The following is a 137,728-nucleotide window of genomic DNA, read 5'->3' on the forward strand; positions in this document are numbered from 1 at the left end:
AGAGGGTCGGGGCCCCCACAGAGAAGGCTCTTCCCCAGGGTCCCGCCAGACGACATTGTTTAGTCGACGGGACCCGGAGAAGGCCAACTCTGTGGGACCTAACCGGTCGCTGGGATTCGTGCGGCAGGAGGCAGTCCCGAAGATATTCTGGTCCGGTGCCATGAAGGGCTTTATAGGTCATAACCAACACTTTGAATTGTGACCGGAAACTGATTGGCAGACAATGCAGACTGCGGAGTGTTGGAGTGATATGGGCATACTTGGAGAAGCCCATAATTGCTCTCGCAGCTGCATTCTGCACGATCTGAAGTTTCCGAACACTTTTCAAAGGTAGCCCCATGTAGAGAGCGTTACAATAGTCGAGCCTCGAGGTGATGAGGGCATGAGTGACTGTGAGCAATGACTCCTGGTCCAAATAGGGCCGCAACTGGCGCACCAGGCGAACCTGGGCAAACGCCCCCCTCGCCACAGCTGAAAGGTGTTTTTCTAATGTGAGCTGTGGATCGAGGAGGATGCCCAAGTTGCGGACCCTCTCTGAGGGGGTCAATAATTTCCCCCCCAGGGTAATGGACGGACAGATAGAATTGTCCTTGGGAGGCAAAACCCACAGCCACTCCATCTTGTCTGGGTTGAGTTTGAGTTTGTTGACACCCATCCAGGCCCCAACAGCCTCCAGGCACCGGCACATCACTTCCACTGCTTCGTTGACTGGACGGTCTCATGCCCTTCTCCTTGCCTGGTGTACATGCAATATGTTCTTACTGGGCAAAAGGGACAATGTCTATGACATGAAAGCCTATTGGTCTTTGTTGGTTTGTTTAATTTATATGTCACCTTTATTATACAGGTCTACAAAAAATATTTTTTGTAATCATCGCAGTTGACCTTGTACTTTTCTGAATCATTTTTTGTTCTGATTTCAAACATGTATATTATTATTATTATTATTATTATTATTATTATTATTATTATTATTATTTATTAGATTTGTATGCTGCCCCTCTCCGGAGACTCGGAGCGGCTCACAACAACAAAACAGTACAAATCCAATGGTTAAAACAATTTAAAACCCTTAATATAAAAAACAATCATACATCTCATACAAACCATACGTAAAGCGGAAACAGCCCAGGGGAATCAATTTCCCCATGCCTGGCGACAGAGGTGGGTTTTAAGGCGTTTACAAAAGGCAAAGAGGGTGGGGGCAATCCTAATCTCTGGGGGGAGTTGATTCCAGAGGGCCAGGGCCGCCACAGAGAAGGCTCTTCCCCTGGGTCCCGCCAGACGACATTGTTTTGTCGACGGGACCCGGAGAAGGCCAAATCTGTGGGACCTAACCGGTCGCTGGGATATATAGTTTTCTGCAGCAGGTGTAGTTTCTACAGAGCTGCATCATTATTATAAGGTATAAGAAATATACTGGCAACATTATTTTTATAAAGAACTTAAGGCAGAGAACATACTTAATACTATTTCTTCCTTCTACTTTCCCCAATGTAATGTACGGACATACGTAGGATTATTCGCATAAAGGTCACTGATTGGCTAATCACACAGCGGGAGTTTTAAAGTTCCGTGTTAGCTAAAGCTTGGAGAAAATGTAGTGCTGAACGGTTCCTGTGCCTCGCTTACTCATTACCGCGCAAATCTAATAACCACAACTACAATAATCCTGTGAAGCGAATGGGCTGAGAGAGTGTGTGATTATGGCAAGGTGGCCTAATCAGCTGGCTTTCATGCCTAAGGCAGAACTAGAATTCACATTCTCCTAGTTTCTAGTCTGCTGTCTTAACCATGAGACCAAACTGACTCTGTTTCCTGCTACATGCTGATGTATAACAAGGGGCAGATTCCTAAATTTTTTACTACCGCTCTGTGAGCGTGACTTGATTTTGTGGGTGTGGCTTATTTTGTGTGTGTGTGGCTTGACAGTCACGTGACTGGGTGGGAGTGGCTTGATGATCATGTGATGATGGGCTTGGCTTCATGGTCATGTGACTGGGTGGGCATGGCTTTATGGTTATGAGACTGAGGGGTGTAGCTTAGTGGTCACAATCGTAGTTCCCCCTACGAGAATCATGTGGTACAACACTTAATGATTGTCATAGGGATCAAATAAGCAATCAGGAAACAATCAATATTAATAAGAATCTTAGGATACAAGCAACAAGTTACAATCATACAGTCCCAAGTGGGAGGGAAAGGGTGATATGAATGATGAGAAAAAACTACAGTAGTAGAAATAGAAGTGCAGACTTAGTAAAAAGTTTGACAGTGTTGAGGGAATTATTTGTTTAGTAGAGTGATGGCATTCGGGAAAAAACTGTTCTTGTGTCTAGTTGTCTTGGTGTACAGTGCCCTGTAGCGAAGTTTTGAGGGTATGAGTTGAAACAATTTGTGTCCAGGATGTGAGAGGTCAGTAAATATTTTCACAGCCCTCTTTTTGACTCTTGCAGTATACAGGTCCTCAATGGAAGGCAGGTTGGCAGCAATTACTTTAACAACCATGGCGTTTATCTAACCCAGGGGTCTGCAGTCTTAAACACTCATAGAGCCATTTTTGTACTTTCTTTTAAACAGGTATCTCTCTGTGTGTCTTTCTCTTTCTTTCTGCCTATCTTTCTCTCCCTCTCTTTCTTTTCTCTCTCTCTCTCTTCTTTCTCCCCCCTCTGTTTCTCATCTCTCTCCCTCTCTCATCTCTTTCTCCCTTTCTCTCTCTCATGTTTCTGTCTTTCCTGTCTCTCATTCTCTCCCTCCATCATTTTCTCATTTCTTTTTCTTTTCTTCCTCTTTCTCTCATCTCTTTCATGCGTGAGTCCAATCCCCTAAACATCATTGTTGCTCTTCTCTGCACTCTTTCCAGAGTCTCAACATCCTTTTTACATACACGAACAGTGTTTTCAAGCTTCATACTTTTATGGCATTTGGTTCCTAAAATTCTCCAGCCAGCATGCTGGCTGCAAAATTCTAGAAGTTAAAGTCCATACATCTTAAAATTGCCAAGGCTGAAAAACATAGGATAACAATTAAATCTATTAAAAATAAAAGTGTTCCCCTTCCCCCACCCAATTCATTGGTCACATTGTCCAATCCAGGTGCTGGCTGGTCATTGGCTCCCCCTCTGGCCAGCCACCTGTGAGAACGTCTTTGATTCCCATGGGAAAACTTAATTGTTTTGGCTGCAAAATCCTATCTAACTATTTTTTACCCCTCCCACTGCTGTATGGCAAATCTGAGGCCTCCAATATGGCTTCGGCCAGGCTCAATTCAGAGTTATTTATTTGTTTGTTTGTTTGTTTGTTTGTTTATTTATTTACTTACTTACTTACTTACTTACTTACTTACTTACTTACTTACTTACGTACGTACGTACGTACTTACTTACTTACTTATTTACTTACTTATTTATTTATTAGATTTGTATGCCGCCCCTCTCTGCAGGGTTGACAGAAGGACTGGGGGTGACATGATAGCAGTGTTCCAATATTTGATGGTCTGCCACAAAGAACAGGCATTTTCCAAAGCATCAGAGGGCAAAATAATAATGATAATAATAATAATAATAATAATAATAATAATAATAATAACAACAACAACAACAACAACAACAACAACTACAACTATAACTATAATTATAATACAGTAATCAGTAATACAGTAATCATTGGATTTGTATTTTGTGTTTCTGTTGTGAGCCACTCTGAGTCTTTGGAGAGGGGCGGCATACAAATCTAATAAATAAATAAATAAAAACAATGTACAAATACAATACTTTTTAAAAAAAATCTAAAACCTATATCATTAAACAAACCATGCAACTCAGTCATACCATTCATAAACCATAATAGCCTGGGGAATCTCTCAATTACCCCATGCCTGGCGACATAGATGGGTCTTCAATAATGTACAAAAGGCAAGGAGGGGGGGAGCGGTTCTAATCTCCAGGGGGAGTTGATTCCAGAGGGCTGGGGCTGCCACAGAGAAGGCTCTTCCCCTGGGGCCCGCCACATGACATTGTTTAGTCAACACCTAGGTAAAAAAAACCGATAACATACATTCAAACTGGGTGAAACCACACTCCACACAAGTGACTATGAGAGAAATCTAGAAGTCTTGATAGACAACCAACTAAACATGAGCCAGCAATGTGCAGCGGCGGCTAAAAAAGCAAACACAATCTTGAGCTGCATCAACAGAGGGATACCATCTAGGACTAAGGAGGTAATAATACCACTCCACTATGCCCTAGCCAGACCACACCTGGAGTACTGTATTCAATTTTGGGTTCCACACTACAAAAAAGTACTAAGTACAAAAAATACTTGGTTCTTCCCATTTTCCTCAAAGACTTTATAAACAGTGGGGGACATTGCCCACGCCACAAAGCATTCAAGAACTTGGGCACTTGAATAGCATTGTATGTCTTTATTTATCTGAAGTGACAAGTGTTCTCTAGTGCATAATTGATGTCCTACCAGGTACCTGCAAGCAGGGGGGAAAAAAGTATGCTGCCACTGGAAGCACAAAACAAACTGTTTCCCACACAACACAACACTTTGCTATTTGCCATTCATTAAATAAATGAAAAGAGTCAAACAGGTTCAGCAACTGTAGCTAGGAAATATATGGCTTTGCTTTCTACTTACTTACATTTTGTAACCTCTTTTATGAAAATGTAAACTTTAAAATCCCAGCGACCGGTTAGGTCCCACAGAGTTGGCCTTCTCCGGGTCCCGCCGACTAAACAATGTCATTTGGCAGGACCCAGGAGAAGAGCCTTCTCTGTGGCGGCCCCGATCCTCTGGAACCAGCTCCCCCCAGATATTAGAGTTGCCCCCACCCTCCTTGCCTTTTGCAAGCTCCTTAAAACCCACCTCTGTCGTCAGGCATGGGGGAATTGAATTTTTTCCCCTTTCCCCTAGGCTTATAGAATTTATACATGGTATGCTTGTTTGTATGATTGGTCTCTTAAATTGGGGTTTTTTAGATTATTTTTTAATATTAGATTTGTTACATTGTTTTCTTTATTGTTGTTAGCCGCCCCGAGTCTTCGGAGAGGGGCGGCATACAAATCTAATAAATAAATAATAAATAAATAAATAAATAAAAACAGCATTTATTCAGACTCTTCCAAGGCTTTCACACCTGTTCTTGTAGTCAAATAAGCATGGCTTCATTGTTTAGAAGTATATTATTTCTAGAAATCTGATTACCTTCTTTCTTCTGCATTATTGATCTAATAGTTATTATGTTTTTGTTTTCTGCTCCACATAAAGCTGTATTTTGGAAAGTATAAAGCTACAAGAAACATGCAAGGCATCCATTGAATCAGGTTGCAGTAAAGTTAGATTTGTTATTATTATTATTTTTTGTATTTTCATTTCAAATGTTCTGCAAAGCAAGCTTGTTCTGGAGATCACATAGTTGGTTGCCAGGACAACTACTTGCATGGCAGGACAGATATTTTTGGCCAATCTTGTCCAAATGGTGCCCTGCCGATGTATTAAGCTGCAACTTCAAAATTACCAAATAATATGATTTGGTGAAATTGTAGAATAAAGAAAATGAATTAAGATGTGTGAAAGTAAAGTTTGATTCACAGTGATACTTCTATAAAATCTGCAGGATCGGGTTTCAAAAAGATTTTACCATACTGGAGTTTTAAAATAACAGAGTGTCTAATCAGTTTGAATGGGCATATTAATCTCTCAGAATTGAATTAAATGTAGGATCAACTTCCTTAAAATTTAAATATTTTCATTTTAAGAATAATATGATCAATAAGTATATATAAAAAGTATAAAGAATCAGAGCCTGTATACAGATATAGAAATATAGGAAACCTTTCAATTTAACAGACTAATTGGGTATAGGCTTTATGAAGCAGAAATCTCCATTAAATCTGAATGAGTTTTATACATTTTTCATATGCACAAAATAGCTAAATGGAAGCTGCACGGGAATATACATTATAAGGATAATTTTGACTATTGCATCCAAATACTGCTAAACTAAAGTATGTTTCTGTCAAGGATTTGTTGTACAATAGTATTCAAATTCAGGTAATAAAAGAAGATGACATAAAGGTAAAACTAATGGTCAGTAGTTAATTTTACAAATTGTACAGATATTTATATAAGTGCAAAATTAAATGATTTTTGGAGTATCTTGCAAACACATTCTTTCCAACTCTTTGAGGTACAGTCTATCTAGAACCCTCCATGAGCTGCAGTGGCTCCCAATCAGTCTCTGGACACAATTCAAGGTGTTGGTTATTACTTATAAAGCCCTACATGGCTTAAGGCTAGGCTATCTTCAGGACTACCTTCTGCCCAGCGATCAAAAAGGACCCACAGGGTTGGTTTTCTCCGGGTCCCATCGTCTGGACAGTGTCAGTTGGCAGGGACACAGGGAGGGCCTTCTCTGTGACGGCTCCGTCTCTCTGGAACTAGCTGCCCCCTGAGGTCCATACTGTCCCCCACTTTGCTGGCCTTCCAGAAAGCCGTGAAGACTTGGCTCTGCCGGCAAGCCTGGGGACCTTGATCAATTCAATACCATCTAGATCCGGACACAAAATTATATGAATGGGTTTTTTAATGGGTTTTGGACTGTCTTTTATATTGTCTCTACGTGTTGTATGCCACCCAGGGTCAGTAAGGAGCTGGGTGGCTTATAAATGTGATGGATGGATGAATGAATGAATGAATGAATGAATGAATGAAGGAAGGAAGGAAGGAAGGAAGGAAGGAAGGAAGGAAGGAATGAAGGAATGGAAAGAAAGAAAGAAAGAAAGAAAGAAAGAAAGAAAGAAAAAGAAAGAAAGAAAGAAAGAAAGACCCTCATTAGAGATTGGCACTATCAGCTTATTTAGTTTTTCACTTTAGTTTTTTTCTCCTTTCCTGGGCCACATTCTTTACTGGAAGCAATGAGGGAAAAACTCTTTGTGTCCCTCTCCCCCAGCTTCTTCATCCTCCTCCTACCCAACGCTGATAGTCCCTTGCTTGCATCTCCCAGGATATGCTGTATTATTTGGCTTCACTGATCCTTTAATTCCTCTTTTTCCCATCAAAGCTGGATAGCAATTCCTATCTGCTGCAAGTAACCAGTTCATTCCGGTAATATTCCTCAATCAATAGGAGCCCAAGTGTTGCTTAATACAGAGTAAGGGACTGCAAGTATGGATAGATTTGTTAGCATTCATTTCTCTGAACCAAGAGGAAACCTTTTGTGCTTTAAGAGCACAGCCCATCTACAGGCAAGGCACAAGTAAACAAGCCTTTGTAATACATAGACAAGGCCAGCCGTAAAGCAAAATGGAAGTAATTTATGGGGATCAAAAAAGAAAATAAAAGCCAGTATAAAGGCAAGTTTCAACAGCTAAGGTTTCTGCTGGGAATTTGAATAGGCACCACTACTCTCTTAATGGTAATAAACTAGTCTGGATTGTAAATTCTTGGCCAGATTTTCAACTGATATAAATTGGCACCATAACTTTCTTTTAAATGAAGGTGTCCTCTTAAGCAATTATATCTCTTGTTTTTTTTACATTTAGGAATATCACATGGTAGATCCTTCTGGAGAACTGAGAATTTTAGTATGAGAAAGAACTAAAGAACAAAATTCTTTAGCATTAAGAATTAAAAAATCAGAAAGTCAGGCATACTTCTACAGCTATTAATTGTCTAGCTCAGTGTTTCCCAACCTTGGCAAGTTGAAGATATCTGGACTTCAACTCCCAGAATTCCCCAGCCAGCGAATGCTGGCTGGGGAATTCTGGGAGTTGAAGTCCAGATATCTTCAACTTGCCAAGGTTGGGAAACACTGGTCTAGCTCTCCTCATGATGAGCAATAGATGAATATAGCCTGCCATTTCCAATTCTCTACTCAGTATTCCTCTTCCTTCCACTGAAAAGTGTCATTTGACTATTTACGGAACCGCCTCTTGTCACATACCTCCCACAGACCAATAAGAGCACACAGAATTGGCCTCCTCCAGGTCTCGTCGACAAAGCAATGCAGGTTGGCGGGACCACAGGGGAAGGCCTTCTCTGTGGCTGCCCCGGCTCTACGGAACCAACTATCCCCCAATGACCGTATTGTTCCCACCCTACTGGCCTTCTATAAGGCCACGAAGACTTGGCTTTGCGGGGGCTATGAACTAACAACTGACAGGGCCACACTGTAAGAATGATATGTATGCATGGGATTATGATTGTTTTATAATTAATGGGTTTCTTTTAATATGGGGTTTTATAGTTTTTGATTATATTCGACTTCTTTTTATTGTTCTGTGTCTATTTCTATTTCTATTATTATGGTTAGCTGCCCTGAGTCCTTCTTGATTGGGTGGCATAGAAATGGAATAAATAAATAAATAAATGAATGAATGAATGAATGAATGAACGAACGAACGAACGAACGAACGAACGAACAAACAAACAAACAAACAAATAAATAAATAAAAGGAATTCAAAATTGTTGTTGATAAACAGATTTCAGTAGCACCCAATAAGCTTACAGCTGTAGGAGAAGAGAGGCTATTGATATGGAAGGAAGCATTTTGCTGTTCCCACCTTCTAACTAACCTTTAATATTATTGAGGGGCTGCTGCTTGGGCAATACTTCTCAAAAATTTCTGGGGCTCTTGATATGAAGAGTATAACATCTCTTGAAGTTATTTTCTCAATTACTGTGCAGTTGTTTGCACAGAGAAGCATGCATGTAAGGAGATGAAATTCTAGTTCATTCTTTCTTGTACAGTTCCACTGAAATGATCACATTCTTTCTTCTAATTCTAAACTCATTGGGAAGTCTGGTTGCAAGTAAATAAATCCCTGGCCTGTAACATTTGAATAAGCTTGCATATTATGGTTGTGTTTGCAAACTCCACAACTTTGGAAAAACCACCAGTCTGAGCATCTGGGATCACATATGCCACCTGTTTCACCCCTACACCAGGTTTAAATGTTAGCTGTAAAGTATCATCTCTCATTTCGCTACTTCAGCTTAATACCTGTCAATTTCGTCTATGCTTGCTCAAAAGTAAATTTTTCTGCATTTAATGGAAGTAGCTCGATTTAATTACATGTGTGTTTTTGTGTGTGTGTGTGTGTGTGTGTGTGTGTGTGTGTAACATATTTTTGCTGATAATGAAAAGGAAGGGAAACTAGTACAGATATATTTCGCTCTTATCAACTATCCATACCTTTACTGGGATTTGAACCTGGGGAGTCTGCCTATAAGGCAGTAGCTTTAACCTCTAGACCACAGGTTCTCCTCCTCTCAGCTTGTACCAGGGAACAGTTTTATATATAGAAAGCATTATTGGTGTCAGGCCGAAGTCTTCATGTGGAGTTAGAGAGTTCAGCCTGACACAACACAAGGGGGGATGGGAGGGGTAGTGAGTAGTTAGAGGGGAAAGTTAACTAGACACAACTAAAGATTCCTTTCTCCAAGCCAAGGTCACCGTTTGTTCTGCCTCAACTGAAGAGAAGAGGAAGTTGACAATGGCGTTGCTAACATGGTTCTGTTAATAAATCAAGCTCTGATTGAGAGAATTGGACTGGGACTTGGTTTGTTTCTCAGATGCTATTTAGAACACTGACAATTGGATTGCTTGGCTGAAAATTATTTTTAATAAAAGTTAGAGGATACTGTACAATCATCTTTTCTAACTTGAAGTTCTCTGAAATAGCACCAAATAGCACCAATAGCACCTGCCCACCTTATTTATTTATTCATTTATTGGATTTGTATGCCGCCCCTCTCTGGAGACTCGGGGCGGCTAACAGCAATAATAAAACAGCATATAATAATAATCCAATACTAAAAACAGTTAAAAACCCATTATTATAAAAACCAAACATACATACAGACATACCATGCATAAAATTGTAAAGGCCTAGGGGGGAAAAGTATCTCAATTCCCCCATGCCTGGCGGCAGAGGTGGGTTTTAAGCAGCTTACGAAAGGCAAGGAGGGTGGGGGCAATTCTAATCTCTGGGGGGAGTTGGTTCCAGAGGGCCGGAGCCGCCACAGAGAAGGCTCTTCCCCTGGGTCCCGCCAAGCGACATTGTTTAGTTGACGGGACCCGGAGAAGACTCACTCTGTGGGACCTAACTGGTGGAATTCTAGCGTCATCTTGCTTACTTCTAGAAGGGAATGGAGGGGGAAAGAGGAAGGGGAAGGGAAACGGAAATGTAAAGGGAAGGAAGTAGGTAAATGTTGACCACAAAAACTTTACCTACTCCTGAACTACAGCCTTAATCCAAATGTTAGCAGCAAATGCAGGAATACTTCAAACCAATGTTTTCATATGCACATACTTACACATAGAAACAACCTACAAGTAGGTGCAACTCCCACATTTTTCTAAACATCTAAACATTCCAAGTACATTCCTGGTGGTTGGCAGCAGAACTGATAAGAAATCCTACCAAGGTTTCTTTAATGCCACACTGCCTGTAATGCTACCTTCATCTATCACCCAGTAGAGGTCACTACAGAATGAGCAATGGAAGTGATATGCCTTGAATGAAACATTTAGAATGCAATAGATCTGCTCTCACTTGTAGTTTTGTTGTAACCTCCTTCAGAAGCTCATTAATTAAACTTCAGCTCCAATGATGCTGGTAACACAGTGTCTATTACAGGCAATGAATCATTTGATCTTGTGTGATTAAAAATAAAATAGATTAAATTTATGTTAAACACTTTACACTTTTTCCCCAGAAGGTATATATTTTGTGGAATGCGTAACTGTTATCAAAGAAATTATTCAGTGTGTACTTTATATAGAGTATATATCTATATATTGTGTGAGGCTAGAAATCAAGACACTGAGAGATTTAGCCCTGCCTTGGGCATAAAGCCAACTAGGTAATTTTGGGCAGGCTCTCTCTTTCAGCTCTAAAAAAAAGAAGGCAATGGCAAACCACTTCTGAAAAATGTTGCCAAGGAGCTGCATCGACTTGTCCATGTAGTTGCCAGAAGTCAAGGATGACTTGAAGGCACAAAGTATGCTACCTATAATGTAATGTAATAATGTATGTATTATAATGTAAATAATAATATAAAACTATCTCCAGTGTCTCTTCTGTTTCAAATAATACATATGAGCCAAGTTCAACATGATCTGAGCCAAGATTAGTTTAGAGACAGGAAGTGCGTGCGTGTGTGTGTGTGTGTGTGTAAGGATAGAGTACCTGGCAAATGAAACAAAATTATATCTATTTTCAGCAGGAACTACACAGCAAAGTACCATCTGATGGGTCACCCAATGTCTTTTCTCCCCAGCATCAGCACTATGTATGTCCTTCCTTCATGAAGCTCCAACATAGTACTGTTCATGGGCATTGTAGAAGTGACCCAGGAAGGAGAGCATGGGAAACGCGAAGCAAATTGTCACCCCAGCGAGCGACACTGGTAAGGTTGTAAGTCGAGGACTTAACAATTCACTTGAACAATGGTGATCGTTCAAGCCACTCCCACCTGGTCACATGGCTGGCAAACCACTCTCACCTGGTCACATGGCTGGCAAACCACTCCCACCTGGTCACATGACCCTTAAGCCACACCCACAGTGTGGCAGTAAAAATTATGGCTGCCCATTACTAGGGTAGAGGGCTTGTGACCATATGCCCCAAGAACAACAAAAGCACTGAAGATATCCAAGAATTTCAGAAACAGTATCAGCCATGGCCTATAATTAGCTATACCTAATCTATTATTTATTTATTTATTTATTTATCTATCTATTTATTTATTTATTTATTTATTTATTTATTTATTTATTTATTTATTTTTTATTTATTTATTTATTTATTATTTTTTTATTTATTTATTTTTTATTTTTTTATTTATTTTTTATTTATTTATTTATTACATATCTATAATTCATACGACGCCCTTCTATGTAGACTCAGGGTGGCCCACAACAAAGATAAATACAGAAACAGAACGTATAAGAATCTAAATTTAAAAGTAGTTTAAAAGCAGCCATCCACATTCATTCCATCAAATCATACATTCATGTCCGGAGCTAGATATTAGCAGTCAACGGCCCCAGGCCTGCTGGCAGATATGAGTCTTCAACACCTTGCGAAAGGCCAAGAGGGTGGGGGCAGAATGAATTCCAGATGGAGTTAGTTCCAAAGGGCCAGAGCCACCACAGAGAAGTCTCTTCCCCTAGGCCCCAATAGATGGCATTGTCTGGCTCACGGGACCTGGAGAAGGCCAACTCTGTGGGACCTGACCAGTCGCTGGGGTACATAAGGCAAAAGACAATCCCGTAATTAAATGATACCAGGTTACCTCTATCTTTTCATTCTTCTCTTCACTTAAGGTGACTTCAACTGTGTCAATGCAGAATTCAACTTTTATTCTAATTCTTCAAATATAGGCTATGATCTCTTCTTAATGTTTTGATTACTGTTTAATTGAATCAAAGATTTAAGATTTAATTGGATTTGTTTGCCGCCCCTCTCCGAGGAATCGGGGCGGCTCACAGCATGTACAGAAAAAACAGAAACAGTAACAACAATCCAATTATTAATACTTTAAAAACAATATATAAAATTCTAATTTTTTTTTTTAAAAAAACTATCAATACCATTCATTCAACAATCAAACTAAAACATTCATTGGTCATTGATTCATTGAAACCCCAGGTCTGGCAGCAAAGATGAGTTTTTAAACTCTTTCGGAAGGCGAGGAGGGTATGGGCAGTACAAATCTTCCGGGGGAGCTGATTCCAGAGGGCCAGGGCCACCACAGAGAAGGCTCTTCCCCTAGGTCCTGCCAGCCGGGATCTAGGGACAAAATCTCAAGGCCACACTATGTTTTACATGCAAACACTGGTATTTAAGTACCAACAACTATTATTTCTTGGCAGAAGCCAACCATGTTCAGACACTATTGACTTTTTGAGGCAAGAAGAGTTCCTATGCTTTTGTAGTCCGTTGCATACTTGGGGAGAATTACCTTGATTATATTATTGCTCTTTGATTTAACAAAAAAAAAAAAAGGTGACAAGCTACAAAGCAAAGGATAGGTTTTAATTGTCACGCTGAATAGTGCCAGCCCGAGACATTTAGTAATTAAAGAGTTAACTTTGTGTGCCTTACTAAGATCCTCCTATTATGATGTAATATCCTGCCAAATGTAACATCACTTCCTTCTTCTTCATCCTAAAACTCCGTTCTCTTTTCTATCCACCATTATGTAAGAGGTATTTGTTATGTTGTCCATCGAGACATGTTTTCTTTTCTACTTACATAATAAAAGAAATCTTGTTTTGAACAAATGACTAAAGGGCTTCTATCTATCGCCTCCGTGGTAATTAAGGTTCTAATGGACTTTAATCACTTACATACCGCGACATTAATATCACTTTTGTTTGGAAGCATGCTTACCTGGCCAGAGAAACATCCTGCAGGGGAATTAGCGGAGAAAAAAATGGCAGCTGCTTTTGAATTGTCATGTTCCCCTGTTAAAGCCATGTTGTAAAGAATTATCCCCCCACCCCACCTCCCTGGCAACCATTTACAAGTGTGCCTTCATCATGTTTTCAAAATTGCCAGGTTACCTGTAAGGTCCAAAACATTAAGATTCATACTACAGAGGGTGAGAAAGAAGTGCTGATAGGTTGCAATAGAAACATCTGCTCATCATATCAATTTAAATTCTATTTTTGATATAGTAATGGTTAAAGCCCTACATGGCTTAGGGCCAGTTTATCTTCGGGACCGCCTTCTGCCTCATGTATCCCAGCGCCTAGTTAGGTCCCACAGAGTCAGCCTTCTCCAGGTCCTGTCGGCCAGACAATGTCAGCCGGCGGGGCCTAAGGGAAGAGCCTTCTCTGTGGTGGCCCCAGCCCTCTGGAACGAACTCCCTCCAGAGATACACCCCATCCTCCTGGTCTTTTGCAAAGCCCTGAAGACCCACCTCTGCTGGTGGGCATGGGGGCCATAAATGATGAGATTATCTCCAGCTGATACTATGTATGATTGAATTGGATGAATGCGTATGACTGTATATGGGGTTTTTAAATATATTATTTAGTAATTTGTTCAGTCTTTTTATAGTAATTTAGATTTCCTTACATATTGTTACAATTGTAATGTTGTATGCCATCCTGAATCGTCTTGAGAAGGGCGACATAGAAATCTAATTAATAAATAAATAAATAATATTAAAGTTCAGTGGTACCTCTACTTAAGAATGCCTCTACTTAAGAACTTTTCTAGATAAGAACCGGGTGTTCAAGATTTTTTTTTTTTGCTTCTTCTTAAGAACCATTTTCTACTTAAGAACACGTGCCCGGAAAAAATTTCCCAGGAAATTTGAGAGCGGCACAAAGGCCTGGCCAGTTTCCTGCCATTCCCCCTGGGTTATTCTCTCTGGCGCAGTGTATGGGAGGCGCGTGCTCCTCCTCGCCGCCTCAGAGTCCCTCTTTTTTTTTAAAGACTTTATGTTTTGGATTTTTTTGATTCCCCTCGCCTCACCTTCTTCCTTCAGCAGTGACTGTCCTCCTCCTCCTCTTCTTCCTCCTCCTCCACCCACCCAAATTCCAAGCTTTTATTTATTTCCTAATGGGTTTGCACCCATTATTTGCATTTACATTGATTCCTATGGGGATAATTGCTTCTACTTACAAACTTTTCTACTTAAGAACCTGGTCACAGAACAAATTAAGTTCTTAAGTAGAGGTACCACTGTATATGATATAGTACTGTGATGGCGAACCTATGCCACGCATGCCACAGGTGGCATGGGGAACCAAATCAGAGGGCACACGAGACTTTGTCCTGTGTCAGCTGCAGCGTGCATGCGCGTGCTGGCTGGTTGATTTTCGGCATTGGGAAAGGCCATTTTCCCTCCGGATGCTTTAGGGAAGCTTCCCTGAAGCCCCAGAGGCAAAAAATCACCAAACGGACAAACCAGAAGTTCATAAAAATACGCTTCCGGTTTGCTGTTATGTTGTTTTTTGCACTCTGGAGCTTCAGGAAGCTTCCCTGAATCCTCCAGAGTGCCAATTACAGCACAATGGCAAACCAGATGTGTGTTTTCCGAACTTCCGGTTTGCCCATTGTGCTGTTTTTCTCCCCTTATGTTTTAGGTTTCATCAGCATCTTTTCCTCTCTTCAAGAGGTAACTTAGAAGTGACCCTTTTCTAGCTATATTTTTAAATAAATCTAGTTATTTCAAATGCTGGCTCTGTTAAAAAGTGCTATTGCTAACATGTTGTAAGCCGCCCTAAGTCTAAGGAGAAGGGCGGCATAAAAATTGAATAAATAAATAAATAAATGCAATTAATGTCTGTTACCATTGACTAATAGATGAACTAAGACCATATTCTGTATTTGAGACTATTATTTTGCTTCTGAGAATTTTATTCTTAAATAAATTTATTCTTAAATAAAAGTCCTACCATTTAATTATTCACTATTCTTTTAGCACTTTGTTTAGATCAAGAGCATCCCTTCCAAGAACAACTACTATTAATTCAAATCTCCAATCTCCTATTGGAGAAGGGCGGCATACAAGTCTAATAAATAATGATGATGATGATGATGATGATAATAATAATAATAATAATAATAATAATAATAATAATCGGAACCATCGGAATTGACCATCGGAAACCATCGGAATTGACAAAATCTCCATCTGTCAATTGCAAAAGGCCGCTTTACTGGGATCGGCAAACTAATTCGCCGCTACATCACGCAGTCCTAGATGCTTGGAAAGCGCCCGACTGGTGATGAAATACGAAATCCAGCATAGTGATCTCGTTTGCTGTGTTGTATAATAATAATTGGGGCCTAGAGCTGACTTTGGCCCTGCTTACTGCTGCTGGTTTTCCCTGCCATTGTCAATAGAGATGTTTTAAGGCCACTTGACCTCCCTGACCAAGACTTCAACCTTGAGTACAGACTGAGCTATAACACTTGATAGTTCAAAATTATCCACTGCAGAGAAATCCTTACCAAATCTATGACAAAATATATGTGTATCTTAATCCAGTTTTCCATCTTCCATTTTGAAACAACAAATGATGATCAACCTTTCTCAATCTGCTTGACCGAAATTTCTACAAAGTTGTATTCTTGGTTTTGCTGCAACTAGGTTTCTAATCCTAAGTGCAGCGAAAATACAAGGCAGTCTCCTTTCTGCTCTCAAGCCACTCGGTTAAAATGAATATCGCCTTGGTGACAAAACAATGAACTAATTCTGAGTCTATGCAGACTGATTCCAAGCACTTGTCATTCCTTCCTTCCTTCCTCTTTTTTTTTTTTTTTTGAGGTATTTGATATTAAAATAGCTGATTGGTACGGAAATAAAATTTCTTGGGACATATGCTTTGAAAATATATAAATAAGAGCACCATAGGCTACTTCAGCTAACTGAAAGGCCGCGCATAAGCACACCATTGTGCCTTCTGTCCCTGTCCTACTGTCCTATTGTCCTGTTTTATCATTACTTTTTACTTAGGTTTAAACAAACTACTTTCCTGTACATGTTTGACAAATAAAAAAATAAATAAAATAACTGCTAGCTGTAGTTCAACAGTTCAAATCTCACCAGTGGCTCAGGGTTGACTCAGCCTTCCATCCTTCCGGGATGGGTAAAATGAGGACCCAGACTGTTGGGGGCAATATGCTGATTCTGTAAACGGCTTAGAGAGCACTATGAAGCGGTATATAAGTCTAAATGCTATTGCTAATGTTAAATAACATTAACAGATAGAGATAAATAAAAAAAGCATGCTATCACTATTATCCACATTGATAAACGACAAAAATAGAATGTCATTTTGTTGACAGTAGTCAGTGGGAGAAAAAAAGAGAAAAGTTCAGGTGTCTAAATAGGGCACAATGTTTTTTTAAAAAAAGTTATTGCCTGTGTACTGCAAATATGCCCCATTGTCTGCTTTGTGTACAGCAAAATTCCACGCACATTGTGGGGTAAAAAGTGATCAATGAATCATTTTACTAGATAAGTGGTAAAAGGAATGGAAACTGCAGTTTAATGTTTGCAAATCACAAAGAGTTGGCAGTGATTTGACAGCACATAATCTACTATTGAATCTTCCTAGTGAAGAGAAAAAATGATCAGCTCAAAGTTATCCAGCTAGCTTTTATTTTATTTTATTTTATTTTATTTTATTTTTTTATTTATTTGTCAAACAAGTATAGAATTATAGTACATATTAACATAACATAAGTAGAATGTAGGATAATAAGGATAATAAGACAGTAGGACAGGGACAGTAGGACAGGGACATTAGGCACATAAGTGCACTTATGCAGGCCCCTTACAGACCTCTTAGAAAAGGGGAGAGGTCAATTGTAGATAATGTAAGGTTGAAGATTTTGGGGTTGGGGGAAGCAACAACAGAATCAGGTAATGAGTTCCAGGCGGTGACCACTCTATTGCTGAAATCATATTTTCTGCAGTCAAGTTTGGAGCAATTTATATTCAGTTTGTATCTATTACGTGCTCTTGTGTTGTTGTTGTTAAAGGTGAAGTAGTCACTGACAGGGAGTACATTATGATGTATGATTTTATGAACAACAGTTAAATCAGTTCGGAGAACCCATGGTCCCTCTTCTTCTAGCTCACCACCTTTAATCACGTGAAATAGGCTTTCTGTTTCTATTTCTATCAATAACTAAATATCTGCAATTTTACCCTTTAAAAATTTTAAAAAAATCCATCCACAATTCTTTACTTGTAACTGAAATAGCAATCTTCTTAGTTCAACCCATCTTTTTGACTTAAATTGATTTGTTAAGGAGACATCTGCTAGATGCTATTTATGTTAAGTCTGACTGGAGATTTCTTATGAATCAACATTATGATCACTATATAATTGTAACACAACTGAATGGTTTATTTTATAGAACTTATAGGCCATTTCAATCAGAACTAACTCTGAGTGGAATACATTTTTTCCTGAATAACTCCAGATAGAAATAACACAAAAGACAATATAGCTACAACAGAATTAATAAAATTGTCTATATAAGACTCAGGGATGAAATACAATCTGCACATTCCAGTTCCTCAACAGACAAAATTTACACCTTGCAAATGCTCAAGGGGATACCAAATCATTCAGTCCCCAGGGCTTGTTTAAATAACCAGATCTTAATGGCCTTCCTAAAAGCCAGAAAGGGAAGGAGTTCATGAAATGTCTTGGGGAGCAGGGAGTTTCCATGAAGTAATACAATATTCTCAAAGGCCTGTTTCCTACGTGACAAGGACAGAGTTGCTATGACCTTAGTTGAGCTTCACATTCATGCACTTTAGAATTCAGTTCTCAAACCACAATGAAGCTGTTGGAATTTCCAGGCTGCCATTTGGCTACCACCAATAAACAGTTATGTAAGGCAATAGACAGGCATAGCTTCAAGATCAACAGGCTTTTCTAAAATGGCCAAATTTCTTCTCTCCATTTCTGCAATTTTTCTTATATTGAGAATTACTCCCTTAAGACTAGTCAGATTCAACACTGAGTTGGGAATGCAGCATAGTCAATATCTTCAGCGTTGTCAAGGGGGAAACAGTAGGTTCACATATTCCAGCAGGCAATTCTTTCTCTTTCTTTCTTTCTTTCTTTCTTTCTTTCTTTCTTTCTTTCTTTCTTGATTGGATTTCTATGCCGCCCCTCTCCGTAGACCAATGTTTTACTAAGCAATGACTCATAAGCTAGGAATATATTGAATCAGTTTTCCATATTCCCATAATCAGGTTTTCAGACCATTTATCCCTGTGATACTGGCGGAGGGAGTGAGAATGAATCACATGATCAGGGAGATCTCTGTGACTGCAGTCATGGAGCGGGATACTAAATACAGTAGTATGATGTGTAACTATATTTCCACCATGCCAATCACAATATTTGGCTTTTGTATGTGTGTTGTACATGTATATGGGCTTTCTTGGCTTACGCTGCAGATGACATCCAAGTTGCAAGTTGTTTTGCTGTGTCTTAAAGACATTCTGTAGACATTATTCAGGTAAATGGTACTTTTTCTACTTGAATTGCTATGATAACAAGCTCTGCTAAGAGGCAGGTTAATTATTGATTAAATTAACAACTGTGGAAACATGTAGTCCATGAGAACAAGTAACTGCCTTTTCCAAATGCATGTGTATGTCGCTAACCACTTAGAGCTTTTGATTCAACTTCTACCCCACACAAAGAGGTTGCTAACAACATCTTATTTCCAATAATAGTGTATTCCAACGGCATCAGAGGCTTGTCTGCTAACTACAGGCAAGTTATTTAGGAAGATAAGTCTGGTTCATTAACCTTTAAAAAAACATGGTTTTGTGGCTGGATTGAGAGGGAATTACACGTGGTAAAGATGTAGATGTAAATTTACTACACTGTGCAGTGGTAGAGATATTCTGAAAGTATGCAAGGCTGAAACGATTGTGTTTTCGTTCTTTCCTCCCTAAAATGTTTCAAATACTTCCAAACCTGTCAAGATCTCCTCAGATGCAAATTTTCCTTTGCAGAACCTGCTGAACTGCTTGTGTGGCCCTATGGTCATTCCAATAATTGTGGTCAAGGAGCATCTTTCTGTAAAGAGCTTACATGGTGGATTTTGCTTTGAAAATAATAAAAAAGGTATATTTTTAATGGGAATGGATGAACATTATTAACCAGACTTAATTCTTGCAAGTGTTTATCTTGCCATGGAATAGAATAGAATAGAATAGAATAGAACAGAACAGAATTCTTTATTGGGCAAGTGTGATTGGACACACAAGGAATTTGTCTTGGTGTATATGCTCTCAGTGTACATAAAATAAAAGATACATTTGTCAAGAATCATGAGATACATGATACAAAATTAGAATAAGAACATTGCAATGTGAACCAAGTTGTAAATAAACTGTTACAAAAAGTGCTTGCCAAGGTTGCATTTTTAAAAATCTTATTCATACAGATGCGAACCTGTTGTATTGTTGTGACTATATTTGTATTCTGATCAATTCTGAAAATTTTTGAAAAATGACCTTATTTAGGAGAAGAAAAACTGATGACAGCACTCCATGTAATAAAAGAGCTTCATAAAAATCAAGATTTCCTGTTACAAAAAACTACTATGGATGAAAAGAGGAAATGGTGTATCTCAGAAAACAAAGCCCGACATCCGGTTGCCTTTATTTCAAGATTTAATGTGAATTCTGAGATGATTCAGACTCCATGTAATAGACATTTACCCACCTGGTATTTTTAACACGTCTACGTCTGTTTCATTGATATTCTTTCAGTTAAAAATCCGATTAAAGTTTAGAACAGATACTTAGAGTTTTAGATGTGATTCTAACATTCCATTCAGGACTATCCTTAATATTTGGGTACAATGAGGTAGATACTTCAAATAGTGGAGAAATTGGAATTGTTCCGATGCCAGGAACAATTACTTAAGTGTGTCTATTCCACCTTGCTTTCCTAGATGAATCACTGCCTCTGTGTCCACTATATAAGATCTCTCAGAATTACTGCTCAGGTGAGCTCTAGTGCTGTTTCTACTAAGGCAGGTGAGTCAGTCCAGGAAGAACCATACAAGACGAGAGAGTAGGTAGCAAGGAAGGGCAGACAAGGGTTACCTCAGGGGCAAGTACTCCCAGACTGCCTATACTCAAACTAAGTTCGGCACTATTAAAAAATTGGGTGGGGGGAGAGAAAGGAGGCTGAAATGGAAGACATGGAGGAAGATCAGAGTGTACATAGTACACTATAAATGATAGAAAGAAAAAGCTGAACTGAACAAGATGAGGAGGCTATGCTTGAACAAAAAGTTCGTAAAGCTCTTCCTGGATCAGATTAAAGTTGAGGAAAATATTGTCCACTGCTTCAATAGATCCAAGGTAATTATTAAGGAAAGTAAAGTAAAATGGCCAACAAGAATCATTTGGGAAGCTGTGGGTGCTCCATCACTGGAGGTTTTAACAAAGAGATTGGACATCCCATTTGTCTCGAATGACAAAGAGCACCTTTGAGTTCTAGCTTCCAAGTGTTGTGGTTCAGTCTGGGACCCCTCCGGGAATGGCTGACCTTCTGTCGGTTTCCAGCTCAGAGGGAGAGGCTGAGGAACAGGAGGTGCAGACTGACGAGGAAGAGGAATCCCAGGCTGAAGAAGGACAGCCAGAGTCCCACCAGGGGGAGCTCTCCCCAGCAAGCAGCCTGGATTCCTTAGGGGAAAATGCTCAAGACATCATAGATATGCGACAAAGGAGAGCTAATCAGAGACGGACTCAATTGGCTAAGTATTTCCAGCATTAGAGGTCACAGCTGGGTTTGGGTGTGGTGCTCTTGGGAAAGGATAAAAGGCGGACCCACCCTTCCTGGCTTGTGGAGTTTTATCTTGGAGATTCGTGAGACCTGTCTGTGAACTTTGGTGGCTTACAATCCTGGTTTGTACCTTGGACTATTGAAACCTTGGGGGGGGGGGGGGTGCCAGCAAGAAGCTTGTGGTATTGACTGGACATCAGGACCCTGCTGTAACGTATTATAGCCTGTCTGTTGTGAAGACAGGTTTTCCTTTGTGCTTATTTTTTCCAGCTATAAAATACTTTTGGCTTTTACCAGAGTGTCTGGCTGTTTTTTCAGTTGGTGTTGAGGTCTGGGAAAACCCAGACAGAACACCAAGCAATGGTGATATTAAAACCTAATCTTTACTTTTGTAGCAACTCATCTTCTCACTTCTCTTCCAATAAGGAAACAGGCTTGTCCTTGCAGCGGGTGTAATTTTGGCCCTGTTCAGGAAGAAAGACAAACATTGCACATAATTTGCAGGTTCTAATGATGCTTCTTTTGTTGTCCATGTTACTGGATTCTTGCCTGACATCTCCTCTACCCAGGGGGGAAAATCCAGCAGGTTCTAACAAGTTCTGGAGAACATATAGCAGAAATTTTGAGTAGTTCGGAGAACTAGTAGCGGAAATTTTGAGTAGTTTGGAGAATGAGCAAATACTACGTCTTGGTGGGGTGGGGATGGAGATTTTGCAATATCCTTCCAGTGGAGTGGGGTGGGAATGGGGATTTTACATATCTTTCCCCTGCCACGCCCACCAAATCACACCACACTCACCAAACCACACCATACACACCAAGCCAAGTTCACAGAACCAGAAGTAAAAAAAATGGATTTCACCACTGCCTCTATTTAATTCATTCTCTTTGCTCCCTGAGTGATTGTTCTGCTTAAAACACACAGAAGATTGCTCTCAGGATGAGGACTAAAAAGAATAAAGGGGGGAATGAAAAAGAAGGGAAAAACACTCCTGTCTTACAGAACTCCCTTGTCAAATTGGTTGCTCTTCCATATTGACAATCAGCAGCAGTTATCAATAAGTCAACCAATCCAATCAGCAAACAAGGAACCCTGGTGGCATAGTGGTTAGAATACATTACTGTAGGCACACTCTACCACAACCTAGAGTTCAATCCTGATAGGGCTCAAGATTGGTAAAATGAGGATCCAGATTGTTGGAGGCAATATGCTGACATTGTAAACAGCCCAGAGAGTGCGGAAAAGCACTTTGCATTGGCATCCTTCAGTCTTGAAAGACCATGGTATCATGCTCTGGATTCCCCGCTATGCGCTATGCACTACAAGATGGTATATAAGTCTAAGTGTTATTGCTGTGTCCCTTCCTTTTTGGGTCTTACTCTCTCGTTGGTTCTCCTTTCTGTACTGTATTTCCCAACCCCCTTCCAAATTCGGTTTTGCTCTCTCTAATCATTCAATCATATTTTATTTATTTATTTATTTATTATTTGGATTTGTATGCCGCCCCTCTCCGAAGACTCGGGGCGGCTCACAGCAAGTGAAAAGCAATCCAATACATAATCCAATTAATTAAAATATTGAAAATTTTTTTTAAAAACCCATATACTAAAATACATACACACAAGCATACCATATATAAATTCAACGTGCCCAGGGGGAGATGTTTAGTTTCCCCATGCCTGATGGCAAAGGTGGGTTTTGAGGAGTTTGCAGAAGGCAGGAAGAGTAGGGGCAGTTCTGATCTCCGGGGGGAGTTGGTTCCAGAGAGTCAGTGCCGCCACAGAGAAGGCTCTCCCCCTGGGGCCCGCCAACCGACATTGTTTAGTTGACGGGACCCGGAGGAGGCCCACTCTGTGGGACCTAATCGGTCGCTGGGATTCGTGCGGCAGAAGGCGGTCTCGGAGATAGTACAGTGATGGCGAACCTTTTTTTCCTTGGGTGCCAAAAGAGCATGGGCACATGCTATCACGGATGCGCAAGTGCCCACACACATAATTCAATGCCTAGGGAGGGCGAAAACAACTTTCCCCGGCCCCCAGAGGCCCTTTGGAGGCTGGAAACAGCCTGTTTTCCAACTTTTGGTGGGTCCAGTAGGCTCATGTTTTGTCCTTTCCAGGCTCCAAAGACTTCCCTGGATCTGGGGGAGGGTAAAAACGCCCTCGCCCATTCCCCCAGGAGGTTATCTGAAAGCAAAAAATACCCCCCCAGAGCCTCTGTGCAAGCCAAAAAACCAGCTGGCCAGCACACACATGCATGTTGGAGCTGAGCTAGGGCATGGCTCAAGTGCCAGCAGATATGGCTCCGCGTGCCACCTGTGGTACCCGTGCCATAGGTTCGCCATCACTAATATAGTATCGTGATTTTGATAAGACTCTTATAGTCTCTTATCTCTTTGCCCTTAGGTTTCCCCTGAACATAGGGTTATAACTTTTCAGCAAAACTAGCAAAAAGTATTTAAGTTTCAACTGGTACAAACTGCAGCAGCGTGAACAGTTATAGATGCTTGTTGTTCAGCACATGTAACACCATTGCTGCACAAGCTGCACTGGTTACCAGTATACTTCTGGATTCAAAGGTGGCTACTTTCAATGTCCTTCGTGGATCTGGGGGAGGGTAAAAATGCCCTCCCCCCCGGAGGCTCTCTGAAAGCAAAAAATGCCCTCCCAGAGCCTCTGTGTGAGCCAAAAAATAGCTGGCCAGCACACACATGCATGTTGGAGCTGAGCTAGGTTACTTACAAGACCATCTTCAATGGTATCTATTCATCTGGTTGGATCCATTAGAAAAGGCATGTTCCAGATCTAGTTTGTCATGAAGTGTCATCTGGAAGGACCCAGAAAGAGTGTGTTTTTTGTCATGGCATTGGCATCCTGGAACATCATCCTCTCAAATACAACAAATAAATAAATTCCCATGTCAGGAAAATATAGCTACCTAAGCTGACAAGACAGTGGAGCGTAAGCAGGACACAGGATGAAATTGGAGGGGGCACTATCAAAGTGCCCGCAAGCACACTGAAGATCAATACTAAATTAACATTTAAATGTTCAAAAACATCTCAGTTGAAAGGTCAATGGGATGGAGAATCCACCAAACATTGTCCTGTTCCACATTAAAGCAGTAAGTATAGCCCCATCTACAATTTTGCAGTTTATGTTTTTATTTATTTTATTGATTGATTTTGTCCAATACACAATGAGGGTTTTTAGTGGGTATACACATAGTAAAATACATAATGAAGTTTATAGAGGGTATACTCATAGTAAAATATATCTAAGAAAGAATAGAAGAGAAGATATAGAAGAATAGAAGAGAAGATATAGGAATAAAACATATCAATGAAAGAATAGAAGAAGAGATATAGGAATAGAAGAAAGGTATAGGAGATATAGGAGAGCAATAGGACAGGGGACGGAAGGCATTTTCTGCTCACCAAAGAAGTACAGCAGTGTTTCTTAATCTTGGCAGCTTTAAAATGTGTGGACTTCAACTCCCAGATGATCCAGGTTTTCATGAGATTTCAACCAAGCATTAGTTTTATTGTATCTTTCTTTATCTCTTCCTATCTAAATTTCTGCAATCCAGATCTGGGGGGGGGGATACACTTTACTGTTCTTATTAAATTGTGATTTTAAATTACAAGAATAAAATTATCAGAAGATAACTCGGATTAAATTTACAGATATAAACATTGTATATCTCTACTTTATGATCGTTATAAGGTGAAGCTGATCAAAACTTCAGTAAAATATAGCCAAATTGAAGATTTTTAAAATAAACTTAGTTCAATAATTTCAATAAAAGCTTACAAACATCCACAAATGAACATTTTTAAGAGGAGAGCATTTTAATAATAATATTTCAATCTGATGGATTATGTTACTGCTTGTAGGGGAGGGATATTATGAGGTCTCCAGAACTGAACACAGTAGTCCAAATGTGGTCTCACCAGCATTCTATGATCCCGCTATATAGAATGCTGGTGAGACCACATTTGGAATACTGTGTTCAGTTCTGGAGACCTCACCTACAAAAAGATATTGACAAAATTGAACGGGTCCAAAGACGGGCTACAAGAATGGTGGAAGGTCTTAAGCATAAAACGTATCAGGAAAGACTTAATGAACTCAATCTGTATAGTCTGGAGGACAGAAGGGAAAGGGGGGACATGATCGAAACATTTAAATATATTAAAGGGTTAAATAAGGTCCAGGAGGGAAGTGTTTTTAATAGGAAAGTGAACACAAGAACAAGGGGACACAATCTGAAGTTAGTTGGGGGAAAGATCAAAAGCAACATGAGAAAATATTATTTTACTGAAAGAGTAGTAGATGCTTGGAACAAACTTCCAGCAGACGTGGTTGATAAATCCACAGTAACTGAATTTAAACATGCCTGGGATAAACATATATCCATCCTAAGATAAAATACAGAAAATAGTATAAGGGCAGACTAGATGGACCAGGAGGTCTTTTTCTGCCGTCAGACTTCTATGTTTCTATGTTTCTATGTTTCTTCTTTGAACTTTTATGAGCGGGGATAAACACACAGAATATTTCTTCAGGTCAGCTTTCTATACTGAGGCTGTTTGAGGGCAAACAATTCCTTCATGCTAACATCCATTGCGATTCACAAGGGGTTCTTGTGCCATCTGATAACGCACTTCAATAGCCATTTAGCTGCCACAGCTGGCCCTTATTTTTAAAAGTTCAAAACTCTCAAATACCAAGAGGGCAGAATTACCTCTGATTATTCTTTATCTTGTATCTTTCTCCGCTTCTCTTAAACAGCATTGTTCTTTGTGCAAACCAGTTTAGACTTGGTGGGGAACGGAAGGTCTACACAACAGGCTCCCTAGTGCCGGCTTCTTCTCCCACCACAGCCCTTGGTGAACCTACATTTCAAAAGGAAACCTTGATATAACCTCCACAAAAACTGTGGCCAATAAAGTTCCCACCCAATGAACTAACGCTGCGACGAGGAAAATATATTGTTTTAAAGAGGTCAATATATAAAACTCCATAGGGCTTTCTTTTATTTCGCCCTCCCTCATCTACAAGATGCATCTAGATTTTATTGAAACAATCGGCAAACAATTTAGTCAACAATATTCTTATCCTAAAAGGTAGTTATCAGCCGAAGCAGCTGTTACAATCTTTCATTGGAATACTTTAAAAAGCTCGCAGTCCAATTCAATAACGTATTGTTTGGGTAGCTGTGTTTGTTTAGAAGTAAATCACTCATAAATGTGTAATTTCCTGCTGATACCTAATAGCATTTGGTGACAGGAAGCCATTTAGAACAGGCTGAAATGCCAAGATACGCCATTCTCAAAATTCACTCCAAAGTCTGACTTCAGCCTGAGTAGGACAGCCACAATTTCTCCAACCTAAAACTTAGAAACATAGAAACATAGAAGACTGACGGCAGAAAAAGACCCCATGGTCCATCTAGTCACATATAACTCACATATAAAGGTAGCCCTTGTTATAATTATTGTTTCTAATTCCCAGCTCAGTGTGAAATCAGAAATGTTTTACATTCACTGGGTTTTTTTATTGCTTATAGTCTTCTTATTAATAACAAAGTGATTTTTATTCAAGGTGTAAGCAGTTGGCTCCTTCATATCCTGTCTGCCCATCTTCCTGGATATGCTTCGGATTAAAATGTTGATTAAAATTTAAGCCATGTTGCTGGTGTGGAGAAGATTGACAAGGATAGGAAGGCTACAGATTGTCTTTGTCAAACTTGTAAGCTAGAAAATAACCTAATAAATTCCATATGTCTTTAACAGGTAAGATTGGGGAAAGCGCTTTGCATGGAGTTATGAGCCATTGTGGCATCATAGCTTGCAGACCAGACTTTGGCATTTTATGTACATGCAATTTTTAAAGATTAGTTCGTAAGCTCTAAGAAGCCTCGAGGTTCGACTACTGTAATGCTCTAAACATGGGGCTACCTTTGAAAAGTGTTCGGAAACTTCAGATCGTACAGAATGCAGCTGCGAGAGCAGTCATGGGCTTTGCCAAATATGCCCATGTTACACCAACACTCTGCAGTCTGCATTGGTTGCCAATCAGTTTCCGGTCACAATTCAAAGTGCCCTTCATGGCACCGGACCAGATTATCTCAGGGACCGCCTTCTGCTGCACGAATCCCAGCGACCAGTTAGGTCCCACAGAGTGGGCCTTCTCCAGGTCCCATCAACTAAACAATGTCGTTTGGCGGGACCCAGGGGAAGAGCCTTCTCTGTGACGGCCCTGGCCCTTTGGAACCAACTCCCCCCAGAGATTAGAATTGCCCCCACCCTCCTTGCCTTTCGTAAGCTTCTTAAAACCCACCTCTACCGTCAGGCATGGGGGAATTGAGATATTCTTTCCCCCTAGGTCTTTACAATTTACGCATGGTATGTTTGTATATATGTTTGGTTTTATAATAAGGTTTTTTTTAGTTGTTTAGTATTGGATTATTACATGCTGTTTTGTATCACTGTTGTTAGCCGCCCCAAGTCTGTGGAGAGGGGCGGCATACAAATCTAATAAACAGATAGATAGATAGATAGATAGATAGATAGATAGATAGATAGATAGATAGATAGATAGATAGATAGATAGATAGATAGATAAGAAAGATAAGGGGAATTGAGAAGAAAGCAGTGAAAGCAGAATTTTGCACACTTAGATTAAAAACACAAGTCTCTTTATGAACTTTGTTCTGAAGTCCTGCACTGCTTTTTACAAAACATCTGCCCATAACTTCCAAAAATAAATACAGCCAAACACACAAATAACCTTCTGAACATTCAGCTAAGCATCCTGAGTATTCAATTGAATAGAAAAGCAGGACATGGACTGACTAATTTCATAAACTATTTCATCATAATCTATTTCATATTTATTTATGCATTATGCTGCCATCCTGCCTGTTTCCCCAGAAGCTCAAGGTGCAAACACAGTATTTCCTTCCCCCATCTTCATAATAACCATATGAGAGATGGGCGAAGAGGTAATACAAGAGCCAAAGCCTCACAGAAATTTTCCATCATTAAATACAGACCTAAACCCATGTCTTTCAGTCTTGATCTAACTATTATCCCACACTGGCTATAGCAGCTTCTATCAACTGAATTGCTTTCTGCTGGTAACTAGGAGGGCCACATGTAGTAGCTGGCAGAGAACAAGATGGATCGTTCATCTGGTTTCAAGAAAAGGAACACACTAGAAGGAGCAGGTTCAAAGTTCCCATTAAGAGAGCACACTTTACATGGAGAAGGAGGTGTCACATGGTCAGAATCAGATAAATCCTCTTAACAAGGATAAAAGGTCCTGCACTTCTTTGGAAATTAATGCAATATTTTTTTTTAATTTTATATATACAGTGTTCCATCGGTTTTCGCGGGTTCGAACTTCACGGAAAGTCTATACCACGGTTTTTCAAAAATATTAATTAAAAAATACTTTACGGGTTTTTTCCCTATACCACGGTTTTCCCCACCCGATGACATCATATGTCATCGCCAAACTTTCATCTGCCTTTAATAAATAATTTTTTTAATAAACTTTAATAAAAAACCATGGTGAGTAATAATCTGAATGGTTGCTAAGAAAATGGAAAATTGCAATTTAGGGGTTTAAAGTGTTAAGGGAAGGCTTGTGATACTGTTCATAGCCAAAAATTGTGTATTTACTTCCGCATCTCTACTTCGTGGAAATTCAACTTTCGCGGGCTGTCTCGGAATGCATCCCCCGTGAAAAGCGAGGGAACACTGTACATATATATCAACTGGCATATGCACATTTATGCAAATCTGTATCTGTTTTTAGGAGATGTTATGATGCCTCAATTCCCCACCTACGATAACCTGACCAATACGATAAAAACATATAATTACAGTATGTATGTTTTTAGTTGTCTTTATTCTCCTCGACAATCATGATATGAAATCCAAGGAAATGTGCAATGTGAATACCTGCTTTTTCCATGCCAGCTTTTAGAACTGTTTCCTTTTCATATTTCCTGAGTGATTTAAATAAAAGACAGCCTGGCTGTGGCTATTTTTCAGATTTTTTTTTCCCCAGGAAACTCCTGACAGTTAAAAGAAGAATAAAACATTCAAGGAATGTGCTTTGGAGCTACTTTAAGATTTAAAAACAAAGATGTAGCTATTTAAAATGTGCTATTTGACTAAACAATATCAAGATTTTTCATAAAATTGGAAAAGTATTCTTCCTTATTGCTTCTCTTACTTGCTGCCCCAAACCAACGGTTTCACAGTCTGCCTTTTGCACAACTTGGTGCCAAGTTGTGTTGCATTTCAACTTACAGAATCCCTAGCCAGTTAATATACAAAAGACTACTGGGGCTTTCTTACGGAAAACAAAGCACAGTGCATAATAAGATATTAGAGAAGTCTAAAGGTGAGCAGTTATTGAAGTCCAAACATAAGAAAAATAGGAAATGCCCTCTTGCTGATCTCAAATTTCGGAATTGAGGGGTTTGTGATAGCGGCCTGCAACTGACTTGCATTTTTTAAATAAACCCCTGACAGGGACAGCCTACTAGGATAGACTCCTCCTCCTATTTACTCTTAAGAACTATAAAATAACAAACTTCCAAATCTAATTGCAAGTAGATAATTATTTCCCTCTTTTGTCTTAGCAAACACCTAAGACCTGCTAGAGACTTAATTTTAATACATCTTTATTAATTGTAACCATCCTGGACCCCTTCACTAATGTTCATTTTTTAAACGTATGTGACTTGCAATTGTCCCAAAGTCTGTTCTCCAGATTCAAAGACACATACAGAAACATATTATACTAGGAAGATCAATCTCAACTTGGCAAAAATAACAGAGGATAAGGTGAACATAGGTCATTATCCTCCTGTTGAATCTCGCCCAGGATATCACAAGGAGCAGGAGTCCTGGGGAGATGTTAGAAGACAATGTGTGTCAAAGGATTTGCCCTACATCCTAACCACCAGTGTTGAAGAAACAGAAGAGAAAATCAGCTTGGTTCCTAAAAATATATGATCTTTTACCAAAAATAGCAAAATCTCTTGGGATAGCTTTGGGAAATGGCAAGATACCAAATTAACTAAAAGACAGCATATATTTAAAATAATATAGTAGAGAGAGTGGACTTTTACAGTGATGACATGTAACAGAAACTAATGGAAAGTTCTTCAGGGCACAAGTATAACATGGCAGATACTGTACCTGCCTTACTAATATTATTTCTGAAAAAAGATCTTGAAATAGCAACTGAATACAAAGTAAGAGTCAGCAGTGATGTGACTCCAAAACCAGGCAAATACATTGTAAGTCTGTTTTGACAGAAATACAGTTCCAATTCACAGGAACTATTTTTTTCTACATTTGTCTGCATTGGTGTGATTGCACCTTATGTATTGCATCCAACCCATGGTAGTGCACACCAGAAAGATTAAGAAAAACTGGAACAAATTCAAAGAGAGCCAACAAGGATGAACAATGGACTAGGAACTGTGTTCCGTGAAGAGACTTTGTAGGAACAGACTGTTTATATCTCAGAAAGGATGCGGAGAAGGGAATACAATCACACTTGTGTGACATGCTTCAAGGGATGTCACACAAGAGGTCAAGACCTCTCATTTCTTTTTCCAGAGGACATGGATGGAAGGATTTCAATTACATGAAGGCAGATTCCAGGTGGAAAGTCCTTCATAACACTGACCACATCATTCCCGAAATGTCTTCCCATTATTTCTCAGTCTTAAGTGTCTATGGAGCTTTTGAAAAGGCAACTGGACTTTCTTTATTTTTTTTCTTGAAGATGTTTCATTTCTCATTCAAGAAATGTCTTCAGTCCTGACTGAATGGTGGGATGTGGAAGAATTTATATTCCTTGCAAGGAAAAAAGCAAAGTCCAGTTGCCTCTTGAAAACCAGCTTTGGGGCATCTCAGCCTTTAAGGAATTTCTACCAGCTCAGCAGTGAGCATGCTTCACAGGGAGGCACAGGGGTCTCCAACCTTGACAACTTTAAGACTTGTGGAATTCAATTCCCAGAATTCCTCAGCCAGCTCTGAAGTCCCCAACTCTTAAAGCTGCCAATAGCAATAGTAATAGCACTAAGATTTATATACAGCTTCACAGTACTTTAAAGCCTTCTTTAAGCGGTTTACAGAGTCAGAATATATTGCCCCCAACAATCTGGGTCCTCATTTTACCCACCTCGGAAGGATGGAAGGCTGAGTCAACCTTGAGCCTGGTGAGATTTGAATTGGTGAAATACAGCCAGCAGTCAGCAGAAGCAGCTTGCAGTACTGCACTCTAACCACTGCACCACCAAGGCCAAGGTTGGAGGCCCCTGGTTAGGAGATTCAACAGAGAAACAAGTGCCTTTGAACTCCCATCTCCTTACCTCTTGTGCATGAAATACTACCAACAGACCTTTAGAGAATGTACATATTGTATGAGTTACTTCTGTGGACAGAAAGGCAGCCTTTAGACACATTCAGCATCATGTTCAGGGATAGAAATTAGTCAGCATACTGATGCCAACAAAGGCAGCAACGGTCAATTCATACATTCAATTGACAATCTTTAAATTATAGGAGATCAAAATTATGTATATTTATGTAAGATCTGGCCAGTTAAATGAATGGATTTGTCCTCTATGAATTCAGGCATCTTCTCTAAACAACACATCAGTCATAATAATCTAGGAGAATGAATTTTGATGCAAATAATAAGGGATGTGAACATGTTACTTCCTTTTTCTTGTCAATCAAACATTTATCTTTATGTTAAAATGGGTAAACAAGGGATGAAACTGTTGACAGAATGAAAAAGGCCAGGAGAGAGGAGTTTTTAAAAAGTCAGGATAGCTGTCACAACCTTGAAATCTTGACTGCCATCATCACTTTTTTGATCCCTTGTCGGATGCCCCTTGAAGACAAATGACACACACAGCATGCAAAACATTCTATACCACCCTGCACGCTGAGTCTGCTGGTCAAAATAAGTCGGCAGTTGGCAGCTGAAGAAGTGCTAAGCAAAAGTGCTAAAACGGAGATAGTCTCTAAAAAGACAGGAGGATGAGAGTTTGGAAGTAGACATCTGTTGCTAGCAGTAAGCTACTGTAAAATGGAGGTCACAGATTGCTAGATCAAAACTAATAACTGGCTCTTCCTACCCAACAGGGCCATTAAAGCAGCCTATCCATTTTGTGCTCATTCGTCTCCGAATCTGCCCAAACCTATCATCTCTAGAAAATTAAATGCTGTGTAATTTTGCCCTGAAGCATTTGTTTGATCAAGACAGTGGCATCCACAAGATGGGAGTCTAAACAGACAAGTAGGTTGTAGCATCACAATCCAAGCTTCACTTCTGCATATGACATTGATGGACATATAATAAGGACAGGGCTTGGATTATGATTTCCAAACCACATCACACCAATTTTGACTTCCACTAGCCTACCCAATTATGCTGAATCCAGTTTATATTATTGACTGCAATCTGAAGAATCAAATGTTCAGGCAAGGGTGTTTCTACTAAATGTTCAGTTTGGAATTGCACTGCCTGTTTCTAGTCCAATGTGCCAGTTCGATGAGCAATCAGTATTTTTATTTATCTATCTATCTATCTATCTATCTATCTATCTATCTATCTATCTATCTATCTATCTATCTATCTATCTATTAGATTTGTATGCCGCCCCTCTCCGAAGACTCGGGGCGGCTAACAACAATAAAGAAAACAATGTAACAAATCTAATATTAAAAAATAATCTAAAAAACCCCAATTTAAGAGACCAATAAGCCTAGGGGGAAGGGAAAATTTCAATTCCCCCATGCCTGATGGCAGAGGTGGGTTTTAAGGAGCTTGCGAAAGGCAAGGAGGGTGGGGGCAACTCTGATATCTGGGGGGAGCTGGTTCTAGAGGGTCGGGGCCGCCACAGAGAAGGCTCTTCCCCTGGGTCCCGCCAAATGACATTGTATAGTCGATGGAACCCGGAGAAGGCCAACTTTGTGGGACCTAACCAGTCGCTGGGATTCGTGTGGCAGAAGGCGGTCCCAGAGATATTCTGGTCCGATGCCATGAAGGGCTTTACAGGTCATAACCAACACTTTGAATTGTGACCGGAAATTGATCGGCAACCAATGCAGACTGCGGAGTGTTGGTGTAACATGGGCATGCCTTGGGAAGCCCATGATTGCTCTCGCAGCTGCATTCTGCACGATCTGAAGTTTCCGAACACTTTTCAAAGGTAGCCCCATGTAGAGAGCATTACAGTAGTCGAACCTCGAGGTGATGAGGGCATGAGTGACTGTGAGTAGCGAGTCCCGGTCCAGATAGGGCCGCAACTGGTGCACTAGGCGAACCTGGGCAAATGCCCCCCTCGCCACAGCTGAAAGATATTTCTCTAATGTGAGCTGTGGGTCGAGGAGGACGCCCAAGTTGTGGACCCTCTCTGAGGGGGTCAGTAATCCCCCCCCAGGGTTATGGACGAACAGATGGAATTGTCCTTGGGAGGCAGAACCCACAGTCACTCCGTCTTATCCATACCACCTCATACATCTTGCTAGGGGCATATTGGTCAAATATCTCCAGAATTATGTTAGCTGTGTCTCTACTAGCTCTGTCACATGAGAACTGGATCTTCGAGATGCATGTTATTCTGTATTTTTACATCTTGCTGAAGTTTCCTCCAGGCAGCAGCTTATCAGTATTCCTTATGTCTTGCTTCATTCTTTCCTCCCCTTTCATGTTCACTTTCTGGCTTATTTATTTAGTTGCCCACCTTGGCGAAGGTGACAATTTCCCCACCAAACAGCCCAACCTTTAAGTGCAATGTTTTCCCCCCATATGTTATCAATAGATTCCCCTAGTAAAATTTCTGTTTGCAGAAAACTTCACACAAGTTCTATAAATAGTTAAAAATTTCATTCACAGAATGTAATGGGGGAATTGTGTCACTGGTGGAGGAAATCACACCTCCTCCACTCCCTACCAGAAAATTCAGGCTCTTCCCTGTTATATTGCATATGGTATAATCATCCAATCTTTTTGATGACCTAATTTTTAAAAATTACCCAATATATCTATTCATTTCTCTATTGTAGGAAGAGGAGACTGCTTATAGGTTTCCGTTTTAATTACACTACTGCTAAAATTAAAATAAAAAAAAATGTTTCATTACCCAGTGCTTTCAGTTGCACTCAGGTGCAACTCTTGTTCAAACAAAAGAATAATAATAAAAAAGGACATGACTAGTAGTCAGCCTTGTCCCTCAGAAGCAAACGAATAACTACAAAGCAATCTGACATTTCCTCTATTTCCTCAAGGACAAAAAAAACCCATCTGTCATTCTGAAGATAGAAAGATCTTTCTTAAGTTTTTTTTAATCTTTTTTCTTTTTAAAGAAAAGATAAGCTGCAGAAGATACATCAAAACTAAAAGGATGAGTTCACTTAAAAGTTACAGTAAGTGGGACACAATATTTATGTGTTTATTTTGTGAGCACTTGCTATGCCAAAAACTCTTAGCAGTATGGAAATAGGTTAAATAAATACATAAACAAAACTTATGGTTCAGTGAATTGCAGACGGAAAAAATATCAAGGATATAGCACAGATTTCAAAATCTAAGTTTCTAAAGATGTCAGAAGGTTCTTAATCAGGATTTGAGGACCAGACTACCTAACAAGGGCAAAGGTGGGCAGCTGAAAGTCCCGAGGTTATTAAAGACCTCAGAATCCCTTTGGAAAAGATTTGTAGAAGGTGAGTAGTGTTTTTTGTTTTTGCTGTTCAGAGGTTTGGGAAAATTTAATGTAAGCCCTAAAAGAGGATGTCTTTAAAACCCTCCCCTCACCAAAACAGGAAAAAGCAAAAACAGAAACAACACTGTACTAAATAAGGGGCTGAGGTGGAGAAAAACTGTCATTCAGAATCAATTTTAACTGTCAATGTTAACTGAAAAAACATTTAAAGATTCACATGGGATATTTCTGTTTTTAAGACTCAATCACTGCTGATTTTGGCCCCATGAGAGACATTTAGACATAATATACATCTCTGTGAATTTTTCATACGCTGCATATAGCCCACAACAGAGAAATAATTCAGGTCGAATCAAACATAGAAACATAGAAGACTGACGGCAGAAAAAGACCCCATGGTCCATCTAGTCTGCCCTTTTACTATTTCCTGTATTTTATCTTACAATGGATATATGTTTATCCCAGGCATGTTTAAATTCGGTTACTGTGGATTTACCAACCACGTCTGCTGGAAGTTTGTTCCAAGGATCTACTACTCTTTCAGTAAAATAATACTTTCTCATGTTGCCTTTGATCTTTCCCCCAACTAACTTCAGATTGTGTCCCCTTGTTCTTGTGTTCACTTTCCTGTTAAAAACACTTCCCTCCTGAACCCTATTTAACCCTTTAACATATTTAAATGTTTCGATCATGTCCCCCTTTTCCTTCTGTCTTCCAGACTATACAGATTGAGTTCATTAAGTCTTTCCTGATACGTTTTATACTTAAGACCTTCCACCATTCTTGTAGCCCGTCTTTGGACCCGTTCAATATCTTTTTGTAGGTGAGGTCTCCAGAACTGAACACAGTACTCCAAATGTGGTCTCACCAGCGCTCTATATAAGGGGATCACAATCTCCCTCTTCCTGCTTGTTATACCTCTAGCTACAAGCATGTACTGTAATGAAAATGGTTTAACTAATTTTAATAGGTTAATTGTTACAGTCTCAGACTGAAGCACCTAGGCTTCAGTCAGGTCCCCCATACTGGAGGGAAAATATTGACTGCTGATTGGCTAATAAAAGTTCTGGCTGTCAGACAGAGCCTTTGTCGGATTGTAAATAATTGTCAAATAAAGAGCTGTTGTTTTGCAGTCAGTTCTGTCTGCCTCTTCCATTCACCCTATCTAACACTAATAATTGAAAAATGGAAATTTAATAAATGCCTTGAAAGTCTATAAAGAGCTGAAGGCTGGGATATTATTGTAAGGAAATGGGAGATAAAAAACGTGTTTTTGCATCACTTTTAAATAACTGAATCCTATTTTTTCTTTAGCAGAAAATTATTGCCCTTGTAACTCCAGGCAATATCTTTTCTGTGTTTGTTGGTCAAGCTTGATCTGGCACAGCAAAGTAGCAAAATGTGCTTATTCTGAAATTTTTTCCCCTACTTACATCTCTTTTTCTCCATCTTCCACCTGGACTTATTCCAATGTTTTTTAAAAGGTGAGAGATTTGCAAGGCCTCTCTGGAGTATATTTTCTTGTATTAACTGCAACAATTAGATTTGAACACTGTTTGCTCAGGAATTCTTTGAAAAGAGTTCAGTTTCTGGGCATTTGCATTTAGAAACATAGAAGTCTGACAGCAGAAAAAGACCTCCTGGTCCATCTAGTCTGCCCTTATACTATTTTCTGTATTTTATCTTAGGATGGATATATGTTTATCCCAGGCATGTTTAAATTCAGTTACTGTGGATTTATCTACCACGTCTGCTGGAAGTTTGTTCCAAGGATCTACTACTCTTTCAGTAAAATAATATTTTGTCATGTTGCTTTTGATCTTTCCCCCAACTAACTTCAGATTGTGTCCCCTTGTTCTTGTGTTCACTTTCCTATTAAAAACACTTCCCTCCTGGACCTTATTTAACCCTTTAACATATTTAAATGTTTCGATCATGTCCCCCCTTTTCCTTCTGTCCTCCAGACTATACAGATTGAGTTCATTAAGTCTTTCCTGATACGTTTTATGCTTAAGACCTTCCACCATTCTTGTAGCCCATCTTTGGACCCGTTCAATTTTGTCAATATCTTTTTGTAGGTGAGGTCTCCAGAACTGAACACAGTATTCCAAATGTGGTCTCACCAGCACTCTATATCATAATCTCCCTCTTCCTGCTTGTTATACCTCTAGCTATGCAGCCAAGCATCCTATTTGCTTTCCCTACCGCCTGACTGCACTGTTCACCCATTTTGAGACTGTCAGAAATCACTACCCCTAAATCCTTCTCTTCTGAAGTTTTTGCTAACACAATTAACATAGGTTAATTGTTACAGTCTCAGACTGAAGCATCTAGGCTTCAGTCAGGTCCCCCATACTGGAGGGAAAATACTGACTGCTGATTGGCTAATAAAAGATCTGGCTGTCAGACAGAGCCTTTGCCGGATTGTAAATAATTGTCAAATAAAGAGCTGTTGTTTTGCAGTCAGTTCTGTCTGCCTCTTCCATTCACCCTATCTAAAACTAATAATTAAAAATGGAAATTTAATAAATGCCTTAAAAGTCTACAAAGAGCTGAAGGCTAGGATATTATTGTAAGGAAATGGGACAGAAAAAATATGTTTTTGCATCACTTTTAAGTAACTGAATCCTATTTTTTCTTTAACAGAAAATTATTGCCCTTGTAACTCCAGGCAATATCTCTTCTGTGTCTGTTGGTCAAGCTTGATCTGGCACAGCAAAGTAGCAAAATGTGCTTATTCTGAAATTTCCCCCCCTACTTACATCTCTTTTTCTCCATTTTCCACGTGGACTTATTCCAATGTTTTTTAAACGGTGAGAGATTTGCAAGGTCTATCTGGAGTATATTTTCTTGTATTAACTGCAATAATTAGATTTGAACACTGTTTGCTCAGGAATTCTTTGAAAAAATTTCAGTTTCTGGGCATTTGCATTTAAATTGTCTTCCAGATTGCCTTTCAGTGATTCTCTGGCACCCTTTTTGAAATCTGTACATGTGCCAATGACTGAAGTCTAACATGTAATTCAATACTTTTATTATTTTGTAAGTACAAGATCAAAGGATATTTTATTACTGATATTCCAATGTATAAGTAAACTATTTAACATCATTTCTTGATAAAACTGTTTAACATCATTACTTTAAGCACTGGAGTCATTTTTTGGAAATGTAAATTAAAATATATAAAGTTGCATCTACCGATACCTTGATTGATGTGGTTTGTAATGATATTTATAATGGATACAATAAAAAAGTTAGTCCAACACCAATTCTTTCAAAGGCTGATATTCATTCAAAGCCTGATAATTTTGGAGGAAACGTTGACAAAATGACTTTTGAAGAAATCCATACAGAACAGATAGCTTGGAAAAGTACACCTAAGCCTCTGGCCATACTTTTGCAGGCAGTCTTTACATACAATCTACAGTGATCTCTCGGTTAGCGCGGGGGTTACGTTCCAAGACCTCCCGCGCTAACCGATTTCCGCGTTATATTGGATGCGGAAGTAAAACCACCATCTGCGCATGTGCGCCATTTTTTTTCATGGCTGCACATGCGCAGATGGTGGAGTTTGCGTGTGGGCGGCGGGGAAGACCAAGGGAAGATTCCTTCAGCCGCCCAACAGCTGATCTGCTCCGCAGCGCGGAAGCAGCGAGGAGCCGAAGATGGGGTAAAGGCAAAGGGGAAACCCCATCTTCGGCTCCTCGCTGCTGCCGCGCTGCGGAGCGGATCAGGTGTTGGGCGGCTGAAGGAACCTTCCCTTGGTCTTCCCGCCAGATCACTTGCCGCTTGCCAGTCCACACACGCCCCCCTGGATTAGCGGCCCCGCATGGCCCCAGCGCCGGACTCCGTTGCCGGCGGGAGGAAAGCGAATGCCACGGGGCTGGGCTCGGCTCCCCCCTCGGCTTCCCCCCTTACCAGCCCCGCCGCGGAAGGCTCCATTCTGTTCCCTGCCGGCCCGATTGAGCGGCCGGCGGTCTCCATTCAGGGAACAGACGTCCACCCCCTCCTCGGAGTCCCCGGCACCCAGCGTCCCCACGCCGCCTCCACCTCCCGGTAATGCGCCCGACCTCTGCCTCTCTCTTTCTCTCTCATATACCACGCCGGCAACAGGGAGAGAAAGAGAGAGAGAACTAGCGTGGACTTATTTTTTATTTTTTAATATTTTATTTTTTTAATTTTTAATTTTTTATTTTTTAATTAATATTTTTTGAAAAACCGCGTTGCAGCGTTTCGCGCTAATCGAGAACGCGCAAATCGAGGGATCACTGTACTCTGACTTCTGGGCTGACCAAATATTGTCTTCATGGATGCATTACATTTAAAAAAAATAGGAGGGAGTAATGTAATCAGAGTAGATTTTATTATGCCCTAGATCTTCTTTCCTGAATGCATAGCAGTGAGGACCTGGCACTGCATTGGGAAGGCATTGAGATGCTTGTGTTCACTTTTTTAATTAAACACACTTTTTATGCTGCTCAATATCCACATGAAAAGATGGACTTACTCAAGCAGATGGCATAGAGTTCTACCTTTACATCTTCTAATCTTGAAAAAGTGTTGAAAAATATAACAAGCAGATAATTATAGGCTGAATAAATCAAAATTCTCCAGGCAGTGCAGTTTGTATTTCTGTGTAGAATTGGTGTGTGATTTGGCTGGACCTCTCTTACAGGTCCAGGCATGAGTTTGGGAATTACTCCTTGATTGACTTTTATCTATGGAGATGCAGGTGTTACTAATAGCCAAAGTGTGCTTTTTGCCATATTCCCTTTGGTCTGACAAATGAACCTTAAACTGATCTTGCCCCAGTGAAATATGGTTTAGCCATATCATGATAAAATTCTTGCAATATGTCCTATGCTGAGTCCCCATGAGGTCTAGTTTATGGAGGAAAACCTGTAAATATTAATATGTTATTCATAGCTCCAAATAATCTGGCTATGTAGCTTAATGGTAGCTTTGATGCGGAAGACCAGGGTTCCTGCCTACCTCCAAAATATGAGAATGACATGGACTAGGAGAGTCATGCCAGTTCAGATATTGCCTGGATTAACAAGGTCCACATCAGATGTTGAGGAATCAGGACAATTTGATAAGTGGGCTCAGTAGAGATGTCCCAACAGTTGGTGTTGTGGTTAGCTCTGGCCCAGCTCCTGCCCCAAGGACTGTGGATGTGGGGGAGACATCCACATGCTGCAGGCCCGTTTTGCCCCCGGTGGAATCTGCTGATGAAGGCTCCTTTGACCAAAAAGACATGAGTGACAGGGAGGAGGAGAGTGTGGCAGACAGCTCAGAAGGAGATCAATTATCTAGCTCCTCCTTGGATTCAGAACAAGAGTTGATGATACAGCCACGCATGCAGAGAGCGATGCATAGGCAGCAACAACTGAGAGATTATTAGCAAAGAAAATGAGGCCACCTGTGATTGGGTGGGGCTGTGGTAATTAGTGAGGCTGCTATAAATAGCAGCCTGTGGGTTTGGCCATTGTGGAGAATTATCTGTTCGTAGTGTTTCGTGCCTGCTTTGCTGACTTTGACCTTTTGTGTGCTGATTTTTCCCCGCTTTGAAACTAAACCAGAGCAAAGTGTGTTTCACTTTGTGAAAGAAGAAGAACTGAGAATTGCCTCACAGCTGCCAGCTAAGTATCACAGAACTGATAAGGGACTTGTACAAATCTAAATAAATAAATAAAATAAATAAATAAATTACCAGTTTGTTTGGAGACGAGTGCTCTTTGCTATACAAAAAGAGGGCTTAGTTTAAGTGAATTTTCATTATCAAGAACATTGTTTTGAATTTTCAAACGTGTGTGTGTGTGTGAAATTTGTACCTGTGAATTTTTGGGAGAACTCTACCAGAGAGCCCAACAGAACAAGTTGGTATGCTAGAACATGACAATTGAGCCCTCATAACAGTTCCTACTAACATGATAACTCAAACCAACGAACTGATACACACAGTGAAGGGCTACCAAAATTTTTATTACCACACTGTGGGCGTGGCTTATGCAGGACGTCCTGCATTTTCTTTCAACATCTTTCAGTGCAAATTGAGTGCTCTGGGGTGGAGCTCCATTTTTGCTACCCCACTGCGTTCCCCCCCATCCAGGCAGTAGCCCACCCCTGGGTACACATTACAGCTACTATAATCTGGGATATGCTTGGCTACATGGTCAAGAAGAGCAGCAGTACATAACCCCCACCTCCAGGAAAAACAAGATTAGACTCTGATTAAGATCAAGGCAACTCAAAGGGAGATTAGTCAATTGGTGGAATTACAGAAATGTGTGCTAAGTAGTGATGGGTGAACCCAACGGTGTTCGGGTTTGGCGAGTTCGGACAAACTTCATACAAAGTTCGGCCAAACCCGAACCCCGAATGCTCCGTGGCGTCAAAGCTCTGCACCCGGAATCCCATCGTTTTTTATTTTTACAGATTTTTTATTTTTATTTATTTTTATTTTTATGAAAAAGGATGCCGCAGCGGCACTGCAAGCAAAGGGAGGTCCTTTCATGTAAAAATATACATGAAAGGACCTCCCTTTGCTTGTGGTGCCGCTGCGGCATCCTTTTTTGTAAAAATAAAAATAAATAAAAATAAAAAATCCATAAAAATAAAAAACAATGGGATTCCGGGGGCGGAGCTTTGATGTCACGTATACGGGCAGGTTGCTAAGCATGCCAAGGTGATCACTTCTTGGATTCCATCCTCACTCCATTATTCTAGTGCCACCCTCGGAATCCAGGAAGTGATCACCTTGGCGTGCTTAGCAACCTGCCCGTATACATGACATCAAAGCTCCGCCCCCGGAATCCCTTCGTGGGATTCCCCAGCTCCTTTTGTGCCTCCCTCCCAGCCTCCCAACCGGCTGACAGCTCCTCGGTGTTCGCCTTCCTCTGCCACCACTGGTGCCTGGCTCCTCCTCCTCTTCTGAGCAGATGACAGCCAGGCGGTGGCGCTTGGCAGTGCTCAGCACAAACGCCAAACCGGAGCATGATTTTTTTTAAAAAAAAATGGGTTCGGCATGCCGAACACCGCAAAATTCATTACGGACCCGAATTGTGCGAGTTCGGTTCACCCAACACTAGTGATAAGACTTGGCTACTACAAAAATACAAGTACAGTGGTACCTCTACTTAAGAATTTTATTTGTTCTGTAGAAAATTTTGTAAGTAGAATTTTTCCCATAGGAATCAATGTAAAAGCAAATAATGTGTGCAAACACATTAGGAAAGAAATAAAAGCTTGGAATTTGGGTGGGAGGAGGAGGAAGAAGAAGAGGAGGAGGACAGTCGCTGCCCAGAGCGAAGAGAGCGTTTCTTTTCTCTGGGCGCTGGCAGAGGATTATTCCCTCTCCAAGCGCCCAGAGAAAGGAAAATGCTTTGTTCACTCTGGACTGCCAAAGCCTCCTTAAGCGTCACCGAAATGCTCCTCTGGCAGCCCAGAAAAGCCCGAGATGGCCAGGATAAAAGGGGGAATGGCAAGAATCTGGCCGGGCCTTCGTGCCGCTCTCAAATTTCCTGAGAAATGTTTCCAGGCTCAGGTTCTTAAGTAGAAAACGGTTCTTAAGAAGAGGCCAAAAAATCTTGAACACCCAGTTCTTATCTAGAAAAGTTCTTAAGTAGAGGAGTTCTTAGGTAGAGGTACCACTGTATCTGAGTCCATCCATAGCTCTTGAAATTGCTGAACAAAGGCTCACAGCACTGGCTACCAGGATAAGGAGATAAACTAGAGAAGCAGAGACATCGTATGGTTCTCCTCCAAAGAACCATCCAAGGTATATTTCCAGCAATAACAAGAGCCCCACAGTAGAAAGTGAATATTATCGGAAGAACATATGGGAGAGAGAGGAGACGCAGAACACCAGTGCAAAGTGGCGGCAGGATCTAAGAGCAGACCACAGCAATCTCCCAGAACAGGTCAATCACTATCACAGCAGCAGACATCAAGCAGCAAGTCAAGAACAGGAAGAACTGAACAACACCTGGTCTGGACATGACTCACACATACTGGCTAAAGAAACTATCAATAGCGCGTGAACATCTGGCTAAACTGGCTAACACAAGGAAGGACAATGTTGCTCATGAAATACCCCCAATAAGAGAACAGCATCATTTAAATACCAGCCAATAATTTGCCTCCATAACATGGAAAGTCCTATCAGGGATTATAGCCACCAAATTGCAGGACTATATGGGTCAGTAGATGATCACAGCTCAGAAGGGCATTGGCAACAGCATCAGGCTCAAAACACCAATTGCATAGATAGAGCATTTGCCCAAGATCCAAGGTCTAAACAGATCTGAGCACAGCCTGGATTAACTACATGAAAGCCTATGACTCAATGCCACACACAGTGCTCTGTGAATGCCTGGGGCTATACAAAGTCAACAGGACACTAAGAATCTTCATCAAATATCAGTGGGACTATGGAAGATAATACTGGGAGTCAACTCAAGACACATTTGGCTATCAAGCGTAGCAGATGCCAAAGTAGTTAAGGCTGATGGGGTGGAATTACCAGCAGGCCACACAGCAAACATGCCGACCAATTAAAAGCAACTTGGTATCCCACAGTCATATGGGAACTACAATGAAGAGGCAAGTCAGATAACAACACCCAAGTGTCACCAAAGGATCAGACAAGTTCTAAACAGCCAACTCAATGCAAAGAACAGATCCATGCCATCAACATATATACTGCCAGTCATACATATATAGTGGTATAGTGAGCTGGCCAAAGAAGGACACAGAAGCTGCTAATATGAAGACCTGGAAGCTCCTCACAATGTATAGAGGTTTCTGCTCCAAGTCCAACACTCAGAGACTGTATAGTTGCTGGAAGGTAGTCAAGGCCTCGTGAATGTCAAAGCAGCTATCCTGGATGAAAACCAGAACATCCAGGAATACACCAGTAGGATGGCACTCAAAGATGAGCTGATGAGAGAATGCCTGAGGCAACAGCAAACATGGAAGGAAGATCAAGCAGAGGAAGTGCCATGGCAAGACAAGAGCCTGCATGGAATGTACCACTGACAGATAGTTGAGATGGCAAACATTGGGAAATACTTTCAGTGGTTGGGAAGAGCTGGACTAAAAGACAGCACTGAGGTACAAAAACAGACAATAAGCACCAAATCTATAGAAGCAGAGGTCTACCACAGTAGACACAATCCAAGAAGCCTACTGTAAACAGAGGCCTTAGAGAAAGTTCAACATGTAGTGGAAGAATGTAAGATGCAGGCGGGAACACATACACAGAATAGCACAACCAAGTAGGGGACATTGTATTCAAGAACATCTGCACAGAAGATGGGTGAGACCATCTTAAGTCCAGATGGGAGATCCTGTCAGTACCACGTACTGTATTGGTTGGGTTTCCAATATATGAAGATAAACCAGCAATGTATGTTAGGAGAAAATAGTGGTGTTACTTTAAGAGCTAGGTAGCAATTATGAGCTGGGCTGCAATTTAGCTTTATAAGGGAGGCAGATGTGCTGCTCTCTGTTACCTTTCTGTACTTTGTTGAGCTTTGTTGCATTGTGTTTGTTCTGCTGCCTTATCTTGTAATGTTGGTTACTGGTGTATATATCTGAGCAGTGTGCAATATACTGTGTAGAATATAATATACTGATGTAAACGTATTTGCTGTATTAATAAGAGAATAAGCTGTGTGCTAATACTAAATGGTATATTATATCTGCTGTGTGCGAATAACAGAATGTATAGAGAATAACAGAATATATGTAATAGTATATGTACTTGCTATGTGCAAAAGAGATAATATATATCATTGTTCTGGTATAAGCTCAACTTTTCCCAGTCAGATAACTCAGCACAATAAGGTATCACAGATCATTTTATTACAGGCATTCTCACAATAACTCACAGTTATGATGTGATTCTTCTGCAGTATAATCTTTCCCATTGTGCAGGTAAAAAGAGGTTGAATTGACCCAGGCTCTAGGTGTAGCATCTACATGCTGGCTGGCTTAGAGCAGCAATTTTCAACCTTTTTTGAGCCACGGCACATTTTTTACATTTACAAAACCCTGGGGCACATTGAGTGGGGGGAGGGGGCGGCTAAAAAAAGTTTGGACAAAAAATATTTCTCTCTTCCTCCCTTTCGCTCTATTTCTCTCTCCCTCCTTCTCTCTCTCCCTTCTTTTTTCTCTCCATCCCTCTTTCTCTCTTCCTTCCTCTTTTTTCTCTCTTTCTCCCTCCCTCCCTGCCTCTATGTCTTTCTCTCTCCCACCTTCCATCCCTCTTTCTCTCTCTCTCTCTTTCTTTCTCTCTCTCTCTTGCTCTCTTCCTTGCTTTCTTTCTCTTGTTCTTTCTCTCTCTTTCTTTCTTTCTTACTCTCTCTCATTCTTTCTTTCTTACTCTCTCTCTCTCTTTCTTTCTTTCTTTCTTACTCTCTCTCTCTTTCTCTCTCTCTCTCTGGCTTTCTCTCTCTCTCTCTCTTACTTTCTCTCTTGTTTTCTTTCTCTCTCTCTTGCTTTCTTTCTCTGTCTCTCTCTTGTTTTCTTTCTCTCTCTCTTGCTTTCTTTCTCTGTCTCTCTCTTGTTTTCTTTCTCTCTCTGAGCTTCGCGGCACACCTGACCATGTCTCACGGCACACTGGTTGAAAAACACTGGCTTAGAGAGTGAAGACAAAAGCCCTCTGGAATGTTCTCTCCAATTACCCCTCATCCCAAGTCAGAGCCAATAGGAATACACAAATGTGGTCAAATGTAAAACTACATTACCCAGAGTGCAATTTCACTACATTTCCCCTAATACAATATCTTAAAGAAACATGCCTAAATACAGTCCAACTATCTCTGTCTCTGGGGACAGCACAGTCATACTATATGTACCTGCTGTGTGCGAAGAAGAGATGTATTACGGACTGTATTGTAGTTACTGTGTAATATTATGGAGATATTGTTTATATTGTAAATAATACCTTTACTATATTTTGGTCTGTATTATTGACTGAAAGACCAACACTGCCACATGTACTCTTGGTTCAAATACAGTATTTCTATTACTGGCTGTTAGATCAGTGTAGAAGCTGACAGATCCCACAAAAGGTATGGAGAATAAGAAAGCTAACATTCTGTGGGACTTAGAGATCCAGAAAGAAGGGAATATACTAGCCAATCAATCAGATGCTGTGGTAGAAGTCAAGGACCAAAAGACAGGAGTGGTGATATGTGTACCAGTGCTAAGTGACAGTATTAAGAAGGAACCAAGGCCTGAAAAAGGAACTGGACAGAATGTAGAAATAGATGCCAAGGTGCTACCAGTGGTGGTAGGAGCACTTGGGGCTGTGACTTCTAAACTAGGAGAGTGAATGTAACAGATCCCAGCAACATCAGAGCTTTCTGCCCAAAAGAGTGCAGTACTAAGAACAATTCAGATCCTCTGCAGATTTCAACTGTCCAACTGTCTACCTGCCTGTCTAACTCTATCTCATTCTGTAGCATTAGTTGAAGAAATAGCCATTTAATTCTTTAAAGTCCACTCTTCCCCATCCTAATATTTTCCAGATATACGGGAACTGTTTTGGTACTCAATCATGTTATAGTCCAACCCATCTGAAGAATGTCAAGGTGAGAAAGACTGTTATAGGTAATACAGTGTTAAAAAATAGTCTGCATAAATGATAAGTAGATATTGTCCTAGAAGCTACCTGAACTTGTTTGATTACATGGCAAGCCTGTAATCTACATGGAGCTGCCTTTGAAGAACATTCAGAAACTACAAATCATGCAAAATGTAGCCATGTGAGCGGTCATAGGCCTTCCCATGTATGCCCATGTCTCTCCAGCACTCTGCAGGCTGCATTGGCTGCTGATTTGTTTCTAGACACAATTCAAGGTGTTGGTTATCACCTATAGAGCCCTACATGACACTGGACCAGATTACTTATAGGGCCGCCTCCTGCATGAATCCCAGCAACCCGTCAGGTCTCACAGAGTCTGCCTTCTCCAGGTCCCGTCAACTAGACAATGTTGCTTGGTGGGACCTAGGGGAAGAGCCTTCTCTGGGGGGCTCCGGCCCTCTGGAACCATCTCCTCCTGGAGATTCATATTGTCCTCACCCCCCTCGCCTTTCACAAGAGTCTGAAGACTCATTTGTGCTGTCAGGCTTGGGGCTATTAATTACTTTCCCCCTGGCAGATGAATGAAATGTATGGTTGCTGTGTGAATAGAAGTGATTGATTGGAAATAAATTTATATTTTTTCCAGTTAGATAATTTTAAGTTAAATTGGATTTAAGATGTTTTTTCATTGTCTTTTTATATGTTGCAAGCCACCCCAAGTCCTCGGAGAGGGGTGGCCAGCAGTGAGCTACGAGCCGGAACGCTAAATTGAGCTTGCCGCCATGCTCGTAAGTTCTTGCGGGGCCAGCATGATTTTGCTGCGGCACCTGTGGAGATAGCAAAATCACACATGGAGCTGCAGGTGTGCCCATGTTTGGTTAGGGTTTTTTTGCTTCCGTGCATACCGAAACACGGGCGCCCCTGCGGCTCCATACGCGATTTTGCTACCTCCACAGGTACAGCAGCAAAATTGTGCTGGTCCCACAAGAACTTACGAGCCGCGGCAGCAAGCGCAATTTAGTGTTCTGGCTCATAGCCCACCGCTGGGGCTGGCATATAAATCCAATTTAATTAATTAATTAATTAATTAATGACCTTTGACAGTTGCAACGACTGCCCTGCCAATACCTTAGCACCTCATCTATCGGACATAAAAAGCAAGACAGTCATTTCAGTTTTCCAGAATGTTTACATTTTTTAAAGAAATGTTTCGACTGTCCTACAGATGTTATCTATATTGAGGTGACTGAGTTGACACCACCGAACCAATTGCCAATCTCTCCTTTGGACGACAGCTGTCCGTTTCAACCTGATACATGTAAAATTAGGAAGTAACCAGAATGATAGTTTGGAAATTACATGCAAGTCAGTCTTTCATAAATAGTTAGCTTGTAGTCTTTTGATAAAATGGAACAGAACAGAATAGAATAAACTGTTATTATTGTTTTTAAAAAAACAAATTTTCAAGTGCGATTATTTGTAATCAATGAGTTTATATGTAAGAATTTTATTAAAACCATAAGTGGCAGCTTCACTTATTCACAGTATTTCTTTTTCGTGAAACTACTTCCCTATATAAACTGTACATTTGCAACACGCTTCCTATTTGTTTGCTCAGTCATCTTACTCTCAATTATTGGATTTCAACGTTATACAGACATCTAACGAGGGTGCCAATTTTTTCACAGACCCTAAGACTACTACTATTATTACTACCAAGCTCTGTATGAATTTGACTTTGAGCAGGACTCCTGTATCCTGACTGCTGATCTGAACAAACACCACAGAAGTATAGACAGGGTCTTGTTCTGCAAAACACAGCTATACTTTATGTTGACCCTCTGTGACTTCTGGTTAAACAATAAGTAATAAGATAACTTTTTTTTAAAAAAAGCAACTTAACTATTAACTAGGAATGAATCAGCCAACTCAGATGCGCCAGTTAAAAGCTGCAACAAGAAGGGAGCCGCACTGCAAGGGACATTCCTCTATGGCCAAGGTAAACACTAGTCTGCTGCCTGAGCAGTTAGGTGGGGCTGGGCCGGAACAGGCAGCAAAGGATGATCTGACTCACTTGCTCCACATGCTCACACAGGTGCAGGTCGGGTGGGTGTGCTCAGCTTTCAGCAGCTGCCAGAGGCAAGAGCAGGGCACAGGAATGCAGCATCAGGCATGCGCAGGGAAGCCCTGTCAAATAGCAATCCGCAAAATCAACAGCAACTAAAACTAATGTGGCAAGTAATAATAATGTGGCAGTAATAATAATAAGGCAAGCTGATTTTGCTTGAACAGGAACCAGCAATACACTGCCAAAGAAACAGAAGGAGCATGGGTTAGAAAAGGGGGTCCCCAGTGTATTTTCTTGTTTTTCATGCAACTCTTAAAAGATTCAAAAGGTCATCTTCAAGGAAAGATGGTGCACTATCTAGCATCAGTACAAACAAGGAAATGACCCCAAAAGAGGAACTAGTATCCCATATAGTGGCAATAATCTCCCTCCAGAGATTCGTACTGCCCCCACCTTCCTTGCCTTTCATAAGAACCTGAAAACTTATTTATGCCATCAGGCTTGGAGGCATCTGATCCCAGCCTCTGGCCATTGAATGTTTTGTATGCTTACGACTGTAATTGTATGAATGATTTTAATGTTTAGCCTTTTTATATTGTTTTAAATTAACTGTTTATATCAGGGGTAGGCAAAGTTGTCTCTTCTATGACTTGTGGACTTCAACTCCCAGAATTCCTGAGTTAGCATGATTGGCTCATGAATTCTGGGTGTTGAAGTCCACAAGTCATAGAAGAGCCAACTTTGCCTACCCATGGTTTATACTAATTGGATCTATTATTATTATTATTATTATTATTATTATTATTATTATTATTATTATTATTATTATTATTATTACTATGTCAATTCAACACAGCAAATGAGATCACTATGCTGGATTTCGTATTTCATCAACAGTCGGGCGCTTCCCAAGCAACTAGGACTGCGTGATGTAGCATCGAATTATGTTTGCCAATCCCAGTAAAGCGGCCTTTTGCAATTGACAGATGGAGATTTTGTCAATTCCAATGGTTTTCAAATGTCCGCTGAGATCCTTTGGTACTGCGCCCAGCATGCCAAGTACCACTGTGACCACTTTCACTGGCTTATGCCAGAATCGTTGCAGCTCGATGTTTAGATTTTCGTATTTCACTAATTTCTCTAGCTGCTTCTCCTCAATTCTGCTGTCTCCTGGGATTGCGATGTCGATGATCCATACTTTCTTTTTCTCCACGATCACAATGTCTGGTGTGTCATGCTTCAGAATTCGGTCAGTCTGGAAATCGGACTGACCGATTTCCGGTCAGTCATAAAACAGAAATCATAATAATAATAATAATTATTATTGTTACTGTTATTATTATTTATTAGATTTATCTAGCTGTATTATTGTATGCTGTTTGGTCATTGATATGTTGTGAGCCGCCCCGAGTCCATGGGGAGGGGCGGCACACAAGTCCAATTAATAAAATAAAATAAATAAATATCCTCCAGGGTCAGATAGGAAAAAAGGGCAGGTCATTAAGGCAGGTCTGAAGCCCAGCATTTCAAATGCAGCCTCACCCCACCGGTCCATCATGGGTGCTAATGTTTCTGCTTCTTGCAACTGCAAAAGTAGAATTTTCAGTCTGAAACGGCTGATTAGTTAGTTTAGTGAAGAGAAGTTATACATATCTACAAACCTTAAGGGGTTTCTGTAGTTGTGAGATTGCCTTTCTCTAATTGTTTCTGGCTGACCTATAAAATCGAACCGGGTTGCCATGCCAAGATCCCATCAATAAAGCAATGTCATTCTATGGAAACAGGAGGTGTGCCTTCTTTCTATCTGCAGCTGACAATTGGAACAGCATCTCCTCTGAAATCTATACAGCTTTGAACATGCTGACCTTGGGGAGCTTATTAAACAGTTGGCTCTTCCTACAGGAATTGAGTTAGTGATGTTGTATGAACCGCTGTGATATTGTGAAAGTTGCTGATCCATTTGGTGTGATTCCTTTTCACTGTTAAAGACCAGATAACCATGAGATACAGAGGCCTACTTTATACATCAGTAGAACTTGATAAATATGTCTTTAGCCAGCAGCAAGCAGAATATTAACTCCTCATTTAACTTTGCTGGGAGAAAGGTTTGCCATTTGCATTAGATTTAAAATCCATTCTAATGTGGATTTACATTAGGATTACATTAGGATTTCCATCCTAACATTGTATGACCAAGCAAAAAGACACTTGATGTGTGAAGCCAGCTTTTACAATTTATTTATTTATTTATTTATTATTTAGATTTGTATGCCGCCCCTCTCCGCGAACTGTTTTCATAATTATTATATTTAATGGCCGCAAATATATATGGTTGCCCATCAAATAACTCTGGGTGGTCTGGTGAGTGACAATACCTAAAAAGAAAAATATGCATTTAAAAATCACGAGGTAAAAATAATTCTTTCATTGACATGAAACAAAACATACAACTAGGTCCTAATAATTCCTGGCCTTGAAGCCACAAATCAAACCACAATGCTTATTCTAAATATGATAAAAACAAACCATGAGTGAATCAAGCATTCCTTTATGTAAGTTATCATTGAGTTTATTAATTAATTAAATGTATATGCCATCTATCTCACTGTGCAAAACAATTTGAAAATAAGTTACTCTACAGTTGATTAGAGGTATTATTTCTTAGAAATAGTATTGGAAGCACAGTATAAGATGTTGATTTTAGGGATAAGCTATTTTTCATCTCTATACAAACTTCTTGAACATGTTACTGGACTAGTCTAGTGTGGGAATTCTGTGGATTACTTTCTGTTTACTAAGAAATAACTGGCATCATCAGCCTCTGAGGACAGGAGGAGCCTATTTCATGCCATAGGCATTGAATGGGTCTTATTGGTTTCCAAAAAGCAGATGAACAGTTTTCCAAAACTCTGACAGGCAGTGTGCTAAATCTGTTGGCTCACCTGTGCCGTTTCTAGAACCTCATCAGAAGTTAAAGTCACCACATATGGGAAAGGAATCCATACCAGCTACCTCTGAAGACTATACAGAGGCTTCAGCTGATCCAACAGTCTGTGTGATGTTGGGTACACTCTATTTAACACCACTACTGTAGGAGCTGCACTATCTACCAGTAGCTTTTAGGTGCTGGTTTTAAAATCCTGCCTGATTATCTCTGAAATTGCATTCTCTCTCTCCTCTAACTGATGTCTTCTAATTGGGGAGAGTTGCTAAGGATACTAAATTTTGGAGGACCCCATACTCAAGTTTTCTCAATTATGATTTTTGGAATAAACCACTTCCAGATAACTGGCTAGCTACCTCTACCTTTTCAAAAAGGTATTTTGGAGCATTTAAACGTTCTGCCAGATTGTCAAAACATCAGGTGCTTGTTTAGGTTATTGGTTTCTTACATTATTCCTGATTGTAATCTGACAAGAGGCTCTCAATTCCAAGATGTGTAATTCTTGTAATTCTACACTGACATAAACAGGGCTAAACGTATTCCACAAGTTGGAGAATAAACACAGATACTGATGAAAATTCAGTTTCCTGGTATTTTCAGCAACTCTTTCCCACCCCCGTCACCTGGAAAAAAATTTAGTTAAATGTTATAGTTCAATTAAATGCTGAAATTTTGAAAGCTAAAGGTTTTGTCTGGTAAAGGATGTAAATGCCTAGGAGAGTTCCTTGCAATTACTAGCTTTAACTAAAACAAGCGGAAATGCAGAATGCAGCAAAAGTTGAAACATTCCCCCAAATAAAATGACTTATACAGGGTTGTTCGGTTTGGTTACTTTGTAACAACTTCAAAACCAATACATTAATTTTTAGAAGTTGATTATACAGTGAACCCTCGAGTTTCGCGTCCTCAAGGATCGCGAAAGGGCTATTTCGCTAGTTTTCAACCCGGAAGTAAACTCCACCATCTGCGCATGCATGCCCTTCCACGCATGCGTAGATGGTGGAGTTTCCCCGCCGGGCAGAGGCTTCCCTGGGTCTTCCCCCTCTTGCCCCGGTAAGACCCCAGCGGCGGTGGGCTGGAGCGCGAGCTTGGGGCACCCTAGCTCCGCTTCCCAGCTGGGAAGCGGAGCCGGCAACAGCGTGGGCGGGCGGGCGGCGCGCGAGCTTGGGGCAGCCTAGCTCCACTTCCCAGCTGAGCGGATCTGGGGTTTCCCCAAGCGCGCGCGCGTTGCTGGGGCCGCTCCCCAGCTGGGGAGCGAAGCCGGGGGTTCTCCAAGCGCGCGCGCGTTGCTGGGGCCGCTCCCCACAGCGCTTGGAGAACCCCCGGCTTCGCTCCCCAGCTGGGGAGCGGCCCCAGCAACGCGCGCGCGCTTGGGGAAACCCCAGATCCGCTCCCCAGCTGGGGAGCGGCCCCAGCAACGCGCGCGCGCTTGGAGAACCCCCGGCTTCGCTCCCCAGCTGGGGAGCGGCCCCAGCAACGCACGCGCGCTTGGGGAAACCCCAGATCCGCTCCCCAGCTGGGGAGCGGCCCCAGCAACGCGCGCGCGCTTGGAGAATCCCCGGCTTCGCTCCCCAGCTGGGGAGCGGCCCCAGCAACGTGCGCGCGCTTGGGGAAACCCCAGATCCGCTCCCCAGCTGGGGAGTGGCCCCAGCAACGCGCGCGCGCTTGGAGAACCCCCGGCTTCGCTCCCCAGCTGGGGAGCGGCCCCAGCAACGCGCGCGCGCTTGGGGAAACCCCAGATCCGCTCCCCAGCTGGGGAGCGGCCCCAGCAACGCGCGCGCGCTTGGAGAACCCCCGGCTTCGCTCCCCAGCTGGGGAGCGGCCCCAGCAACGCGCGCGCGCTTGGGGAAACCCCAGATCCGCTCCCCAGCTGGGGAGCGGCCCCACGCGCGCGCTTGGAGAACCCCCGGCTTCGCTCCCCAGGAAACCCCAGGCGCGAGCAATGGGGTGGGCGGGCGAAGGGCGGGCGGCGGTGGAAGTAAAAACACCATCTGCACATGTGCAGATGGTGTTTTTACTTCCGCACCGCTACTTCGCGAAAAATCGATCATCGCTTGGGGTCCTGGAACGGAACCCTCGCGATGATCGAGGGTTCACTGTATATGCAAAACCATTTCTTCTGAAGCCTCAAAATAGGGGGGGAAAGGAACTGGATTTTGCTTATCAATATCCAGTAAAAAATTCACCAGAGAGCTTTATGGTGTCTTTTTCCAGCCTTTTCTACCTGTCCTTTCTTCAAAATTTGGAAATACTTGTCAATTTTGCAAGGATGAAGTAAAGATGATGTAGAATTATCATGGCCTGGTAAGACATAGTTTCTTAAGTGTAATATACTGAACAAACCACAACTGGCTGGATGGCACATATCATATCAAATCATAAAACAAGGTGTATAAATAATAGTGGCCATGCTTGCTGTGCCAAAAATAAAGGAAATTTAGCTTAATGTAATTGTGGTGGACTTGGAACAGCTTGCCTTCAGAAATTATGGGTGCTCCACTGCTGGAGATTTTAAAGAGATTGGACAGCCACTTGTCTGAAATAGTATAGGTCAGTGATAGCGAACCTATGGCACAGGTGCTACAGGTGGCACACAGAGCCATAACTGCTGGCACACAAGCCATTATTATTATTATTATTATTATTATTATTATTATTATTATTATTATTAATTGGATTTGTATGCCGCCCCTGTCCGCAGACTTGCTCTAGCTCAGCTCCAACATGCATGTGCATACTGGCCAGTTGATTTTCAGCTCAAATGGAGGCTATTGGAGGGCGTTTTTGGCTTACAGAGGGCCTCTGGGGGAACGGGGAGGGCAAGGAAGTCTCTAGAGCCTGGAGAGGGTGAAAAACGGGTCTACTGGGTCCAGCCGAAGTTGGGAAATGGGTCATTTCTAGCCTCCAGAGGGCCTCCAGGGGGAGGGAGAGGCCATGTTCATCCTTCCCAGGCATTGAATTATGGGTGTGGGTACTCATACGCAGGGCCACCGATAGACGGGTACTACTGAAAGTCCTGTACCGGGCCCGGTGATTAGAGGGCCCCCGAAGTGAGTTAACGCCGTCAATCAGAGCTTCCCTTCGGTAAAAGAAAAATAACGCGGATGAATGGATGTGAGGGAAACTCGAGGCGCCTTCCCAAAGCAAAAGAAGGGAGGTTTGTTGTCGTGTGGGGCCGGTCTTCAGAACCCGGTTGTAACTTATACCAGCGTTTCCCAACCGGTGCGCTCCTGCTCGATGCCGTGGTTTTCGGCGCTCTCCTGCTGGGCCCCAAAGAAGGAAGGCAAGAAGAAGGAGAGTTTCATTCTTCGCGCCTTTTTCCCGCCTTCCTTCTTTGGGGCCCAGCAGGAGAGCGCCGAAAACCGTGGCATCGAGCAGAAGCCGGGGGACAGCTGCGAGCAGGAGCCCCAGGACGGAAGTACTGGCAGCGCCCCGCCCAGCTGGAGCTTTCCTGGCGTCGGCGGCAAGTGTCCTTTGTGGCCCGGTGGGAGGGCACTGGCGGTAGGAGGGGGGGTGGCTGCAGCGGCCGCAGGCAGTCGCGGGGAGATGGCGGCGGAGAGAGGGAGCGCTCTCTCTCTCTCTCAGCTGACTGCAAGCGGGAGCCCTGACATGGCGGTTGGACGTGCTGCTGGACGTCGTACATGCTGGCGCTACGGGCCTGGCATATACGGTGTCCAGCAGCACGTCCAGCTGCCGCCGTCAGGGCTCCCGCTTGCAGTCAGCTGAGAGAGAGAGAGAAAGAAAGAAAGAGAGACATATAAGAGAGGCAGAGAGACAGAGAAAGAGAGACATAGCAAGAGAGGCAGAGAAAGAGAGACAGAGCAAGAAAGAAAGACAGCAAGAGAGGCAGAGAAAGAGAGAAAGAGAGAGAGAAAGAGAGACATAGCAAGAGAGGCAGAGAGAGAGAAAAAGAAAGAGAGACATAGCAAGAGAAAAAGAGAGACTTAGCAAGAGAGGCAGAGAGAGAGAGAAAGAAAGAAAGACATAGCAAGAGAAAAAGAGAGTCATAGCAAGAGAGGCAGAGAGAGAGAAAAAGAAAGAGAGACATAGCAAGAGAAAAAGAGAGACATAGCAAGAGAGGCAGAGAGAGAGAGAGAGACATAGCAAGAGAAAAAGAGAGACTTAGCAAGAGAGGCAGAGAGAGAGAAAAAGAAAGAGAGACATAGCAAGAGAAAAAGAGAGACTTAGCAAGAGAGGCAGAGAGAGAGAAAAAGAGAGACATAGCAAGAGAAAAAGAGAGTCATAGCAAGAGAGGCAGAGAGAGAGAAAGAGAGAGAGACATGGCAAGAGAAAGAGAGACTTAGCAAGAGAGGCAGAGAGAGAGAAAAAGAAAGAGAGACATAGCAAGAGAAAAAGAGGGACATAGCAAAAGAGGCAGAGAGAGAGAAAAAGAAAGAGAGACATAGCAAGAGAAAAAGAGAGTCATAGCAAGAGAGGCAGAGAGAGAGAAAAAGAAAGAGAGACATAGCAAGAGAAAAAGAGAGACTTAGCAAGAGAGGCAGAGAGAGAGAGAAAGAGAGACATAGGAAGAGAAAAAGAGAGACATAGCAAGAGAGGCAGAGAGAGAAAAAGAAAGAGAGACATAGCAAGAGAAAAAGAGAGACTTAGCAAGAGAGGCAGAGAGAGAGAAAAAGAAAGAGAGACATAGCAAGAGAAAAAGAGAGACATAGCAAGAGAGGCAGAGAGAGAGAGAAAGAAAGAAAGAGAGACATAGCAAGAGAAAAAGAGAGACATAGCAAGAGAGGCAGAGAGAGAGAAAAAGAAAGAGAGACATAGCAAGAGAAAAAGAGAGTCATAGCAAGAGAGGCAGAGAGAGAGAGAGAGAGAGAGAGACATGGCAAGAGAAAAAGAGAGACTTAGCAAGAGAGGCAGAGAGAGAGAAAAAGAAAGAGACATAGCAAGAGAAAAAGAGTCATAGCAAGAGAGGCAGAGAGAGAGAGAAAGAGAGACATGGCAAGAGAAAAAGAGAGACTTAGCAAGAGAGGCAGAGAGAGAGAAAAAGAAAGAGAGACATAGCAAGAGAAAAAGAGAGACTTAGCAAGAGAGGCAGAGAGAGAGAGAGAGAGATAGCAAGAGAGGCAAAGAGAAAGAAAGAGACATATAGCAAGACAGTGAAAGAGAGAGAGAAAAAAGCAAGAAAGAGATAGCAAGGGAGAGAGAAAGACAGAGGAAGAGAAGGAGGGAGAGAGAAAGAGAGCAAAAAAGAGAGGAAGAAAGAAAGAGAGGGATGGAGAGAGAGAAAGAAGGGAAGGAAGGAAAAGAGAGAAAGAGGGAGAAATAGAGCGAAAGGGAGGCAGAGAGAGGGGTTTTTTGTCCAAACTTTTCTTTAGCCCGCCCCCCCCCCCGCCGCCCCCTTTCAATGTTCCCCAGAGAAAAAGAAAGATCCCCAGGATTTTGAAAATATGAATAATGTGCCGCGGCTCAAAAAAGGTTGGGAAACACTGACTTATACAACGATAGAATCCCTGTATTATCAGAGGGTCTCCAACCTTGGCGACTTTAAGACTTGCGGACTTCAACTTCCAGAGTTCCCCAGGCAGCTTCGCTGGTTGAGGAACTCTAGGAGTTGAAGTCCGCAAGTATTAAAGTCGCCAAGATTGGAGACCTCCTGCTCTATCTACACTGCTCAAAAAAATAAAGGAAACACTTAAACAACACAATATAACTCCAAGTAAATCAAACTTCTGTGAAATCAAACTGTCTACTTAGGAAGCAACGCTGCTTGGAGTTTATATTGTGTTGTTTAAGTGTTCCCTTCACTTTTTTTTGAGCAGTGTACTTTGAAATTAACTTGGATACCACGGGCTCGTTCAGACCTGCGTTCACCGATGGGCGTAAAAACTAGATCGAAAAGGATATTGAGATGTGAAGCAATATGAAATTGTATTTGGGTTTTTTTTAACAGCTCCTATTTTAATACCACTGATAACTACACAACCCCCTGGATAATTAGAATAGAATAACAGTGGGAAGGCACCTTGGAGGTCTTCTAGTCCAACCCCCTGCTTAGACAGGAATCCTACACTACTTCAGACAGATGATTTTTTTTTTAAAGTAGTTATTATGTAAACATTAAAAAATAAGATAGTACATAATCTATCATTTTACAATATACTTATTTGTTTAAATTTTGTATTTGCATTTTATAAGACAAGCAACAAAACAACACAACATAACAAACACCACCCCCGTCCCTTTTGAACTGTTATCCTCACAGTTCCTTCTTTATATAGTTATACGGCCTGTAACATCAGCGGTTATTATATAATTATTCTATAGTTCCAGTAAAACTAAGGTCAAGTTGTTGCTATCATAATCTTATGAATAAAGTTAATTCTGGGAACATCGGGTTTTATTTACAGCTATTTTCAGATGATTATCTAACATCTTCTTAAAAACTTTAAAAAAGTAGTTTTAAAATGGCGGGGGGGGGCAGACACTTAGGCTGTATGGGGCCCCAAAATTCCTGATGGCGGCCCTACTCATACGTGCACGATGGTATAGGTTTCCTGCTTGAGCAGGGAGTTAGGCTACAAGACCTCCAAGATCCTTTCCAACTCTGTTCTTCCGTTATTATCTAGTCCAAAAAAAAGGCACTCAGAACCTATCTTTGGCTATTATCATCAGATCATTCAATCTCTGAGTTCTCTGAAACCTAGTTTGGGTAATGAAACATTTGCAAGAAAACAGCCAAGGACTGTTGGTACTCAGAGAGTACCAAGGACCCTCCTCTCCCCAAAATTAATGATAGTTCGTCATCAAATCTTTATTGACTCCTAGCGATCATATAGATAAACTTGCTAAGAACCTATATATGGGCCATTAGACTCTAGCCCCCTGGCTGATGAATGAAATACCTGTATATGTTTGTTCATTTTGGAATGGGAACGATTGGTTTTTAAATAAAATTTGGGTTTTTAGATTAGCTAGTTTTTTAAAATGTCATTGGATTCAGGACACTTTGTATTTCTTTTTTTTAAAAAAAATCTTGTAAGCCGCCCTAAGTCCTTGGAGAGGGGCGGCATATAAATCCAATTAATAAAATAAAATAAATAAAATAATAATTTACAGCCCTATCTCTCTTTTGCAATGAAAAATGGGGGTGAAGAGTGTAGTGCAAAACTCCTTCATAAGGTCCCCCTCAAGCTTTCATCTCTTCAAGAAGGATTTTAATGACATCCTTGTCCTCCACCTTGAATTTAAAGTTTTTAAATTTAAAGAGAGCATCGTCCTGCATCCATTGCCCTCATCCACGCAAGGAAAAGATGAGGGAACAGGGAAGCCGCTGGAAAAGCCCTCGCGCAGGGCGCGCTTTTCTCTAGTTTCCGCCTGCATTTCCCCGCTGACGGACTCCTGCCCGCTCTCCCCTTCTTTCTTTCAGCTCCTTCCTTCCCGGCTTCCCTGTAAGGTTAAACCCCGCGCCGTCATCCGAGGTTGAAGTAGCGGCGCCCGGCAATGGAATCGATCGAGGAACTGGCTATCGGACCTTGCGCGGCCTCCCAATATTTGCGGCCTTTTCGCCTCCGATATCGCCAGGTAAGCAGGCTTAAGGTGAGAAGGCCGAGGGAGGAGCCGCTGCCTTCTCCTCCTCTTCCGGGACGCCGAGCTTTAGGCCAACTTTTCGCCGAAGCGCTTAGGCTACGCTCTCTACGCAAAGCCGCTGCTGTGAGAAGGCCTACTCCCCAGCTCTATCGCAGGCGCAGCTAGGGAGGCGGCGGCAAGGTCGGGAGGAAATCCTATCCTCGTTAAGCGTCGCTGCTACCGGGCGGGGGGAAAGGATCGGCGGGGATTTAGGGCCCAGGAATGGACTCGGCAGGCCGGCAGAGTTAGCCTGTGATACCGAGTCGGAAGCAGCTTGTTCTTCATAGGGTTGCCTCCCCTCCTCAGGAAAACTCCTGCCACCTAGGAGGATCGAGCGTTTCCAAAGGCAGGCAGAATTTTTAATCCCCCCCAAAAGAAGAAAAGTGTATTATTACCTTGCTTGCAATGATTGCCCTTCAACGCGGGAACCGGGAACCCCCCCCCTCCGCTGCCTTTTCTGTCATTAGCCAATTTGCTGTGTCCTTTCGCTTGAGATTTTTTATGTTTATGTTGGCAAATTCGGGAATAAGGGAATAACTTCTGGTCCTCTAGATGTTTGAAGGATGATTTGAGATCAGAAAGTGAATAGGGACTTATCTACTACACCACTCTACAAATTTAACTGTTTCTGCACTTTATCTAATGCAGAATTTATACCAAGGTGCTCCTAATGTCTGCATTGGGCAACACAACACAAATAGCATGTATGTATGTATGTATGTATGTATGTATGTATGTATGTATGTATGTATGTATCTATCTATCTATCTATCTATCTATCTATCTATCTATCTATCTATCTATCTATCTATGTATCTATGTATCTATGTATTATCTATCCATCCATCCATTTTTTTAAGCCATCCAACTCTTTGCAAACTCTGGGTGGTGTACAATCATAATAAAATAATGCAATATAAAATGTGATATAGTAAACAATATAACAGACAATAATAATATAATCAGTTCAAACCCCCCAAATGTCATATTCATCCAACAAACATTCATATCTCTAGGGTCATGCCGGCAGAGCCATGTTTTCACAGCCTTTCAGAAGGCCAGGAGGGTGGGGGCGGTATGAATCTCTGGGGCCAGTTGGTTCCATAGAGCCAGAGCCGCCACAGAGAAGGTCCTGCAAATCAGCATTGTTTGGCCGACAGGACCTGGAGAAGGCCGACCTTGTAGGCTCTAGTTGGTTGCTGGGAGTCACGTGGCAGAAGGCGGTCCCGTAAATAGTCTGGTCTGATGCCATGTATGGGGACTACCAACCAGAATTTATTTCCCTATCTTCTGATATACAATTGTTCCAAAAAATACAATGCTGATTGGGACAACAGAATTCTGACTGAAATTCTCTGCATTAGAGAAGATTAATTTCAAGGTCATATTAAAATTGTGAAAATGCACCTATTCCCCCTTTTCATAATACACTGCATATAAAACAGCTTTGTATAGTTATAATGAGAGCAAACTTGCAAAATGATTACCATTTTAAGACCTGAGTTGACAGCTATATAAACCTACTGAATGAATGAAAGATTATATGCAATTGACTAGAATCACACAATACATCAAGCTATGAATCATAGTTTATTAAAAAAGTTGATTTCATAGAACATACTGAGTTGTGACTTAGTGTGTTTTCTGGACCCAATCAATTGAAGTTAACTCAGCAAACCATGTATAAAACTGCCAGTTTTTGACTTAATTAATAGATCATGCTAAGTCATTTTAAATATAACCAACATTGCTTTGTGAACAATGAGATGATTCAAGCTTTATATGAAAATTTATTTGATTTTGGTTAATTATTATTTGGTTAATTAATGCTTTGACAAATTAGCTGATTGTAGTTATTATGTTACTATTAAACCAAACATGACTTAGTGCAATACTGTATACAAACCTGTCATGTACAATGTACAAACTGCAATGTACAAACCCTGTCCATATGTTCAACTTTTAAGTTGTAAGATTAATTCTTAGCCTCCCTTTAAATAGCAAAGCTAGGAAAGATTCTGTTTGATCTGTCAAACTATTATCGCAAAAAAACAATTTGAGTAGATGGATAGATAAATGGTCTGTCCTAGTTTGAAGCTGCTTTATAGTTAATGGTATTCTGAATTAATATTTGAATCTTTAAAAAATATAAAATTCCATATTGTGCTTTTTTGAGAATATCAAATATTTATTACCTTTATTTATGTATTGATTCTGTTATAAATATAATGTATTTTAGTTTCATCTGGATAAATTCTCCCTTATCATAATTTGGCTTTACTGTTGTATATCGCCCCAAGTCTTCGGAGAGGGGCGGCATACAAATCTAATAAATAATAATAATAATAATAATAATAATAATAATAATAATAGCTGTAATTCTGTAAGATATTCTGGGTGCATTTAATACTTCTTCATGGATTTTTATAACATCTTTGCGTATTAGTGAAATCAAACCTTGAGAATGAAATGGCATTTGTGTACTTTTATTATGATTCAGCTTTCCAAATGATTACAGCTAGAAGTATTGCTAAATATCTTAGATGAATTATAAATGCAGACTTCTGTAGTTTCTTGCATAAATATTTATTTGTTTGTTTGTTTATTTATTCAACTTCTTTGCCACCCAATCCCAAAGGACTCAGGGAGGCTTACAACAGTATAAAATACAAAAACAGTAAAAAGAACTCAAATATAGAATTTGAGCTATAAAACCTTAATTAATATAAGCTATTAAGAATATAAAAAGAGGAGAAAGTTTTGAGTTCTTATTCAGAGAATCGTAAGATTCGTAATAGTTTGAATTCTGTTTAATTGCACATCAGTAATCAAGGACAATGTCCTCCAAATTGCACTTTAGTTTTGTATAAGAGAGAAGACTCTTATACAGCATTAAAGATGGAAAAAACAAGGTGCCTGAAAAATTAGGAATATACAGCTACTCAATTTTCGTTTAAGTTTACTCTTCCTTGACCATATATACCTAGGAAAGGACCTTGATAGCATCACTTTCTTGACCCGGAGTTGAGGTAGCAAACAAGAATGTATGTGTGTATGTATGTGCCTTCAAGTCAGTTTTAATTCCCTATTTCTGTCTGGACTAGTTCCTGCAATTTTGGCAAGATTTTTGGAGGTGATTTCCCATTGTCGTCTTGTTATGTCTGAGAGAAAATGACTGGTCTGAAGTCACCTAGTTGGCTCCATGCCTATGCATGCCTGGAACTCACAGTCTCTTAGTTTCTAGCCTATTGCCTAACCATGACACCAAATTGGCGCTCATATAGTGGGATATCATCAGCATATTGATAATACATAATCCAGCAGCTTCATGTAAATGTTGATCAAGAAGGTAGAGACAGTTGAGCCTTGAGGCGTCATGTAAGTCAGGAGCCTTTGGCTTCATACACAAATCAACTGGAACCATTCACAGAGAAAAGAGGAGAACCATTGTAACATTGTGTCTCCAATCTTAATCACTTTAGTCTGGCCAGAAGTTTACCATGATTGATGATACAGTTCCTGTGAAATGAAGAATAAGAACAGTTGAACAATCTGATTATGCCAATACCATTCCAACGCCGTCAAAGAAAATTGACTAATGATGTTGCCAACGCTGGGTCCAGAAATGGCTGTTTGGGGAGGAGGTGTCCCCACTGTCTTATTCAAAATAGGCAAAAATGTTATCTCACTCGAAGATCCACTTACCATCTCATGGACCAAACCACACTTCAACTTCCAGAAAGTCGTAACTAACCAAGAGAGGGATGGATCTAATAATCAGATATCTGAGTCAAGGATGTATGAATGTTCAGGGAAGGGTAGCACCTCTGGTGTAGGAGCATGTCTTGTCCTTTTAGGACATTTTAGGGCAGCTTTTAGGGCAGTTCGCTCACCTTTGGTCCCCACCTGTCACTTAGCTCTCACCTGTGGCTCCCAGTTGCTGTAGCATGTACAGCGGCCACACCCCGGCAACAGCTCTGACAGACTGGCCAAACAACGTTGAGAGTAGCCATTGGGTCATTGGCCTTCAGTGAGATAGGGACTTGTGAATACTGAGCATGTGAAGACAGATTCAGGCAAGCTGAGCAGATGAAATCTATTAGGGGATCACTTTATTCTCCAGGGCACTGGAGGGCTGGAGGAGGAACAATGGCTGGAAGCTGACCAAGGAGAGATTCAACCTGGAAATAAGGAAGAACTTCCTGACGGCCAGAACGATCAACCAGTGGAACAACCTACCAGCGGACGTTGTGAACTCCAATACTCTGGACATTTTTAAGAGGAAATTGGACTGCCATTTGGCTAGGATGCTATAGGGTTCCTGCTTAGGCAGGGGGTTGGACTTGATGACCCGTATGGTCCCTTCCAACTCTAACAATAAATAAAAAAGATTAGGACAATGGTCATGAAGGCAGTCTCTGCAAGCGATGTGGTGCACTAAGAGCACGGCAAGACACAAAAGATTGTCTGCTCAACCACTGTGGCCAAACCATCTCCAACCGTCTTGACTCTTGTCCGGCTATTGGAGCAAGAAAGGTGGAATCTGGGAAGAGAGAGTGAGGCTGACTATGTACACCTCTCCCTCACTTTAATTCAATCCACAGGCAAGTCTTGACATCCTCCCCCCCCCCCCCCCAAGATGTCAAGGTCCTCTTCGAAAACGATGGATGAATATCAGCTGAGTCAATAGTCCCAAAGATCCTATCCACTTCCTTGGAAACTATAGGATCAACCATTTGGCGATACAGGACAAAATTCATATAAATCTATCCTGTCTGAATCTAATTTTGCGTGGCTCTGAAGAACCTTATTGAATAAATGTCTTATGAGAGTCCTCACAGCAGGCCTGAATATGTGAACCTTTCCCACTAAGTACAGGTTACCTTGAACGCAGGCATTGGCCATTATTTGGGAACCATCTGTTTGTCATAGTGCTGCTAAGATACAGAAGATCAATAAATGTTACCTCTGAATTACAGAGTAAAGATCCACAGTCGACTTTCATGTGTTTCTGATATATAATTATAGTAAAATAACTTAGCTGCTTATATATGCTTATTATTCTTACCTTATGCTTTCTTGAAGTAGCTTTGTAATTGAAAACTGCATATGAGAAAGAACATTCTATGTATAAGCAGATTTGCATTTGAGCATAACTTTCTTTGCCTTTTTTTTAGTTTAAAAAGCTTCCTTTTTCTTTTCTCATATATTTACTTTATTTAATTGTGTCCCTTTACACATTGACCAGAATTTCATTAATGTATTAACAGCCAAGTTTAAGCAAACTTTAAAAGGTTAGTTTTCTTCAGTCGTCTACTTAATAGCACACTAAAGTCATGAGCTCTGATCGAATCAACATTAATTATTTGCTTCGAGTTTTTCTTGCTGGATCAGAATCCTCTGAACATTTTGTATGAAGCCTGGGAGAGAGCAGCTGGCCTGGACATGGGTTGATGCCCCAGTTGACAGATTGTTGGATTAGAAAGAATATCAAAGGCAGCAGGCAAGATTAGGGATAAGTGAACTTCTAACAGCAGTTTCCAGGAGAAGAGAACAGATGATAAACAATGGGAATGGGGTACTTAAGGGTTAGATGAGAGGTGAGAAGGCCATGGGAAAAGTGTGGCGGTAATCACTAAAGCTCCAGGTTGCTGCACCTCATGAATAGAATAGGAAATGGGATTTGCAGGGACAGATGTGATGAGCGATGATGAATACATTAAAGGCGAAACTTTTCAAGGTGAGTGTTCTTTCATTAATCTATTCAACATAATTATGGGAATGTCTTTGCCTTACAGAAGGCACTGTTTGTGATAAACATATTAAAGTAAGAAAGTAGTTAGTAAGAGTTGAGGGATTATATTCTTAAACATGTTAAAAAGTATTTTATTGGATAAGAGAATAAAAAAATAGGAACAATTTATTTTTCATTGTAAGCGGTGCTTACATAAAGATTTCTTATCAAATGTCTGTCATGCCTTCAGTTCTATTCTCATTTCCGAGAGTTAGCTCTGAAACCAAAAGTGCAAAAGTGGCATCTTTACAGATGTCTAAGGTTTATGATGCTGAAGCTAGGCAGAATAGTGCAAGAAGGAGAGATTGAGTTTTTATATGCTGTATTGTGTTCAACAAAAATAACAAGCATAGCATCTAAAGAAAGTCTCAATTTAGATTGCTGTTTTAAGTACTCTGCAGAATTTACATTTGAGATCATCATTTCCATCCCATAAGGCTTTTTTGCTCTCCAATTAGGTTATTCATCAGGTCCTTTGCTTTATTTGCTATCATTGTGGGAGGTAATGATAGTCTCCATTCTCTGCCTTTTCCCTACGGTTATGGAATAGTCTACCAGGAAAGTCTGCCACAGCACGCTCTTGGCCTGCCTTCAGAAAGATTTGCAAAGCTCAGCTTAGAGGAAATTGTTGAATAATATTGCTAATAATGTTCTCATCATTTTATATTTTGCTGTTTGTTTGTTTGTTTTAAAAAACAGTTTTAGGAATGTGTTTATCCTATAACATCTGCAACACAGAATTATATTTGCAATTCTCCCTGATAATTATCTCTGCAATTAAACATTTTGAAGTAGTTTATCTCTCCCAGAATCCAAGTACTATACCAGCATTCGTTTACTGTTTATACAGTCGGGTGAAAAAGTAGATACACCCCATTGAATTATTTAACTTCTTCCTCATATACCAACATATAATATTTGATCTTCTTTTCAATGGTATTGATAAATAAATGGGATATAATATAACAAATATCATATACCATTTACAGCGTGTTGTAGTACCTTTAATATAAGCAGCTCAGAGTTACCATGTGATAAGATGTACAGCTAATAAATTTTACAAATAAATAAAATTTAAATAAATACAATGTCACTAGCAATACTTCAAATATCTAGTTAGAATCAGGTGTACCAGATCAGATAAACATGATTAGAACATTTTAGAAGGGAAGAAACTGTTATTTAAATCTCAGAAAGTGTGCAGCAGCTGCCAAAAAAGCCAACCCAGTTCTAGAATGCATTAACAGAAGGATAGAATCAAGATCATACCACTTTATAATGCCTTGGTAAGGCCACACTTGGAATAATGCATTCAGTTTTGGTCGCCGTGATGTGGAGAGGGGCGGCATACAAATCCAATAAATAAATAATTAATAAATAAATAAAATAAAAAAGATGTTGATACTCTAGAAAGCATGCAGAGAAGAGCAACAAACATGATTAGGGAACTGGAGGCTAAAAGATATGAACAATGGTTGCAGGAACTGGGTATGTCTAGTTTAATGAAAAGGAGGACTGGAGGAGACATGACAGCAGTGTTCCAATATCTCGGGTTGCCACAAAGAAGAGGGTGTCAAATACCTGAGGGAGAACAAGAAGCAATGGGTGGAAACTAATCAAGGAGAGAAGTAATGTAAAACTAAGGAGAAATTTCCTGACAGTTAGAACAATTAATCTGTGGAACAGCTTGCCTCCAGAAGCTGTGAATGCTCCAACACTGGAAGTTCTTAAGAAGGTGTTGGATAACCATTTGTCTGAAGTGGTGTAGGGTTTCCTGCCCAAGCAGGGGGGGGTTGGACTAGAAGACCTCCAAGGTCCCTTCCAACTCTGTTATTCTAATTCTAATTGTTTTATCAGCCTTCCCAGGTAGCCAATACTCTAGAACAGTGATTTTCAACCTTTTTTGAGCCGCGGCACATTTTTTACATTTACGAAACCCTGGGGCACATTGGGGGGGGGGGGCTAAAAAAAAGTTTGGACAAAAAAATTCTCTCTCTCTCTTCCTCTCTTTCGCTCTATTTCTCTCTCCCTCCCTCTTTCTCGCCCTTCTTTCTTTCTTTCTCTCTCCATCCCTCTTTCTTTCTCTTCCTCCCTTCCTCTCTCTTTTGCTCTCTTTCTCTCTCCCTCCCTACCTCCCTCTATGTCTTTCTCTCTCTCTCCTTCCCTCCCTCTCTTTCTCTCTCTCTCTTGCTTTCTTTCTCTCTCTTTCTCTCTCTTGCTTTCTTTCTCCTGTTCTCTTTCTCTATCTCTTGCTTTCTCTCTCCTGTTCTCTTTCTCTCTCTCACTCTTTCTCTCTCTTGCTTTCTTTCTCTTTCTGAGCTTCGCGGCACACCTGACCATGTCTCACGGCACACTGGTTGAAAAACACTGCTCTAGAAGACAGGCTAAAATTACAGAAAGACCTAGACAGACTAACACAGTGGGCCCATACCAACAAAATGATGTTTAACATCGACAAGAGCAAAGTCCTTCACTTAGGCAGAAAAAACTCTGGACACACATACAACCTGGGAGAAATCCCTCTTAGCAGTAGTGACTGAGAAAGAGACCTCGGAGTCTTGGTGGATAATCAACTAAATATGAGCCAACAATGTGCAGCAGCAGCTTAAAAAGCCAACACAGTCCTAAGCTGCATCAACGGGAATACACTCCAAGACCAGGGAAGTCTTAATACTACTCTACTACGCCCTGGTCCGACCACACCTGGAGTACTGTATTCAGTTCTGGTCACCACACTTCAAAAGAGACATTGAAACTCTGAAGAAGGTGCAAAAAAGAGCAACCAAGATGATTAAGGTACTGGAAACCAAGACTTACGAAGAGAGACTGAGGGAACTGGGCATGGATAGCCTAGAGAAAAGGAGGGCCAGAGCGGACATGATAGCAGTCTACAAGTATACGAGGGGATGTCACAGAGAGGAGGGGATCACTTTATTCTCCAGGGCACCAGAGGGCCGGACGAGGAACAATGGCTGGAAGCTGACCAAGGAAAGATTCAACATGGAGATAAGGAGGAACTTCCTGATGGTCAGAGCGATCAACCAATGGAACAACCTACCAGCGGACGTTGTGAACTCCAACACTCTGGACATTTTTAAGAGAAGATTGAACTGCCACTTGACTGGTGTGCGATAGGGTTCCTGCTTGGGCAGGGGGTTGAACTTGATGGCCTTCTTGGTCCCTTTCAACTCTAACAATAAATAAATAAAAACCAGATAGAAAATACAACTGGATGAGCTAATTCTATTTTATTATAAGACATTATTAACAATCTTGCAAGTGTGAAAGTACAAATCTCCTACTGTTATTTTTAACTGCCTGATCACTTAGGGCAGGTTCTTCCTGAGTTTATTTTTCTGTTAAGCTACTTGAAGCTCCCCCCCTCTTGTCCCTCCCACTTACCTCTCAAGGTCATTCTCACAAACCATTATAGTGCTGGACAAGCAAGGTAAAAGGATAGCTATTTGGCACAGTATCCAAATACTGTGCAAGTTTGGTGTAAACCAAAGACTGCATTGAACCAGAAGAACCAACAATAAAACGTGGTGGAAATGATATGGTTTGGTGCTGTTTTGCTGCATAGGGGCAGGGGTGAGTTCCTTTTACCTTTTGCTACCGGTGCACATCACAATATTTCACGCGCTTGGGAAGCTTATCATCATAGAATCCATTCTGAATTCTTCATTGTAGCAGAGGATGCTAGAGGACAATATGAGAGCATCTCCTGAAGACTGAATCCCAACCAAAAATGGACCTTGCAATTTGACAATGATTATAAACATTCCAATAAATCCACCAAGGAATAGCTGAAAAAAGATGGAGAGTTCTGAGATAGCGAAGTCAAAGCCTAGATCTAAACCACATCAAAATGCTATGGAGTAATTTGAAATAAGCTATACAGTGATCCCTCTATTATCGCGAGGGTTCCGTTCCAAGACCCCTCGCGATAATCGATTTTTCGCGATGTAGGGTTGCGGAAGTAAAAACACCATCTGCGCATGCGCGCCCTTTTTTCTATGGCTGCGCATGCGTAGATGGTGGAGTTTGCATTCCCCGCCGCCCACGCAAAGGGGAAACCCCAATTCGGCTCCTCGCTGCTGCTGCGCTACCGAGCAGATCAGCTGCTGGGCGGCCGAAGGAACCTTCCCTGGGTCTTCCCCCTCTTGCTGGCGGGCGGGCGAGCGGCGGGCATCAGCGAGGAGCCGGGGTTTCCCCTTTGCGTGGGCGGCCGGGAAGACCCAGGTTGGGGGTTCGGGGGGGTGCTGGGAAGCCCCTCAGGCCGGCTGCGACCTTTTAAAACAGCCGCGCCGCTTCCCAGCTGACTCCCGAAGCCAAACCCGGAAGTGGGGGTTTTTTTTAATTAATTTTTTTTTTTTAATCGCGATATAGCGTTTCGCGAAGCTCGAGATCGCGAAACTCGAGGGATCACTGTATATGCAAGAAATCCTTCAAACATCACTCAGGCGAAAATCTTCTGCAGGGAGGAGTGTAAAAGATTCTTCCCAGTCGATGTTGAGACTGGTAATTATAAGAAATCCCTGTTTGAGGTTGTTTCTGATAATTAGAGCAATTCTATTATTAGAAATATTAGAGCCAAGGCAATGTACTTACTTTTTCTACAGAACTAAGTAGAAATACTCAAATTTGGAAGAAAGAAAGAAAATCTCAGTTTCAAATTATCTACCTTGCAGAGTCTGATTTTATAAAAATGTGACAAGCCTCAAATAATACAGATCATTAACTGGTATTTTAGGTACACAATCATAAACATTGAAATGGGCACTGATGGCTTTGTTGGACTAAAACCCTTAATATTAAACAATTTAAAATTTCAAAACAAGTTATGACCAAAAATGAATTTTCTTCCTTTTTTAATTAATTGAAATAAAAAGTGCAGTTTTAATCCTTTTTCCAAGATCATTACAAATGGGATGATGTCCTCACTGGTCAAAAATATTTTATGGACATTTTAAAGAATGTATTTACCATCTCTTTTATGTAATTTATTGCTTCGTCAAAAACATATTCTGCTGGATATATTTTTAAAATTAAACTAAAATAATGGAGGAAACAGGGATGCATATGATATAGATATTTTCTTTTTTATATCTTCTATATTTTTTCAAAAAGTATATTTTTAAAAAATCTGAAGGTGCTAGTATTTATTCTGTTTTCCATTGATTTTGGTAGAATCTGGGTAAGAATTGTGAAGATCTTTGTGGTTTTTGTTGGAAGGACCTGTGAGAAACCTTTCAGAAAAAAATCTAATGATTGTTTCTAAGCCTTGGCTTCCATTAACCCCCTGCAGCTGTCCTTCAACAAGTTGTTTTAATGGCTTTTGAAGTAAGTGAGCGGAAAATGGCTTCTGTGATACTTGGAGGCTTGAGTGCAAACTGCTTTTGCTTTTTATCAGTGAGAGGATGGCTTGTTAAAAGGCTTTTGTGATTCTAATTTTAAAGATGGAAAGGACATTAGATGAAACTACCAAAGTTAAAATAATTATTTCAGTTCTCCAATATTTTTCCCCATATGCCCCTTTAAAAAAAAAAAGAAAGGTAAAAGGTGTACTTACGTTGAATAATAGAATAGAATAGAATAGAATAGAATTTTTATTGGCCAAGTGTGATTGGACACACAAGGAATTTGTCTTGGTGCATATGCTCTCAACGTACATAAAATAAAATATACATTTGTCAAGAATCATGTGATACAACACTTAATGATTGTCATAGGGGTCAAATAAGCAATGAAGAAGCAATATTAATAAAAATCTTAGGATATACGCAACAAGTTACAGTCATACAGTCAACATGGGAGGAAATGGGTGATAGGAATGATGAGAAAAACTAGTAGAATAGAAGTGCAGATTTAGTAGAAAGTCTGACAGTTTTGAGGGAATTATTTGTTTAGTAGAATGATGGCGTTCGGGAAAAAACTGTTCTTGTGTCTAGTTGTCTTGGTGTGCAGTACTCTGTAGCGACGTTTTGAGGGTAGGAGTTGAAACAATTTGTGTCCAGGATGTGAGGGGTCAGTAAATATTTTACCCGCCCTCTTTTTGACTCGTGCAGTATACAGGTCCTCAATGGAAGGCAGATTGGCAGCAATTGTTTTTTCTGCAGTTCTGATTATCCTCTGAAGTCTGTGTCGGTCCTGTTGGGTTGCAGCACCAAACCAGACAGTTATAGAGGTGCAGATGACAGACTCAATGATTCCTCTGTAGAACTGAATAACATTCTCTTCTCATGTTATGGAACACTCTATGTAGTTACTGCTGTCCAATGGCACATATTTGATTTTTCTTCCCTTGAGCACTATTTGTTTTTATTATTATTATTTATTAGATTTGTATGCCGCCCCTCTCCGAAGACTCGGGGTGGCTCACAACAGCAATAAAAAACAAAATAGTAATGGAACAAATCTAATATTAAAAAAATATAAAACCCTATCATTATTTAAAAAACCAAGCAAATATAAAACCCTATCATTATTTAAAAAACCAAACATTCATACCAAACATAAAACAAAGTATAAAAAAGCCTGGGGGAAAGGTGTCTCAACTTCCCCATGCCTGGCGGTATAAGTGAGTCTTGAGTAGTTTACAAAAGACAAGGAGGGTGGGGGCAGTTCTAATCTCCGGGGGGAGTTGGTTCCAGAGGGCCAGGGCCGCCACAGAGAAGGCTCTTCCCCTGGGGCCCGCCAAATGACATTGTTTAGTCGACGGGACCCGTAGAAGGCCAACTCTGTGGGACCTTATCGGTCGCTGGGATTCGTGTGGTAGCAGGCGGTTCCAAAGGTACTTTTCAAGGGTTTTAGTGTGAAAATTGAGGGTTAGGAAAATAATGGAAAGAAGGAATATTAGGTATAGTCACCACCTTGAATTATTTATAAAAATAATAAAGGGATGAGAGATTTTTAAAAAGATTTTTTAAAAGTCTAATAAAAGTTCCATTCTTTTAGGGCCTTTCAAAAGCCACTTAAAAGTAATACTAAGTTGCTTTCACATAGAGTTCAACATCTTGTGACTTTTATAAACATATCCATTTTCTTCTCATAATATAGGCATGGATTGCCACTGTCTTCTTGCATAATGTTTTTTCCCCAAGCTAGCCTGCAGTCCTGAACTTGCCAAATAATGCCAACCACGTACTAATCAGGACTAAGCTTACTTAGCAACCTAAAAGAATCAGAGTTAATTAGGCATCACAACCTAGCTGGCTGAAAACATTTGCTTGTTTATCTGCTATCTTCTTGGGGAAAGCAAAGATGGCAAAAATCTCTCGGTCAACTGGTCCTGTTTGGCTTTTTGCCTCTAAGAAATGTGGTTTATATTCTATTATGTGCCTTTATTAGGGCACTTAAACCTTATTTGGTTCTTCTAAATGGCCATTATCTTAGCCATTATCTCCCATGTAAACAGTACAAAATGCTTTGGCAGAAAGCATTGCAGAAAATATTTTTTCATGATTATATTTCTATAATGTTTACTCATACAAAACGCAATATCTGCCATTGTTGTATGAATGTAAATTTATTCATCTTAAACTGGCCTACATCAGAAACCAGACTGGTGTCAAACCATAGTATGAGTAATTGTAAACATTATTTAGAAATTGCTCATCATGCTAAGTAATATAATGTCTACCTTTAGTATTTTCATATTTAAATACAAACATTAAAATTTGACTTTTTCTGGTATCACTTTGCATTGCTGTCAGTTGTTGCATCCCAATCATAACCATAATTTAACTGCTGGCCTCATAATAAACTAGTAAGCAAGGAAAATATTGTATAATGTTAATCTCCTATTTCTTTAGTGTTATTCAAATGTTTCTGAAGCTTTGAATTTTTTCATGTGTGTGTTTGTGTATGTGTATATGCAGTGGTGGGCTACTGTCCTGATGGGGGGAATGTAGTGAGGTAGCGAACATGGAGCTCCACCCCAGAGCACCCAGTTTGCACTGAAAGATGTTGAAACAAAATGGAGGGCGTCCTGCATAAGCCACACCCACAGTGTGGTAGTAAAAATTTTGGTAGCCCTTCACTGTGTATTCGTAAATGTACGGTATATGACCAAAAACATTTTCTCTTCTCCATTCAAGTTCTAACAATAGATGAAAAGAATCCAATTAAGCAAATGAGTCGAGAAAATTGTATTTGTTTATTTGTTGAGGAAAATTAATCAAAGTTACATATTTTTGTGTGGCAAAAGTGTTGTAGACCTCTAGGATTGCCAGTTCATTTGAAGTCACGTGTTCTCCCATGCCTCCTGGAAGGAGAGTCCAGCATGGGTTTAGCTCAAGTCTTATTGGTAGGACTGAGTTTCAAATTAACATAAATAAATAATAATTAGGTACCGCCCCCTTGCTGCCCCAAGTACCCAGTTTTAAAAAACTCAGTCGAGGTTAAGGACATGAGTTTTTCTCTCTCCCTTTGGGTTGAGTATGTAAATGTAGTTTAATGTATATTAAATGTTGTGAACCTTGTAATTTTTTCCCCTTTTTCTCCTTTACTAGGTTCCTGTTTCTGATGGGGTCTCTGCCCTCCGCGGGCACCACCCCCACCTTTTCTCCTTTTGGGGCCTCTTCTCTCAGCGGGTACTGCCCACCGAGGAGCAACGGGCTATAATTATAATAATAATTACTGACCTGGTGGTCTAGTGAGCCCATATCACCCCAGATGGGGGGGGTCCGCCCCTCCCCATTCTCGGGGGCGGCGAGAGACGGAGAATGCCGTAATTGAAGCCGCGGCGGCCTTCAGGAGCCGCCAAACAGCTGTTCGAAGCGCTCGCAAAGAGCGAGCGGCTAGCGGGGATTGCTGCTTCGTCGGGCAGCCGTGGATGGCGCCGAGTGACAGGAGAGCGAGAAAAGAAAAAAAAAGAAAAAGAAAAAAAAAAAAGCCGCGGCGGCCGTTCGGAGCCGCCGAACAGCTGTTGAAGCGCTCGCAATAGCGAGCTGCATGGGAGGCTTCTATATCGCCTCACGTCGCCATTTTTTGTTGTTGGCACCAAGCCAAGAGCGCGAACGGCATGAATTGCCGTTTTAATTAGGCGCGAACTGGGCAGCTGGCCAAGTTATCTACTTTAGGCAGTCTGCCCGGTGACAGCAGAAGGGGTCACGTGACCGGCTGACAGCCTATGAGAAGGCTGCTTTTTCACTGTCAGCTTCCCTGCTTGCTCATCTTTTGTGTGGCAGAGCTTTCTATTCCTGTACAAACGACTGTGGCTGTTCATTGTTTGTGGCTTGGATTGTGAGTACGCTGCCCCATATCAATTAATATGGCAGATCAACTTGTCACTGGGGAGGAGCAGGCCCAGGCAGCCAAAACTCCGATTAAGGGGAAGGATAAGGCCAACAAGCCTAAAAATAAGCCTTCTCAATCCAGCTCCTCTCTTCGTGAGGCTGAGAGGAAGATCAAGGCCCTAGAGCAGCGTCTGGAGGCGGCCTTGTCCCCCCCCATCGTAGGAGGACTAACTATAGGCCCGTTCCAGCCCCTTCCTCCATCTGCTCTTTCACCTGCGCTTTCTATGGGGCTCCAGGGCACCGCAACAGAGAGAGACTGGTCCCCTGACAGGCAGATTCCCCCTCCATTGCCATCACCTGCAGCGAGGCCTGAAAGGCCTACCTCCTCTCATAGGCAGGCACTGTCTCAAGGGGAGCTACAGACACCATGTTATGTGCCTTCATCTACCTTCACCCCCACGGCAGCGGGGCTTAGAGACAATGCAGATGCTTGGCAGGCCTTTGCCCCTGCTATACAGGACATTGTGGCCAATGCATTTACGCAGGGCATAGCTGCAGCAACACAACGAGCCAATGTGTTTCCCTCTCAGCCTATCCAGCCCAGAGACATCTGGTCAGCACCACCGCCCCCGACTGGGCTGGGTTCTGTATCCATTGACCCTGACTTTGAAGAGGACAGTGACCACGGTGAGGGCCTGTCAGATGATGAGTTCACTGTTCCAGAGCAGCCAGCAGTGGCGGGACTCTTTAAACCCTCCTTGTATAGGGTTTTATTGCGCAAGGCAAAACAAGCCTTAGATGTGCCAGGAGCAACCCCACTAGTGGAGCCATCAGAGGGGCCACGCACCTCGGCTGCTTTATGCAAGGAACCTGCTAAGGAATCGGACAAGGTTCCTGCTTTGGAGATTTTCCTCGAGAATGTCAAGCGCCCGTGGCAACATCCGGCGGCGGCACAGGGGCCTTCTAACCTGGAACGTAGGTTTTATACCTTTGATGACAGCATGGAGACGCTACTCCAGTTTCCCCCCGTGGACAAGCCGGTGGCCACTTTGGTCTCCCGCACGGTTGTGCCTTCAGAAACGGCGGACAATTTGAAACCGGATGAGAGGAGAGCGGAGACTCTTCTCAAAAAGACCCACCAGATGGCCGCCTGGGCTCTTCGAGCAGCTTCCACTGCCTCCTTCTTCAGTCGGGCATCCATTATGTGGATTCAGGAGGTTCAGGCGAGACTGGCTCCTGAAGAGACTCGACTGCGGCAGGACTTGAACAAGCTCCTCGCTACTGCGGAATTTTCCACAGATGCCACCCTGCATGCCGCGAAATTTGCCTCCAGGGCTATGGCTTCCACCATCGCGTCTAGGCGCCTGCTTTGGCTCAGGAACTGGCAGGTGGATGCCAAGTCCAAGTGGACTTTGTCTTCAGCTCCCTTTGAGGGCACTAAATTGTTCGGGGAGGCCCTAGATCCTGTCCTGGTGGAGGATAAGGATAAAAGGAAGGTCCTCCCAAGATCTTTCCGCCGCCAGGACCGCAGGGCTGGTCCGTACTCCCGTAGGCAGTCCTTTCGGTGGGACTCGTGGTCCGCCCCTTCACAGCAGGCCAGACCTTACTCGCAGGGGGCCTTTTCCTCATCCTACAGGAATGACCGACAGTATTCCCAGGAACGAGGCAGAGGTTTCTCCCAGACGAGACGCCCATACCGGGGATACCAACAACGGAACGCCAGACGTGCCAAGTGACTGCCCGGACGACATTCCTTTGGGGGGCAGGCTACAAAAGTTCAGCGACAGATGGCGAGCCACCACCTCAGACCCTTGGGTCTTAGCCACTATCTCGCAGGGGCTAAAGATCGAGTTTCTACACGATCCTCCAAACCATTTTACTGCCTGTCCGGTCCCCAGGGACTTCGAAAGGAGGTCTCTGTTGGATCAGGAAATTCTCCACCTTTTACAAATCCAGGCGATCGAACCTGTTCAGGACAATTCCAAGGGTACGGGATTCTATTCAAGGGTGTTCCTTGTACCCAAGGCCTCCGGGGGTTGCAGGCTCATCTTGAACCTCAAACGTCTCAACCAGTATATTCTGTATCGACGGTTCAAGATGGCCTCCCTCCGCTCCATCCTGGCCTCTGTTCGGGCAGGGGACCTGCTTACTTCAGTGGATCTAAAGGAGGCCTACCTGCACATTCCCATACACCCGTACCATCGACAATTCCTTCGATTCTGTCTACACAACGTCCATTACCAGTACAGGGCCATGCCCTTTGGCCTATCATCGGCCCCACGTACCTTTACGAAGGTACTGGATGCACTACTGGCCGATCTGCGGTCCCGCCCTATACGGATTCTCGCATATCTGGACGACATCTTACTTCTGTCTCCAACCCGCCAGAGGGCGCACAAGGACTTACGAACCACGATGTCTTGTCTACAGCGTCATGGTTTTACCATCAACACGCCAAAAAGCCATTTGGCTCCTGCCACCAGACTCATTCATCTGGGTGCGGTGATAGATACGGTCTCTCAAAGAGTGTATCTATCCCCGGACAGACAGCACCGCATCTGTTCCCTCATAGCCGGCCTTCAACAGAGCCGAACGGTGCCGTTGTCTTTCCTGTCAAAGGTACTCGGGACCCTGGTATCCTGTGTGGACATTGTTCCTTGGGCCCGTTACCATTATCGACTTCTCCAGTGGACCTTGCTCCCGTTTCAGCGTCGCAGATTGAGTCATACACACCGTCTCACCGTCGTGGGATGCGAGTTACAACACTCCCTCCGCTGGTGGAGATCTGCAGCACTGCGGCAGGGCACTTCCTTCGGACCATGCCATCACACGATCCTCACCACAGACGCCAGTCTGCTGGGGTGGGGGGCTCACATCCAGTCTCAGGTGGCTCAGGGCTTCTGGAGCCCCCAGGAACTATGTCCAATAAACATCAATTTCTTGGAGTTGAGAGCTGTCCGCTTGGCCTTGCTGGCCTTCGCCACCTTACTGGAGGGTCACCACGTCCTTGTACGCACGGACAACGTAGCGACCAGGGCGCATTTAAATCACCAGGGCGGAACGCGCTCTCTCAGGTTGATGGAAGAGACGGTCCTCCTCTTCAACTGGGCGGAGACTCATCTTTCCTCCCTCCATGCAGAGCACATCGCGGGGGAGGACAACAAGCAGGCGGATTGGCTCAGTCGCCAGGAACTGGACCCGGCGGAGTGGCGGCTCGATCCGGACCTGTTCCAGGAAGTCTCGCGTCGGTTCGGGGAACCGGTGGTGGATCTCTTCGCTACCCCCCAGAATACCCAACTCCGGCGGTTCTACTCCCGGTTTCCAACTCCGGGAGCCGAAGGAGTCAATGCATTACATCTTCAGTGGCCAAAGGTCCTACTGTACGCCTTCCCCCCGATTCCACTCATTCCATCAGTGGTAAGGAAGATCCTGTCGGAGGAGGCGGAGGTGATCTTGCTTGCGCCTCATTGGCCTCGGAGACCGTGGTTTGCGGACCTCAGAGAACTGTCCATTTCTCCACCGTGGAGGATACCGGACGACCGGATATGCCTCAGCCAGGGGTTCGTGTACCACCCGGAACCTCAATGGTTTCACTTAACCGCATGGCATTTGAAGGGGACAGGTTGAGGAGCTGTCTCCTTCCCGAGAATGTTATCGCGACTATTCAAGCGGCTCGACGCCCTTCCACAGTCCGAATTTATCAGGCAACATGGGCAGCCTTTCATTCCTTCTGCAATGACAGGAACCTTCGACCACAGGATTCCTCAGTCATCCCTGTCCTGGAATTCTTGCAGAAGGGTTTGGAGAAAGGTTTGGCGCCGAACACGCTAAAACGCCAGGTCGCAGCGCTTGCCACCATTATAAAGCGGGACGATGGGGGACCTCTAACTAGCCACCCTTGGATTAGGGATTTTCTCAGAGGGGCTACCAATACGCATCCCCCTCCTGTTCGTCGTTTTCCCACATGGGACTTGACCTTGGTCCTTCAGGCCCTCACGGGACCACCGTTTGAACCGTTGAGAACTGTTCCACTGCGTTACCTTTCCTTGAAGACGGCCTTTTTGGTGGCGGTCACCTCGGCAAGGCGGGTTTCCGAACTGTCCGCCCTGTCGGTCAGATCAGACTTGTGTCAATTTTATCCAGACAGAGTTTGTTTGCGTCTGGACCCCACCTTTCTCCCAAAGATTAACTCTCACTTTCACAGGGCTCTAGAGCTGGTGTTACCGGACTTCTGTGCTCACGGTACTCACCCTTTAGAGCTTAAATGGCACAAGATAGACGTACGCAGAGCGCTGAAGCTTTACATCAGGCGTACCGGCAGTTCTCGCAAGACTGAGGCTTTGTTTGTTTCGTTTAGTGCTAGCAAACTGGGCCTCAGGGTATCATCTAATACCATCAGCCAGTGGGTGAGACTATGTATAGTTGAGGCATACAAGGCGAGCGCAAGGACTCCACCGAGTGGTATACAGGCTCATTCGACAAGGAGTGCGGCTTCTTCGGCAGCTTGGGCGTCACAAGCCCCCCTTGAAGATATCTGCAGAGCCGCGGCCTGGAGTTCACCCACAACTTTTATTCGCCATTACAAATTGGACACCTTCGCTTCAGCTGAAGCTGCTTTTGGCAGACAGGTACTCCAGAAGGTGTGCGGGGAGGTACCACCCATGGTTCACAATCTCCCTCCCTGAACCTTGGACCTTGGGTATATCCCATGCTGGACTCTCCTTCCAGGAGGCATGGGAGAAGAACCGTTGTACCTACCTGAACGGTCTTCTCGATGCCCTGGAAGGAGAGTCCATACCCTCCCGAAGAACCATGGGAGTTTGGTTGGATGATTCTGTTTCTTATGTTATTATGGTTGTTAATAAAGTTCATTACCTTTACATCTTTTCGTTTTTTAAAACTGGGTACTTGGGGCAGCAAGGGGGCGGTACCTAATTATTATTTATTTATGTTAATTTGAAACTCAGTCCTACCAATAAGACTTGAGCTAAACCCATGCTGGACTCTCCTTCCAGGGCATCGAGAAGACCGTTCAGGTAGGTACAACGGTTCTTTTGATCAATGGAATAATAATCAGATGTGGGTGTGGAAGTTCTTGCCCTATTTAAATAACAGCATTCACTATCAAATTCTGATTTTCACAACATAGGTATGTGAAATGTATCATGGCTTGAACAAAAATTTCTGAGGACCTCTGAAAACAGTTGTTTATACTCACCAGGCTGGAAAACGTTACAAAACTATTTCCAAAGAGTTGGATTTAACTGGTCCATTATCACACAAGATATGTACAAATTGAGAAAATTCTGCACTATTGTTATCCTTCATAGGAATGGTTGACCAACTAAGATCACATCAAGAACAAGGTATGTAATGTTCACAGAGAATCCCAAAATAAATCTAAGAAACTAAGCACCTCTCTTGCATTGGCAAATGTCAGCACTCATGTGATCACTATTCATGAAACACTGAACAACAGTAGTGTGCATGACAAGGCTGCAAGGAGAAAGATGCTACTCTCCAAAAATAGCATTGATACTCTTCTACATTTGCAAAGGCTGCATCGACAAGTCAGAAGTCTATCAGAAGAACGTTCAGTAGATGAAGGAGACCAAGGTACAACTTTTTAGCTTGAATGAAAAGTGTTGTGTTTGGTGAAGGGAAAACATTGCATTCTAAAATAAGAACCTTATCCCATCTGTGAAACGTAGTAGGGGCAGTATTATGATCGGGCTTGCTTTGCTTCATCTGGATCAGTACAGCTACATATAATCAATGGAACTATGAATTCTGATTTATTCTGATTTGTACCAGTAAATTCAGAAAATGTCAAGGTATTTTTCTATGAAGTAAAGCTCAAGAGAAAGTGGATCACGCAGCAAAACAGAAAACCCAAAAGAAATAATTGTATGGTTAAAGCATATGAAAGTTAATGTTTTGGAATGACCACGTTCTGACCTTAAGCCTATATAAATGGTGTGAAACAGAGGTTGGGTCAGACCGGTTCTAAAGAACTGGTACTAATTTGGCGGCCTGGGTCGCTGGAACTGGGAGTGACCCAGGCCTGCCACACCCCATATCGGTTCTCTTGGGGGCACAGTAGGTGGCACCATCTTATTTTTTTATTCTGTGCATGCGCAGAAGCTTTTATTAAGTACTGTGCATGCAAACCTGCCCACTTGACACACAACATGTGTGCACAACGGCATGCATTCCTGAGCAAACCAACAGCAAGAGCAACCATCACACACCCTGATGTGGAAGGACCTAAAGTGGGCAGTTGATATGAGCCCTGAGTTGAAGCTTTTTCTATAAGGAGGAATGTGCGCAAATTCCTCTTGAGTTAATGTGCAGAACTGATCAACAGTTATTGGAAACGTTTAGTTGCAATTACTGACACCCAAGGGTGGAGCACAGCAGTTACTGAAAGTGAAAGTTAACTTTTGCAACACAAATATGTAGCTTTGGATCATATTCACTAATAAATATAAAAATCACCTTTTTGTTAATTTTTTGGCAGAAATACTGGCAATTCAAAATAATTCACATATGTTTTCTCATGTCAGCAACGTGTCTGTTGATCCTCTTTCTTTCCAATAACTTGCTTTGCTGGAAGAAAAAATATGCCTTAGGAAGTCAATTTTCAGTTGCCTCACAACTGTTTGCATAGCACCCTGAACTACCTTGCTTGTAATGCTACAGTGGGGTATGCGTGAGTTTTTGTCATTTTTCTTCTTGTCTGTCGAGCTGTCTGAGATATTTATTGGTTTCAGGTTTGGGTTTGGGGATAGCGCATAGGTTCTGTGTGCTAAGGACTGGATGCATTTGGAGCACTCTCCTGCAGACACTACATGATATGCAAAAGACCCACTTTTGAACCTATGGGGTTCCCGTTGCTGAGAGGATCTACAAACAGTATAAGACAACACAGAGAATAACCAGCTGGATGTTGCAGCAGAGGCAGAAACTGGAGTCTCAGGGGCCTTGCTTTCCACCACAATGCTTGTTTACAGTAATATGTTTATTAAAATACAGTACTTCCTTTTTTATGTCCTTCTTTTCCATGCTCAGTGCATTCTTGTTGGAGCTTTTTTTTTTTGCATGCTGAATACTATAAGAGAAAGTTAGCTTAAGAGATACTGACTGATCCAAACCCATTTAGTAAGTTTCATAGCCGAATGAACACAGTGACTTTAACTATGGTATTTGTGGTATCACATAATAGATGAATGAGCAAAGAAAACATGTTCAGAAATGTTTGTTTTACCTCCTAAGGGTGTAAAAAAAAAACCTTCGCAGAATAAGCCATACAACAATAACCTTATGGATGTGTTTTCTTTATAGTTGCTTGTCAAAATACAAAAGTTCTAAAAGTTAATATAAAAAGTGAATGGATATTGTCAGTTAAAATTATAAGTGACTTGGAAGTGTACACATTTCAGATAATTACATGGGAAGAAATCGTTATTCCCAAGTTTATGGTTTATAATATTTTGTTTAGATTGATCAGTTTAAATTTGGATGAAGATTGAAGTCTGAGCCCATTTTTACACTTACTTATATAGTTGGCTTTGAATGTGGAAACTAAATAACCCTTGAGACATACTGTTTTTCTGAAACTTTCTAGAAAAGGGTTCTACAGTAGTGGTTTGGTTTGGTTTGGTTTCACAGTTTTTACCAATATAAAAATAGAGTTTTATTTCCATTTTTGACTTGGGCCCTGAATCAGAAATTTAAGTAAACCACACTAGAGTAGTAAAAATGATACTAAATCATTAATAGAAACTCTAAAAAAACTAAATAACTAAATGGAAATCAAAATGTGCTGCCTTGCATTGCCTAATGGGTAGTGTTGGGCGAACCGAACTTGCATAGTTCGGGTCCGTGCTGAACTTTGTGGGGTTCGGTATCCTGAACCCAGACTTTTCCAGAAGTCCGTGTTCAGGTTCAACGTTCGCTCGAACACCAAGGGAGGCGGGAGGCGGGGAGGGCTCTGAGGCTCAAGCCGCTGACTCGGCTGGGGGGGACAGGAGGGGTGACTCCAGTCCCGGAGCCTGACCTCCCCTGCAGCGCTTTGCCTCACGCCAGGCCAGAGGGGTGGGGAGGCAGGTTCTGCTGGTCAGCTATTCAGGATCCCAGCCAGCAGCTTCAAGCGGGCAGTGGGCGGGAGAGTGAGGCAGGGAGGGCTCTGACTCAGAGCCCTCCCCACCTCCCCCTCCTGCCCACCACCCACTTGTACCTTCCGGCTGGGATCCTGAAGCACTGGGGGGGAGGTGTCAGGCTCCATCAAGCAGGTAATGGCCGGGAGCCACCGAAATGAGAGAGAACTAGGGGCAGGGATTTTCGGCGGGTCCCAGCCATCGCCCGTTTGATGGAGCCTGACACCCCCCCCCCTCCAGCGCTTCATCTCCCACCGGGCCAGAGGAGTTCGGGTTCGGGTTCAGCGAACCTACCCGAACTTCGACGGCAAATTCGTCCGAACCCGCCGAACCCAAACTTCAACGGGTTCGCCCAACACTAATGGGTAGAGCAAGGATAGAGTGCAGTTAGTGTGTAATCCAAATATCAAAACCATCCGTAACGCTTTGAATTTGCAACAGTGGGAACTGTCTCTCAGCCTGAACAATGAATCATAAATAATTTAGTTGCTATAATGAGATGTATTACTAGTATAATAATTATTTTCAATTTTTCTTATTCAGATTATTCATTGCATGTGTCATATAAATACAAACAGAATAGAACAGGAATGGAACAGGAATGGAATAGAATAGAATTGAATTCTTTATTGGCCAAGTGTGATTGGACACACAAGGAATTTGTCATTGGTTCATAAGCTCCCAGTGTACATAAAAGAAAATATACATTTGTCAGCATGCACTTAAGCTCAAACTGTTATGCAAATATGCATTCCTTGTTCACTCATTTTTGTTGTAAGTGACCTCTGTGGGTGTTTAACCTTGCTACATTGTTTATTAATCATTAGATCCCACCTTTATTTTGTACAACTCATGGTCCTATCTTCTATACACCTCACAGGAATAATCCTGTAATGTGTGGGTTGGGGTGAGAGAGAATGAATGGCCCAAATTCACCTAGCTAACTCTCATGCCGAAGGAGATTGAGAACTGTCATGTCCTCCACCAAACTGGCTCAGTAGAGAACCTAACAGGGAAATGGGATCAAGGAGTCAAGCTCACTTGAAATAGTTTACTTAGTGTAATTATTTGTTTATTATATTTGGAATATGAAAAGATGTCATGCTGATTGGGTTTATATAGTGCACTAAATTAAGTTTGCTTTAATTACAGTTTGCTGAATAAACAAAAACCATTGGGCCCATACAACACACTAACCGCAACCAAGCTATTGCCATCATATACCCTATTCTTAATCCATTTAGTTGAGTGTGTATTGTCTATGCTAAATAACCAAGGTCCTCCAGATCAGAGGTCTACAACCTCTGGTCCATGGACAGCACCAACAAGAGAACCGTTCAAACAAGTGAAGCCCCATCTGTGGGATGCAGCCAGCACATGAAACCACACACACACACACACACACACCCTGCCCCTAGAAAAATCTCTCTCCATGGAACCGGTCCCTGATGCCCAAAAGGTTGGAAGTCTCTTCTTCAGATAATATTATCTTCCATCTGAAAATTGCTGTAATCGAATCTGAAACTTTCTGCATGAGAAATATCCGCTTTGCTACTGGGATGTACCAACCTTCCTCCAAGAAATTCAAAGGGCTTGTATGCCCACTATCCAATTTTACATGTGGATGAATTTTGTTATTGGCGCGAGAAGTTTGTAGTAGATGGCTGAGAAAACAATTTGATTGTTTCTTGTCACAGTTATATTATCTGCAATACAAATATTAATTTGGATCCATCTCCAGCACTGTACTAACTGCAGTACCTTGACTGTCCATATCAAGGCTATGAGAAATAGCTTTTGAATTGTTAATGATTTTATCTTTCACATCAGGAAGCATTGGAAGACTATGCTTTTTATAGGCTGGGTAGAAAAGAGCTTTGATTTACAAATAAATTTGTTTAAACCCAAATGTGCTGCCTCCGATCTTGTGATGCACAATTTATATTTATATTTTTGGTATCACAATACCATATCGCGATTTGGCTTTATATTGCTCCTTAGCAATGTTTAAAGTGGTTGGTATCAGTGAAGGTGAAACTTTGGAGAATTATTTTTCTTTCTCATTATTTTATTTACAAGAAGACAGTTGAAAGATCTGAAAATTCTTATGTAATTAAACAATACAGAGGGGAAAGCATGCAGGGGAAATTTGTGGACAAATGAACTCCATCAAGTTCACATTGACCCAGAGCTACAAAGCATTCAGGGGCATTGCCATAGTCACTCGTTGTGTTAGCTATTGATGGTACATGACAGAAACAGGCATCAATAGTGCAGCAGGCAAAAAAAGAAAAAGCCTCAGTCAAATTAGAACATCCAAGTTAGTCCTGCTTTGCAAACTACATTGGATCTCAAATTAGTTTTCATTAGCTAAAACAGAAAACAGTTCAACAAAATGATGTTTTAGCTAATAGAACCGGGATAGTGCAAGATTTAAGCATTTCATTCTACCCTTAGGCACATAAGCTGTTCCTCAATGTGTTTTTGTTGTTTGTGCTCAACAATTCAACTAGTATAGAGAGGGAGGATATTTTCATGATAACATTTGAAACTGCCTTGCATGGAATCATATCTTTAATCAATTTGGCTAACTAAAGGCAGCTCTCCAGCATATCAGTTCTTTCCTAATTATATTACCTGAAATGCAAATGTTGGCCATAATTAGTAGGAAAGTGATTTCTTCATGCCGCCCCAAATAATTGCTGTATGTTAGGAATAGGAAATTATTTTATATTGCTGATAAAAATTGGATCCATAAAAAAAGAAGTTAGCAGGATCGTAAATACTTGTGCCTCCCTGATGAAAAAGATACTTAACTTTTAAGGTTAGCTTGAAAATTAGGTCTTGCTTTATCTGTGGTATTTAATCCTTTTAATGTAAACTTTCCTAAGGCTTTTCTTCTTTCTTTCTTTCTTTCTTTCTTTCTTTCTTTCTTTCTTTCTTCCTTCCTTCCTTCCTTCCTTTCTTTCTTTCTTTCTTCAATTCTCCTCCGATTGGCTCATCTCCATTAAGTATTGTTCTTTCCTTCTCTTTTCTTCCCATATTTAGACCTGTTGTCCCATCACCATCCTTTTTTTCTTTTCTTTTTTCTGTGTCCCTGCAAAATGTTTTTTCTTGCCACAAAGCTGTCCCTTGGTCTGAGTTTCCAGGCTTGGGGTCCATTCTGAGGATGTTAAGGATCGTTCTCTTGTTTAGTCCTCACAACTAATGGAAATAAAATCTAAATACAGTAGATGGCATGTATATTTGACATTGCTTGCTTTCTGTTATATCATATCATATATAACATACCTGCATTATAGGGCACCTGCCTGAAAAATAAGGCAATATTTCTGCAGCGGGCTTATATTACAGAGGCTTGATACTAGATTCTAGTAACGCTAAGGCTAAAACGAGATTGGGCAGTTTGTGATGTGGTAGGAACCCAATTTAATACAATTACACAAGCTGCAATCTATAATAAGATGTATTTGCTTGGCCGTGGTATGCTATCTAACAATAGGCTATAAATTGTTTTGTTGATCCATATTAAAGATTTAGTGCCTTGCATGAACCCAGCCATTTTAGTTTCAGGTATAAAGCCTGAAGCACAAATGGGCGTTCCAAAGTAGATGAGTAACTACAGATAGTCCTCAAGTTATAAAGAGAAAAAAATTGTTGCTGGGCAAGGGTGTTATTAAGTGAGTTTTACAACCTTTCTTGCCATAGTTAGTTTTCCGATTGCTTATTTATATCCTATGACAATCATTAAGTGTTGTACCTCATGATTCTTGACAAATGTATCTTTTCTTTTATGTACACTGAGATCATGTGCACCAAAGACAAATTCCTTGTGTATCCAATCCAGTGTTTCTCAAATAGTGGGGCGGGCCCCCCTGGGGGGCGCAGAGCGATGCCGGGTGGGAGCGCGTGACCGTGGGGAACATTCTTTTTTTGCCGCAGGGAGTTGTGGAGGGGGGGTTGCACCAAACAGCAGCACACCACAGAGTAGGAGATATGAAGTGCATATCTATTTATTTATTTTTATAAATAAATAGATAAAACAAACCTTTAAGAGACACCATGGAAAATATTTAACAGGGATGAAAAGAAAGGAGAAGAGAGAAGGAGATAATGAGACAAACGTAAGTCTCCTGAAAGCTAAGATGAGGAAATATGACGAAGCGTATGTAGCGCTTGGCTTCACTGTGACTACGAGGAAAGACTGGTATGTTTACTGTGTCTAAAAATGTTGGCAGCAGGCAGCATCTATCCAAATAAATTAAGGCATCACTTAAATACATCACACCTCAATCACGCTGATAAGCTACTTGAATTTTTTCCAGTGAAAATGTGCTGAAATTGCAAACAATCGTCCTGGCAGATAATTGGAGGGGGGCACAAAATAGTTACTTCTTCCTAGAGGGGGGGCGTAACAGAAACAAATTGAGAAACACTGGTCCAATCATACTTGGCCAACAAGAAATTCTATTCTGTTCTGCTCTGCTCTGCTCTCGTTATTAAGTGAATCACTGTAGTTGTTGAGTCAGTAACACAGATAAGTGAATTTGGCCTCCCCGTTGACATTGCATGCCAGAGGTTTGCAAGGGGTATTCACAAGACCCCAGGATACACTACTGTAAATACATACCAGTTGCCAAGCATACAAGTTTTGATCATGTAACCATGGAAACACTGCAAGGGTCAAGCGAAAAACGTCTGTAAGTCACTTTTTTTCAGTGTCGTTGTAACTTCAAATGAATGTTTGTAAGTCAAGGATTACCTGTATTGAGAACACAGACTTCCGTGTCCTTGTCAGGAATGTATTGACTGAATATTTAAAGATACATAAAGAGGTTCCTCTCTGAGAATTCTTTCTTTTCCTTGACAAATGTCAGCATTCAAACATTTCTTTTCCTTGACAAATGTCAGCATTCAAACATTTTTGTGTAGAGCTAGTACTGCAGAGTTAATAGTGTTTGCCTTTGCTACTAACTTTATCTGTATACATGAGACATTAGAAAAACATTCCTCAATCTTTTGACAAGAATAGCAATAGGAGTGGTAGTGGAGCCCCTCACTCTTGCCAATGTCTGCATGGTAAACATTTTGATGGTTACTGATCTGGGACAATGAAGAGAAGCCTTGAAAGACCAAGTTGATTCTCCATTTATTACGTCCTCATTATTTTATAAACATATGAGTTTGTTGAATAGAAGATAAATCATTGTCATTTTGTGTATTACCTGATAAAATCACTATAAGTACGTTAGATTTAATGTGCTGTAAAGTACACAGAGCCTTATAACCATTGGTAACTGTTTGCTTGCTATTAATAATTAGCAGCCTTCATACTGGACGGTCAGTGTGAAGTCGGTATTTGGCACAATAGAAACTTAACTGCACAAAAGCTGATCTGAATTGCATTACACTAGTAGCAAAGACAAAAAGAATATTTTTCATTTCAATCCACAACAACATAACGTAAAATAGAGAAAGTTAATTAAATTGGACAATAGTATTACTGCCGATTAATCATTTTTTAAAAGGAAGTCCTCCACAACTGTTTACTAACTATATATTTTTTTTCAAATATGGGCAGTTATAGGTCCCTTTCTCATTTGGAGATTATCTGTACCTCTTTCAGTCAAGTTTCATCTCTAAATATGAGACCGAGGTAGCAATTGATCATTCTTGCGGATAACCTATGGCAGGAATAGGATGGGCGCTATGCATCCACTCTTGTATTTCTTGATCTGTTGGTGGCTTTCAGTATGGTTGATTATGATATTTTTCTAGATCAGTTCAAAAAATTATGAATGGTGGAACTAAAGTAATTCAATGGGTTTTCTTCCTTCTCCCAGATGTTGGGATTGGCCAATGTAGAGTTTCTCAGCACTCAGTGCTTTCCCCACTCCTGTTTCACATCTACATGAAATAAATGGGTCAGTAAGGGGTGAAACATTCTCAATAGAGAAGAACCTCTAATCACAATCATAATTTGTCCATAACTTTTGGTTGTGACTCGAACCTAATTTTGGAAATTTGGCACTTACAAAAAAAATTGGTGTGGAAGGGGAAATTGGCCAAGAAAAAAAAAAGTGAATTTTTTTGTCGATCCAGATTTGATCGTGGTCAAAAGTGTTCACGACCAGCGGTTCTACTGTACTGTATGCTGATATTAGTTATAGATCTCTGTCCAAACCAAATGATATTGTTGAGATTTTTTCCTTGGTGTCTGGGGGCTGGACGAGGAGGAACAGATTTGAACTCAACATTAGCCCAAGTGGCTGGAAAAAGTTGGTTTTGTCCTTTAAGCTCTTTCTTATCAATGTTACTATCTTGAGGTCCACATGTGTAATATTTTTTTTGTTTCAAGCCTAATTACAGTGTTAAGATGAACTGCCAAAGATCCTATCTGTCCACTGACATGAAAAGAACTACAAATTATCTTAGCCAATGTGAATTCTTTGACTATAAAGAAGGCCATGTCAAAGCATATGTCCTGTGCCGATTTTCAAGAAAGACTTTAAACAGTCATCTAATATAATAGCAATTGCTACCATATTTAGACTTAACTCAGTAGTAGTGCATAGTTGGTCATGGCTAAACTACAAAAAGGTTTGATATTGTATAATGATAGGAAGCCATCAGGAAATCTCAGAACTGCATTCCAGCTTGAACTATTGAAAAAAAATATTCCAAGAAGACAATAGGAAAATCAATTAATAATAATAATAATAATAATAATAATAATAATAATAATAATAATTAGATTTGTGTGCCGCCCTTTTCCGAAGACTCACCGAGAAAAATATACTGCTCAAAAAAAAGAAAGGGAACACTCAAATAACACATCCTAGATCTGAATGAAAAACATATTCTCATTGAATACTTTGTTCTATACAAAGATGAATGTGCACAACAGCATGTGAAATTGATTGTCAATCGGTGTTGCTTTCTAAATGGACAGTTCTATTTCAAAGAAGTTTGATTTACTTGGAGTTATATTGCGTTATTTAAGTGTTCCCTTTATTTTTTTAGCAGTGTATATAGAAGCACCCATAAAGCCTGGTTTTTTCACACCAACTAGTTAGCATATATGCAACTTTTCCATCAGAAGTAGGAAATTTAGAAAAGCTTCCAAAGTAACTTTGGCATTTATAAGTAAAAACGTACTTGAAAGTTGACTGTTGATTTGCATGGGAACAGATTGAACATTAATGTAACCTATTACTTGTTTATTATGCCTTTTTTTTCAGAATGGTATTTCAAAACTTTGGGATTTCATGAGAACACATGACAGGTAAATTTCAAAAAATGCAACTGGTAGGCAACATGCTTTTGCATATTTTTAAATAATTCATTTCTCATTCTCTCTGTTTCACATAATCATATTAATCATTTTGAGATTCCATACATATTTCTATTGCCAACTCTATAAAGTGAACTTATATAACTGTATGTATGTAAAATGAAGTTACGAGCAGATTATGAATTTGTTTTTACTTCTGGGTGTAATCACATGAGAGTATGATTTGCTGGCCATATTTTTACATCCTGGCAATAAATTGTGGAATGCTACAAGGCACTATTTTTGCCCCAGTGTGGCTTACACATGTATACAATCATTGGGGAGAGTCTTCAGGAACTTTAAAGTTAAGCGTACTTTTCCATATCATTTAATCAAAATAGCATAACTTGAATCATTGTCTGAATGCTGTACAATGATGTGGTGGATAAGAGCCCATAAACGGCAACTGAATCTTGAGAAGCGAAACCGATAGATTAAATTGTAGTTCCTCAATGATTTCCATGAGTGGTCCCTACAATATTACCAGTTTCAGGTGGATTATTATGCTTTCGTGGTTGGGAACAAACTGGATGGGTTCATGTACTTGTAATCTCAAATGTAAATAACTGCAGTAGTAGCTGTATTGATATTTGTTTTAAGTATATGCTAACTAATATAACAGCAGTGATGTCCATGCTGCTATTGCTTTAGATCTGATGGAGTGATTATATAATATCTATTGAAACTCCAGAAACATTCTCTGGAGCAGCACCTGTCCTCTGGAATGAAGTTCCTTCTGAGATTTGTCGCCTTTTGAAACAGCCGGGGGGTTTCTCAGCATTCTCCTGAACACGGAACACGGAGGTTCGGCAAAAGTTCGAGGTCGGTGTTCAGGTTCAGGAGGATGCTGAGAGGCCCCGCCGCCCGGCTGTCAGCTTTTCAAAAGAGCCTCGGAGCTGTCGAGCTGGTCAGGAGGCTCAAACAGAGGTGGGGAATCCCAATAGGGAATTCCATGGGCGGAGCTTTGACATCACGAAGATGCCTTACGAACCTCCTCCGGGAACCAATTAAGTTCATAAGACGAGGTATTACTGTGTGTGTATGTGTGTGTGTGTATGTGTGTATATATATATTATTTTATTTAAGTTTTATAATGTTAATGCTTTTGATACAACAATTAAGAAGTTTTGTTTTTGCAAAAATAAATAGACGTACACATCTAGTAAATAACTTTTTTTCAGCTTATTTCTATAAGGCAGATGGAGTGGAAAACACATTTGTTGCTTGAATGAGGTAGGGTGTTAAACTATGGAGGGATGTCAAACTCAATTTCATGGAGGGCCGCATCAGGGTTGTGTTTGACTTCGGGGGCCCAGGGTGGGCGTGGCCAGGCTGAGCAAGACCAGCTTGATGTCCCTTGTGTCAGGGGTGCCTGTGATGGCCCAAGTGCTCTGACAATTAAAATGGGCTCCTGACCTCCATTTTAAGCTGTGACAGCTTCCTGCAGTCCACAGCCAGCAAAAATGGAGCTTGGGGTAACTGCCCACAGCCCTCCTGAGCTCCGTTTTTGCTGGCAGAGGCATTGTGGGCCGGTCCTTTGCTTTTTCTAGAGCGGCCCTATGGGCCATTATCTAAGCACCCCACAGGCCAGATCTGGCCCCTGGACCTTGAGTTTGACACCGCTGGTCTATATTAACTTCTATCTGGGAAGTAAAATATGTTAAAAAATGAGCATATTTTTTTTTAAATTAAAATGTTAAAATCCCTATTGGAAATGACAGAAGCATTTTTTTTAATTATTCATTTAGCCATGGGGTTGAGGTTGTGGGTGGAGTGAGTATATTTGTCCCAGGCTCTCATAGATGTTTTTAATGCCTGGTACAGTGTTCCCTCGATTTCCACGGGGGATGCGTTCTGAGACTGCCCGCGAAAGTCAAATTTCCGCGAAGTAGAGATGCGGAAGTAAATACACCATTTTTGGCTATGGACAGTATCACAAGCCAACCCTTAACACTTTAAACTCCTAAATTACCATTTCCCATTCCCTTAACAACTATTTACTCACCATTATTACTGGTACTCACCAATGAATAGTGATCCTGATATTTATAAACGTAATTATTTATTAACAATAATTATTTTTTTGTTATTTATTTGCAAAAATTATTAGTTTGGCGATGACATATGACGTCATCGGATGGAAAAAAACGTGGTATAGGAAAAAACCGCGAAGTATTTTTTAATTAATATTTTTTGAAAAACCGTGGTATAGGCTATCCGCGAAGTTCGAACCAGCGAAAATTGAGGGAACACTGTATATTCAAAACATTTCCAATTTTCTCCTATCAGGACACAGAAAATGTGAGGCATTCGAATGTTATTGGAACACAGATAACTTAGAATGTTCTGGCAGAATGTTTTGAGTAGAGCTAAAAATCGAAAAATACTCTTTAAGGAACATAAAGCAAAAGCTAGATGCAAACTTGAATAGAGGCTTAGCCTTTGGCACTTAATTCGTTTGCTTAATTCTTCTGTCCGGCCATTCAGAAAAATAAAGCATCAGAATAGCAGCCTAGTTACTCCCTACTAAACCAGCTTGTCAAAGGCATTATGTCAAGATAAATGTAATTGGCTCTTAATTATGCTACCCTCACTGCCTCCACTGGAAGAGCACTCTGAAGCAAGGAAGGCCAGTTCAAAAACATCACTTAAGAAAGAAAAGGACATTTTCTAGGGGTTATCTCTGGAGGATTATAACAAATCATTGAGTTGCTGAAAATGCAGCACCTCACAATGTGGATATAACCATTTTGTAGATTGTTTCTTACATAGAAACATAGAAGACTGACGGCAGAAAAAGACCTCATGGTCCATCTAGTCTGCCCTTATACTATTTCCTGTATTTTATCTTAGGATGGATATATGTTTATCCCAGGCATGTTTAAATTCAGTTACTGTGGATTTACCAACCACGTCTGCTGGAAGTTTGTTCCAAGGATCTACTACTCTTTCAGTGAAATAATATTTCCTCAAGTTGCTTTTGATCTTTCCCCCAACTAACTTCAGATTGTGTCCCCTTGTTCTTGTGTTCACTTTCCTATTAAAAACACTTCCCTCCTGAACCTTATTTAACCCTTTAACATATTCAAATGTTTCGATCATGTCCCCCCTTTTCCTTCTGTCCTCCAGACTATACAGATTGAGTTCATTAAGTCTTTCCTGATACGTTTTATGCTTAAGACCTTCCACCATTCTTGTAGCCCGTCTTTGGACCTGTTCAATTTTGTCAATATCTTTTTGTAGGTGAGGTCTCCAGAACTGAACATAGTATTCCAAATGTGGTCTCACCAGCGCTCTATATAAGGGGATCACAATCTCCCTCTTCCTGCTTGTTATACCTCTAGCTATGCAGCCAAGCATCCTACTTGCTTTTCCTACTGCCCGACCACACTGCTCACCCATTTTGAGACTGTCAGAAATCACTACCCCTAAATCCTTCTCTTCTGAAGTTTTTGCTAACGCAGAACTGCCAATGCAATACTCAGATTGAGGATTCCTTTTCCCCAAGTGCATTATTTTACATTTGGAAACATTAAACTGCAATTTCCATTGCTTTGACCATTTATCTAGTAAAGCTAAATCATTTACCATATTACAGACCCCTCCAGGAATATCAACCCTATTGCACACTTTAGAGTCATCGGCAAATAGGCAAACCTTCCCTACCAAATAATATTATTTCTGTGCTACTATAATGTTTTATGGGCTAGTTTCATAGTTTTGTTACCATTATAATAAAATATATATACTTTTCCTCCAAAATATGTCATCAGCAATTATTCCTACTAGACTATAATTTGATTTCAGGATAAAACCCGCTATAATATTTCCTGCTTTGTAAGCCTCTTATGTTATTTTCTTTCATTGTAGTGGACTTTCTCTCTTCCTCAGATTCCGCTAATTAGGCTCATTCATCTTAGCCTTAAAATACAAAGCTAAGAAATTAGACTTAAACTCAGAATCATCCAATTATAAACAAACTGAATATAGTGAGAGTACAACTCTAATTTCAGGAATCTCTCCTCTTTGCCCAGTTATATGAGAATGACTGTATTGTTAGAAGTCTTGTTTCATCCATACAGGTCATTTCTTGAAACCCTTCTCTGTGCTATTATGATAATGTGACATGCAGTCAATTTCCCTGTTCTTGCTACAGCAGAACATTCATTTTGTGAGACACACTCCCAAATTCAAGATTAAAGATTCACTATATCCTTTGTTCTCAGAATATTACCTATTTTCGGCAAGGTATTGTAGTACACGCATGAAATTGGGGAAGAAGCATTTATGAATGCTACAGTAGGTGGTGGAATATAACCTCTATTAAAATAATGCTCCATTAAAAGAAGGCATGGTTAGGTATTAAAGCAGCTTGCTAGGGAAAGATTATTCTGGCATGTAGCTTCCCTATATTCTGTGGAACCATGACTCAGATCTCTTAGCAAGTGACAGCTACACACTATTGGCAACTCTGATTAATTCAAAAGATACTAATGATGGATTGGGTTATATCAGCTCAGTTACATCAACTCTGGTCAGTAATATATTAAGTTTTAGTACTTGTAGCATTTGCGTTATATGTTTGCAGTGTGTGTTATTGATTGATTGATTGATTGATTGATTGATTGATTGATTGATTGGATTTGTATGCTGCCCCTCTCCGGAGATTCGGGGTGGCTAACAGCAATAATAAGACAGTGTACAATAATAATCCAATAATAAAAACGATTAAAAACCCATTAATATAAAAACCAAACATACATACAGACATACCATGCATACAATTGTAAAGGCCTAGGGGGAAAGAGTATCTCAATTCTTATATGCATATTTATTTGTTTGTTTGTTTGTTTGTTTGTTTGATTTTTATGACGCCCTTCTCCTTAGACTCAGGGTGGCTTACAACACGTTAGCAATAGCACTTTTTAACAGAGCCAGCATATTGCCCCCACAATCCGGGTCCTCATTTTACCCACCTCGGAAGGATGGAAGGCTGAGTCAACCTTGAGCCCGTGATGAGATTTGAACCGCTGACCTTCAGATCTACAGTCAGCTTCGGTGGCCTGCAGTACAGCACTCTACCTGCTGCGCCACCCTGGCTCTTTACTGCCCCATCACTCTATCAGCATTATAAAAAGTTTGTGGAATAGAATTTTAGTGGATGTTTCTGTTTTTGCAGTCTCAAAAAATGCAGTTTTCTGTGACGTAGTTTATGTTAAATTCTGGATATATGTTAAAAGAAAGCTTCCTGTTTAAGCAATGATACAGTAAGATTACATTATTTTTTAATAAAACCATACCATTCTAAATTGCCCGGACGGGGGGGAAGGCAGTGGGGTAGTGAAAATGGAGCTCCACCCCAGAGCACCCAATTTGCACTGAAAGATGTTGAAAGAAAATGCAGGGTGTCCTGCATAAGCCACGGCCACAGTGTGGTAATAAAAAATTTAGTAGCCCAATTTAGTAGCCCTTTACTGTCTCCAGGGCAGGCCTGCCATCAATTCCCACCCTGCTGATGAAAGCCCAGACATGCTGGGCAGGCCAGGTTGCTAGGATGCCAGACGAGCAATCCCTAAATAGTTCTTCTATGGTGAGCTGTCTAAAGGAAAGTGATTGCATGGTGGGGGGACAAAGGAAGTGATACAAAGACATGAGCCAACAATGTGCAGCAGCAGCTTAAAAAGCCAACACAATCCTAAGCTGCATCAACAGGGGAATACACTCCAAGACCAGGGAAGTCTTAATACCACTCTACTATGCCCTGGTCCGACCACAGCTGGAGTACTGTATTCAGTTCTGGTCACTACACTTCAAAAGAGACATTGAAACTCTGTAGAAGGTGCAAAAAAGAGCAACCAAGATGATAAAGGGACTGGAAACCAAGACTTATGAAGAGAGACTGAGGGAACTGGGCATGGATAGCCTAGAGAAAAGGAGGGCCAGAGCGGACATGATAGCAGTCTACAAGTATACGAGGGGATATCACAGAGAGGAGGGGATCACTTTATTCTCCAGGGCACCAGAGGGCCGGACGAAGAACAACGGCTGGAAGCTGACCAAGGAGAGATTCAACATGGAGATAAGGAGGAACTTCCTGACGGTCAGAGCGATCAACCAATGGAACAACCTACCAGCAGACATTGTGAACTCCAACACTCTGGACATTTTTAAGAGAAGATTGAACTGCCACTTGACTGGTGTGCTATAGGGTTCCTGCTTGGGCAGGGGGTTGAACTTGATGGCCTATATGGTCCCTTTCAACTCTAACAATAAATGAATAAATGAATGAATGAATTAATTAATCAATTAACTAATTAATGTTGAAAGCCTCTTTCAAGTCCCTTGATATCGACACCACCTCCTGGGAAACCCTGATACAAGATCAAACAACATGGCCCATGCTGATACACCAAGGCTGCCAGACATCTGAGGTCAGAAGAACATTCATAACAGAAGAGAAGCAAGCACTCCGCAAAGCCAGAGCTGCAAATGCTGCAACAATGGTGCCCACAATTGTGGCAGAACATGTTTTGCCCACATAGGCCTTACCAGCCACCTACGGACACATCGCATTCAGCCCACAACCCATTAGATGTCAAGGTTGTCTTCGAACATGATGGCCAAACATCAATCTTCATTGTGAGTTCCAAGACTGATTGCTGTTGGCATTTGGTCTTCTTAATATTTAGTTACATTCCTATTTTTTACCATGCTCCTTGACTTTCATTATTATAATTTTGCCACCCTTTCAGGGTAGGAAGGTCAGGAAATAGACAATGCAGAAATTGTGGTACTTTATTTCTACTATAACAGAATCTTGGAAGGTTGCTGGAATATCTTGCTGCCCCATCATACAAAGAGAATCAAGGAAGGGTTATTTGAGCTTCCTTCTGATGCCTTTTTCTTTCCCAGGACTGTCGTTATTATGATCTTGCATTTTAATATGAGTTATATTTCACTGTGTTCAAACAGAAATTAGATTTGAAATTATATTGTAGAATATGCTTATTTAGAAAAAAATACACCTTGATATGCAATCTTCTCTAGTACGTTTGCTTTTTGTCTGTTTATTTAAATTAATAGCTTGCTTAAATATGTGGTATTATATTACAAATTGTGTGTCTCTATGTGTTTTAAATCATGAAGCACATTGCTCCATGCTAAGATTGTTTAGTTTGAATGGGCATATAAAATTCATTGAACCCATCCAGCAGTCCTAATCTACTGCATGCTAGCCTTTTAACAACTAATGTAAGAAAGCAGAATTCTTATTGACTTGTTTAACTGGGTGAACGAGTTAAAAGATGCTTTGTGCCACTAAACCATAGTTCCCTTTCATTATGTATTCAATTTACAGTGTAAAAGATCAAAGGTCTGCTGATTGGAATTATCCTTTTTTTGTCTGGCATGTTGAATGCCTTCTGTAATTCCAGTCAGAGTATAAAATATAGGACCACATAAACAATTTGACCTAATGCAAGAAAGTTTAGAGCTTCTTTAATTTTCATTGTGTACAAAGTACACTGTAAGTTAGAACATTCAAACTAATGCACTCTCTATGAGGAAAGTTGGTAATACAGCCAATTTCCTATTCTTGTTGTTGATGACTGTTTACAGTCTATATTTTATGCTTTAACTTTAGGAAAACTGTTTATTTTAATTTTTTTCCCAATATCTCATTTTTATATGTTGATTAAATAACTCTGCAAACAATAAATGTTATTTTTATAATATATATAGTTGTAATTTATACCCATATGTAATGGATGTATTAATGGTAATATTTCTTATTCTTTTATGAGCTAGATTACAAAAACAGCAGGTATTACTGCTGGTAGCATTTCCATTTTATTTTATTTTTTGCTGCAGGCTCTTGTGTTAAAAAAAGAATTGATAAAATAAATCTTGAATAGTTGGAGTTTTAACTGACCCTAAAGGAGTATAAATATTCAACATGTTTCCTCTAATCAATGTTCACATCTATCCTCTTATGGAAAAGGACATTGCCTTATCATGCTTTAGCACACAGTGCCACATGCACACAGACATATATGCAGTAATGGGCAGCCAATTTTTTTACTGCCATACTGTGGGTGTGGCTTATTTTGTGGGTGTGGCTTGATGGTCATGTGACTGGGTAGGAGTGGCTTGCCAGCTATATGACTAGGTGGGAGTGGCTTGAACGATCATCATCGTTCAAGTGAACTGTTAAGTCCTCGACTTACAACCTCACCAGTGTTGCTGTCTGGGGTGACAATTTGCTTCGCGTTTCCCACACTCTCCTTCCTGGGTCAACCCCTGCCTCAGGCTGGATAGGGGCGAATGGGAGGAGGAAATGGGCCCCTACAACTCCTGCCGGTGCTGATCTCCCTGCCAGTTTCCGAGGAGGATGGGAGATGGGGATAGTCAGCTGGAGCTCCGTACACAGCTTCATTTCCACCAGTGGAACTGCGTTCCACCCCATCTTGCCTGCTGCCCACCCCTGCATATATGTGTACAAACCAAAGAGTGTTGAAATATACTTAGGCTTCAGTCCAAACAAACAGAGGCAAGAAAATATGGTATGTTCAAGGTATAGGTAGTTTAAATTAAAAATAGTGATAATTGAAATTGTGAGCAAAAGATAACTGTCAAGACTTCTTGAATTTATATTAAATCAAAACCATAGGAAATCGGTGTGCAACAATATTGTAACCACAAACAATAACAAGTTTTAATCACACACACACACACATGAGTTGAAATATATTCATCTTTGTATTTGCAGTGCCAAGTTTTAAAAACCGAACCACACTTTTGAATTTTCTTTTTACTGGGAGTAGTGCAAAGAAACAACCATAAGATCAATGTAATTACTTCCCTGATTTTGTGTCTCTTCTCCATTTCACTCCCTTTTTTTCAAAATAAAGTGGATTTATTAGTGTGAAAGGCTAAATGTTTTTGTGTGGGGGTTTTTTTTGTAATGCACAGCAGCTTAAATCACCCTTTAGAAAAACGGTTGCCTGTTGGTGGGAAATGTATGATGCTTTGAAGGACTGAGGATCAGCTAGTAAATATTATGAAACTACATGTACACATTTAACCTTCAGTATTCCTTTATTACTGTATGGTCAAAATTAGGAGAAAGTAAAAAATAATGTAGTATTAAGATATTGCCCTGGAATTGAGCAGGTATGTTCTCTCCAGGAAAAATGATTTTGTGGATCTGTCTGGTAAAAGAAGGCAATACTACTGTCTTTATCTAATTTCATAATTTTATTTGATTTTACTTTATATGATTTATATTTATATGATTCCAGAGCAACTACAGTATAAAACAAACTTAAAATAAGATAACATAAATTACAGGAAATAGTATAAGGGCAGACTAGATGGACCATGGGGTCTTTTTCTGTCGTCAATCTTCTATGTTTCTATGTTTTTAACTTTAAATATAATAACATAAATTTAAAAAATACAAAAAGATAAATGAAAGAATAGCAGTCTGGAGAAAATACCAACCCAAAACAAAAAACATCAATTCTAAAAAAGGAAGATCCATCCATCCTACCACAATGTTTAAGTGAACATGTTTAGGCCAAGTTTAAGTCCTTCCTTAATACCATCAGGGTGGGAACCATTCATAGTTTGAGACTAACCTCTTTCCAGAAGGAATGCATCATAAAAAAGAAGGCATCATTCCTGGCTCCCAAAAGTTGACATTGTTAGATTCGCGTGCAAATAAAGAGGCGCAAGTCACAGGAATAGTTCAGCACCTTTATTGTGCATTATCTAGTGCTAATTCGGACTGCTGGCGAGTTGCAGGGAAGCCGTGTTTAATGGCTTCCCTGAAACCTGCTAGCCACTGAAAGCAGTTTATTTCTCCCACCGCTTGATTAGCCAATCAGCGGCAGCTATGCAAATTTGTACTCCGCATGTCAGTAACAAGGCGACCCAGAGCATATCCTCTGTGTCATCTCCTGCTGCCCAGGCAAAGAGCTCAGAAGATAGGTGATCTTACAAATGAGTGGTCCTATATCATATAGAAGTTTATAGTGTTAACCAACATCTTAAATTATACATGGAGGCATAAGCTGAGTCGTTTGGAGAAGGGCGGAATAGAAATCTAATAAATAAAATAAATAACCAGTGCAACTCAGAAAGCAGGGGTGTCGCAAGGAGATTCTGAGGCATTCTGGATAAGATATATATCTTCATCAATATATCAAAACATGGCACTCCTAGTAACTGACCTCAAAAATTCAACATTGATTTGAGGAAGGGAATATGCTTCCCCAGCTGCCTTCCCTGATCTCATTAAAAGTTCCTGTTATTCAAGTGCTATTAGTCTTAATATTCAAAAATTATTTATAGGATTGAATTTTTAAAAAGGAAATTACAGCCACTTGAAAGAAGAACCTGTGTAATTCTTTTCCAGCAATTGAATAATTTCTGATAAATTATGGGTCAAAGCAAAATTTGGTTTTCCCCATTTTTTTCCTTAATGACATTCTATAAACGAGATAAATATCTAAGGAAACCTGTGAAAAGAATATATTTGAATTGAGACCCAAATCAGACTACTGTAGGAGATAATTATGGGTTGTTAGAGTCTTAGATCACATAAGCATTGCCTAAACAACTGTGCTGGGGGAGTGTGTGAAATAAATTCTGGCTCTATAAAAAACTATATGTGAAGTACAGTGGTACCTCTACTTACGAACATGACCAGGTTCTTAAGTAGAAAAGTTTGTAAGAAGCAATTTTTCCCATAGGAATCAATGTAAAAGCAAATAATGTGTGTGATTGGGGAAACCACAGGGAGGGTGGAGGCCCTGTTTCCTCCCATGAGATTCCTAGAGAGGCCCCATGGAGGCTTCTCCCGCCTTTTCCGTCCTGTTTCCTCCCAGGAGATTCCTAGAGAGGCCCCACAGTGGCTTCTCCCCGCCTTTTCTGGCCCTGTTTCCTCCCAAGAGATTCCTAGAGTGGCCCCACAGTGGCTTCTCCCCACCTTTTCCGGCCCTGTTTTCTCCCAGGGGATTCCTAGAGAGGCCCCACGGAGGCTTCTCCCCACTGTTTCCTCCCAGGAGATTCCTAGAGAGGCCCCACAGAGGCTTCTCCCTGCCTTTTCTGGTTCCAGTTTTGGAGGCTCAGGTAAGTGGAAAATGGTTCTTGAGAAGAGGCAAAAAAAATCTTGAACACCCGGTTCTTATCCAGAAAAGTTCGTAAGTAGAGGCGTTCTTAGTAGAGGTACCACTGTAATAGCAAAGATTTGTTGAGACTAGGCATCAAGGAATTTTATTAAATAGGCAAATAGGATTGAGCAAAGAAATTAACCTTGAGTAGCATTGCTGGGAAACAGGCACACCAATAAAAAAATAGCATGCTTGAGAAGGTTTTGTATTTTGTTGATTAGGAGAAATGAAAACTGCATGCTAATTCAGAAGTATAAATTGTTAGGATCTACCAGTAGAACGACAGATATGTATCGACTGTCACACAGTTCTATCATATGAATTTTCTTGTTGAATAAGGTAGAACCTGAAATTGTGACTGAGGACTAGCATCCCTGATGTAACTTAAGTCTTAAACACCTCTGGGGATGATTCAGTGCATTCATAGATCTCCTGAGTCTACAGGATTCAGTGGGGCAACTCTGAGTTAACCCGACAAGTTTAAAAATATCTCTTTAATTGGAAGAATATATGGAAATTAGACCACCACCTCAAGATTATTCTGATACCCTTGTCTACCCTGGACACCATACACTGATTCATGCATCTCTCATCATCCCGCTGCACCTGAAAGAAACAAAGTTTTGTTGACTGTATTCTCCAGGGAGGGAGTAAGAATAAAAACAAATTGTATGCATTTCTGGCATGTTTGCACATGAGATGTATTGTTCAGGAGCGTTTGATGTCAATTTCAGATTAAATTCTTGTATAGGTCTCATGACTTTTCAAGGAAAGCCTACTCTTTTCCTGCTCTTGTGTTCTGTTTTGGCATTCTGATAACATAATACTTGATCAGATATAATCTTTTGTGTATTATGTTGCCAGATTCATTCCCGGTACAATATGGGGAAAGCAGAAAATTCATTCTTTCTCTCTGTACAAAAAAGAAAGAGAACAAGAAAAATGTGATGATGGAATCCCTTCCTCGGCTTTTTTTTTTAAAAACGCCAAAATTGTTATCCTGATTTAAATAAGGATTATGGAAAAGTTGATGTTTGTTTATTCAATACAAATTGAAAGTTAAAGAGAATAAAACATGTACTGTAGTAGTAAATATCAGGAAAAGAATAGTAGAAAATATATGAGAATAGAATACATCAATGAAGAATAGAGGAAAGGATATATGAATGGAAGAAAAGATATATAAAATATAGGAGAGACCATTGGACAGGGGACGGAAGGCACACTAGTGACCTTACTGACCTCTAAGGAACCTGGTGAGGTCAATCGTGGATAGTCTAAGGGGAAAATGTTGGGGGTTGACACCATGGAGTCCGGTAATGAGTTCCACGTTTCGACAACTTGATTGCTAAAGTCATATTTTTTACAGTCAAGTTTGGAGTGGTTGATATTAAGTTTGAACCTGTTGCGTGCTCTTGTGTTATTGCGATTGAAGCTGAAGTAGTCATTGACAGGCAGGATGTTGAAGCATATCATCTTGTGGCCAATACTTAGATCATGTATAAGGCGTCGTAGTTCTAAGCTTTCTAGACCCAGGGTTGAAAGTCTAGTTTCATAGGATATATAAGGTTGTTTGAAATTCCAAAAATCCTTCTCACTCAATTTATGTATTTGGGGGGGGGGGGGTTTAATAAATGGATCATGATGCAAATAATGCAAATTTCTGGCAGTCATTATCACACTTATACTGTCTTTAATTCAACATCAACAGAGCTGTGGAAATTTGTGGTTATTGCTTTTGAGGGATCTTCTTCAATTGTTGGAATTTATTGGGTAAGCTTTCCACCACAACACAATGGCATCATGGCATGCATAATATTATTTTGAGCCATTATAGCTTCATATGAATCTTCTGGGGTTTTTTTTGTTTTTTGTTTATTTTCAATTTTGAAATTTTTATACATATAAAAACATTACAATAACCAACAAAACAAATACAAACAGAGATAAACATTAACAACAACAAAAACAGAAAACAACATATAAAACATATGAATCTTCTGTTTTAAAAGTCTGGTGCTTCCTACAGCAAGGTATAGTATAGCTCTAATATCTAGTAATTTCCCTCCCCTGAAAAGGAATTTTCCCAATCCCTCTCTTTGTTCATGCTAGAGACCAAATTGGAACAACAGTGATAATAACAACAACAAAAAACCCCAGATACTGCAAACAAACTAAGAAAAAATGCCTTACCAATCAAAGGAACCACCCAAGACCTTGTACTCCTGAGTGATGGGGAAGCATTGCAAGTTCTATCTTATGTGATAAAACACATCCTTGCCCAATGTGTTCTATCTAAATACAACTCTTCGGAGAGGGGCAGCATACAAATCTAAGTAATAAAATAAATAAATAAAATAAACTACTTTCTCGTTGACTTGACTTATTTATTTGTTTGTTTGTTTGTTTTATTTGTTTTGTCAAGTACATATTGGTGATATGCAAAGATATAATAATATTCATATACATGATACTAGTAAAAAAGAAACATTAGGATAGGGGTCGGAAGGCACGCTGGTGCACTTATGCACGCCCCTTACTGACCTCTTAGAAATCGGGAGAGGTCAACAGTAGTCTAAGGGTAAAGTTTTGGGGATTGGATGATGATACTACAGAGTCTGGTAGTGAGTTCCATGCATCAACTACTCGGTTACTAAAGTCGTATTTCCGGCAGTCTTTTTTATGGACTTGAATTTTCATTTCATGGACTTGAATTTTCCTGCTGTCTGGTTTCCTTGAATTTTATTTGTTACTAGAAATACTTGCGAAATTCCTTATGATTGTCCAAATGGTTAAAAGAAATAATAACTAAAATAATTTTCAGGGGAATCAGAGGGCAATGTTTGTGTACCGGTTTTGAGATTCAGCTTTTCATTTCAGATGTCTTCCTGATCTTTACATCTGCATTTATATTAGCTTCTAGACCAGTGATAGCAAACCTTTTTTTCCTCAGGTGCCGAAAGTGCATGTGCATGTGCTATTGTGCATGTGCGAGTACACACACCTGTAATTCAATGCCTGGGGACAACGGAAATTACCTCCCATGCCCCCCCCGGAGGCCCTGAAACAGCCTGTTTCCCAAACTCTGGTGGGCCCAGTAGGCCCGTTTTTCGCCATCCCCAGGCTCCCAAGGCAGAAATGCCCATCCCCTCCGGGGACTCTCCAGAAGCCAAAAATGCCCTCCCAGAGCCTCCGGGCAAGCCAAAAATCAGCGGCCAGCACGCACATGCACATTGGAGCTGAGCTAGGGGAATGACTCGCATGCCAGCAGATATGGCACCGAGTGCCCCCAGTGGCACCTGTGCCATAGGTTCACCATCACTGTATTAGACGCTTCCAGTCTAATGAAATTTAATGTATATACTGAAAAATAATTATTTGCAAACTGTTCTGATCAAATCAAAGTTTAAGGGGCTATTTAAGCCATCCAATTTATCTAAAAAAGTAAAAATATTTGAAGAATTACTTTTATTCTATTTAATATTAATTTAATATTTCTGTTAACTTTAATAAGTAAATATTGTTTAATGTTATTAAATACTGAATATAAAGAAAGTAAATATCTATTTCTCAACCAGATCAAGAAAAACCACTTCAACAAAATTTAATTATTAGTAAAATTAACAATTCTTTTGTTAAAAATACATTTATAAATCTTTAATGTTTGAATATTCACCGTTGTCTTAAGATGGCAAAGAAACAAGACAGTTGTGATGAAAGCACAATTTCATTCAAGTTTAATTTGATCTTGTTCTTTAACTTTGACAGCTTGGTTCTGATTGTTCCATCTGTTATGTACATGTCTTTAAGTGACTAAATCTCAAGGGGAAAAATAACCCATTCTTCAGTGAGCTGGCACATGTTACCTAATTTTGAAGAAATCATTATCCAGTCTCCCTCTGTTTCTTTGTTGAAATATGAACTCTAATTTCATGAGGCTTTTAAAAATTAGGTGAAAAGTTCCTTTTCTTCATTTGTAAAGAATAAGTTTACAAAATTCTCAAATGTCTATAAAGTTGAACAGAAGTAACTTAATTGAAAGAAAACAGCACCAAGCTTTGAAAGTTTATCTTTATAAAATCTGCCTTTGAGTTATTAGAAATTCAAGCCTGTCTGTGTATGCTGAATTGGAGTTACTGTCTTTTTGTTCAAACTGTTTTTACTAATTGAATTTTTAAAAATTAATTCATGTTTAATTTTAATTTTAAGAATAGCTTTTTTCAAGTCAATTTGACTGATATAATTGGATGAGAGCTGGATGAGAATTTCTTTCAATTCAATTTCTGAAAATATGTTTCCTTCCTTAATATTGACAGAACCCCTCCTAGATAAAAATATACTTAATTTTGTGATAGTTTGAAGAAGACATTACAGTATCAAATCCTGTTGTTTTGATACTGTATCAAAGTTTTGCTACTGTTTTGATACTGTATCAAATCCTGTTGTTTATGTTGTTTATCTTCAAAAGAGAGGAAAAAACAGAAATCATATTGATTCATTAATAACATAGAACCAATATATTTTAAAACATTTAGTTAAATGCACCCGATTTAGTTGAAGTCAGATAATCAGCAGATCTTCACTTCTCCATAATGAAATAGATAGGACTGAATTTATTTCACTCTGACATGCACTCTCGATGTCTGCATATCTTAGATCTAAGTTTATTTCTTCTTATCTCTTGTCTATTGCAAAGGATAGCAACAGAATAAAACAAATTATTTAAAATATTTAAATAAACATCACAGAGGGTAGATTGGATGGAATTTTGAGATTAACTTAACTCTTCTCAAAGAATTATAAATCAAATAAATAAATGAATACTGCCAAATTTTATATCAATAGACTTGAGGCAGGATTATACAGTACAGGTTTGAAAGTTTAAAAGAGAATGAGCCAATATTGCTTTTTTGGACAGTTATTATGATTCTTTTTTTAAAAAAAATAAACTTTATTGATTTTCTTATAGTTATTATGATTATCTAATGCATCATAAAGATATCTTTAACTATCTGACCTGAAAAATTTCAGAATAATTAATGCATTGCATTTAATTCTGCTGTTGTGTTCCCATTTACTATACACTTGTACTCTTTTGGGTGTAACGAAATGTAACGATCAGCGTGTAACAAAAAGTAAACAAAAAGTAAAAAAAACCCACAGTCTTTATTTATTTATTTATTTATTTACTTACTTACTTACTTACTTACTTACTTACTTACTTACTTATTAGATTTGTATGCTGCCCCTCTCCGTAGACTCGGGGCGGCTCACAACATATAATAAAACAATTCACAACAAATCCAATAAATTTAAAAAAAATTTAAAACCCCATTATTAAACGAGACATACACACCGACATACCCTACATAAATTGTATAGGCCTGGGGGAGGGGGGAATGCCTCAGTTCCCCCATGCCTGACGACAGAGGTGGGTTTTAAGGAGCTTATGAAAGGCAAGGAAGGTGGGGGCAGTTCTAATCTCCGGGGGGAGCTGGTTCCAGAGAGTCGGGGCCACCACAGAGAAGGCTCTTCCCCTAGGACCTGCCAGACGACATTGTTTAGTCGACGGGACCCGGAGAAGGCCGACTCTGTGGGACCTAATTGGTCGCTGGGATTCGTGCGGCAGAAGGCGGTCCCGGAGTCATAGTAAGAACCCCTCAAATGAGGAAAAGTCAATTAATCACAAGTGTCAGATCCACATGACATACATTTCAGGTCACATAGACCTGAGCGTAGGAGCAGGGTTAAGAAAGCAGAGCCCCCCAGAGGTGTGGAGGAGGCAAGGAACTCAAATGACAAAAGCATTTGAAACAGAAAATCTGCCCTTTTTTCTTTGTGCATTGTAACTTCACATAGACATAAGAAAGGGGTAGAATATGTGTGCAAGATCATGAAGATGCATCTTGAGTCTTTTAGATTAGAGTGCAGGAGAAAATGAATAAAATACCTTTCTCCTGTTAATTGCCATTTACAATTTTTTAATGAAAATGAATAAATCAGTAAAAAATGAATAGGAAGAAAGTCTTTAGTTTTGTAAAAATAGGTATGGATTCTGTTGAGTTAAAGCATCATAATGGGTGGAAAAAATTGTATTTGTGTGTTCTGTTCAACTGACAGCATATTCATCAAAAATACAGATGTGGACAGATCTATATAAAACAAACTACAGCGTAGTAGAATCAAGTGGATAAACTTTTCCCAAGCAACATCCAATATAATATTTAATAACATCTCAACTCCACTGTTAGAGATAAATCCACTAAAGATCACTGAGCAGTAGAACAGCCCTTCAAACATTTCTGCCTCAAAATTTTGGGTTTTAATAGGTAGACAGTTCCAGTAAATCCATTAAGTATGTTTACTAGTTATAGATTTTGCAACTAGTCATTTTAGAATACACAGCGAATCAATGATTAAATGTCACTTTCCATTTTTATGTTTTCTATCCACACTGATTTTCAAATACAGTATACCTCTTCAGCCATCTGTACAAATTCCAAAACTTTTGGAATAGGGCAAGTTATCAATCAAAATTAATATTAGATAGTTAACAAGCTATCATGGAAACCTAGCATGTACATCAATTAAAAATGTTTTTGTCAAGAAATTGGCAATAAAGCTGCTTGTAAAGTAATACAAAAAATGTTTTTCTATAAAATTGTGGGAAATATATTTTGTTTTCACATATCTAACTTACCAAATAATTTAGAAAACAATTTATTGTACCAAGGCAATATGCATGAGTGGAGAGTTTCCAGAATCAATAATTTTGTTCCATCTGTGCTCCGGCTTCTGTTGTTCAAATCACTGGTCACTAATATAGTATTTTTAGAAGAATAAATAGCATTTGTCCCCTGTTCCACTTCTGTTTTATTAGGTTTTTTAAATCTATTACAGGGATAGGCAGCGTTGGAAAGGTGAGAATATAAAATTCAGCTTTCCATCTTATACTATAGCAATAGCACTTAGACTTATATATCGCTTTACAGTGCTTTACAGCCCTCTCTAAGGGGTTTACGGAGTCAACTTATTGCCCCCAACAATTTAGGTCCTCATTTTACCTACATCGAAAGGGTGGAAGGCTGAGTCAAACTTGAGCCTGGTGAGATTTGAACTGCCAAATTGCAGGCAGGCAACGGACAGCAGAAGTACCTTGCAGTACTGCATTCTAACCACTGCACTATCATGGCTCATACACTACGCTATTGAAAGCCATCCAATTATATGATAATCTTCCTAGATGACTTTTAACTACTTTGTCACGGTAATATAATCATTTGTAAGCAGGTAGCAGAAGTTAGCCAACCAGGAAGGTATCTATATTCTTGAGAAAACACCTGACTCTGCCAAGTGTGGATGAAATCTTAAGGACATCCAATTCAACATATGTGAAGGGGTACAGCAACAGAAGGAATGAAGTGCTTAACAACCTGAAAAACACCCTGGCTTGATGGCTCCAAAATGCTCTATCCTGCTTGTTGCAAGTCTCTTTGTGATCATCCTAATTACCGAGTAGATCTCTTCACTGCTGCTATAAGTTAACAGGTTATTCTAGCACAAGCTTAAACTGAGCAGTGCCCCTGGATGTGTAAGAAAAGCATTTTTTTCACTACGCAAGGGACAAGAATTCCAAATGGAGCCAGTTTGTTATATTATCCCTGAGATGTTGTCTCCAAAATCAGGTAATCATAGACATCTCATTTAATCAAAAATACTGTAGCTTCTTCACTTTTGCAACTATCATTTAAAAATGATGCCTGTTAACTCATGTGCTTACCTTTTAAAGTCTATCTCCGAACCAATTAAATGTCATGGTGCATTATTTCATTAATTTGTGATCTTGTGTTTTTTTCTTCTTTCCTATTAGTGTGTCCATTCTCATCTTCAATATTTCTCGGCAGTGCTTTGTTGTGGTGAAGCAGTTCCGTCCAGGTAATTCTCTTCATTACTTTAGCTTTTATTTTCTAGCAGAGCAAAGCTCTTATGGATTTAATGGTAAAAAGCAGGTGGGCCTCTATAGTTGCAGCATAATAATTTGTTTTGTAGTGAGAGGAAGCTGCAGTCGACCTTCTGGTAAATTACTGTACTCTGAGCTTCCTGATAGGATGTTACCATCCTGAGATCTTTCAATTTCACTGTAAGTTTATACCTCTCAATTAAGGTGAAAGATGTTTTCCGCTAAGGGGGAAATCTATCACTTTTATCTCCTGTTGTTTCTCCAAGTAAAGGGAGACAGAGTCATGACAATTGGGTATAACTCACTAAACATTAGTGGATAGTGAGTCTACGGAGAGGGGCGGCATACAAATCTAATAAATAAATAAATAGATTAGATAGATAGATAGATAGATAGATAGATAGATAGATAGATAGATAGATAGATAGATAGATAGATAGATAGATAGATGGGTCGCCTTGTTAACACAATTGTTACATCAAACAAAGTTCGCTCAAGCACAAAGCCGAAGACAACAGCCTGAAGATGACGAGTGGGACCTCATCGAAACGTCACCAGGAGTCTTTCAAACTTACACGGGAGAAGAACTTATAAGAACTCCCTTAATTTTCAAATTCAGCAAAAAAACATGTGACATATATACATATACATATACATATACATATACATATACATATACATATACATACATACATACATACATACATACATACATACATACATACATACTGTTGTGGTTGGCTCTGGCCCAGCTCCTGCCCCAAGGAATGTGGAGGTGGATGCAGGGGAAACATCAACATGTCATAGGTGTGTTTTATTGCCAACAGAGTCAGGTAGTGCAGTTTCCTCGGACAAAGAAGAAGGTTGGAGTGACTTGGAAGAGGGGGGCTTGGCACACAGCCCAGGAAGCCAATCTCCATTATCTTCGGTCAATTCGGATGAGGAAGTATTAGACCCACGCATGCGCAGAATTATGCATCGAAGAGACCAATTGAAGAAATATTACAGGAGATAAGAGAGGCCACCTGTGTTTGGTTGGGGCTCCAGTAATTAGAACTGCTGATATAAATAGCAGCGTGCTGGCTTGGCCGTTGTGGAAGATTGCATGTGACTGTCTTACGTAATCACCTGGAATTAAGTAATTTGGGGAATCTTTATCTTTTTACCTATATGAAAATTAAAGCCATTTACTGAGTTTTAATGTCAAACTGCAGTACAAATAATCCCATTTCATAAAAGTTGCACCCCGCATAACCAGTGTTCCCTATGGCAGCAGTCAATACAGTAGTATAAATTGAATCAGGTAGATAAAATCTTGCTCTTTTAAAATGTCTTTGATAGAATTATATTTCTCTTAATGTTTCCTTCACCTGCATTGTATCACAACAAATGTTTCTAGATTAATGCAAAAATTCTGTTGCAAATTCTACTTGGCAATCTCTGCAACAGGCTAGTATGCATTCAGAAGAGACTTTTCAAACTGTGATTTTTCTAGTTATACAAATGCTGATTTGTCTGGGTCAATGCTGTGCACATTGGTACACTGCAGTATCCAAAAAATATCAGTGAGTTCTGGGAAATATTGTAAGCATGTTAGCTGACAAATAGAAATTGTTCCTAAAGTAACAATTCTGGAAGGAAAATAAAATAAAATTCTAAGCCATTCAAACATGTCTTGTTTTCTGCCCAATGCAATTAATTGATTTCCATTTAACCTGAACAGTACTCCAAATATTAGATAATCCAGTGTACATCTCATTAAGCCTTTTACAGTTTGACAATATATCTTTACACGCACACACATATATACACACACAAGATTAATTCCTGTTAAAGCAGATTTGTTTTAATTCTGCCCTTCAAGCCTGCTCTGGCAATCCAGAAAAGGGAGGCAAGAAATGTTTTAGTTAATACAGTATTATTAACCTAATAGTCATATTTTCCATTTTCTATCTTCTCCCTGATTTGAAGGAAACGAGCCAAAGCCATATAACCCGAATAAAGCCTAATTATGTAATTAAATGAATTGATCTTTCTATATTTATTTTAAGGGTAATAAAGAAAGCCATGAAATTGAGTTCGCAGTATCTATATTACTGACAACAGTTTGTGGGAAATGCCTGTTTCAAAGTAATATTACAATTACCTCTCCCGTGATAAGAATTAGGATGCCCTTCCATTTTATAAAAAAAATATTTTATGTACACAAAAAATATTACATAACAAACGAACATATAATAGTAGAAATCCCAAGTCCGATTTTAATTATAGCTCATAACTATCGCCGATGAGTGCAATGTATGCTTGTTGTTGCATATGAATGAATGATTTTTAACATTCCAGGGTTTTTAGAATAGTTAATTATATTAATTGAATTTTAGATTTCGATATTGTGTACTGTTTTTTATTATGTTGTGAGCCGCATGTGTCATATATATATATTTTATGGATTTGTTTAATATCAATTGCCTTTTCCATTTCTATATACATTCATATATATGTATGTCTAACAAATTAATGTTTACACTTTTTAAAAATTATATTCCAGTACAAGTTCAGAAAATGGTTTGGGTGATGTGTTTTCTTAGTTTTTTAACATCAGCAAACACGCTCACTCGTTGTTAGAGTTTCGATCTTAGCACACAATTTAATTCTTTACTGTCATTCTCACCAAGTTTCACAGATTTTGACAATTTGATTTGTTCTGATCTTCACTATAAAAGTCCCTTTCCTGCTGTGTAGCTGTCTTCGCTCTGGACCCATCAAACGAGACAGGTTTTCTCCAGGCAGTTTTGGGAGGGTTCTCCTGAGTGAACGAGTGTCTGCTTCACACCTGGTCACTCTTCAGAGTGTCCCCCACAAATTCTCAGATCTCTTTTGGGATCTGCGATGCCCCAAATGGGCACCTGACTGCAGAAATTCATGCTGTGGGTCTGAAGCCCATTCCCACAGCACGTACTGCTAGGATGATTACCACCGGAAGTTCTCTTCCATTTTTTTTAATGCATGGAAGGATGGGTTTGCATCTACCTGAGTCATCCTATTTCTCTTTTCAGAGAAATGCAACCTGATCATGCATGCTCAAAAAAGTGACAAGTGATTGGTTTTACTTTTTCCAATTGTTTTTTCAGCTGTCTATATGTGTGAAATGGAAGAACAACATCCCCAGTACTTTGAGAATAAAACTGAAGAGAGTTGGTGCCCTCTGTCTGATTTTTTGCCTGCTTCAAAAGGAATAACATATGAACTCTGCGCTGGTATTGTAGACAAGCCAGAGCTCTCATTGGAAGAAATTGCTTGCAAGGAGGTTTTAGAAGAATGTGGCTATGAAGTTCCTGTAACCAACCTAAAAAGAATCACTTCATACAGGTTGGTAGATCAATGGTTTTCAAAGACTAATCAAGGTTCTGAAGCACATGTTGCAATCTGGTAGATATTTTGACAGACTTTTCCCCCCATCATATTTGTGTATTTCCTTTGTTTGTTTTTTTCCCAGTCCTAAATTCCCAGTAAAAGTAACAGATTCTTCAAGCCCTAATAGATCATTGCAACTAGGCTGCAGTCACAAATAGTTAGAATGATTGGCCTTTATCTTTGAGTATCTGGGAATTGGTGGTAGTGACATCTGCTATAATATCTCAGAAGACAGAGGCAAGAAGAAAGAGAATTGTTCTTCTTTGAACTTCATATCTAAGGCTTCAGGGTAATAAATCTCTTGTAAAGCACTTATCAATTAATTATAATATTACTATATTGCCATATAGAAGAGTTATTTATGATACAAAAGCAAAAGACTCTGACCTCCCCCAAAAAGTTCAAATAATATCTATTAATTAAACTGCCATAATACTGAAATGTATTATCCTGATCCTATTCTGGCAATACCAGATAAATAGTTCTCTGCAACACCATCATTTTTACAATCTTTCTAAGAACATCAAGGTGAAAGAGCAGTACTTACCTCTAAGGACCACCTTCTCAAAAGCAAGACAGAGAGCCCTTAAGCATCCTTTCACTGAATGAGCATAAGGAACAGGAGGAGTCTATCTACCATCGGGTCATGTACGGTATAATATAATACAGTACAATAGTTTAAACTCTAACATAGAGAAAAACATGGTTTAGCATTGCCAAGCGTTTTATGGCATGGATGGCTAGAATAAATCAAATGAATAGGCAAATAAATAAATGTTCTTCTGCTACTAATAGAGTAAGTAAAGACTGACTGACCACCGTCCAGCAGTAGTTTTGAGTTATGGACTTGCTTTTTTAGATGGAATGTGTAACCCTTCCAGATTAAAATACTGTCAACTGGTTTCTGGACAAAAATTGAAAAGAAGACAGATGCAATAAAGGCATCGTAGAAGCCAATATCTTGTCTTCCACTTGGTTTTATGTAATATAGAGAATTCCTTAAAACATACAATATTTATATAATCTAAGGAGCCATTATTACTATGCGGTATGCATACATATACAGTTTTAAGATGTGTTTTAATATACAGTCATTCATTTTTTCAAAGCCACATATAGTAATACAGATAGGAAAACAGAATCTTGTATATATGAATCAATAATAATTTGCATATCATAGTCATCTAGTGCTCTCAAAGATTTCAGTAGTTTCCCAGTTGCACTATTTAATTAAAACATACAAAAGAGAAAGAAAAAAGGACAAGAAAAGAAAGGGGAGGGAAGGAAGGAAGGAAGGAAGGAAGGAAAGGACTGACCTCAAACTGTTCTAAGTTTTGTTTTATTAGTAATCTACTGACTATCTCTGGTCAGTAAATATCACCTTAAATCTAATCATTTTTATTATGGTCTGCACAGGAGCTCCAAAAGAAAAATCTTTATCTGTTGTGTTATACAATTGATAAGCAGTTTGCTTTGGTTTTTTCTTTGCACAGAGTTGATAATATCTTTTGCTACATTTCATTTTCATAGACTTCCATCAATGTCCTCTTACATTCCAGGCCTGCCACTATCAAAACTTTCTGCTACCAAGCTAGTTTAACATGATTCTATCATCAAAAACAGTAACTCTAAGGTGTCTCGCCTCCTTACTTTTTTACCCAAGTTGGGATCTCTTCACGTTCCACATTTTTCTTGCCAGTAAAAAAGCCTTTGAATTCAGCCAGAGGTAGGAAAACACATAACTGGATGAAATTGTGTAACAAGCAACTAGTGAAACTTGAGTTGGAGCTGCTCTTATCATCAGCATCACCTTGGAAAAGTCCCTTTCTATTTACTTTTGTTTGCTGATTCTTAAAATTAAAAGCCCAAGACCACTCCAGTCACAGTCAGTCTAGACACATGGCTAAGTCACCTATTTACTGCCAAAACCGATTAAAGAAGGCAATGCCAGAACAGTAAACAGTATTAGCCCTTGACTTCCTGCAGATGTAGATATTTAGAGCTCTCAGATGTTCTGCCTTTTAAAAATGCATTTGTTGCCTACAGCAAACACTTGTATCCAAACACACTGATTGTTGAGGTGGACCATTTTCTGGCCCTGGGATAATTGAAGGATTATTTCAGTTATTAATTATATTATGGGGTCTGGTGTTTCTTTTTTAAATTCCAAAGTTACCGGTGTAAGGAGAATACCATTTTTATTAGGGTTTTAATATTGTTGCTGTTTCATTGAAATTCAGTCAGAAACAAGAGGAGCCAACTATGTTTGTGAGTATATAGAATATTTGGAATTAAAGAAATGTCAGGAATTAAATACTCTGAAATGAAAATGTGCTCATAGCCTTCTGCATCCCCAGATTGTGGTCTTTTGAAAAAAAGCGTCTGTTCTTATACTTGAAAATGTACATCAAAATGTATAGAAAAGTGGTGATTTTAAAAGGAAGCAAAACTTTGCTTTTCCTTCTTGACAACTGTCTTAAAGTGGACAGTAACCTTTTTTAAAAAATGAAGAAGGTAGAGGAAGGGGGGAAAGGGGGAATTAAGTATAAATCCTCAGCTGCCAATCCTGGCAAATGTTGTTTCCTGTTGGATTAACAAGCTGTTTGCTTAAAGAGGGAGGACACTGAACAGAGGAGAAGACTTTTGCTACTCCTTGGAGACACATTAGAGGACTAATTTTATAGATAAAAAGGTGCTTGCTTTAGTATGGAATACTGGAAAGCCTGCAATCCTAGCCATGCTTTGTTGGGAATCAACCTCATTATACTCAGTCCAATACTTTTGAGAAAAAATGGATAATCACACCTTAAAAGTTGCATCTTGGAATTCTGTTGTACACAATACAGTGATACCTTGTCTTACAAACTTAATTGGTTCCGGGACGAGGTTCTTAAGGTGAAAAGTTTGTAAGATGAAACAATGTTTCCCATAGGAATCAATGGAAAAGCGATTAATGCGTGCAAGCCCAAAATTCACCCCTTTTGCCAGCCGAAGCACCCGTTTTTGAGCTGCTGGGATTCCCCTGAGGCTCCCCTCCATGGGAAACCCCACCTCCGGACTTCTGTGTTTTTGTGATACTGCAGGGGAATCCCAGCAGAGGAATCCCAGCATCGCAAAAATGAGCGCTTTGCTGGCAACCGAAGTCCGGAGGTGGGGTTTCCCAGTGAAGGGAGCATCAGTGAAATCGCAGCATTGCAAAAACACCGAAGTCCTCGAAACCCCACCTCCGGACCTCTGTGTTTTTGCGATGCTGCAATTTCACTGAGGCTCCCCTCGCTGGGAAACCCCACCTCCGGACTTCCATTGCCAGAGATTCCCCTGCAGCATCACAAAAACACGGAAGTCCGGAGGTGGGGTTTCCCATGGAGGGGAGCCTTAGGGGAATCCCAGCAGTGCAAAAACGGGTGCTTCGCTGGCAATGGAAGTCCGAAGGCGGGGCATCCCAGCGGTGGCAGTGGGTTTGTAAGGTGAAAATAGTTTGTAAGAAGAGGCAAAAAAATCTTAAAGCCCGGGTTTGTATCTCGAAAAGTTTGTATGATGAGGCGTTTGTAAGACGAAGTATCACTGTATATGATTACCATTTTTTTTATCTGTAATTTAGAAGTCGAAGCTTTGATGAAGTAAATTCTTCCTTACCACCATTCTAATCCACCTTATGTGTGAAACATATCTGTATGTTTTAATTAGTATTAGCCAAATAATTAGAAAGAAAGGCAACACTGAGATAAGAGTTATTAGAAAGTTTATATACATGGGATGCTTTGTGCTCTGAATGTATTTGAGTGGAGAGCCATGATAATAGAATGGCTTGAAACCCTCTTGTAAATCATTTTACATCTCAGCATTTCCTCTTTTATAGTTGTTACCTTCCAGTTTACCTACAAATGAATCCACACCTGGGTTAGTATTCACAGCCAAGAATTATTTTAGAACACAAAAGAAGGCCAGAAAGTGCAAAAATATCCATTGCAAAATAATTCCTGGCTAAACATTGATCCATCTAACACCAGTTTTGTCTGTTCTAGTGGTATTCTAGTGGTAGTCTAGAATACCAGGTTCTTTCTGCCTTTTGGAACTTTGTAATGAGAAATGTCAGGGTTGATTCATGTCTGTCACTTTCTCAATTATGTGAGCATTCCTCTACAAAACATCTTTTTGCCAGTGAGTCACCTAGTCTGATTGACCTTTGCTGTATTGTAATATGTGATTAATTGAGCACTGTTGGTCAGCCAACATGTAAGGACTACACATACATTACATATTTACACTGTCAACCTATCTGGGAATTCTATACCTTCTGTCATAGAAGAAACAAAATTGATAAGAAAAAGGGCATCTGCAGATGAGATGAGTGGGATACCTATTAAGACTAAGATCAGGGAAAGGGGAGAATTACCATATTTTTCAGACTATAAGACGCACTGGAGTATAAGACGCACCTACATTTTGAAGAGGAAAACAAGAAAAAAAAAGTTTTTGGTCTCCTAGCATCCATTTTTTGCCCTCCCAGGCCCCAGGAGCATTCTGCAGGCCTCCCAAACTCTCTGCGTGTACCATTTTCATGAAAAATGGGCCCATTTTCGGCCTTCCAAATCCCTCATGTATCCCGTGTTTGCCCTCCTCAGCACCCAGGAGCACTTTGCAGTCCCCCCAAACCCTTCACGCATCCAATGCGTGAACAGGACATATGTGGGGATGGAGTTTGGGAGGCCAAAAGCAGTAGTATTCAGTCTGTAAAACGCACAGATATTTCATCCACTTTGGGGAGGGGGGGAGCGGAGTGGGTTTTATAGTCCAAAAAAACAGTACATAATGTGATTTGATATTGACTTAGAGAATTTATTTTTTATTATAAATTGGCTAGAATCCAAAGAGTAAATGGCATTAAAAAATAAATTGCACTCATCAGTTCAGGGATGTAAGCTAGATTACTCTCTGGATGTAAGCTAGATGTTTCTAGATCTCAACAGATCAGAAATGGTTGCAGTTAGCACATTAGATTCCTTATTACCCCATGCCACCTAGAAATCTGGAGAAGCTGTACTTAAAGTTCCCTTCCAGTGTATACACCTGCTTTCTCAGAGGGAATGCAGCCCAAGAGCCTGGCTTCTTACTGATAAACAGCACTTTTTACTTTCTGGATTTAATTTGTTTCCTTTCATATATCCCATTATTGAAGTCAGGCAACTTTTTTCTTTTTCAATTAGATGGCAAGGAAAAGTAGACATTGCGCATTCTCAAACTGTGATTACATTTCAAAAGTATATTGGATGCAATACCAGACCCTCATTTCACTTTTAGCCTTCTAAATTAATTTTCTTTGATGGTTTACAAAAAATAAAATATAGTAAATGGTGTATATAATCATATATAATGTAGTTATTTGTGTGCAGTGCTACATGCTGTATTGTAATCTATACGTGAATGCAATTTTAACCTCACTATACTGTGGTTAATGACCGTAGTATAATTTAGTGGAATCACCTGCTAGCACACCTGCCTCTACAGATTATTAGAGTATATCATTTTGTGTCAATTGCTGCTATTCTGTGGCCATTGTTTTCCTGCACCTGCTACTTATAGCCTCAGAATTGTGTGAAGGTCTAAGAAATTACCTAGGGAAATTACCTTTATTGCTCACTGATTGTCTGTTCCTGAATTTGGAATGTAATACAAAGAACATTATGGGTCTACATAAATGGTGTATGAAATGTTTTTTTACAATCTATATTATAGATTTTTCTAAATTACATTCTGTTAAGGAATGAATGTTAAATTTTTTTACTTAAGCATCACACTTTATAGTATGATGAGTGAGAATCCATTTTTAAGTATGAATATGAAAATAGAATAGAATAGAATAGAATAGAATTTTATTGGCCAAGTGTGATTGGACACACAAGGAATTTGTCTTGGTGCATATGCTCTCAACGTACATAAAATAAAATATACATTTGTCAAGAATCATGTGGTACAACACTTAATGATTGTCATAGGGGTCAAATAAGCAATGAAGAAGCAATATTAATAAAAATCTTAGGATATACGCAACAAGTTACAGTCATACAGTCAACATGGGAGGAAATGGGTGATAGGAATGATGAGGAAAACTAGTAGAATAGAAGTGCAGATTTAGTAGAAAGTCTGACAGTGTTGAGGGAATTATTTGTTTAGTAGAGTGATGGCGTTCGGGAAAAAACTGTTCTTGTGTCTAGTTGTCTTGGTGTGCAGTGCTCTGTAGCGACGTTTTGAGGGTAGGAGTTGAAACAATTTGTGTCCAGGATGTGAGGGGTCAGTAAATATTTTACCCGCCCTCTTTTTGACTCGTGCAGTATACAGGTCCTCAATGGAAGGCAGATTGGCAGCAATTGTTTTTTCTGCAATTCTGATTATCCTCTGAAGTCTGTGTCGGTCCTGTTGGGTTGCAGCACCAAACCAGACAGTTATAGAGGTGCAGATGACAGACTCAATGATTCCTCTATAGAACTGAATCAGCAGCTCCTTGGGCAGTTTGAGCTTCCTGAGCTGGCGCAGAAAGAACATTCTTTGTTGTGCTTTTTTGATGATGAAATAAAGTAGAATTCAGTAGAAAATTATCTGCCTGGTTCTAATGTTATGCTTGGCGCTGCCTACAGTTGATTGGAGGAAAAAGGAAAAGATCTTATATGGAAAAAATGTTAAAACATTGATTCTCACCATAGATGTAATAGAAAGGCATAAGGAAAAGGAGTAAGGAAGTTCCTTGAGATGGAATAAATTTAATTATGTTACAAAATGTCACATATAAATTAGTGAATTTTACTAATGAAAAGCATGAAAAAAGATGTTTTGTAGAATGATAAGTGAAAGAAGCTGGGGAAGAGAAAAATTAATGAAATTGATTAAAAGTATATGAGAAAGATTTGCTGCAAAAACCGAAGGCAAGAAAAAGATAAGTCATTTCATTAGAGAAATGAAAAAGTCATTGTATAGAATATAATTAAAAAGCAAAGAATGATTAAGATTTAAAACGCAGAATACAGCGTGGTTTTGGGGAGTTGTTAAAACTGAATTGAAAGTGGGTAAAATAACAAACTTTCAATTTAGTAAATAGAATTAAGAATTGAAAGTGTAGTTAATCCTAGAAGGATGATTTGTATGGGAATGGTTAAAAAATGGAATTAAAATAAATGATAACGTTAGTGTGCAAAGAAAAATGATAGGGAATAATACATTTTGAAATGTATTTTAAAGCCTCTAATAAGGTTGCAGGTGTAGTCAGTATAACTGAAGAAATATTACATGGGGATGAATTTGCTTTGAAGTCACCATGTATTAAGATTGCATCTGTGCCTGATGTTTGGAAGAATAGCATTTTTCCTTTCATGAAAAGTGAAGTGAAAGGTTTCACACGTGATGTGCAAGCTTTTCCTTTGTTCATCATTTTTAAATAGCTCCATTTATCTATACCAATAACTCTCAAAAAGATTATAAAAGCTTGCTTTAAAATGCCTATCATATCATCATAATATCGTGTAGGCATCTTAAAGCAAGCTTTTAACCGGCCTAGTGGTCCACAAATAGGCTAAAATGGGGGCGTCAAACTCACATTGTCAAGGCATTATCATGTGATGTATCATGACTCTCCCCCCCCCCCCCTTTACTAAACTGGGTGTGGCAGCCCGCAGGGTGCAGGTTTGACAGCCTTGGGCTAAAGGAAGCACTGCAGATAACCAGGACAAGAGATGAAAATAATATTGACTCATTTCTTGGAAGAACCAAACTCCCAAGTGCCCAACTAATTAGGGTCAGTAGTCACCTGTGTTTGTAAGCATCCCGAGTGAAGTCAACTATAAAATTTAATACAAAAAGTAAAGGGAGATTAATCTGTTAAATTAACGAGGTTAATGTGTTTATTGATGTATTTATGGACCCCGTTGTATGATTATTTTTTTTAGTTCAGGCTGCCTGTTTCTGTATGTTTAAGTGTTTTTATTGTTTTCTGGTTATATGTAAATCTAAAGTTTTTTAATCTTACATTTTTTGTTATTTCTTTTTCATCCCACAAGATCTGGAGTTGGTGTGACAGGATCAAAGCAGACATTATTTTATGCGCAGGTCACTGATGCCATGAAATCTAGCGAAGGAGGCGGCCAGCCAGAAGAAGGTGAACTGATTGAAGTTGTGGAAATACCTCTACAAGAATCCATGAAATTTGCATTTGATGAGGCTTTCCCTAAAACCATGGGAGTTATCTTCAGTTTCATGTGGTTCCAGTCCAACATAGCACCAAAACTTCTCGAAAAATAATACACGGGAGAAATGAAGCAGAAACTTGGGACCAATATTGGAAGCAATCTTTCGGGACTGTCTAGTTCTTAAGTTTGCTATAGTAAAGATTCATAAAATTCATATGCTAACAGTGGCAGATCATTAACTGAAGTTTAAATATGTTTTTCATTCCATGGAATGAAATATAAAAAGAATTTGAGGAAAAGACATTTACAATACATGAAAGTTGCTCAGTCAGAAACACAATTTTCTGATAAGAAGTACAATAGGCAAACACAAATGTATAATTTATCATGAGATAATAAAATTTTGTCAAAGAAAATATAAAATCAAGAGAAGAATTGGCAAAGAATTGCATTTGTTAGTGTTACTTTATTTTCAACAATTAAAAATATTTAAAATAGATAAAATAATGTGTGGTTCTGAACATTGTAAGATAGAGTTAGAATAGAATAGACACATAGAAACATAGAAGATTGACAGCAGAAAAAAACCTTATGGTCCATCTACTCTGCCCTTATACTATTTCCAGTATTTTATCTTAGGATGAATATATTTATTTATTTATTTTATTTATTACTTAGATTTGTATGCCGCCCCTCTCCGAAGACTCGGGGCGGCTCACAACATGTAAAAACAAATCATAAGCAATCAGGCAAATTTAAAATATTTAAATATTTAAAAAACCCCATATGCTAACAGTCACACACACAGACATACCATACATAAATTAAACGTGCCCAGGGGGAGATGTTTCAGTTCCCCCATGCCTGACGGCAAAGGTGGGTTTTAAGGAGTTTACGGAAGGCAGGAAGAGTAGGGGCAGTTCTAATCTCCGGGGGGAGTTGGTTCCAGAGGGCCGGGGCCGCCACAGAGAAGGCTCTTCCCCTGGGGCCCGCCAACCGACATTGTTTAGTTGACGGGACCCGGAGAAGGCCCACTCTGTGGGACCTAATCGGTCGCTGGGATTCGTGCGGCAGGAGGCGGTCTCGGAGATATTCTGGTCCGATGCCATGAAGGGCTTTAAAGGTCATAACCAACACTTTGAATTGTGACCGGAAATTGATCGGCAACCAATGCAGACTGCGGAGTGATGGTGAAACATGACTGCTCTCGCAGCTGCATTTTGCACGATCTGAAGTTTCCGAACACTTTTCAAAGGTAGCCCCATGTAGAGAGCATTACAGTAGTCGAACCTCGAGGTGATGAGGGCATGAGTGACTGTGAGCAATGAGTCCCGGTCCAGATAGGGCCGCAACTGGTGCAACAGGCGAACCTGGGCAAACGCCCCCCTCGCCACAGCTGAGAGATGTTGTTCTAATGTGAGCTGTGGATCGAGGAGGACGCCCAAGTTGCGGACCCTCTCTGAGGGGGTCAATAATTCCCCCCCCAGGGTGATGGACGGACAGATGGGATTGTCCTTGGGAGGCAGAACCCACAGCCAGAACCCAGGCATGTTTAAATTCATTTATTGTGGATTTACCAACCACGTCTGCTGGAAGTTTGTTCCAAGGATCTACTACTCTTTCAGTAAAATAATATTTTCTCATGTTGCTTTTGATCTTTCCCCCAACAGATTGTATCCCCTTGTTCTTCGGTTGGATGGAAAGTACAGAGTGAATTAAGCCAGGCCCAACCTTAAGCTTAAATTTCAACTTTAATTCTCTGCACAGACTCAATAGTGTTTGACTCATATTGGCTGACTTTTCCCAGAAGGCTCCCCTTAATATATAATCTCATTCACTAACCAGGTTAGCATTTATGAGATTAAACAAGGTTGACTACAGGGTGCTTGTGAAAGAAGTGGTTTCTCAAGGTACATTTTTGAGGGAGATGGGCAGTCTACAAATAAAATAATATCTCTCCTGTATCAACTAGTTTTATTTTGTTAAGAGCTTAACAACACACAATAGTGATAATTTATTTATTTATTCATTTGTCCAATACACAAATACATAGGAAGAAAAATAGACATGTGGTAATATAAATGAGGGTGAAAGTGAACTTAGAGGAGAGGATATATGAAAGGGAGAGAATATATAAGATAGGTGAAAGAAGGGAAAGACAATTGGACAGGGGACTAAAGGCACACTAGTGCACTTATGTACACCCCTTACTGGCCTCTTAGGAATCGGGAGAGGTCAATCGTGGAGAGTCTAAGGGAGAATTGTTGGGGGTTAGGGGTTGACACAATTGAGTCTGGTAATGAGTTCCATACTTCGATAACTCGATTGTTGAAATCATATTTTTTACAGTCAAGTTTGGAGCGGTTCGTATTAAGTTTGAATCTGTTGCGTGGTCTTGTGCTATTGCGGTTGAAGCTGAAGTAGTCATTGACTGGTAGGACATTGCAGCATATGATCTTGTGGGCAATACTCAAATCATGTTTTAGGCACCGTAGTTCTAGGCTTTCTAGGCCCAGGATTGTTAGTCTATTTTCGTAGGATATTCTTTTTCAAGTGGAGGAGTGAAGGGCTCTTCTGGTGAAATATCTTTGGACATTTTCAAGGGTGTTGATGTGGTATGGGTTCCAGACAGATGAGCAGAGATGTGGTATGGGTTCCAGACAGATGAACAGTAGTCTAGGATGGGTCTGGCAAAAGTTTTGTAAGCTCTTGTGAGTAGTGTGAGATTGCCTGAGCAGAAGCTGCGTAGGATCAGGTTAACAACTCTAGAAGCTTTTTTATACTTAAATCTAGTATAGCTCTATTGCATGTCAGAAGTTTCAGTACAAGAAATTCAGTACCAGAAGGGTACAAGGGTAGCGTTTCTGTTTAATGTATCTACATTAATAGCTTCAAGCATTGCTGCCTTCTGAATGTGTGACATCTTCTAATAGTTTCTCTTGGTCCTCCCAATTTTGAAAAGAAGATTGGTGAGTGGGTATTATGGATAGCATCTTCTATTACTTTGACATTTGCCTCATGCTCTAGATCAGACCTGGGCAAGGGATGGCCCACCCGCTGTCTGTGACCAGCCTGCCCGCTATCTGTGACCATTCCACAGAGGTCGGGGTCCGCTCCAATGTGAGGATGAAAGAACTCACCGCGTCTGCCGGGACTCCTCCGGTTCCTGCTTTCCTGATAAATCATGAGGAAAGCAGGAACCAGAGGAGTCCCTGCAGATTTGGTGAGCTCTTTCTTCCTCACACTGGAGCAGACTCCAACTTCCTACCGAGAGCGGCCAAGTACAGAAACCACGCAAACACTCCAGCGCAGTGACTGTGGTGCACCGTGTTGCCGTAAAGCAAACAATTAGGGGTCTGTAGAGTGGGTCTGGGTGTTTAGGTCAGGCCAGGTTCTGGGTCTTTACAGTATTGGGTAGAACTGAGTTAATTATATTAGTCCGGCCCTCTAAAACCATCCCAATTTCTCATGCGGCCCCATGGCAAAATTAATTGCCCACCCCTGTTCTAGATACTATCTAAAGTTTATTTTATTTTGAGAATTAATTTTTACCATTTTAATTAAGTTGATCGTGTGTTTTTAAATTTAATGTCTTGATTTGATGTTGTAGTCATGCCGCCATTTTCATTTCAAACCGCTTTAAAAATGAGATCAAATTGAAACGTAGGATAGTATATAAGCATTCAAAATAAGGATAAATGGTATGGCATGTTCATTACAGTGGTCCCTCGATTTTCGCGGGTTCGAACTTCGCGAAATGGCTATACCACGGTTTTTCAAAAATATTAATTAAAAAATACTTTGCTGTTTTTTCCCCTATACCATGATTTTTCTTGCCCGATGACGTCATACGTCATCGCCAAACTTTCGTCCGCCTTTAATAAATATTTTTTTAATAAACTTTAATAAATAAACATGGTGAGTAATAATCTAAATGGTTGCTAAGGGAATGAGAAATTGCAGTTTAGGGGTTTAAAGTGTTAAGGGAAGGCTTGTGATACTGTTCATAGCCAAAAATAGTGTATTTACTTCCGCATCTCTACTTTGCGGAAATTCGACTTTCGCGGGTGGTCTCGGAACGCATCCCCCGTGAAAATCGAGGGAACACTGTATTCTCATAAATAAAATGGGTTTTTTTCCCCTCATTTCCAAATGAAGACACAGGGATCATTCAGCTGACAGCTAAAATTATGCTTTAACTTTAGAACTGCAACCTTCGGTAATGCTGTGAAATGTGCCATGACTGTAGGCCCTGAATAGAACAGCCATCCTTCAAAGCAGAATAAATCTAAATTATCTGCAAATGAAAGGAAAGGAAAGCTTCTCCTGATCTCAAATGTGCTGTTCACTCATTGCATTAGCATTAATTACCATAGCAATGCTATCTGTGTCAGGAGGGTGATTTAAAATGCATGTTCCAAAGCAACCTATCTCCAGAGATGTGCTGTACAAGAGACAGACATTCCTCAGTAATGTTGTCAGCTGAGGCCATCCGTGCTCCACTGGTATTCTGTGGCTGATAGCGATAGACGATGGGCTTTACTCGGTACTGAATTAAAGCCCTCAGTAATGTGCAGGATCATATTCCCATCACCAAATATAGGCAGCATCTACAGGATCTATATTGTGTGTGTGGGGGGGGGTATTTCTGAGGCATCGATATGTAGTTTCCTCAGGCATGCATCAAACATCCACTGAATTTACAATAGAATAAGGTATTGCAATTCAGTGTGGTGCTTGCAGGAATTTAAAAGTAAATATGATTTACTACTTGCTTTAATATGAACACATGCCATAGTCACATTATAATGCTCTGGGCTGCATGATGCGTGGCTTCTTTGCTTCACAATACCTTTTTTTATTATTATTTTATTATTTTATTATTATTATTATATTATTATTAATTATTATTATTATTATTAATTATTATTATTATTATTATTAATTATTATTATTAATTATTATTATTATTATTTATTGTTATTAATATTATTTATTATTATTTATTATTAATAATAATATTAATTATTAATTATTAATTATTATTATTTTTATTATTATTTTTATTATTATTATTATTATTATTATTATTATTATTATTATTATTATGTCAGTACAACACAGCAAACGAGATTAGTATGCTGTATTTTGTATTTCATCACCAGTGGGGCGGTTTCCAAGCACCTAGGACTGCGTGATGTAGCGGCGAATTATGTTTGCCGATCCCAGTAAAGCGGCCTTTTGCAATTGACAGAGATTTTGTCAATTCCAATGGTTTTCAAATGTCCGCTGAGATCCTTTGGTACTGCGCCCAGCGTGCCAAGTACCACTGGGACCACTTTCACTGGCTTATGCCAGAGTCGTTGCAGCTCGATTTTTAGATCTTCGTATTTCACTAATTTCTCTAGCTGCTTCTCCTCAATTCTGCCGTCTCCTGGGATCGCGATGTCGATGATCCATACTTTCTTTTTCTCCACGATCACCATGTCTGGTGTGTTATGCTTCAGAATTCGGTCAGTCTGAAGTCAGACTTGTTGTTGTTGTTATTATTATTATTATTAATAATAATAATAATAATTAGATTTGTATGCCGCCCCTCTCCGCAGACTCGGGGCGGTTCACAGCAGTGATAAAACAATATACAATAACAAATCTAATATTAAAAGTATAAAATAATAATTTAACATTAAAAACCCTGTCCCTTCTTTTTCAGCTGGAAGGAGAGCAAAAAGCCACTTCGGCATGGGGTGTTGCTCTAATTCCCTCCTGAAAAATGTGGCGTTGCGTTCCAGAACTTCACCAACAAGCCCTTTTGTCAAAATCTTGATAGACAGGCTCCCCTCCCATAGTACTTTACTTGTTAGATGTTTTTTTAATGACAACAGCAGTCCAAGCATTGGCAGAGTTTGCAAAACGTTACACTCTATAGGTGCATTCCAAAAGTAATGCAATTTTTAAAAAGTTATTTATTGAACAGATTTGCACAAACACTTAAAATTCTTCAAAGTACTTTCCTTGGGTCTCTCCACATTTTTTCCAGCGACTCTGCCATGACCAGTTGTATTCAAAAACCCAGGTTTCATCACCAGTGATGACGCTGTCCAAATAATCAGGTTCAATTTCTATACATTACAAAAGTTCACTTGAAATTTCCATTCCATTTTTTTCGTGACACAGTCGGTGCGCAGAGGTTTACAATAACTGACGCCCTGCCTCTTCCACAGCTTGGAGAGCACTGAGACTGGTTTCGCGGCAAATCTTAGCGTCCCCCCACCCACCTACTCCAAGTGCTTCGGTCCCACTCTGACCAATAGGAGTGGCATGGGCCACTCCTATTGCATTACTTTTGGAACTCACCCTGTATTTATATGGTTCAGGCAGGAGTGAAACATAACCCTCTTCCCAATAAAGTATTCCCAGTCATAAATTTCCCATAAATTTCTTCTTCGCACTTGAAGTCAAAGGAGTTTTTAAAATATTTTCAAATAAATTCTATAATTTAAAAGAAACCCCACAATAAGGGTTGCAATGATTCTAGTTTGGCACAAGTATAGAAATTTCAGTGATTAGGGGGAAAGTTATAAAAATTGAATGGGAAGAGTTGAAATATTGAGAGATGCATAATGTCAAGAGAATGGATAAGAGAATGCCTTTTGTGCCAATCAGCAAAGGTTCATGCAAACAGGACTTTATATACATCCATTGTTGCTGATATCCCGCCTCTGGAACCAATACAAATAGTATCCTGTTATACAGACTGATTAAATTTACATTACTCTAGGAATGTTATCATTGGCCTTCCATTAATTTTGGCCCTATTCCAAATCATCACATTGTTATTAGAAAAGCAGCACATAGGCAGTTAGTTTTAAGCATATTGGAGACCAATTCGTAGTCCTATTTTCTGAATGCTGCTTAGTAAGTCAGGCCTCAGGGAATAGGTGTGGGGAGAGACAAGTGCAATTTAATTGGCTTAAGGTGGTAAAGTCCTTGGTTCATGCCTGGACAAAACCACAATATAGTCTTATTCTTATGCATTACTCCAAGGGACATTGAATTAGATATATCAGAGTGAGCTCACACAAGTTTGCACTATGATTTCCCATTTCTGTAACCCATATTTCATATTTCCCAGATTTTAAAAAAGGATTCATTACATTATCACCAGTTACTATGATTGTGCCGGGGGGGGGGGGATCCTTGTGTCATCAGCTCCCCAGAGTTGTCACCCAAGTTTGTTGTCATGGGCAGAAAGAGAAACAGACTGGCCTAAAATTATCCTTCCATACCTAAGAAATCACGTTCTGCTGGTTTCTAGCCTGGTGCCTTAACCACTATTGTTATAACAACCAAATTGTTTTTCTCTTCAGATTATAAAGGGAAACACATCTCCCCTATGCTACGTTTTCAATCATGAAAAAGAAAATTCCGTGAACTGTAGTACTGGTGGGATACCAGAAACCCTAATTTGCTAATACAATAGCTAACTAATGGAAATTATTTATTTTATTTTATTTATTCATTTGTCCAATACACAAATAAACAGGAAGAAAAATAGACATGCAGTAATATATATAAGGGTAAAAGTGAACTTAGAGGAGAGGATATATGAAAGAAAGAAAATATATATGATAAGTGAGAGAAAGGAAAGACAAATTGGACAGGGGACGAAAGGCACACCAGTGCACTTATGTACGCCCCTTACTGGCTTCTTAGGAACCTGGAGAGGTCAATCGTGGAGAGTCTAAGGGAGAAATGTTGGGGGTTAAGGGTTGACACAATTGAGTCCGGTAATGAGTTCCATGCTTCGATAACTCGATTGTTGAAATCATATTTTTTACAGTCAAGTTTGGAGCAGTGCATATTAATTTTGAATCTGTTGCGTGCTCTTGTGTTGTTGCGGTGTTGTTGAAGGACCATTTTTATATACTTTACCACAAACATAAATACCACTTTTTTACCACTTTACCACAAACATAAATAGCATCCCCAGGTCACAGTCATACCCATTGCAGAACTCATAAAAGAATTATAGTTCCTGACTGCCAAAGGATTAGAACTTACAGCAGGTTCAGCCAAGTGATTGTCCAATGCCTGAAGTCTTTTGCAAGCCTGGACTCAATTCTACTAAGATGAAGTAGCTATGAATTAGGGCTTCCTGGACCCAAGGATTGTCCAGCTATTCTCTCAATGGAGTAGCACTTGCCAGTAAAGACTGGTATACAAGATGAGGTCATCTTGGACTCACAGCTGCTGTTTGAAAAACAGATGGCAGCTTTAGCAGAGGGAGTCTTTCTGGAGCACCATTTGTACTCCTTCCTGGATCTGGAGGTTCTTCATTCAGTCACTCATGCCATAATCACCTACTACAATGTGCTGTGCATGAGCTGCCCCTTGAAATCCAGTTAGAACTTCAGTTAGCCCCAGAATGCCATGGTGATGGTATCAATAAACATACTTCAGGATTCCCACGTGACATGCTGTTTCATGAATTGGTTGCCAGTGTACTTTGGGTTGTGATTCAAGATGCTGGTAATTATCTGTAAAGCCCTACTTGGCACAGCATTGGGATATTTGAGGGACTGTCTGTCTCCCATAGTTTCTATGTAGCCAGTACATGCCAGCAGTTCTGACATGCTCTGGATTCCTTTGATCAAACACTGTCATCTATCAGGACCCAGGAAATGTTCCCTCTCTGTTCCTGAACCCATGTAATCCATTTGATTGTCATTCTCTCTTTTTTAAAAATAATTTTTATTGAATTTTATACATTAAACTCCATTTGATTGTCATTCTCTATGGTCTTGAAGATAGAGTTGTTGTCCCAAGCCCTTAAGATGGATAAAGCCCCTATTGAATGCCCCCTAAACTGAATTAAATAAATTAATAAATTAACCTGCAAGCATAGTTCCCTCTAAGCTGAGCAGTGAGCAATCGCTCACTTAAAAATCATCATCAACTCAGAGTTTTCCAAACCTGCCCAGAAGCCGAGGGAAAGAGTGAGAGGGAAGGAGAGAGAGAGGAAGAGAGAGAAACAGATAGAAAAAAGAGAGGAAGGAAAATAGAAAGAAAAAGAATGGGAGTAAGGAAGAGAGAAAGAAAATCAAAATCTAGTTTGAAACAACTCAACTATTTAAGTGGCATTTTGATATTGATAGAGTTGCCCTATTATGAGCTCATTGTTATAGACACATAGTACAGTATTTTATTTTGAAAGTCTCTGGGGCAAAACAAGGTGGGTTTTTTATTTGTTTGTTTGTTTGTTTGTTTACTTATTTATTTATTATTTCTGTGCCGCCCAGTCCCGAAGGGACTGCCGCTCAGACACTATACTTTTCCGCCCACCCCCCAAAAAAATTAGAGGGAACACTGCCTGCAAGTACCTGCCAATGAATCGAACGGTAGAAAATATAGTAACAAAGTCAAGGAAAGAGGCCAACAAATCCTTCCTTATCACACTTTAATTAACCGGCATGAAGATAAGCAGGAACAGGAACAGATAAACAGGAACGATCACAGAAGAAACAATAACTGACCCACAAGTAATGAGAGAAGAACAATACCCCAATAAAGGCAGGTAGAACAAACTGTCAAATAGAAATATTCAGCAACCCCACTCCCTCATGTATAGAGGACATTACCTACCTAAACATCTGCAGGAAGGGAAGCATACTCAGTGGAATATCAAAAAAAACCAACAGAGCATGGCCCAAATCATTTTGAGTTATCCTCTAGGAAAGGCACCTGCACTATGAATCATGCTAAACAAATAATTAAATCTGATGGCACCAGTATCCACAAGTAGCCAATGGGTTCTTGGATTCAAGGGCTGTAGGCTCACACTAGGGTGAAAGCCAAAGAGATTTTTATTGAGGACATTCATTCATTCACTCACTCACTCACTCACTCACTCACTCACTCACTCACTCACTCACTCATTCACTCATATGACCATCTACCTTATACATCGAAATTCTGAATGGATCACAAGATTAAGAGAGTTACAGGGGGGAAGGAAAATATATCAGATTTTATCCTTTCAACGTGTCACGAACCTTTCAAAAGGCAGAAGACCATATCCCTGTGCACATTGGCTGCCATGTAGCTCTTGACCTTACAGTCCACACAAACTTCAAAGCATTCAGCCTCTTATCACCTTTATATAGTTCAAAGGACAGGAAATGTAAGCTGTACAACACCTAGAGATGACCTGATATTATCTCAGGCAGCTGGTCAGGCAGTTGATTTAATGTCAAAACTATTTTATCTGTGACATGCCACTGCCCATTTTCTCCACGGTGGCTGGGTTAGGAAGGCTGGACTGTTCTTTTTATCTTAATTGTTACAAGTTTTAATTTAGATAAACTCCTCCATTTGTATTTTGTTACAAAATAATGAGAGCTAATTTGATGTAGTGGCATCAGGTGAGGAACTGGGAGACAGTGCGTTCTCCTTGGGCATCAAGTCAACTAGGTGACCTTGGGCCAGTCACTTTCTTTCAGCCCTAGGAAGGAGGCAATGGCAAACCACTTTGAAAAACCTTGTCAAAAAACTGCAAGGAGTAATTTATTAGATTTGTATGCTGCCCCTCTCCGAAGACTCGTCCAGTTAGTTCCAACATCTGAAACATAAATTAACTGCAGATGCCATGTTAAGATGTGTTAAGCTAATATGTCATGCAAACACAACAATGGGGACATTGATTGGTAAATGGAGATTAAGATACAGTAGATAAAAGCTTGAAGTGTTTTATTAAATAGAGCTGGTTTAAATTAAAAACATATTAAAAGCTTTTAAAGGATTATGCAGTTGAAATGTATTGCATAAAATACACTTGGAAATCCTTGTGCCTAGAATCTTGAATTTGCCTTCCTTTTGGAAAGAGTAATTAATTTCAATTTAATTTGCATTTGTAGAGGACAGAGAATCAAGAGTACAGATTGCTGCTAATGCTTCTTCCAAATTGTATCTGTAAATAAAGCTGCCACATGTGTAAGTTAAACTCTGGAAAGTAAAAAAAAAAAATGAACCTGACTGACCTATTGGTAAAAAAACCAACCCTTTGGGAAGCTGCTATTCCATTAATTAAGACTTCAAAATCTTCATATTTGACTTAATTTTTCATGACTTACCTCATTAGCTGATGATATTCCTGCCAACCATAGTTGTTAATAAAAGTGAATTTTATTCTATATCAAATTAGCAAATTAATTCATCTTAAAGTATTTTAAATATTTATGGAATAGCATTTTTACTGTGCTGCATCAAATTTCGTTTGATCTGTGGAGCATTGCTCCCAATTGTGCCTTACTAACAAACTGGTAGCTATAATATTCCCTCCCCTATAAAAGTGTATGTGTTCAATTTATTAGATTTGTATGCCACCCCTCTCCGAAAACTCGGGGCAGCTCACAGAATAAGTATAAAACAAAGCATGTAGAACAAATCTAATATATTTAAAAAGTACAACTAAAAACCCTATATAACACTCAATCAGACAATCCAATCCCAATCACACCATACATCACATTTATTGGTCAGAGGGACAACGTCTAATTGCCCCAAGCCTGGCGACATAGATGAGTCTTAAGACATATTCAATTCAATTCAATTTATTAGATTTGTATGCCGCCCCTCTCCAAAGACTCGGGGCGGCTATATATGCCAAAGGTTTGTCCAGCTACTGGAAATTTTACAGGAGGTTCCAAAAAAGAACTTCATCCCATTTTCTAGAGCCATGTGTGTATCATACTGTTTCACAAAGCCACCTCGAAAAGATATTTCACTTGAAGCATTCTCAAAGCAAAGCGTGTGCACACCTTTGCACAACTTTATATACTAAGGTTGCTTCCATAATCTGTCCTTCTTTCCCAGAGGTAAGTAACATGAGACACAGAGGTGGGTTCCTCCTGGTTTGGACCAGATGTCCTGAACCTCTAGGGACCTGCTGCTGATGTCAGGATGGCATCACAGACCCGATTCAGTCAGTGATGGTCCATGGTCACCGCCATCTTTTTTTTTTTTTAAGTTTTGATGATCTTTTTTTTACTGTTTAGATCAGTGATGGCGAACTTTTTTTCCCTCGGGTGCCAAAAGCATTTGCTCACACACTATTGGAATATTGGGGGGGAAATTGCAATATTTAAGAATTTACAGTGCGTTATAGCTCTTCTGCTATAGAGGTAGAGATGGCAGGAAGGTGTTGAATTGCAGACAGAATTTCCCTATTATGTTAACTCATGTAGAAACTGAAGGGAGGGGAGGAGGAGTTCCATTAAAACTTTCTGTAACTTTGTTTTCACACAAAATAAAGTAACATTGGTAGGAAAATTAATTATACAATGAGAATAATGATCTGCGACAAAGTTCAAGTCAATAAATTGAGCAGAGTGTTTGTAAGTATTTTTTACTTGACTGCAAAAAATATGACTTCAGTAACCGAGTTGTCGAAGCGTGGAACTCATTACTGGACTCCATAGTGTCATCCCCAAACCCCCAACACTTTACCCTTAGATTATCTACGGTTGACCTATCCAGATTCCCAAGAGGTCAATAAGGGGCGAGTACAAGTGCACTAGAGTGCCTTCCGTCCCCTGTCCTATTGCTCTCCTATATCTCCTATACCTTTCTTCTATTCCTATATCTCTTCTTCTATTCTTTCATTGATATGTTCTATTACTATACCTACTTTTCTATTATTTCTTAGATATATTTTACTATGTATCTCCTCTATAACCTTCATCATGTATTTTACTATGTGTATATAGATATATACCCACTAAAACCCTCATTGTGTATTGGACAAAATAAATAAATAAAATAAAATAAATAAAAGGAAGGAGTCTGTAGCAAGGAAGAGCAATGTTTCATCAAGAATGGATTGCAGACAACTGATGGGGACAAAGGGTAGGAAGCAGTCTGAGACTGACTCATTTAGACTTCCCCAAAAAGAAAATATAATCTGTAAACTAGTCAAGTGAATAAGATAAAAGATATTGAAACTTCTAAGGATGGAGAGAGAAAAGCTATTAAGAAAAGTGCCACAGAAGAACGGCTTTCCTACTAGTTGATTGGTTGTATGACTGCATAGTAGGGAATTGGTAGCTGATAGCTGAATAAATGGCAGCATAAGAATGCCTGGACTGGCACGTACCTGGATTTCAAATTAGTTCAGGCTATGTTCCTGGAGAGTAGAGAACTGGACATGCCAGCTGGAGGCATCTTGCAGAGCGCAAGGGGAAGGGGATACGTTCCCCTTCCCTTTACACTTGGCACCAGCTTCTGTAAGTGTCGGGCTTTCCCCTCTGCTAGGTGCTTCCCCGGTCTTTCCCTCCGTTCCGCCGTTCCTCCCTGCGGTCTCTCTGATGCACTACCGGCCCCGTTTCTGGGACATTGTGATGAAAGTACTCTGAAGGCCAGCTGACTTCTACAAAGTAGTCTTCACTAGTATTACAGCCAGAGAATAGCATTTACCAATCAAAAGATGAGAGGTCAGTGTCTATGTTATCATAGTTGGCTTTTTAAAAGTTATAATTGGTTATCCCATCATTACATTAATTTTCATAGGGATGTATATTGAGACAAAAGTCAATATGGAGACAAATGTCAATAGTCAAGACTATTTAAGGGACCGCCTGATACTTCATACTTCCCAGCGGCCAATGAGGACCCACAGAGTGGGCCTTCTCTGAGTCCCATCCGCCAAACAATGTCAGTTGGCGGGACTGCGGGGAAGGGCCTTCTCTCTGGCAGCTCTGATACTTTGGAACCAACTGCGTCCGGAGAGCTGCATTATCTCCATCCTACTGGCCTTCCGGAAATTTGTTAAGACCTGCTTTTCTGGCAGGCCTGGGATCATGAATGATTGAGATATGTATGGTTTTTATTGGTTATTATTATGTTTTTATACTTTTACTGTTGCTGATATTGCAACCCATTTTACATTACTTTTTAATTATTTTTTAATTATTTTAAAATTTGTATACATACCAAGACATTACAATAGCAGAAGAAACAAGTACAAATAAAGAGAAGTAAATAAAAAACAAACATAAATAAACAAACAAAACAAAACATATAAGCAAAACATTTGGGAAAAATAATTTCCCCACTCTTTTTTTTTACATTACTTTTAATTGTTGTTACTATTGTGAGTTGCCCAGAATCCACTTGAGTTGGGCGGCATAAACAATTTAATAGATAGATAGATAGATAGATAGATAGATAGATAGATAGATAGATAGATAGATAGATAGATAGATAGGTAGGTAGGTAGGTAGGTAGGTAGGTAGGTAGGTAGATAGATAGGTAGGTAGATAGGTAGATAGATAGGTAGATAGGTAGGTAGATAGGTAGATAGGTAGATAGGTAGATAGGTAGATAGGTAGATAGGTAGATAGGTAGATAGGTAGATAGGTAGATAGGTAGATAGGTAGATAGGTAGATAGGTAGATAGGTAGATAGGTAGATAGGTAGATAGGTAGATAGGTAGATAGGTAGATAGGTAGATAGGTAGATAGGTAGATGCATGCATGCATGCATGCATGCATACATACGGTTAAATATTATTATTATTATTATTATTATTTATTATTATTATTATTATTATTATTATTATTATTATTATTATTATTATTATTATTATTATTAAGATATCTACACCAAAACCTCTTACTCCAGAAAAAAAAGCCAAATTTGATCAAGTACTTGCTGGATCCACCTTCTGCCTGCTCCCATTAGGATTCCCATTAAATATCTTCTGAGAGCTTCTTTGCAGCCTCATGAGGATTGTGTGTGTTCATAAGCTGTGTTCCTTCCCTCTCCCAAACAGCGCTGGGATCAATCTGGAGTTCCAATCACCGAAAAGGCTGCTAGCTTCAAAAACCTTTTATCCTGACCCCTCTAGCACGTGGGGCACCGCCACCACTTTTGGTAATCAAGCCTTGGCCAGTTGTTTGGGAAAGGGTTTCCTTTTTTGACCTCCTCCTTCAGTTGCTTTGAACAGGGAGCGGCTGCTCTGCCAATTTTCTATGGAAAAAGATGAGTTCCAACTGGCTGTCTCCTTGTAAAGCTGCAGCTGTTCCACCTGCTTATGTGAAGTGTGTGTGTGTCGGGAGAGACAAGAGCCAGAGCTACCCATGGACTTCCAGATGAACTTGGCAGAGAAAGGATGCAGAGTCTGCAAGCTGGAGGTGATTTGTGAAGTCATAAAGTGGGGGCAAGGGGGGCAGAGGTCTCTCTCATCATATAATTATGCTCTTTACTGTTGGGGGGACCTATTTGTTGGTATCATTCCCACCCTCACCCCTTATATTTTTTTTTCCTTTTTGAAATTATTAGCTTGGTTCGTATTTTTGTTTTTCAATAACCAAAAGGAACTCAGAGCTGGTCCTACTACTAAGCGGAATGATGCAATCCTGATTTCAAATATATATAAAAAATAAAATAGTAGTTTTAATATACACTGCTCAAAAAAATAAAGGGAACATTAAACAACACAGTATAACTCCAAGTAAATAAAACTTCTGTGAAATCAAACTGTCCACTTAGGAAGCAACACTGATTGACAATCAATTTCACCTGCTGTTGTGCACATTCAACTTTGTACAGAACAAAGTATTCAATGGGAATATTTCATTCATTCAGATCTAGGATGTGTTATTTGAGTGTTCCGTTTTATTTTTTGAGCAGTATATTTTCTTTCCATCAAGATCGAAAGCAACATGAGAAAATATTATTTTACTGAAAGAGTAGTAGATCCTTGAGACAAACTTCCAGCAGACGTGGTAGATAAATCCACAGTAACTGAATTTAACATGCCTGGGATAAACATATATCCATCCTAAGATAAAATACAGAAAATAGTATAAGGGCAGACTAGATGGACCATGGGGTCTTTTTCTGCCGTCAGACTTCTATGTTTCTATGTTTCTATGTATTTAGGAATTCTCAGAGCAACCCAGCCTGCTCCGCAAAAGCTCTAAATTTTGTAATGTAGTTTTTGGTTTTTACAAAATGAAGACTCTGACTTTATGCTTTAAAAAGGATATTTCGTTTCTCTTTTTTTAATAATCTGCCTGTGTTTTCAAGAAATTTACTTGGAAATGAGCATTTTAATATGAAATACATTTAAAGTTAGATGTTCAACAATAGCATTCATCCTAAGATACATATTCATCTATATACTTTATTTATTTTTGTATGTATTTAAAAAAGATGTATTCAGTTAATGTGGAATTAAATGGAAATATTCTGAAGAATGCGTGTGGGAGGAACTAACGCTGACTGGAAATTTGTGAAGTTATAAAGTAGAGGCAAAGAGGGCAGAGATATCTCTCATCATACAATTATGCTCTCCTTTTTTGTCCAGGTCCTTTTTTGTCAGTAGCGTTTTCAGTGTTTAGAATGAACCTGTTTTCCTTATGCCTGAATTTTTTTGCTCTTCTGTTTCAAGCAGCACAATGTTTGATTCTTGCTTCAGATCCCTTGCACAGGAGAAAGTTTATCTTGCCTAGAGTTTTTAAATCTTTTCAGACCATAGAGCTTATTCTGAAAAATAAAAAGCTGATGAGAATTTTGGAATATCAATTAACAAGCCCAATACTTAAATGATGGGGGATGGGGGGAGAGGGAACTATTTGAAAGGGATTAAGGGGTGTATAGCTCTCCACAAAGGACTTAAGAAAAGGCTTTCTGGGAATGATTTCCCCAGTTCCAAGGAATCCATTCAGGTCTTCATGAAAAAATAATCTGCTGTAATGCAGGTACAGTGGTACCTCTACCTATGAATGCCTCTACTTATGAACTTTTCTAGATAAGAACCAGGAGTTCAAGATTTTTTTGCCTCTTCTCAAGAACCATTTTCCACCCGAGCCTCCAAAACTGTAACCAGAAAAGGAAGGGAGAAGCCTCTGTGGGGCCTCTCTAGGAATCTCCTGAGAGGAAACAGGGCCGGAAAAGGCAGGGAGAAGCCTCCGTGGGGCCTCTCTAGGAATCTCCTGGGAGGAAATAGGGCCAGAAAAGGCAGGGAGAAGCCTCCGTGGGGCCTCTCTAGGAATCTCCTGGGAGGAAACAGGGCCAGAAAAGGCAGGGAGAAGCCTCCGTGGGGCCTCTCTAGGAATCTCCTGGGAGGAAACAGGGCCAGAAAAGGCAGGGAGAAGCCTCCGTGGGGCCTTTCTAGGAATCTCCTGGGAGGAAACAGGGCCAGAA

General features: G+C 40.2%; 1 protein-coding gene across 4 annotated transcripts; it reads left to right on the top strand.

The window, feature by feature from the left end:
* The first annotated feature begins 58,932 nt into the window (after positions 1-58,932).
* Positions 58,933-120,963, top strand: NUDT14 (nudix hydrolase 14). 4 transcript variants are annotated; one of them, XM_070750926.1, is made up of 5 exons: positions 58,933-59,240; positions 89,704-89,747; positions 108,840-108,904; positions 112,061-112,298; positions 120,392-120,963. In XM_070750926.1, exons 1-5 carry the CDS (start codon positions 59,145-59,147, stop codon positions 120,630-120,632), a joined length of 684 nt encoding a protein of 227 aa, XP_070607027.1. In that variant the 5' UTR covers positions 58,933-59,144; the 3' UTR covers positions 120,633-120,963. The 4 variants fall into 4 exon arrangements, with proteins under 4 accessions (XP_070607027.1, XP_070607037.1, XP_070607046.1 ...); XM_070750936.1 differs by having other exon boundaries at positions 58,934-59,225; XM_070750945.1 differs by lacking the exon at positions 58,933-59,240 and adding an exon at positions 64,585-65,010.
* Positions 120,964-137,728: the final 16,765 nt, after the last annotated feature.

This window comes from Erythrolamprus reginae, chromosome 1, assembly GCF_031021105.1.
Source record: "Erythrolamprus reginae isolate rEryReg1 chromosome 1, rEryReg1.hap1, whole genome shotgun sequence".
Classification (NCBI taxonomy): Eukaryota; Metazoa; Chordata; class Lepidosauria; order Squamata; family Dipsadidae; genus Erythrolamprus; species Erythrolamprus reginae.

Excerpts from the sequence above, each read along its gene's own strand:
- NUDT14 (XM_070750926.1), top strand. The coding sequence starts at position 59,145 with ATGGAATCGATCGAGGAACTGGCTATCGGACCTTGCGCGGCCTCCCAA. Across the intron at positions 89,748-108,839 it reads TTCATGAGAACACATGACAG|TGTGTCCATTCTCATCTTCA; the intron begins GTAAATTTCAAA and ends CTTTCCTATTAG. Across the intron at positions 112,299-120,391 it reads AAAAGAATCACTTCATACAG|ATCTGGAGTTGGTGTGACAG; the intron begins GTTGGTAGATCA and ends TCATCCCACAAG.